Here is a 144,179-nt window from a genome sequence, read left to right on the forward strand (position 1 = left end):
AAATAACATTATTTTTTTTTTTAGTTCCATATATACACAATATCATGTGTTTCTTTACTACTGTTACTATGAAACAATTATTAAACATGCAAATACAACATACATTTTAGAAGTGCTTTGCTCTGAAGGGCTGAATCTGCATGGAATGTAACCATGGAGAGACTTCCCTAGCAAACAGCATTTGTGAGACTGCACTTCTGATTACATCTGATGTTAACTTCCAAAATGTTAAGGGTAGGACACTTGCCAGTTTAAGATTACACTGTTCTTCAGTCTAGTCAGAACATTTTTGGAATGTGTTTGTTTTTGTCTTTAGCTGCATCTGAATGAGTGCCAATGTGAATTTTCTTAAAAAAAAAAAAAAAAAAAAAAAAAAAAAAAAAAAAAAGTGGGGGTGGGAGTAGGGAATGACATTTTAGACACCAGCCAAGTCTGTATATTTACAGATTTTTGCCTTCTCATATTCAATGGTGATTCACTGAAGTCTCAGTGTGCCTTCTGGGAACTCACAAATCAGACGAATACAGTGGCATCTGATAGCTTCACCTCAGAAAGATATACAGATTCAGCTGCAATATTTGATGAGACACCTGCAGGTGTCTCAGATTAATGCAATATAGCAGTATGTTACAAACTATGTCACATCCCATTGTTTCTGGGATGCTGTGGTTTACAGACTGCTATACTCAGATTTTCTATCTCCATCTATTTTCATTTAGATTAATATATGTCTGTCATCAACCCTAGCAAGGCTATGATCTCTGGCAGTCTGTGGAGCAGACAGCTGTGAACTCCAAAGTATTTGGCTGCCACAGGCAACTTAAAGAAGGCTAGTGAGTCAGTCCTCAAAAGTACCACCACAACTGTACAGACACCGTTATACAAGAATTAAAAGCTAGATACTGGCTGTGCGTTGCCCTTCTCTCTGTCCATATGCACATCTAATCTTTCAGAATATTACATGCAGCGCTCTCATATTGCATGTAGGCAACTAATCTCCCTTGCAAATTGCTTAGATCACACTTAGATGGGTTTTCGTTTCATACTATTTTCAGTACAGTGGATGACAAAATAATTGTTAAAAGGCTAGGCCAGGCTAAGCAAAGTTCTAAAATTCTATATATAAAGTGTTAATGTGATTTTATATATATTTAGGTAGATTTGCTTTTAAGTCTCACCTGGACATGTATTTTTATTTTCCTACAAAAACAATAGTATACTTCTGAGAGTTTTTAAATTGTGATTCACTGACCCAGATGCACTTTGCATAGCTGATGCCATGTGGAAAATGTGTGTGTGTCATGTTTGAAGCAGGTCCTGTGTGAGATCTTTCATCAAAAAAAATGTCTGTGCAACTCTTTTCCTCACTGAATGCTCTGTGGAACCAAATTTTACAAAACAATGGATAGCAAGAATTAGCATAAAAGGACTTCTGTATTACAGTGAGAGAACTAGAATAGCATATAACTAACAAAGAAGAGGATATGTGTGCTTGGTGTTGTGCATAACTTATCAGTGACAAAGAAATTCATTACAATTAACACCACAACAGTCAAATTCAGAATCTCACTCATTTCAGCCTATCTAATCAACCCACCCTTGCTCAGTTCCCAGGAAGGCAGAAAATACACACAATACAGTGTATACAGAAGACCTTGTTGCTGTCAATCAATGTCAAAACTGCTACAGTATTGTGAAGCATGATCTGCTCTCAATACCTTTAAACTATTTCTAGAGGGATGGGGATGTACAAAAGTTTCTACAGAAAATAAAAGCGACTTCCATTTGACAAATGTAGCATTCAAAATGGGCTACAGCCTGTGCACAGTTTAGGTGTTGGAAAAGTTAGGGAGGCAAAAGCAGGATGAGGAAAGGCCACTTGATGTGGAAAGGAAGAATAGCTTGCTGTTTTTGAGACAAAGTCAGATGGAGGAAAACACATGTCAGGAATTGCGTTGTGTATACTGCTATATTCCACAGTGGGGAAAAAAAAACAATCTGCTTAGCAATCAAAATCAGTCTTAATTTCAAGTCCTACTCTAAATTTTAAGAAACATATGTTGAGTTTTAAGACTGATCTTGAATAAAGCCTTGGTGATGCTATAGCCCAGGCTGAAATAAATCATACATCTTCACTGTTAAAAAAGGGTCCTTAAATAGCCTGCATTTGCCAACAATCCTCAGTCTGAATCTATACTTATACCTGTTTGACATTTTAATAGGGAAATGGTAATTTGGTTTTATGACAAGGTTATTTGTGACAGAATGCTTGGTTGTACAGCTGAGTTCTCCAGCTCCTCTGTATATTCAGGACAGTAATGCTAGGGTTCTGTTTAAAAACACACTGATATTCTTGAGAGCCATTATGGTTAAAGATCTTGCTTTTCTAAGAAAAAAAAAAAAAATTAGATGCTTCTCAGATCACGTCTGCCCTTTCTTTTTATATCACACTTCAAAATTGAAGCTCACCAGATAAATTATAAGAATTAATATATTTCTTCAAAATACGTACACTAATTTCTGTCTCTGAAATAATTTCTGGATTTTCTTCAGAGTGGCTGGCTGTATAACTAGGAAATATGCTCCAAAACATCTGCAAGTCTGCCACATATTGCAAAGCATCTATAGGTTGGAGATCATGGGATTTCCTTGAAGCATGGTAAAGGAAATGCCTTACCTGACAGAATAAGCAAGATATAAAGCATTTCTGGTAGAAGCACAGTTCATTCCTTCTGCTAAAGACAGGCCAGAGTGTAACAAAGAAAACAAGGCTAAAAGGAGAGCACCAAACTGGAAGACAGAAATCCTGTGACTGTACTTCATGTCCCTGAGATTTTTTTGTGTATATACAGCAATTCAATAAAAGATTGAAATAATTATGGAGCAAAGATCAGAAGCCCCCCTGCTGTTACAGAACTTAGCTTCTGTAAATGGTAACCAATACCTCCAAGTCCACTCAGAAAGAGAAAGAACACATTGCCTGTCACCAAAATTTCTGATAAAAAGAGGACTTCAGAGGAAAAAAAAATCTTATCTTTCCCACCTCCCCACCCCCTCCACCCCCCACACCCCTACAGTCTAAAGTCAGATAGGAAAGAACTAAGACATATTTGCAAGCCAAGACATATTCTCCAACTGACACTGTCTGGGCAATCACTTTTTTCTCTTGAACTGAATTTCCATTTTGAGAAGTGACTGGGGAGAAACAAATCAGCCTCATTTTCAGTGTTTATTCATTTGTGGTTTATAAACTTTTAGTTAGTTTCATTGGTATTTTTCAATTAGATCAACAAGATTACATGGGTGTCACTGAAGACATAACTTGAAAACAAGGAGTCTGGGCAGCAGTTTCTCCAGAGGCGTAACCACAGAGATACTACCAGCCAGTTTAGGTAAGGTTCCAACTTCCCTAGAGTTCAGAACTTCACTGGACACATTAGACATAAACAGTGCTAGCTTGCCTAAAAATAAAATAATAATAACAATAAAAAAATCTGTTGAAGCCTTGAAAAGTTACACAATGGGCTAAAGGCATCCTGTAGGTCAGGTTGCCCTAATACTTCCTAAATTCAATATTGTTTCTTCACTCCTGGACAGAGGCCTCTCTTGAAGGAAACAATGCCAGGCTCGGTGTAGAGCTTCAGTGAAGAACTAAACAGAAAGCTGATAGTGGTTTGTGGGTTACATTGTGAGAAGGGTACATTTTGTTCTTGTTGGTGTCAGTCCAAAATAACATCAGTCTAAACTTTACTGGAATTCATGCTGGCTTACACCACCAGAAGTGGAAGTGAACTAGTAGTGTCAAGAGACAAGTACATTTTGTTGGTGAAGGGAAAGAGATGTGCATTTTGAATTCAAAAGGCTCTTATACCATCTGCTGAGTGGTAGCATCAGTAATCAGTAGCATCACCCATATTTTTAAAAAATCATGGCACTTTTGCAGGTAGTATCCAGTTAGTTTTATTCTATATGCTATTTCGTAAACATAAGAAAATTGAAACATTAATTTTGGTCTTAGTCTGCTTGCAAAAGTCTTCTCAATTTAGAACCTTTCAATTAAGATTTTTTTTAATCAAAAAAGAAACAAAGTTAACATGATGTTTCATGTATTTTTGTTTTGTTTTTAGCTGACTCAAATTAAAATCTAACATATTTATTTCTGTTCTGCACTATAAACTCATATTGCTAAGAGAAGACACATCTCATGTGTTCTATAGATATTAATATCATGTGCATCTTTATATATATATAGTACATATATATTTAGTATAGTATATATAGTATATAGTGTCAGAGAACAATATCCTAACACTGACATTTGTAATATGGAATAATATGGAAGGTTTGCATTGATATAATGTGGAGCACAACTTTTTTTTTTTTTTTTTTTTTTTAACCCAGCAATAAGGAAAGAAAAATGTAGTAATAATTTATCACTATATCACTAGCAAGAACAGCTGAGATGCATTAAAGACCAGCCAGCCACAAAATAATTGCTTTAAATGTTGACCTGTATTTTTACTAGAAGGCTAGGAGAATGCAGGGCATACTGAGGATACAGAAGTCCTAAAAGGAGGGTGAGGCTATGAAATTCTCTCTTCTGAGAAAACTGAATAAAAGAATGAATGTTTTGGAAAAGGAATTATTTGGACATCATCTCAATGAAACATTGTTTTGTTAACATACAAATATAACATGGGAAGTTTTGTCCTGCTAATTTGAATCTTTCCTAGTTTTGAACAAATTTCCAATAGTTAATGTTTAGAGACATACAAACAATGCGAAGACAGAAGCTCCACGGCTCCAAATCCTTCCAGTATTTAAAGAAACAACTAGATTCAAAAGGTAGTGACAGTTCTGAAAAGGAAAAAATGTAATCTGTGGTTATTTAGCCTGAAGAAGATGTTAGAGGAAAATCTAGCTGCAGTCTTCAGCTGCCTGAACAGGGTTTAGAGAGGAGACTGAGTTCAGGATGACAGACAGAAATCACGACAACTAAATTCTTATTGGACAAAAGGAGAAAACTTCCCTGTGAAGGTGGTCAAACACTGAAACAGGGACTAAAAAGGTTGTGAAATCCTCCACCTCAGACATACCTGATTAAATTTGAGGTTAGCCCTCTTTCAAGTAGGGACTGGGATCAGATGGTCTATCAAGGACCTTGCCAACTTCAAGAGAAGTATGATCTTATGACATCCCAAATACTATGAGTGCTTTTATAGAATCTACTGTGCAAAACCAAGATAAAAATAGATGTCTAGATCAAAGAAGAAACTACACATGAGAGAACTTGTTACTTAGAGATGAGTTTCCTGTGTCTATACTCTCAAGGAAAATCCAAACATGAGGATGACTAGGAAAAAAAAAAAATCAATGTATTTCTAATATATAGTGCCTGTATCCTTTTCAAACATGTTGTAAATATCAACAAAAACAAATCTGTTTGGAAAAATCTCCATATTTTCTGCTCCAGTGTGAGGAAATCTGCATCCACATACCTTCTCCAATTATTCTGTCTGCATTTCGAAGGAATACACTCCTTGAATTAAAAAGGACCAAAAATATTTTAGTCAGAAGCTTGTGACAACATTTTATTGTATTTTGTAGCATTCTTTCCATGACATGCCTAATACAGTATTTGTAACCACTACTAGAAGGATGGTACGAAGGTATTCACTGCACTTACAGCCAAATTTGATAACCAGTAAGCAAAAAGGCAGCTACAATTCTTATTGTCCTTTTCTATTATTGTTATGATTATTATTTTTATTATTTTTATTTTAAAGTGAGCATTTAAAGTCCAAAATAGCAGCCCAGGATCAGAACAATCTTACTGTCCTTAACATTATTATGTTCTAGGTAAATATGAGCATATTTTAAATGAAAGGTGAAAACCTCATGGTTAAGTGGAAGTCCACAAGCAGTTTCATGGAATATTTGTAAGTGTCTAAATTCTGCACATTTTTAGCAATATGTGTTGTAAGTATGAATATATTTGTGCTTATAGGTGCTTTATTTCCCTAGTTTATTCATAAAGCATACAACCCATAAAACTAAAAATAAGATTTGTGGGATTTTTCTAAACTATATCTCAAAGAGAGATTTGTAGGGTTCTGTGGTCTCTTTTACCTTTTTCTTTGTTGAAGAACACTGGGACTTCACGTGTGCAGTAATGCAAGTACAATTTAAGCCAGGTCAGACAGAAGTTTTATGGACTTGATCACAGTGAGAGAGCATTCAGAGAGCACCTTCCCTTCTGCTCCCCCTTTTCGGGCAAGCAGTTGTAGAGGACCCACTTACCTACTGTTTAAAACCAACAAAAGAGGTGAGGAGAATCATTCTAACATTAACTGGGCCAGATGTCAGTCCTTGGGAGGGCTCTAGACAATCATTTCTTTTTATGTTAATAAGGCCAAATACCCATGCCTGGGAGAGATGGACTCCTTCAGTAGTTTGCTAACTGCCACAGCTGACACTACGGAGCAATGGCTCTCGGTGGATCCTATACAAGCAGCGCATCCAGTACATTCAGTATTATCCTATCTCAGAAGTGAGTTGAAGTGAGTGGGGGATAGAAACAACAGATTCCTAGATTTTATTTGAAAGGAATTAACCTTTTGTTAGGATAAACATGTTAGACGGACGTACCACAACTTAAATATAAGTATTTTTAACACCACACCTTGGTTTGTGTAGGTAGCGATGCAAGGTTTAGTCCTAGAACTAGAATAAATTCTCTAACTGACAGCATAAATGACAGTAATTTTAGTGTGGGCTTTTCCAAGCAGATATTCAAAGATCTCCTCAAATACAAGCCCAATAATGCAGGACTACCAAATTAGACATCCTGAGCCATTCTAACTTCCTACAAAGACATCCCCCTGCCCTCCTGTCCCCAACCCAGATGCAGATTAAATTTTCTAAACCTACAAGTAACTGGAAATTCTGGAATATTGACTGGTGCTTGATATACTTTTGAATGACTGCTCTTACAGTGTTTTTCTTTTGATTCTCTGTACTCAGGTGTTCAACTGTTGTATCTGACTGGATCAGGACTAACAGAAATAAATCATTGTGCATCATATTTGAGAAACTACACATACAATCTTAGATACCAAGAACTTCTGTAAACTTTCTTTCCTGATACTCAAAATATCTATCATCATTATGCCTCATCTTAAAAAAGTTACCCTTCTTTTTCTTAGACAAAATACACAGGGGATGAGATAGGAGTACAGAATAGCAGAAAAAACTTTTCTTTTACTAGTCTGGTAAGTATACTTCAAAGCTGACACTCCACTGTCCACTGAGGGCCAGTACAAGGTAGTTTAGCCATCTGAATGTGCTTTACAAATGAGAAAAAAAAATCCAGTTTGGAACTACTGAGAAATATGAAAAGATACTTAAAACATAGTAAAAAGTAAACATTTACCGGGTTATTTTAAAGTATATTACTAGAACCAATTGGATATAACTTTAAACCTGTATAAAGTATTATACATAAAAATGCATAGATGTACAGTAAATATGTTCATTTATATGTAGACAGCATAATATGTACACATAGGGTCTGTTGCGTATCCATAACTCTAAGCAGTAATTCCTGTGGTATATTGTTTTAAAGCAGTTTTATTATACAACTGTTTCAATGTAGCAGGTGCTGAGAACAATGCACATTAACACTAAGTAGGTAAGTCATACCCATTGAATCTTGAAATGTACAAATATAGGGGGAAAAGGCCATAAATGCAATAGTACCTACACCTCCAAGACTTCCTTTTTTTTTTTTATTTAAATATGCACAAGTCCGCCTAATGGTGATACATAGGTTTCTTTCCTGCTTCCATTCAGTGTCAACATGTTGACCAAGCACTCAGTACAAAATCTTTGACACACTTCAGCACCACTTCCACTGATTCAACTCAGTGCGCTCCTGACCTTGAAGTCTTCAGGTCAAAAATAAGACGAAAAAATAAAATAAAAAATATATAAATAAAACAAACAAGCTTGTGGGCTTCTTTTCACAAGTTATTTGCCACCAATACTGTTAAAGCAGCTGAATCGTAGTGCATCCATGGGCAGGAGCGTATAGCAGCTTTTGTGCACTTTGCAAAAATATATTAAAAAAAAAAAAAAAATCAAGTCTTTACTGGCTTGTTTTATCTGTAGCTAAAAAGATGCTGTGCTGCTTCTGAGCCCTCTCCATCAAATTCTTTTTCTTCTTTTTTTTCTCCTTTGTTTTTGTTGCCCTTCTTCCTAAAAAAAAAATAAATAAATAGAAAAAAAATATCAATGAGTCAATTAAGTAAAGAATACAAGGCAATATTAGAATGTAGTCAAAGAACTCAGTGGCACAGAAATTACTGATGGAGACTGCAGATGTAATGCTCGGTTAATAAGCTTTGATCATCAGTGAAAACAGAACTTTTCAATACAGTACAAGAGGAAGCAGGATCCCCAACTGTCAGCACTTGTCCACATGCACAGTTTTGCTGGTATGAGTAATAATGTTTATGTGGGTCTCAGTTTAATGGGATAATTCATGCAAGCAATGTTATGCAAGTGCCTAGGGCCCAGAGCCAAACAAGTACGTAGACTCTAACTCACTAAAAGCTGGATACGTGCCTTAGACCCTTGCGTAAATTTGCTTGAGTGAGTAATCCTATTTAAGTCAAGTCCAATATATCCCTGATTTACATGAGAAATTAGGCATTGCAGCCCAAGTATTTGGCTGGACATAGTCTTACTTGCTTTGGCAGAAGGAATGCCACCTCTGTAAAGAACTGCTATTATTGATGATTAGCACACACTGCCTAATTCTCACAGCACATTATTGTGCTGAAACACAAAATTCATTACACGCTTTCTGTTACTGAAAGTTCACTGAAAAATAACCAAAATGATGAAATCAGGATCAATACAGGAAGAATTCTCAGAGATTCTCAGAGTTCCTGAAATTAGAAAGATTTTTTTGCTGTGAGGATTTTTATTTTTTTTTTACTACAATGGCAGCACATTATTAATTGGGAGAAATATTTGCTAGTATGACTTTGACTTACTTCCACATTGTTTTTTAACTAAAAGAATAAAGGCCCAAACCAGTATGAAACATTTTTTCTCTATTTGATAAAAAGGCTGAATGAATCTGATTCCAAAATCATTAAAAAAATAAAAAAATAAAAAAAAAAAATTAAACACATAGGAAGATATATATTTGAGATTACAAATTTGTAATCTGCTAATCTGCCGCCTATGCTACTATTCTTTAGGAATTATTACAATACTGCCTTTTAAAACAGGACAGGGCATTAAAGTAATGAGAACATGAGTTTAACCCATATTAAAATCGCAAGGGTCCTTGGAGTTTACTTCTGCTTCTCGTTAAAGTCTGGTATTAATACTACTATGGCATTTTGCCATTTTTAAATCTAGTTAATCCTACAAAGTAAAACTTCAGTCCAACCAATCATTAATCAAAGCCGCTTTTAAGTTAAAACTCTTTAGTAACACTGTATCTAATGACTAGGCACACCTAATGAGGTCAGAGAGAAGTAATACTTGACACAAAGGGGCATTACAACAAGATGGTTTTGATTACACAAATTTCCATATCACAATTTTGTTTTGTCATTCTATTAGCTAGTTTATTGCAGGGCATCAGAACTGGGATGAATATATAGTTGAACACTGCATTCTGTATTGCATTTTAAATACACTTTTTCTTTTTCACCTGAGTCTTTGAAATATTGTTAAGGCAGCAGCAGATGAAGGAAAAATCAAACTGAAACAAGTGGCAATCCAGTCAGAAGACCGACAGAATTTTACCAGAGTTTTGCTGTACAGTTTGCACAGTGATCTCACATTGTGAAGTTTTGCACTGTACAGAATGCTCATTAAAAAGAAATATAATTTCCAGTCAGTGCCACATCCAATTTTTTCTACAATGTCCTCCTGAAAACTAAAGCAAGAGCTTACTGCAAGTTTCAGGTAGTAACAGTTTCTATTATTTTACCTCTGAAAAGTCTGACATGCACAGGTAAAATGACACACAGCCTGCTTGGTGTGTATGTTTAAGCCTTACAAAATAGCTCCTGTAAGTGTCAAATCATATTGATGGCTGATGCTCTGCAGCAGCCATCTGGCTGCCTGCATGGAGAAGGCAACTCCCCTTCTTTCACACATGCCCTGGAGTAGAAACCTGTGGAAAGGCAGTACCACGGAGCCCTGCATGCCTCATAACTTGCTCTCATGTTATTGAGACCTTTGTTTGCTCACTATATTTCAAGTGCTGTGTTGTACATAATAAGTTTTGTTATTTATTATATCAAGTCGATGGGGCGGGATGGGATCCACCCAAGGGTACTGAGAGAACTGGCAGAGGAGCTGGCCAAGCCACTATCCATCATTTATCAGCAGTCCTGGCTATCGGGGGAGGTCCCAGTTGACTGGCGGCTAGCAAACGTGACGCCCATCTACAAGAAGGGCCAGAGGGCAGACCCGGGAAACTACAGGCCTGTCAGTTTGACCTCAGTACCAGGGAAGCTCATGGAGCAGATTCTCTTGAGAGTCATCATGCAGCACTTGCAGGGCAAGCAGGCGATCAGGCCCAGTCAGCATGGGTTTATGAAAGGCAGGTCCTGCTTGACGAACCTGATCTCCTTCTATGACAAAGTGACGCACTTGGTGGATGAGGGAAAGGCTGTGGATGTGGTCTGCCTTGACTTCAGCAAGGCATTTGACACCGTCTCCCACAGCATTCTCCTCAAGAGACTGGCTGCTCTTGGCTTGGACTGGCGCACGCTTCATTGGGTTAAAAACTGGCTGGATAGCCGGGCCCAAAGAGTCATGGTAAATGGAGTCAAGTCCAGTTGGAGGCCAGTCACTAGTGGTGTTCCCCAGGGCTCGGTGCTGGGGCCGGTCCTCTTTAATATCTTCATCAATGATCTGGACGAGGGCATTGAGTGCACCCTCAGTAAGTTTGCAGACGACACCAAGTTAGATGTGTGTGTCAATCTGCTCGAGGGTAGGAGGATCTGCAGGATCCTCTGCAGGAGGATCTGGATAGGCTGCACCGATGGGCTGAGGTCAACTGAATGAAGTTCAACAAGGCCAAGTGCCGGGTCCTGCACCTGGGGTGCAATAACCCCAAACAGAACTACAGGCTGGGAGATGAGTGGTTGGAGAGCTGCCAGGCAGAGAAGGACCTGGGAGTGATGGTGGACAGTCATCTGAATATGAGCCAGCAGTGTGCTCAGGTGGCCAAGAAGGCCAACAGCATCCTGGCTTGTATCAGAAACAGTGTGACCAGCAGGGCTAGGGAGGTGATCGTCCCCCTGTACTCGGCTCTGGTGAGGCCGCACCTCGAGTACTGTGTTCAGTTTTGGGCCCCTCGCTACAAGAAGGACATCGAGGTGCTTGAGTGGGTCCAGAGAAGGGCGACGAAGCTGGTGAAGGATCTGGAGAACAAGTCCTACGAGGAGCGGCTGAAGGAGCTGGGCTTGTTCAGCCTGGAGAAGAGGAGGCTCAGGGGCGACCTTATTGCTCTCTACAGATACCTTAAAGGAGGCTGTAGCGAGGTGGGGGTTGGCCTGTTCTCCCACGTGCCTGGTGACAGGACAAGGGGGAATGGGCTTAAGTTGCACCAGGGGAGTTTTAGGTTGGATCTTAGGAAGAACTTCTTTACCAAAAGGGTTGTTAGACATTGGAACAGGCTGCCCAGGGAAGTGGTGGAGTCACCATCCCTGGAAGTCTTTAAAAGACGTTTAGATGTAGAGCTTAGGGATATGGTTTAGTGGGGACTGTTAGTGTTAGGTCAGAGGTTGGACTCGATGATCTTGAGGTCTCTTCCAACCTAGAAATTCTGTGATTCTGTGATTCTGTGATTTTCAGGACAATACTAAACTACACAGACAATATCCATATGACCGGCAATGCTAACACAGTCCCAAACGGCAACTGTTACTTTAACCAGAAAACTGAATATGAACAGTTTTCCTTGGTTAAACATCAGCTCCCGTATTGCTACCATGATGCAATAGAGATTAGAGATTAGCAGAAAAATAGTGACTATAAAGACTATGTTGCTGAGGTCCCAATGCATGAAAACTTTTATTAAATTCAGACTTCAATTACAGTCCTGATTTTGTCAGCAAAAGCACAGTCAACAGAAGTAACTTCCGAATTCTTGCTACAGGCTTCTTTTGAAGAACACTATACAGAAAGCAAATCCCCAGAGAAGATCTGAGAGACAGACTCTCCAGGCTCCCCAACAGCAGGGCCACAGGGTGAGGATGGCCATCTGAGGAGACTTTCCGTGGGTACCAGCAGCAAGCATGGAAGCAGCTCCCTCCACTCCAGAAGACATTCCAGGGTGGTGGACCTTGTCTACAGTGACACTTGTGTGGCCTCCTCCTCTGTGTCCTCCTCCTCATGCTCCCTGATCTTGAGAGCAAAAGCCCTGACTCCAAGGCCCTTTCTCCCTTGGGGCTCTGCTTTTCTTAGGTTTGCTTAGGCTGTTATCATGAGAACACAGAATCATCTAGGTTGGAAAAGACCTCCAAGATCATCTAGTCCAACATTACGTAGCAAGTCCCATCACTAATCCATGTCCCTTAGTGTCACATCTACCTATTTTCTCCAGGGATGGAGACCACCACTTCCCTGGACAACCCATTCCATGTTGAAAAGGATCTTGAGGTCTCTTCCAACCTAGAAATTCTGTGATTCTTTGATTCTGTGATATTAGCAGTGGTTTATTTTAGTCAAGAACACTAAAGTGTTCTTTTGAAGAACACTATACAGAAAGCAAATCCCCAGAGAAGATCTGTGTGCAATGATAAGTTCTTGAGGGGGGGAGAACATACGAACAAGTTTTACTTCTACTGTGTGGATTGCCAGCCCTCAGAGGGAACAAGGTGGATAAGAAAGTTGGACTAGCCTTTTTCTGCAAAAGCCTCCACTATCGTTGAGAAAATCAAGCCACCCCTTTGAGTAAGAGTGATGAAGCTATTTGTAATAACTGCTGAAAACTATACAGCACAGATTGTGTAAAAATAGGGTTGCTAGAAAGGGAAAAACCCTACAGTCCCCCTCCACACATCCTAGGAGGCACTGAGGCCTCACATCAGGCTCTTCCACAGCCTGTTACTCAGCCCAGTGTTTCCTCCCAGCATGGCTCCAGCTCTCTCCCATCAATAGCAGGTTACAGCATTACTGTACAGAGTGACAATAGAGATAGTAATCCTGGTCCACATAGCCTATAAAACCCTCCTTATCAGAAACAGAGCCCCAGGGAGCAGATCGTTGAGCGCAGCACCTGGGATCTGCAGCCAGCAATGCTCTTTAAGTGACATCGCATCGTCTCCAGCGATAACTCGCCCACCTGTCAGCTGGCAGATAGCCATGAGCTTTTCTTCCCCATTCTAAGTTACAGGCCTCCACATCAGATCTGATTTTCAATCTTTATTTTATTACTGCAGACAACATATCCTTGAAAGACCTTGGTGTGAACAGCGGTTGGAGAAAATACAAATAATTCAATCAAAGAGCAGGTTATCTGAACATGGGCTGTTCAGGTTACCGTATTCCTGTTTCTATTTAAACTGACTTTTCCCTTGCATGCTAACAAGGTAACTAACTTTTTGTTAATGCTTTGAAAAGCATTTTTTATCTCAAACTCCCTAAAAAAAGAGCGCCTCCATTTTTATTATCTGAGTCAGCTCAGAACATAATTTAGAGAAACGTGTTTAATACTTTGTACAGTTATGTGTAGACACTGAAATATGTTTATGGCCTAAGAAAGAGCAGAAATATAGTTAGATTTGGTGTTCAGTTATTTAGCAAATAAAATCCTTAAAAAGCTTATCTATCATTCTGTATCTCACAGTTCTGCACAAAAGCTAGACTGGCAAAGACAATCAATCAAATCCCTTATTTCAATGTTATACAATTAGGTTTTGCTGTTTGCTTTGTAAATGACTAATGACTAATTCTTTTTTCTTTTTTTTTTTTCTTTTTCTACAAAGTATATTATCACAATCATCTGTATCTTTACAGTGTTATTCATTAAACTTTTTTGGACTACTTGTTTATGGCAGGTGTATGGTCAACTAACACGCTGTGCAATGAAATGTTATTGTTAGATAATAATGTAACACAATTTCTAATGGTATAATAATATACAGGCAAAGGTATAATAACATCTAGGTAACATTGTAATTCCAACATCAATTCCTGAAAAAAAAAAAAAAAAAAAAAAAAAGTATGCTAATATACACAGCAATTGTCTATACACCATAGAGTAATAGCTGTGAGTAACTTTGTCAGCTTTGTCAGTATGTGAAGTACATTTTTTCTTTTTATGTTGTTGCTTTCGTACCACTTTATTATCATTGCTCCTAAAGCAGATGCATGTTGCTATATTAGAGATTCGTGCTCAGTTCCCTGGCTTGTCTCCTAACCTGAGCTCAAAGGGATTTGGAAATACTGCATGTACCTTCTGGACTGACCCTTCTGATCAATTCAGGATACACATTACTTGGTTCAGAAAGAGCCTTCATCAACTTCTGTCAGCTGCAAAAGTGTCTTTCTCCAGACAGAATTTGGGGGGCAGATTCTTAACACTCATGGCACACCTGATTCTCCAGAATTAAATGAAGCAGATATATTTACAGACTCCTAGACATACTGCTTGAGACATCAGAAATCAGCATCAGTTCAGTGGCCAAATTGTCCTTCATTTGCTGTGTAAATACTGTTGTACGTACAGCTCTTCTAATGAAACATGTCCACTTCTACTTTCAGCAGACAGAGAAAATGAAATGTGTTTTCATCCACATGAGGGCAGCAAGGATTTCAATCTAAAACATTTAACAAAATAAAATAAATAAATAAAAAATCTGCATCTTTACTTAACAGTGTAATTCCTTCACAAATTTTCAGTGTAGTCACATATAAACATTATTTCATTACAGAGAGATCAAAATGCCTAATACTCCCTTCTTTATTTAAAACATTTTCCTCTTCCATTGATGACTACAGAATGATGGGACTTAAAAATGTCCTATCTATTACTTTCATATGCAGAATTTGCACTGCACTGTAAAGGCACAGTGTTGTCTTGGAATAATAGCATACCTCATTAAATGCACATTTCGATCTTTTCTTCCATTTCATTTGGCATTTTAGGAGCCAAATGTTACATACTTGTAAAACATTCTCCTACAGATGTAGTTCTAATTAAGATCCTGAGTGTGGCAGCATCTCCTCTGCAGGGTGAGCTAGAAAACTTATAACACTCAAATCAACAACAACAACAACAACAAAGGATTCAGTCCAGAAATTATTCTCCAATAGGAAAAAAAATATATATATATATATAGAAAAAAAAGTGCCAGAGTACCAGAAAAATACACAAATTGTTAAGAAATCTTACACATTCAGTAAAAGAAAAAAGAAAATCCCCACTGCTACTAACTCAAGCTTAAAGTGTGGCTAAAGGATGATTTACAGACCAACTCTGACAAGTGGTCCACAGGAAGACAAGGAGAACACAATGAACTTTAGTAGCATAGTAAACCTTACATTATGGGCATCACTACTCTTATTACCTGTTACGGAGTTAATGACAGCTTTCCTAATAAGAATTTGGTCTGAAGTTATTTTTTAACATTATCAAATTTAGGCTTAAATTGTCTATGCTCAGTGTGTTCTACGGAAAGAATATGACTAGGGGGAGGTCAGCCAAAATAACTATCAGCCAAAATAAATAGCCATTTTGGGCAGGGAGTGAAAGAGATTGGGACTTGGATGGTGGCACTGGAAAAAAAAAAAAAAAAAAAAAAAAAAAGAAGAAGAAGAAAAAAAAAAGGCAAATGGGTTGAGGAGACGGGACAGAAGGGGGTAAGTGTCAGAAACCAGTGCCTCATTCTCCTGGTTGAATTTCTGTTGTTGCTTGAACTCTTACATAAACACATTTGTCTCAGAAGATAACAGAAAGGATGTTATGATCACATAAAGTACATAATCTGTCTATGCCACCATTTCTAATCCCAAAATATCAGATTTTATAAACATGGATTAATATTTGCAAAGCATTGAAGTATGAGAACAATGAACACCTTAGAAAAGTCATGAATTATTTAATGTTCTAAAGGTTGAATAATGTTGAGCAAACTAGGCCTCAGAACAATTACTGAGTAAAAATAGAAGAAAAAAAAATCTAATCATGCTGTAACGTAACCAATATGAAGGAGGAAATTAAGGCATTTCTTCAGCTTCTAAGTGCTTGATTTTGCAAACTTAATGGTCTTATTTTTTACTTTTTCATGCAATACTAATAGTTAATGATGTAAGTTATACATATTTGTAGTCTATTGAAACTAATAAAGCTATTACAATAATAGACAAAGAAAATGAGTTCCCTTATGTAAAAGGCACGGTTAGATGATTTTTACTCATTCTTGTCTGTTTGATCTGAGCTTTCCTGATGAAAACCACGGAAATTTCTGCCTTGAATAGACTTTGTAATTCCTACATAAACTGGTACGAAAGCATCGGTAATGCAGAGCTAACTTGTGTGATATCTTATTCAGTTCCTGGCAGTCAGAATTCTGACATCTTATTTTCAACTTAATAATTTCACAATTTAGGGTAAATGATTATATCCCATCCTGCACACAACATTGCATATGACTGGTGTTTGTATGTTTCCAGACAGAGATGAAAGATAATTTAAAAGAAGAACATAATAATTTATTGACTTAAAAAAATAAAATAAAAAATCTGCAAATTTCTGTATCTCAATCCCACTATCTCTTTTTATGTCAAAATATCCACTAAGAAGTGAATGGTTTTATTATTTAGGGCAAGAATAAGCAAAGTGAGGTACTCTTTTCCTCCCAGAAGTATGTATCTACTTTTCATCTGCCCTGAATGAAAACTACTTAAGGAAAATCTGATGTTCTTTTCTTCTAGACAATATTGAGTATCATCAGACTTTGTCATCTAATTAAGAGACAGATTCCTACACAAAGAATGGAATTTATATGTCACAGTCTACTAAGAGCTCTGAGGAGTTTTCCTCAACTTCAGAGCAAATTGACTAAGAGTAGTCTTACATTGCTGAAACACAGCTTTCTCCATGGTGCAGTTTTAAAACATGCACAGTAGATGGCAGTGAGATATTAACTGAAAAATGGTTTCCACTTCCATCAAATAATATTCATTTTTCTTTGCAGAAGTATACACATTTACTCTGCCTAGAAAAATAAAAATGATAGAACATAAAAATTAGGACTACACACATACACACTCAGAAAAAGCAAAAAGAAGCACACTGTGGGAAGAGGAAAACTAGCAAAAAAAAGGTTACATGGAAACTCACAAAAAATCCTCTGATAGAAGACCTAAGCTTAACTGAGTATTATAGATGTTCAAACGTTGGGTATTGTACCCCATTTAGCCACAGTTATATGAAAATATGTCGTTATCCAATGCAGTCAAAATGCTAATCTAAAGTGGATTTAGCTCAGAATTCAAAAGTTCTGGACATTAGTGGCAAACAGGTTACTCACCAACCTTATCTCAGTCAGCACCATGTCAGATCAGATGCTTTAAAAGCACAGCCAAGCAAAATATTTCGAGTGGAAGTATTTTTTGTTTCTTCCTTTCACAATTTAATATAAATTTCAAAATAATAATAATAAAAATATACATATACCCAGTCAAGAATTTGCATTCATATGTAAGTATACTTTATGTATATAGGCAACAGTTAGAACTGAAAACTCTAACTGGGTTTGAACTTCTATATGTTCAATGTAACTTAAAACTCTTTTGTCAGTACTTCAAAATATTCTTTTTTTTATTATTATTTTCTGCCCACTTTAATTCATTTTTTTATCTCTTCTTATAGTCAATATAAAATATTTTTTCTTGATATAACATTTATTTGTGGCACCTGCAAGATTTAATTTCATATTAGAAATTGCATCAAGGAATGTTCCATCCATTGTATTAAAAGTTTCACCAAAGGTCTCTTACAGAGAGAGACTACACTGGAAAGCTAAATTTATTATTTACTTATTTATCTAGATATTTTTGTTCTATATTATTTAGTTCTATATGTTCTATATAATATAATATATAATATATATTATATATAATTATATATAGTATAATATAATATAATAGATATAGATATAAATATAAATATATTATATTATAAAATATATATAATATATTTATATTATATTATATTATATTATATTATATTATATTATATTATATTATATTATATTATATTATATTATATTATATTATATTATATTATATTATATTATATCCTATATAATATGTTCTATATTATTTAGTTCTGAAGGGTTTATCTTTTTATTTCCCTTTAAGGATTCTGACCCAGAACTGAATACAGCAAAAATTTTGTTCCATAACTACAGCTCAGATAATAGTTTCAACTGTCTATTCTGCTTCTCTTTATGCAGAATATCACAGATGATCTTTCCAAGACTTAGTAAGAAGAGAGGCTACACTGCACACCTGACTACTGAATAAACTACTGTCAAACAGGAGGACCCCTGATGAATTGCAACTGAAATCCTATTGGTTTTTAACATATTATTTCTAATCATATGATGTAAAATCATTACTTATATATGCTCATCAAGAGCAGTGTACTAGATCAGCTGTTAAACCTGAGTTGCTCACATATGCTCATTTGGTTTATACTTGAGAAGGGGCTGAAACAAGATATTAAGGCTGCCTTCCTGACTTTGGTCAGGTTGGTCTCTGCTTCTCCTTAGCTATACCAGTATGCAATGTGTACACTTTCCCCTTCTCCTCAGACATTTTTCTGGTGCAGAAAGAGGAAATACTTTCACTTGTTTTCTTCACTAGATTTGCAACTAGAACTTCACTCTATCCTTTATAGTTTCCACTATCAGTACTATGGTCATGATGGGATCACTGTCTCAGTTTTTGTCTAGTTTTTGTCTCAGTTTTGTCTAGTTACAGAAGACTGGTCTTCTGTATGAGCTTATCTTTTCCAGTACATTCCCTGTGCTGGTGCAGCATAACACAGTCTCTATACCTAATGATCTAAATTTAGCTTTTAGGACCTCCCTTTACCTGTATACTGTGGCCATAGACTTCTGTAACCGTTTAATCTACCGTAAATTCAGGCAGCCACTGAAAAGGGGGAGTTACCCTTCTTCCTGCTTTCACCTCCCTCACAGCAGCTTGTTCCCCATCCTTCCCACGTGTAGGGGCCAGGTCATCATCAAACTGTATCAGAGAATATCCCCAAACACTGTACTTCAGCTGTCTGCTGTGTTTTGGCTGGGCAGCCAGCACCCTCCCCTGCCCCTTTAGGAGATGTCTCAGGAAACAGCACAGGCCAGGACCATGCTCCTGTAGGCATATCCCTGGTTGGGGAGCTCTAAGCAGAGCAATGAAGATATGGATCCTTGTCTGTTGATGCTGGTGACAAAGCAGCCCCCAGCACATTTAATTAACTGCTACTGATGTAGTCACTATCTTTGAGTCATGGGCAATCTGGATTTAAGAGATGTTCTGATGTATATGTCTTTATCCCTAAATGAATTTCAGTAGCTCTCTTCCCAGCTTAGAATCACAGAATGGTTTGGGTTAGAAGGGACATTAAAGACCTAATTCCATGGGCAGGGAGCCTCCTGCTTAAACGTTAGCACTTTTCCATGACAGCCTATGAGGGCTCTTGGACTTACTGCACACATGGAGTCTGCTAACATTCATAAGCATGCTAGGTGTATTTATGTTGCAACCAGTTACTTCTACATCATATAGCTACAGAAGGGTTATTCACTATCTGAAGCTTGTAAAAGGGCACTTTTCTGCCTTAATCCTATTTATTTCCCAATAGCCACACATCAGTTTTTCACAGATGTTAAAATTAATACTGCACAGCCATTGACAGAAAATAAATAGGTATAATATCCAATATGGCACTGTATCTTGCTAAAACTTTTGTTTGTGCACAAGTATCATCAAACCATTGTCACAATTTTAGAAATAGCTTTGTTGACTATAGCAGTATTGGAAAATATAATAATAAAACGTTGTTGTGTTTTTTGTTTTTTTTTTTTTTTAAGTTTGCTCTTCGTTCAGAGAATGCTTTATAATTAAGTTATTATAATTAAGTATAATTAAGTTAGGAACACCAAATCTGCTGACTGAGTTCTGCATAGTAAGCCAAATAATCAAATTACTCTAGGCTTATTACTAGACTTAGCAACTTCAGGTAGCTTGTTTGCCTTGAGATCAACAGAAGCAGTTCTTACTTGAAGTTCACTACATCAAGACTGTCTCAAACCTGTATATCTTTACAAAGTCTGAAGATGAAATAATAAATACCTAGATAAGAAAATTAGACATTGCATGTCTCCTTAAGAATGCCCATTCTTTATATTAATGTAATTAAAAACACAGTTTATTCCTTAAAACTAAAGAAGATGTGCTAATTGCAGGTGAGAAGCAGCTTCAAGAGAAAGTCTACTGAGATTTCTTACATAAACATGAGCAATCATATATTGCTCTCTTATGCTGTTGATGTTAATAACTTGTTAGAGAAAGGCATCCGGTATAGATCTGAAGGAAACAAAGGATCCACCACTTCCTCTGGTAATTTTTCCAGCAGTTAATCATTCCAGTTAGAAATATGCACCCAATTCCTAACTTAAATTTTAATATCCAGCTATTATTTCTCATTATACCTTTCAAGGTCGGACTTTTTCTCTTTATGCACTATATATCATCATCTTTTTTGAAAAGTGTGTTTTTGTGTTTATAACATTAAAGTTATTTTTTAGGCCTCAAAAAAAAAAAAAAAAATTTGCGACTCATCTCTGGTTCAGTTTTTCAGTCACTTTTATAAATAATGTTTCTCTGAGCAGATGTTTCAGTTCTGCTCTTGTATAGGCTAGAACTGATTTACTGTGCTTTTTCATATTACATCATTACAGAGCCAAGAAATGCATGGTTTTTTTTTCTTTGTTTTTTTTTTTTTTTTTCTCACAACATTGTAGTAGACTCAATATTTCTTCTAAGAAACTTTTTTTTGTATGTATATGCAATTCCTCATCCTGCAGGTATGCATTCCTGCAGGATCCATTTGATCTTCCGATATAGCATTATATTTAACTACATGAAAATTAATTGTATTTGAATGGGACTACTTTACAAAGCAAATAAATTATTTTGTCTTTAGATTTATCCTGGAGTATTGTTTACTATTATAAACAGAATTTTTATTTTAATTTTTTAAATAGGATTGACTGAAACAAACAGCAATGCTGTATAATACCATATTAAGGCCATCATAACTTTCTCCTTGACATCCAGCCAGCATGTGGTTTAATTTTGCTGTGGTAAAGATAAGAAAACTTTATAGATCTATAAAAGCCCCAATTTTGAACATATCCATTTCAAGTACAGCAGCTATTCCTGCCTGCGACTTCTGTGATGCTTTTGTTTGCTTCATTTCTACAGATGCAAATATTAATCTAAAAGGAGATCAACTGATTTTTCAGAAGCTTTCCACATATGAACGTACAGTATCATTCCTCACATGAAGAAATTTTATTTTGAAAGGAATTCTGAATGGATAAACTTATCTGCCAGTGGTACAATAAAAACAAAACAAACCACATTGGGCTTGACTTGACTGTAAGCCTCTTAGAGCCTCTACCAACTTTTACACCAGAAGCTGCAAAAAATAGACAATAAAATGTGATTTGACAGGGGAGTGCCATAGAACCTAGAATTGTTATTCACCTTCAACATAAAAAACTATGTCTAGAAAGAGGCACGAAACCTGAACAGACTGCATTTCCAGAATGAAACAATTATTGCCAAGGTTATGAGGAATGCCTCTTTCTGGATACAGCTGGAGCAGCTGAGGACATTTTGCCCCAGCAATGCCTCAGCGCCCAGTACTCAGTCATTGCTCTCACAGCTTTGTGTGCAGAAGAGACTGTATTAGCAACTGCTAATTCACATAAGCAGAAATCAGGGCCTGCAACACCACTCAAGCTATCTACCTGGGTCCTTAAGGCCACCCAGATGACCCTGCGCAGGACTGAATGGGAGTGGTCCTGTTCCCTCCCTGGCACAGCTGTGTAGCCATGAACACCAGGAGCAGGGCAGCACGGCCTTCAGATATATAGCAAACACTCAGAATTAAACAAAGTTTACACTGAAAATGACTTTCCTAAACTGAAGTTACACTTTGACAATAAACTTATCCACAAGAGCTGTTTCACATACTTAGACTGAATAATGGGCATGACTTTCAACCTTAAGTGCATCAGTATTTAAACATGCTGTATTTAAAACATTTTTATATATATCTATATATATCAGTACTATATATATATATCATGTATATATATATAGTGTGTATATATATATAGTAACGATTTTCAGAAAAACACTGAAATACTTTTTTTTTTCTTACCCAGAGGTTACAGACATGGATTTGTTAGGGGAATGAATGGTCTGCAGCACCTCTGTTGACAGCCTGTTGCTGCAGATGTTCTCAGCACCACAGGGGGCTGTCTTACCCCCTCACATACACAGCAGCTGGATTCAGCCTTGGCTGAATGATAAGAAGCAGTATAATGTGGTGTCTAATAATACATATGGAGTGGACAAATTAGGTTCTCTTCATATTCTGATTTACATCTGCAGGAAAGACAGAACTATATCTCTGCCATCAGTTTAAAATAATTCTAAACTAAAATAAATACTGAAAGGTTTCTTTTTCTGCATAAAATATTTAAAATATATATTCACTGATAAAGCTGGAAAAAAAAAAAGTGTGGATGCTTTGTTAAGACGAAACGGAAAACGAATATATGAAATAAACACAGCATGTAGCTTAAAGGCCACTTGCCATAAAAGGCTTTTCCTGACTGGAAGTTACAGATGTACTTAAAAAAACAGATGTACATCAAAGGCTGTTGATTAGAAGCACAGAGAGAAGTAATTATCAGTTATTTTTCTTCCAAAAAGAAATTCTTTATTCTAATACCAATAAAACCTTAGTATGTACAGAATGAGTCTATGGGTTTAATTAACCATATGAAAATATCAGTGTATATGCTATTCCTGTTCCACATCATCACACTCTCATGGATACGTTGGGTGTGCTTCTGACAGATGCTTCATTGGCTTCATTATTCTGTGACAGTGTTAGGTTATAGATATTGCATAACTAGAATTGTTAGAGATCTATTCATTTCAAACTTGGAAAACAAATCCCTGATGCTAACAGTTCTCTGTGAGCCAGCGGTATTTCCACCAGTAATAGAGAGCCCATCCTGAACACTACAGCTGGTACAGCAGGACAAACCACAGTCCTTGCTAAGCTGGTGGCCAGACACAAGTACTACAGTTTTGAACGCTGTCCTGAAATACCAGCAGCTTCCCAGGCACATTTCTGACTCATGCCAAATAGTAATTCTCCCAGAAATGGTACATTCCTTTCTGTACATTTTTTGCAGAATATCAAGAGACGATGAAAGAAACCTTAACTCTTTAAAATTCTTGACTAACTTCAGATTAGAATTTGTTTTTCAGGCAACAACTTTTACATTTCTGATTTGGGACGCAGTTGTGATAAGCCCCCAGACTGCAATATATGGATCTAAAGGGAGACATCTGAGTGCATACTTTGACTGCATATTCAGCCTGGGCTGACACTGTTTCAAATGCTGGAAGGAAGTATTTATTTGAATCAAGCTCAGTTAAGTGATTATCAGCTTCGCACATTGAAGTATAGTTGATCTCTACTGAATGCTAATTATTTCATCATGTTAGCAAATACCCATTTCTTGGCCAGTGTCTTCATTACAATTTGTTCCATGTGTTGATGTAAACTGTCCTATAAGATTAATAGTGGGTGACAACTGGATCATTTTAGGGTGTGACATACTTATTAAATTAGTTACAAACATCCACTCAACTGTTTATTTTATTTACTGAGACAATTAATCCACCATTTATGCCACTTTCCTTCTCTTTAAATAAGACTGGAAGACAACATTTTAAAATTCTCCTTTGCTGACTTCAGGAAATTCTTTTCAAAATTCTGTTGGAATTTATTCTCCTTCTAATTGTGCTTAATATCATGATAATTTCCTTCCGTGTAGCCAAGTGATAACTGACTCCTTAACACTATCCTTTATTCTCCTTAAAGTGCTGTACACACATTTGGCTTTGATGTAATTTCTGTTGTTGTTATTTTTTGTGTAAATAAACTTTAGATAATAGCACTATCCCGGACCAGAATTGAATGGTAAAGATAAAGTACTAATATCCAGTGAAAAATATATGTTTGTAACAAAAGTATGTATTTCTCCCTGGTTTGCCTGTCTACACAGAGAATTAAATTTTCCACAATTATATGAATTATTAGTTAGAAATTGTCAGTATTATAGTTTTCCTCTAACAGAACTATAGAAACATCCTAGGTAGAATAATACTCTCTGTTAAATTTATTTTTCATATGTACACATTTTTTTTGTTAGTGAATGATTAGTAGTAACTTAGTTCCTATGATGTGTAAATTTTCTCTTCAAAAAAGTTTTTGGTGCATTAGCAAGTTAAGAATCACAAAGGAGATTAACACTCATACTCTATGATGAACCTTCAGAATGCACTTATATATATATGTAGTTAACTAAACACAGCAATCCTGACACCTATACAATAATCGTGCCACACAAAAAATTAAGTTTTAAAATGAACGTTAAGATTTTGCATCAACGTCACAAGTTATTTGGGTTTATTAGTTATTTTTAAAGTTAAAGGTTCATTCATACACAGTTGGTTTTTAAAAGAAAATACCTTAGTCACTTGTGTATTTTGTAACACTAAAAATAATTCAACCACTTTAAACTACCAAGCAGTTTCTGCATGGGTTTATCCAAGAGAAGAACCACACAAAAACGTTTAAGAGTCATCTGTGATATAAGAGCAACAAAGCAATTATTCATTGTTAGGAAATGTGTTTATTTATATTAAAGGACCATTACATTGTTCTTTTCCAAGAAATACAATTCATTGCTCTTTAGACAATATTTAAAAATATTTTTGACTTAATAAATGAGATTCTTTTTTTTTTTTTTAATCTGTATAAATATACAACTGAAATCCTTGTGAAACAAGGCTTTCCATGCCAAGCATCAAATATGGGGAATTTTTTATGATTTAGTATGAATTCCTGGAAAACACCGTTCATCAGAGAAAAAACTGGCCATACTTTCACAGTATCCGCTCTAACAGGCACCACTGCAATGGGCTGCAGATCTATGAATAGGCCAAGAACAGAAGCTAAAACTAACAATGAACAGTGTAATATGTTACAAAGTGGGAAAACAACTTTTTTTTTACTTTTTTTTTTTTTTTCTAGTTGGCAATAGATTTTGAACCATAATTTACATAGTGAAGAACTTAACTGGTCTGATTTCATCAAATACTGTTTGATAAGTGATTCCATTCTTAATTTTCATTTCAACTGTTTGGCAATGAAAATATAGTCATTTTTGAAGAGCTGACTTATTCTCTTCTTACGTGCAAGAATTTCTGCTTGGGAACACAACTGAGTTTTCAAACAGATCAGATATAAGAAGTCTGTTCACTCCATGCTGGCCAGAAGTCTTGAGCAAGACTGACCCTTGAATTTCTTAAATCCTCAAAAACATAGGTTCATAATGTTACAGGCTGAGACAAACAGCTGGTAGCATCAGAACACAAGAACATGGAAGTGGCTGCTCTGGGTCAAACAAAGATCTACCAAAACCACTATTGCAGCAGTGGCCCCAAACTTATATGTCAGTATCTGTATAAGCGAACAAAAATAAGTGCTACCTTTCACAAGAAACTTCACCATCATGTGTGAGGCCTGTTGTGTAAATGGCCACACTGAGTCACTTTCTGCATATGGGCTTACAAGCATTTTTTTGCTGGGGAATGCATTTTCTGTTAGAATAGTTGGAAGTGAATGCCGAAATATCTGCCTTTCTGATTCTCAGTATCTTCTTTGCCACTTCATGACTGTCACAACGCAAAGCTGGTTAAGATCATGTATCTGTGACATTTCGGCTCCTAATTTTTCAGCTGATTACAGACCATGCCAAATTTCCTCTGCACAGAAAGGACAGTAGAATTTGCATGACACTAAAAATGCATGAAACCTAGTTTTAACAAGGGAAAAGCATAAGACGTAGTGAACCAGCAAATCTCACAAGTACTGCGTGTGACATGACAGATCAGAAATGATAAGGGAAAATCTAAACCACTGTATCCAATAAGACTAGAAGATAGAGGGGTAAAGAGTGGAGTTAAGCTAACCATAACAGTGTTCTCAGGTTAAAATCAGGAGACCTTATTTCATGGCCCCATGATTCACAACAGGTCCGTTCTAAACATTACAGGGACATGATTGACATGATCCAACTTCTTTACCAACACCAACCTACAGTATCACTCATTTGTACAGAGGCTGTCAGTGAAAAACTCATGCCTTCATATCATGTGAATCACTGCAACTCTAATTTAAATGGTTTATGACTCAGGCTTACAACATCTGGAGGAAAGGCTGAGAGAGCTGGGACTGCTCAGCCTGGAGAAGAGGATGCTCAGAACTCATCAATTTCTATAAATACCTAAAAGGAAGGGGCAAAGAGGATGGAGACAGACTCTTATCAGTGGTGCCCAGTGCCAGGACATAAGGCACTGTGCACAAACTGGGACACAAGAGGCTCCATCTGAACATCAGGAAGTATTTCTTTACTGTAGGTGTGACATAGCCCTGGCACAGACTGCCCAGAGGTTGTGGGTTCTCCTCCTTAGAGACCTTCTGGACACAGTCCTGGGCATCCTGCTCTGGGTGTCCCTGCTTGGAGGTGGCCTCCAGAGGTGCCTCCCAGCCTCAACTATTCTGTGATTTTGTGATCTGTATTTCCTAGGTTAACAGCCATAGAAAGTATTGCATACTTTTGCTTATGACTTCCAATTACTTACAGTTTTGAAAACTTATCCTGAATGTTGGTTACAAAAGATGAAAGCATGTGGAGACACAAATTTCAGATAAAATGACTGAATATTTGGCAAAACTTTATTCTCTCTTGCAGACCTCTACTTTTAAGATTACTTCTTTTATAAATTGATATCAGACAACATTCTGAAATAAGAGCTTTTTCATTATTGGAAAAGGAAACAGAAAATTATTTTCCTGATGCTTAAATGGGGTCAGAAAAGAGAAAAGCATCTGTTAATATTCTGTGTTGATTCTCACTTATTCATCCAGCTATTGTAGTAATGCGAATCTTAAGAGTTTGTTGCAGATGTGCAGCTATATATAATTCAGCCAAGTCATCTGGTCTTTTTGCATTGAGAATCTTCACCAAGAAGATGATGGTAGGTTTAATAAATATATTAAAATAGAATTTTAAGCACAGCACCTTCCTGACAACCCTGCCACAACCACCAACGCTGCAAACTTTCAGTTGTAAATGTTATTTTGAGAAGATTAAAATATAGACTGTCTTAGAAACCAAGATACAAGTTGCTATTAGATTTCAGGCTTTAACATTGACATTTCAAGACAGGATCTTTTCAGGTTCTACAGTCACTAATGATATTTCTTATTATTATTGTCGTAGAGAGTCAGAGATTGCCAACAGAGCAGATGATTTAGGACTGTAGAAAAGAAAAGAGACAGAAATGGTTTTAGTACCTCAGTTGTAAGGACAGAGCATCCACAGATGTAACAAAAAATGATCTTCAGATAAACCAAATGAGCTGCAGATATTTTGCTTGAATTACTGTATGTTAGATAAGCTCTAATTACATTTTTTATTGTATTTTTTTTTAGATAGCTCTCTACATGTTTTAAAATTGCCTGCAGTTTTCCATTGAGACTTAAGTCTTCCATAAGGGCAACATCTACAGCTGAACTAAAACATCATGTGCTCTAAATGATATATCTTCAAGGCACACTTGTAAGACAGAAAACAATACAATTGTTACTTACTGTCTTCTTCAAATATTATTTTGAATTCAAACTTAGCCTTCATACACACTGATCAGGATTTCTTACCTAAAGGCTGTACAAATATCCACACATTACTCAGAGTATCTATTAAATACAGAACAGTATCATCAAAAAACATCAAAATTATTTTGTATGTAGAAAAAAAAACCTGCCTAGACAAGTTACATAAATGAATTTATTTCATGCAAAATGAATGATAGCTCACAAAAATGTAGGAGTGCTTTTTAGCATGAGTAAATAAATGAGGCATACAAAGTGGATAACACTGGTTATTTAAAAAATAAATATTTTTTTTTTTTTTAAAAGGGAACAGAAGGAAACTGGGAAGGCAGGAGGGATGTCATTAAACAGATAGAACCATGTCAAAGACAAAGAAGAATGCATGCAGAGGAACTGAGGATCTTACAAAATAATTCTAAAATGTGCTAAGAGCCTGATAGTCATTAGGCCCAACTAAAGGCAGGGGGAATGGCATGGAGGAATTAGGGTTCATTTATATTAAGTGTTGTTTTTTAATCACCCTCTGATGAAGGAATTACCTATTTAATATATTATTGTCTTTTTTAAAAACACTGTAATTATTTCATAGGAGGGCAGTAATCTGATATCATTACTTTCATCTACTAAGCTCAGCAACTTCAAAAACGTAGCTTTTGTTGCAGCTCCTACACTTTGATTCATATACCTGGAGCTGTCACTTGCAGCATGCACCATGCACAGAACCTCTACAAGCACTTGCCAGCTAATCTTTGTATGAGTATTCTGAGTGCAGTGTAGCTCCATCAGACAAGAATACCAAGGCTTATCTCAATAGAGAACTGACTAATTATGCAGAAGATTTGCATGGAGTCATTATGAAGTATTAAGAGACATTTTTTTCTCAACTGACTTTAAATATATATATATATTGAATTTTGTTGTGGTTATGTTTAGAGAACTAAGAGAAAAAGGGATGGGGGGAAGGGGGAAAGGGGGGGACAGAGTAGGAATTTCCCAAGAAAAATGCACAATGTGCACAACAGCTCTGTCTCCTCTCCAAAACTGTGTTATTCCATTGAAACTCATTTATTGTTCTTACCATGAGATAGAGTTTTAATGTTGTTTACTAGCCACATCTTGACATTTAGAAAAATATCTCTATATCAAGTAACACAATTATACACAGTACAATAACAATATAACCATACAAAACAAAACACAATCCCTTAACCACCATCTGAATATTTTCATATGCTTCTGCAATTCCTACTTTTAACCAGTATTGGAAGCTCAAAAAAAAAAAAAAATGAAAGAATGATTGTTCTTATGGCATGACTTCAAGGAAAGATTTTACATGTTTTTCACCTAGTAAAATGTTTATCCTTTCTTTTTAAGGGTAAGATAAATTAACTCATGTTGAGGACTTTTTACAATAATATAGAAGGTAAGTATTCTTGACGTCAAAATGGTAAGTTAGGATTGAAGGGATGTGGGTTAATATCAGGACTGTATTTAAAGACATAGTGTGCTATCATTATTCAAAAATAATACACAGTTCACTACTATCTACAATAAAGAAATCTGTCCCTCACTATCCATTTTATTATTTCACTGCTTGATTTAGCCTTGTAAAAAATATGTTTTATAATCCTTGAAAGCAAAGTGAGCAAATTTTCACTGATGTCAATCAATTCCAAGAATAGTGTAAAGAAAGTTTTCTTGCCAGATTTGAATCCAATTCTTAAGACACAGTCATGGAGGGCTCCTTGAAGAGTGTTCAGCACATGTGACGACCACATTATTTTGCCCTATTTGGACTAAGTACAACTGCAACATAAATATTTCATAAATTAGCTCACTGTTTTGGAAAAAAATAATAATAATAATTAGAACATCATCTACAATACTACTTGTAATCTAGCAGTTTGCAATCCTGAATATTTGTATGGAGAAATGTAAGACCGCAAAAATCCCATAGCAACTGTTATATCATTACTTTAGACAGAAAAAGGCTAACTTTAAAATGTACACTTTCACACACACCTTGAGGGATTCAGAATAGCAAGTCCAACTTGAATATAGAAGAGCATTTTGAAAGAAGCCAAAGTATTTGCTAAAACACACTCTTCTGAAAAGACACTCTTTAGTAGCAAGTGTTCAAAAGTGCTCAGCACTCAGTAGAGCCTGTTAATAACAGAATTATTATTGAACAAATATATCTGGTGAACTTTCAAGGGCCTGAACAGCAACTGTGTATTAAAAGAAAAACAACAGCTAAAGATTTAAGTTATTCTAGCTGCAAGCATTTCCTGATTTAAGAAATACCAGCCAGCACAAACACACACACACACAATCTAATATTAGTATTATAAAAAATAAAGACTTATTGCCCCAATCTCTGTAAAGTGGAGGGTTATTTTGGGGGGACAAAATAAGTTTTAGGTATAAATGAAAAATATGAGAGATGACAAACCTGTTTAGAAAAAAAAACAAGCACACAAAATCTAAGTATTCATATCTTAGCCAAATGTGTTGAGAGTTATAAAAATCAAAGCAGAATAATACATGTTGCTCTTAAGCTACAATAACTCAAACAAAATTTTTTCCAAATCTTAATGTTATATACATGTTTAAATACTCAATTTCCTGTTATTTTTCCTTAAAAAAAAAAAAATAATAATAATAATAAAAAAATAGACTGTAATAAGCATCTTCAAGCAAGGGAGATCCAGATCTGATTACTATTATTTTTAAATTAGGCAGAAAATTCCATCCTAGCCAAAGTACCTCTTGCACTTATCTTCAGAAGTGTAAAATCACTATGTTTTAGCTCCTTTTTTAAAGAAAAAATATGTTTGCTAGCAAAAATGAGATATTATGGAGCTTGTTTAGTATTAACTTCTGCCAAATGTAAACAGTTTTTTCTGCAAATCACTACTGGATCATACAGAGAACAGCAGTAACTATTATCACTTCATTTTTAGGCTTGAAACTGCCCATGTTTTCTCCTTGTGACTACTCCAGACTATTATTGAAGGCACTTGCTTTCAACATCTAATATGCTTGGTAGTATGGTAACATCATTACTGTTCATTGGCCTTTTAAAATTTTTATTTTAAATTTCTCAGCTAAACACCATGTTCGTATGTACACTAATGTGATAGGATAACTTAAATCAAACTTGAAGATGAGATAAAACATTTTTAAAATAGCTACTTTGTACTAGCAGAATGTAAATATAACTAAAGACTGAAGTATTTTTATGTGTAGCAGGAAATTGCTGTGCTTAATAAAGCATTTGGAAAACCTGACTATTTCATAACTAGTTTTAGTGCAATCTCTTTGAGGACACACAATTATACCTATTCAACACAAATGAAACTACTGACAGGAAGCAAGGAAGTAAATTACCAGCTATTTAGCTCAGACACAATTCATTATGTTATCTCAGTTTAAAACCCTAAACTAGAATATGAATTTCTAATCTTCTCAAATTAGCATGCTAGATTATTGCATTGACATTTTTGTTCAGCAATAACACTTGCTTTTTATTTATTTATTTATTTATTTATTTATTTATTGTTGCTGACTAGGTTTTACTTGCATACAATGAAAGCAAGCTCTTTGAAAATATGCCAAGTCTACAGTCGTACAAAGCAACATTATCTTCTTCATAAAATATATGACAAGTGCTTTCATACAGAAATACATCAGAGTTTTCATATGAATATATAAATGAGAAACAGCATTTTGGCAAACACTGAAAACTTAACCGGCACCTTTTTAGGTTGGATGTCAGGTACAAGCTTGACAACCCCACTGAGTCAAAAATCATGAGTCAGCCTCAATATCATGAGTAAGATTTAAAACCACTAGATTTTAAATAATTAAGTTCCAGTGTGTTTTGTTTTTTTTTTTTTTACTTAATTTTTGGTGTTGAAATATTTGGTGTGTCTGTGTTTCCAGACTTTCCCCTGCAGCTACAAAGACTGGAAAACTAACTAAAATATGAAAACTGTTATTATGTAGTGGTTTCATCAGCTCAATTTTAAGAAATCAGGAAACTGGTTACAAAACTCATGCAAGAAAGAATTCCTTTGTATGGAACTAGTGTCCTCATTACTGTTTTATTCTCTTCACTGAATCATCTTAGAAAGTAATAAGCAAGTAATCACCTTTTTATAACAATTACTGCAAAAGTGATGCACAGCAGCTTCCACGATTCCAAGAATTCTATCCAAGCAAGAAGCTGCGATTTCTGCAAGCATTCATGGGGGACCCATAGGCAAGCTCAGGAAGTGTGGGATAGATGAGTGGACAGTGAGGGGGATTGAGAACTGGATTGATGGCAGAGCTCAGAGGGTTGTCATCAGTGGTACAGTCTAGTTGGAGACCTATAGCTAGAGGTGTTCTCCAGGGGTCAGTACTGGGTCCAGTCTTGTTCAATTTGTTCATTGATTTGTTCAAATCAATGACCTAGAAAATGGAATAGAGTGCACCCTCAGCAAGTTTGCTGATGTCACAAAACTGGGAGGAGTGGCTGATCCACCAGAAAGCTGTGCTGCCATTCAGAGGGACCTGGACAGGCTCGAGAGTTGGGCGGTGAGGGACCTCATGAAGTTAGGTTATTCCACCAAGGGAGGAATAACCCCAAACACCAGTGCAGGCTGGGGGCGACCTGCTGGAAAACAGCTCTGTGGAGAAGGACCTGGGAGTCCTGGTAGACAGCAGGTTGACCGTGAGCCAGAAATGTGCCCTTGTGGCCAAGAAGGCCAATGGGATCCTGGGATGCATTAGGGAGTGTTGCCAGCAGGCTGAGAGAGATGATCCTCCCCCTCTACTCAGCCCTGGTGAAGCCACACCTGGAGCATTGTGTCTATCTCTGGACTCCCCAGTACACAAGGGACATGGGAGCTACTGGAATGAGTCCTGCGGAGGGCTCTGAAGATGATCAGGGGACTGAAGCATCTGTCATACAAGTACAGGCTGAGGAAGCTGGGCTTGTTTAAGGTGGAGAAGACTGGGAGAGGATCTTTTTAATGTGTATAAACATCTGAAGGGAGAGTGTCAAGAGGATGGGACCAGAAAAGTGATGCGATCTAATTTCAGTAGTGCCCACCAATGAGGCAACTGGTACAAACTGAAGCACAGGAGGTTCCAGCTGCATATGAGTAAAATCTTCTTTACTGTGAGATTGACAGAGCTCTGGGACAGGTTGCCCAGAGAGGCTGTGGAGTCTCCTTCTCTGGAGATATACAAAACCCACCTGGATGCCATCCTGTGCAACAAGCTCTGGGTGATTCTGCTCAGCAGGGGGGTTGAACTAGATCATCCTCAGAGGGCCCTTCCAACCTTGGCCATTTTGTGATTCTGTGACCAAATACCCTATAGATTACAATGGATCCACTGCTGAGACAATGTTCTTTCTCATTGGCAGCTAAAGCATTGCAGCACTGACAGGACCAGAGTTGTTTCCAGAAAAGGCATCATTCCTAATCAGATATTTTCTGAAGAGGAAGAAGTCCAAACTGTCCATACAGCACTGTTTACAGCAAGTAAGCTTTCCCTAATGCCCAAATATCGTCATTGAACAAAAACCCTGGAAAAATTACTTTAAGTGGTATAAAAGGTAGTCAGAATAGTTGAATTGCTAGTGAACTGACGCAAAGCCTTTACCACATGCTGAACAGTCCTCCAGCTCCCATAGTTAATTGTATAATTAGATGAAATTTTGGTTCACATGAAAATAAATAAAACACACCCCTATCAATAGATCCACACCCTGTTTTAATAGCCCTGAAAGATGATACAGAGATGCTGACTTGGACGACTGTCTAAAATATTTTAAGTGGTTCCTTTGCAACATATTGTTTCCAGCTTTGAAGCACACACTGTGACACAACTCTGCTACAACTCTGACTCCAGCAACTCTATTTAAATTCTTATATTCTATACTCATCCAGTTGAGGCAGGTGTATTTTTTTTTTCTTTTTCTTTTTAATCATTGTTTTTCTAAGACAACCATCCTGGTCTTAAGGATCCAGAATTTCTCAATTAAGTGAGAAGGACTGAAGTTATTTTCTGGCTCCTATTTGAATTTCACTATTAAGTTCTGAGATCCTATTCCTTTGTGGAATAACTAATGATTATAATGCAGCCAGATTTAAACTAATCTTACAACAATGAATTTTTGCTGTTTTTCATGACTTCTCTGTCTGTAAGAATGAAGAAGCTCATGCTCATTAGTGCAGTTAGAGATCAATAGATGCCCATCTATAGAACAATACTGAGTTATTCTAGATGAATATCTCATCAAAAGATCTAAGTTGTGACTGCTTTACAAACTCAAACCACAGTTTTATATAAAGTAAGCCTAAAATACTATAATAAAAGAGGTGTTTTTTTGTTTGTTTGTTTATTTGTTTGTTTTCCCTCCAAAGAAATGGAGTTTATTTTCTCTCTCTGAAATAATAATAATTAATAATAATAATTCAGGTGGTTGGAAGAAAAGAGAAAATTAATATATTACTCTTTCAAAACATACTCCACACTCACACAGAAAATAAATATCTAGAAAAGATGTATTAATCAACATTTTTTAGAGTTTGAAATATTAACAATCACTTAAAAAACTCCAGTTGAAATAAATATATAGCATGTTATAAAACTCCTTATGAAACACATTGACCTTCTTTGGGCCATCTCTTATTACTGTGATCTGCAGAAAATATAAATCCCTGTTCTCCTTTTCATTGCCTTAGCTGCAGCAAAAATGAACCTTATTTCACAGGAATTTTCCATTTATATGTCTAGGACTCATGATCCACTGGTTTTCCCTGTTCTCAAAAGAGGTATTACTACAGCCTACGCTCAAGCTGGCATCGGATTGCAGAGCCGATTAGGAAAGCCTGGTGGCAAAAAAATCATGTACTGAGTGCTGAGTATTTTGTATTACAAAAATGACACTGTAATGATTTTGAAACCAACTTCCTTTTGATTCTAGACTTGTATTCTGCCATGGTGCTTTCTTTTAGCCAGAAACCTTCCATTATCTGTTCTAGCTGTCTAACCAGAGCAATGGTTTGAAGCCTGACACAGGACTTGCTCAGAAGATCTTTTTTAACAGTGGAGTTTTTATGGCCCATAAATTTCTTCAGCAATCCATTATCAAACACAATCTCTTTTCTTCTGTTGTAAATACACTCAGAAGAGTTCTTATATATCACCCTTAGTGCTACACAGCAGAGTTGTGAACTGACGTTTAGTGTGTCTCTCCTGCACAATCTTTTGCAATACTTAAAATTTATTCTCTGTATTTTGCCAAATTGTGGGTTTTCTTTGCTGGGCCTCATAGAAGTCATTTCTTCTAGTTTAGCTGTTATAAGGAACAGATGGTAAATCAGGAGGTAACAAAATAATCTAGTCCACAAATTCAGAGGAAAAATACAAAGCTGGAATTTAAACATCTTTGTGGTAGTTTAACTAGCTGTGTTTTAGAAACCCTTTAGGCATTTGTCATCTAGCAGATAAATGTACACATTTTCTCAGTGTTGGAGATACTGTAGTATTAAAGCTAAATAAAATCTACCTTCAATACAATTCTGTCAGAACTGATCAACGCTGCCTGGCACTTGCATCTAGTCAACAGCTAAGGTATAATGTAACTGTAAAAGCAATGAAATAAGCAAAAAAAAAAAAAAAAAGTTTTTACAGTCCAACTTCTACCATTCTGAAATGCTTGTGTAAGTACAATTGGCAGCCCATTCAATATGTTCACATTTGTATCCAACAGATAAGCAAAATAATTTAAGAGCTACCTGTCATTTTCATCAGGAATTCATTATAATACATGCCACGGTATTATCATAGGATATTAATGTCATTGGAAATACTTGTGATCTTTATGCTACATGATAGTGCAACTCAAACATAGGTTCCTGAAAGTCATGTCCCTTGTTTGAACTTCTTTTAAAAAGTTCTCAATAAATCTGGCATGACACAAAGCGACTGTTCTTATTGGTATCCTACTGCTACTGCTCTTTACAGCTAGATACCTGCATGTTTTTCTGCTCTCCAGCATAGTCAGACTTTTTACCAGTTTCTCAGAAGTCATCAGAGTTGCAGTTCTGAAGAGCTAACTGACAAGGAATGCTCACAGGAAACCAATAAATTATAATTTGAGTAAAAAGGCTTGAAACGGATAAATGTGAACAGCTAGGCTAACCGGGTTCTACAAGAAAAAAGACCACACGTGAACAGTCTTAACAGATGTAGTAGCAGTTGGCTACTCTTCCTGCAGAAATATATTGCAGACAATAGATGTGTACAACCTAAGACTGAAGTGCTAAACTTGGAGGTTATATGTAAGGCGGTATAAACTCAGTGTTAATTTGAACTTAAATTTCCTTATAATTGATTAACTCTCTACAAAGTAATACCAACCAACATAATTTTGTATTAAATGGCATAGAATACATGTATGTAAGATGTTAATAGAGTGGAGGATATTTTATATTAGATTTTTGCAGCCCCTTCAGAATCTAAGATATGCCAGTTTAGACACCGCAAATAAATATGTTTAAGAGAGAAGACTGACTTCCCAGGCATAAAGGAGCACCTTTGGGAACCAAGTATACTGAGTCCAGTATTGCCTCCATCATAATTAATACCACTTCTGTCCTAGATCATTTGAAGCACAATGCTATACTGACCCAGATACAGTACCGAGCTCCCTCTGTGGTATTGCATTGATATTTTACATGTAATTACTCATTTAAGGTTCATGCATTTTTAAGACTGTGCCCAGATTATTTAAATATACCCATTATGAATGAGATAGTATAATACCATGTAATATCAATGCAGAACAGCAAAGCCCTGTTCATCATTAGTACTAATTGCTTTCTATTGCTTTTCTTCGCTGCTAGTTGTTGCTGTTCCTTTTCCAAACATTATCTGCAGTCACATTCATAGTGCTTCAGAACAAACCTGGAATTCAAATCCTTTAAGAGGAGGTTCTTTTCATTCACCTATGACATGTTAAGTGAAAAGTATTACAGAAATCCATGGTGTTGAAGTTTTCCAATGTGAGGTAAAAATTACCCCAGAAAGCTCTAAAATAATAATTAAAAAAATAATAATCACAGTAGATCGTTTCCTCTGTTTCACTGCTTCTTGAAGCTTACCAGAGGTAAAGAATGTACACTTATCTAGAAGCAATCAATAAAGGATTTCCACAATACATCTTTAAGAATCAGTGATGCTGACTCCAGACTAGTTCTAACACTGGTGGTAACTTAATCACATGAAAGCAGCTGGGGAGATTGCTCCTCCACCTATTCCCTTTTGGCATTCCCCTTTGACTCCTGTAGCCAGCTGGTGCAAGCTGATTTAATTAAATCTGGCCTACAGCAGAGTACTGGAAGCTGTTGCATTTATGAATTGAGCAGCATCCCTTTCCAGAATTTTGTGAGCCCCTCTGTGATAACTATTTGAGAGGAGTAAGAATGAAACCCCCAAGTTAGCACTGATGAGCTATGCATCCATACAGCAAATCACAGTTCTTTATCACAAACACAACCTCATGTCCTGCAGGATTATATCTCCATAGCACTGTGCAAAATCTAATAAATTCTGTCTTTCAGTAGAGGTAATCAATGCTTGCACAGTGTTGTACTAACACTTTTCAAATATTTTTGTCTCCAGAGCTGGCTTATTCAACACACCAGCTTGGGAGCCTCTGAACTGCACATCATCGTGTATGTGCTCAATATATGTCAGATTTTAGAAGGAAACCAGTCAGTGAAGTAGCATGTATGGATGGGCTTTACCTTTTGTATTCAGCTAACAAAGCCATTAATAAGGACTCAAATGCACCTGCATGAACTTTTTCTGTCTAAAGAGCAAAAAACATGAAGAAGCCCTAACTACCAATTTCTCATACTCCTTCCTCTCTCATCCTTTTAGCTGGATTCTTTACTCTCCAGATTCAGGCTCTTTGTTTGTGAGACATGAAGAAAACATTTCTGCTGAATTCAACCTGAATACATGAGGCTCCTCTCTTAGGTTGCCTCTAGCTAGCAAGCAAGCAGGCTACAGAGCATTCAAAATGATCCTCCAAAAGAAGAAAGCTATTGTAAAGCATCCAGACAGGCCATCACAATCACTCAAGTTACAGAGCGTAATGAGTTCCGAACTTAACAGCCAAGCAGCTGTAATTAGCTGCATGTACACTGCTAGCCAGTCAGAGGGTGATGTATGCTTAGATAATTTACTTTCCATTGATACTGTGCAAGTATGCACCCCATTAGCTATGGCTTTGCTGAAGAGCTCTAATTACTTCAACTAATAATTTAACTGTTGGCAATCAGATGCACATCCAAAAAAACTTATTTCTGTCACAACTAGTTAGAGATTACCAATCCAGGACTGTAGGGCAGGCCCAACATGCAGAGTCATACACATTTTCTTACAGCATTCTTAAGCCAGACAGTATCTAAATATCGCATGTACAAATAATTCATATTTTCTTTAATATTATGCTGCAGTGAAATCTTTCTACTTCAGTCATAGTTGCTGTTTTTTACAGAATAATATTTCTTATATCTGAACACTGCCCTTGTTAGCACATGTTCTGCTGGAAAGATGAATGGTACAGACGATGAGTATTGGAATCACCCAACCAAAGATTCTGTTTGGAGCATGTCAGGATATGGTGCTGTATCAATGCTGTGAAAATGAATATCTGTATAGCCTAATAAATGTATTACTTTAGAAGAGACTTCTTTGAGAAGAAAGCCTTAGTGAAACCTAAGAATCCTTAAAAATGAGCTAGGCCAACTGCTCTACAGACATACCACACCTGAAGCAGATGGATCTCCAGACCTGTCATACCCAGGCCTGCGGCTTGGGAGAGAACTGTGCCTCACTGATTGATCCTTAGGGAGGGAAAAAATAATCTCAGGTAGGTGAGTGTTTGCTGGTTTCTCTTCTGTGGCTGAAACAGCTAATTATACTGTATAAAAAAGGCTGGCTGGCTGAGAAATGAGAAATGAGTAAGTGTATGTTTTTTCCATGTACAGGTGAATTGTAGTTTCAGAATGAGCAAAAGACTAAACCAACAGGAGTTACTTCATAAGGGCATGGACAATAAAATTTGTCAGGCACCTTTTATGGACAAATGCAATTTATGCACTTGGATCAGCTACAACTGTTTTCAGTATTTGTATTTCCATGTGGATTAGCATCTGGCTCTCTTTCCACATTTTTAAACAACCTTGAACTGTGTAATTGCCATGGGATGGTTCTAACTCATATTCTAACTCATAGTCTGGTCATTTATGGGGATTTGCACTGGTACTTATTTAGTTATTCATTAAAAACAGGAAACTCCCATAGGAGATACTGCATCATACGATACTCATGCTACTTCTGAAATACAATATACTTCAGGAAACACACATGTCAAAAGTATTTATCTGGTCTAAGATATAATAATGACAATAGATAAATTGCATGTACAACTTCTTAGTGATTGGAAAAGCTATTTGAAAGCTTTCCCAGGAAAATGTTTCTTATTGCTTTACTTCAACTAAAAAGGAAGATTGGAAGATAATTTATAGAGAAAGGCAAGGGGAAAATGTGCTTAAGTTGGCACTTCTGTACTGCCAGTACAGACAATCCTTTGAAAATAACTTGAAAATTTATCATGCTGCAATATGATAAAACAATGCATAAATTCCACAGGCTGAAATATCCTGATAAGGTAAGTAAAGCTAAAACCTTGCACTCAAGTGTATGTAGTCCATTACAAGATATGTGTTGGGCAGTGGTCCTAAGAAAGAAAATTAAAAGAGAAATCAGATGACAAAAACTTTTCAGATGACAAAACTTTTTCCACAAGTTTTTTGTCCGTGTGTTTACGAGTTCTGCTTGTCAAAGAGAACCAAGCCTCTTAAAACCTTCGAAAAAATGACCCCACAGTTAAATAAAGAAACAAATCTAACCCAGGTTTCACAACAAGACTCCAAGGAAATTTACACTACTTATTTGTATCTAAACAAGTTACAGGTTTCAATACGTAACTTGTACGTATACATAACAGGTATTTTACCATATTCACACTGAACCAAAACCCTTTTTAATACTTATCTGGATTAAGACAGCAAAAAATGATTTGTAGCTGCCATGTGGCTTGATATGACAATCACAGAATCACAGAATTGAAGGGGATGGAAGGGACCTCGAAAGATCATCGAGTCCAACCCCGCTGTCAAAGCAGGTTCCTTAAAGCAGGCTGCCCAGGTAGGCGTCCAGACAGGCCTTAAATATCTCCAGAGAAGGAGACTCCACAATATCAAACTGCTCAACTGCTACGCAAGATCTGCCATTCTACCTTCAAGGAAAATACATAAATACTAATCATGTATAATACTAATACTAATACTAATAATAATAATAATAATAATGAGAAACTGAGAAATTCTATGAACATTGAATGGGTACAAGCAAAGACAGAGAATAGTGATTACTTGGAAGGGTTATTTACAGCCAGCATTGACATATTTTCAAAGCTTTGTCAATTTTACAACTGACAGTCATGCAACCTTTCTCAATGATCTTAGTCTCTTTTTTACTCTTATTGTTACTTGGCCTCCCCATGATTCATTACCCCCCAGTTCTTGCCTTCTTTTTTTTGTTTGTTTTGTTTTGTTTTTGTCTCAACTGATTTCTATATTTTACCCTTTTCTTCAACTGGTATGATTGTCAAATCTTTTCATGCCTCAGTTTCTCCTTCATCTGATGTTCTTTTTCCATCTACCCATATCATAAGGTTTATATGGCTGTCTTTTCTCATAGCTTTCTCATAAACTGCACAGCATCTCTAGCAAGATCCCATGATCATGTGCTTTTATTAAAAATATGACAGGCAATATAAATATAATTGTAGAGCAATTTAGGTTGGAAGGAATCTATGGAGACCATCTAGCCCAACTTCCTGCTCCAAACAGTTAACTTCAAAGTTACGCCAGGCTCCTAAGGGCCATCTCAAGTTTTGACAGCTTGCAAGAATGGAATTCCCAGGACCTCCATGGATAACCTGTTTGAATGCTCAAACACACCCACTGTGAATTTTCCATCAGCCCAATTGTAATTTGCCTTGTTACAACATGTGCTTATTACTTCTTGTGTGTTTGCTATGCACCTCTGAGATCAGTTTTGTTCTTTCTTTTAAAACTGCCTGTTGGATAGTGGAAGACTATTAGATGCCCAACTAGCTATTTCTCTTCCAAATTAAACAAATCCTATTATCCCAGTTCAGATTGGATATTAGGAAAACGTTCTTCAGTGAGAGAGTGGTCAAGCACTGGAACAAGCTCCCCAGTGAATTGGTCATAGCTCCAAGCCTGGCAGTGCTTAAGAAGTGTTTTGACAACGCTCTTAAATCATACATGATTTAATTTTCAGGTTGTATGTAGTCAGGTGCTGGACTCAATGATCCTCATGGGTCCCTTCCAACTCAGGCCATTCTGTGATCCCAGCCTCTACTACTATGATCCAGTTCCCAAAACTTGGATACGTAAAAACTTGCATACGTAATCTGTCCAGAGAGCTTTCTGTGATATTATGGACAGGTAACCCATACTACTCCTTATGATAGTTACTTTTAGACTTGACACAAAGCTCTTTGCACTTGCATGTTCATTTTGAGCGAATGCTATTTCACTAAATAACTTTTTTAAAAGTGATAGATGAGAAGACAGCTGTATGTTATTTTTTTTAATACATTTAATGGACCAACCTCAATGAAAATAGCCACGTGATGTTTTAAGTCAATTAAACTCTATTGTAACCACTTCAATTGGTTTTAGGAGAACTTCTGTTTGGTTGATTGGTTTGTTTTGTTCTAAACATAAAGGAGAATGAGCACTTCAGGATGCTCAGGAACTAATCCTGCAAGCCAGACAGCTCCTCATACAAGTCATGTGAAGATTCCTTAAGTGGCTAGCAGGGAGGTACATTAAGAACCTGGGCAAATTCAGAAGAAGATCTTGTGGGCCCTCCCTTATACTTAGCCCATCACCTCCTGTTGTGCATGTCACAACAGAAGAGCAGAACTTCTGTATGATGACTATAATCACATTTTATGCTTCTTATCACTCTTCTTGGTGAAGAAATGCTTAACCAACTACCATGAGCACAGGGGCTTTAAAATAAAGTATTTCAGTGATTTCATAGACACATGAATTTGCATGCCCTTTTTCTTAGGAATTCAAATGATTCAAATGATGATACAGACAACATAACACTCTAGCTTTTTGTCAAAAAAACTTCATAACTCATCAGAAGGCCTTTCAGGACACTTAATTGCTTAGCCACTTAATTGACCATATTTCAAACACATAGAAAATGGAGCAGGATGAATCAACAGCCATATCATGTTCCCAGAGTTTTAAGAGCAATGAGCAATGTGATGTAATTTAATCAAAGCAAACAGAAGTCATTCCTCTAAAATCTGAAAAGAAAACCTGGATGCTGGTCCTTGCTGGGCAGTACTTTGTTTTAGAATTAAACATAACTGCTACTTCAGATGACATTATATAGCTTGTAAGAATAATTTTTAACTACTTTTCAGATATGATTCTAATCAGGTGGCATTTTATTAGAAAACTTTATTGGAAAATAACTAAGGAATGGATTGTTTCCAACATCATAATGGAAAAATAACAGCAGTTTTTAGAAAGTCACACTAAGTTCATACTTCAGCTCTTTTTAATGAATACAAATCCAATGCATACCTAACACGATTATTTCATCTCTTAGCTCACAAATGCATATGCACTTCCTTTTCTGCATCCATTCTGGGATTTTTGTGTCTGGATGGAGAGGTGATTTTATGGTGTTGTAGGCTCTTCTTGTGTTTTGTTGTTGTGTGTTTTTTTTACGTGTTGTTACACATATTCAGCTGAAACATTTTTTGTGCAAGTGAAGTTTTAAAACAAGATTTCATCAATTCATTAAATCATATTTCCAAATTCATATGACTAAATAATATATATTACACTATATGAAAAGTATTATTTATGTTAAGCTTTCTGTATCTCTGCCCTAGAGCTAAGACAGCAACATATCACACTATGTTGTCAGGAGTTAATGGATTTGTTATTCTTCAGCACTAAGAAAATATCTGCCTATCTTCATGTATTAGTTTATTTACTGATTTGATATGAAAGTATGGAGGAGACCACTCTTCCACCAACATACTACTAATTTTCCTGTCTCAGCTGCAGGAGGGAATTAAGACAAACACATAAGAAGTATCAGTACAGGTATTTTTTGTTTATAAGAAATGACAATACAAAATAAGTTGAATGGATTAATGTAGAAAATAAAAAGATGAGGGTTTCCTGCTATTTTTCAGTTACTTTATACTGAGTAACTTAATGGCTGAGAGGTACACCTTTTATATGCAAATGTATGTGGCATCAGATACAAAAGCACTTTGATGCAGATACTTCCATGCATTATATAATTTTCACACCTATGTGCCAATGAATGCAAATATCATGAAAATGTGATTTAAAATTTACTGTACTTATCCATATCTTTCACTTAGAATAAAAGAAAAATAACAATACTTTTCTGATAATTTATCAATCGCCATCTCACAAAAGAAGATATGAATAGGAGAAGAGCTATGACAAAAAAAAGGTAAAATACTGAATCTCTGTGTATTTTCAGAGTAATAGATCATTCTGGTTTTCTCACAGTTTACCTGGTTTGAGCAGGAAGATGAAATAGATGAACTTCTGAGGTCCTTTCTACCCTGAACTATTTATGATTCAATTTTAAGTTTTTATTATTATGAAATGGAGATGAGAAACTTCGTGTTCTTTTTAGAAGTTGTCAAGAAGTTTCTATCTATTGTTAATATAGCCATATCTCTTTCCTATGTATCTTAATTTAAAGTACTGGACTAGTATTTAAAAGTCTAGTTGCAGGCACTCTTACTGAAATGAGCAATATTACAGATTTCACTTTCTTTATGGTCTAGATTTCCTTTGTTATTGGCTTTCATCTCCAGCAGCCCCTTCAGAATGTGATCAGCAAAATGGTAGAAAAAAAAAGCATTTGAATGCTTTAATCCCAACATTCTGTGTATGAAGCAGATGTTGACAATCCAGACGAGCAGATTCTGCAGCTGACAAAACCTTGTTTCCTGAACAAATGCACTAACAAGCATGCCAGGCTCCAAGGGTTAAGCCACACTATAAAACAGTTGTTTTCTGGAAAGTCTCCAAACTATGTTCATCATGTCCCTTCTTGCTCCCACTTGCTAGCTCCTTCACAAAATGTGCAGAATGGTCACCAACTTAAATATTTATGTAAATATTTGCCCATTATTATTACTTTCCCAATCTGCACTGTGCAAATAATTGTCTTTGGAGGAATTACTTCTTGTAATATCTCTGCTGATGCTGAAATTATTTTTCCTTTTTTTTCCTGCAGAACCTTTGAGTCATGCTTTGTAACTGCAAATTATGGGTTATGTTTTCAGACAAGCTAAGGCCAAGCCTTCTTGGTCAAAGTGTAATTGGTGCTCACAAAATGCATCAAGGAGGCAAGACTGTTTGTTGACACCAATATTCTAGTAGAACCAGTGTTCAGCAGAGCTACACTTACTGCAGTTTCTACCTTTCTGCTGATGTCAAAATATAATAATAATAATAATAATAATAAATGTTAATAATAAAAGTTAACAGAGAGTTGCAGTAGGCAGTATCCCGTTGCAAATATATGTGCTATGTACTATAATCTCATTTTAAATGCTGATAAGACTTGTAAACACTATTTTTTAGTATCAGTGATAAATAATATTCCAATTTCTTCAAGATTCATGTGATACTAAACAAAGCAATGAGATCTTACTGTTTGCAAATCATTTCAACTTTCCCAAAACCACAGATCTTTACATTTGCTGCCAACCCTCTTCAGATCATGCCTCAATAAACAAGATAATCTTTTTAAAGCAGGACCATTTTCTTTTGTCTGTAACATGCCACACACATTTATGTCCTGATTTAATTTTGGAACGAAATTCTCAAGTTACTAAAAAAATGTTGACAAGTTTCTTGAAAATTGATACACCCTTCAAAAAAAAAAAAAAAAAAAGAATTCTATAGAAATAAATTTTATAGAAAAATTACTATATTAGTATCGCTATAACATCTCTTATGGTCTTACAATGTTTTCTTAGATTGCCATGGTGTATTAATTTAAAATAAATGTACTGTACACTATGCTATGTATCTTTTAGATTTTGAGATTGTGAATGTAAGGCATTTAGCCAGACAGACAAATGAACGGGTCAAATAATAATAAAGTAAACTAACAATTATCAACTAAGCATTTATTCTGACTAAAGCTAGACTCAGAAAAAAACATTTAAAACTTACCATGATATTCAAAATACTAGACATATTATGCATATTAGTTCAATATATATATATATTAAAAAAAAAAAAAAAAGACCAAATTAGGAGATCTCAGTACTATAGTAAACATGAGAAAGACGTTTTGTTCTTTTCCCCTTGAGCAGTCACTTTAGCCTTTCTCTAATTGGGAGTAGCAGATAACAGAAATTTTCAAATCTGAATCGCAAAAATACGGTTCTTTCAGCCTAAAACCACAGCATGTTCTGCCTTTCACAGGAACAGAATCATTCAGGTTGGTCCTGATGACACAAAGCTCTGAGGAGTGCCTTATACCCAGGAAGGCTGTGCTGTCATACAGAGGGGCCTTGCCAGGCTGGAGAGTTGGTCTGAGCGGAACCTCACGAAGTTCTACAAAGACAAGTGCAGGGTCCTCCTGCACCTAGGGAGGAATAACCCTAAGCACCAGCACAGGCTGGGGGGTGAGCTGTGGCAAAACAGCTCTGCAGAGAGGGACCTGGTGAACAGCATGCTGACCATGAGCCAGAAATGTGCCCTTGTGGCCAAGAAGGCCAAAGGTCTTGGGGCGCATTAGGGAGTGTTGCCAGCAGGCCGAGGGAGATGATCCTCCCCCTCTACTCAGCCCTGGTGAGGCCACACCTGGAGCATTGTGTCTATCTCTGGACTCCCCAGTACACAAGGGACATGGGAGCTACTGGAATGAGTCCTGCGGAGGGCTCTGAAGATGATCAGAGGACTGAAGCATCTGTCATACAAGTACAGGCTGAGGAAGCTGGGCTTGTTTAAGGTGGAGAAGACTGGGAGAGGATCTTTTTAAAGTGTATAAACATCTGAAGGGAGGATGTCAAGAGGATAGAGCCAGTCTCTTTTCAGTTGTGCCCAGCAAGGGGGCAAGAGGCAATGGGCACAAACAGAAAGTTCCAGCTCAATATGAGGGGCCACTGTCTACTGTGAGGTGACAGAGCACAGGTTGCCCAGAGATATTGTGGAGTCTCCTTCTCTGGAGATATTCAATCCTGCCTGGATGCCATCCTGAGCAATGTGCTCTAGGTGATCCTGCACAGCAGAGGGGTTGGACCAGATGATCTTCAGAGGTCCCTTCCAACTCCATCTGCCCATTCTGTGATTCTGTCCCCAGTCCAACCTCCTGCTCTCAGTAGGGTCAAGACCATTCAGGCCAGGTCAGGTTTCAGAAACTTCCAAGGATGGTCAGGACACAGTCCACTGGACAAATGCAGCCTGGTGCTTAACTGTCCCCATTAAGAAGTTGATTAGTCCAGGAACAGCAATAACTGCCTTTGCCATTTAGGTTATTTGGTCTTGTGGCATTGTAACATGACCAAGAGGAGACATAAAATGTGGTAATGGCGTTTACTGAGTCCTACCCAGAGAGAGCACTAGTATTGACTCTTAAAGGGCAGATGGCGTTCGCAGGTATTGTGAACTCAGTACAGGTGCAATGTAGAAAGGTCTTGAAAGCAAAATTTTCAAGAATGCCTCTTTAGTGTAGATGTAGTAAAAAAGCTCAAATGAACATAGTCTGTCTGATAACAGAGGTCACTTTGAACTGAGTGTTCTTGTGCTGCATTGAGTTTGAAGTCTTCTTTGTAAATCTTCTGAAAAAGAGATTAATTGTAGCTGAAATAAACCTCATGAAATTCAGAGACAAGTGCAGAGTTCTGCATATGGAAAGGAAGTAGACCTAGAAAAAATACATACTGGGCACTGACTGACTGTGGAGGAGCTCTGCTGGGAAGGGCCTGAGGTGTCCTGCTGAAATTGAGCTAAATGTGAGCCAGCTGTGCACCCTTGCAACAGAGATGGCAAACAGCATACTGCCTGTATTAATAAGACAGCAGGCTGAGGGAAGTGATCCCTTTATTTGTCATTCATTAGACCACATCTGGGAGACCAGATGAAGCTTTGTGTCCCTCAGTTCAAGAAAGATATTGATAGATGAAAGAGTTTAACACAGAGCCACCAACATGGTTAGGGGCTGGTGCACTTGTCCATTGAGGAGAGACTGAAGGAACTGAGTCTGTTTAACCTAGAGAATAAAACAGCTTTGATGAGCTCTCCAGTACTGTGCCAGGTAAGATCATGGGCCTGATCCTCCTGGAAACCATCTTGAGAGATGTGGAAGACAGACAGGTGATTAGAGACAGCCAAGACAGTTTCACAAAGGGCAAATCATGTCTGACACTAAGTTGGTGGATTTCTACAACAGAATAACAGCATTGGTGGACAAATGAAGAGCAACAAATGTCAACTACCTTGACTTGTGCAAAGCCTTTGATACGATTCCATACACCATCTTTGTCTCTAAATTAGAGAGATGTGGATTTGATAGATGGACCATTCAGTGGATAAGGAACTGGCTGGACAGACATATCCAAAGAGTCATACTCAACAACTCAATGTCCAAATGAAGACTGGTGATGCCTAGCATCCGTCAAGGGGACCTAGGACTGGTACTGTTTAATATTTTCATGGGTAACATGAACAGTGAGATTGAATGCACCCTCAGCAAGTTTGTGGATGGCATCAAGCTGAGTGGCATAGTAGATACCCTAGAGTGAAAGGGTGCCATCCGGAAGCACCTTGACAGACTTTAGAGGTAGGCATACGCAAATCTCAACAAGGCCAAATGCAAGGTCCTGCACCTGGATCAGTGCAATCCCAAACATCAGTACTTGATTCTATTAACACAGATTTGGGCTCTGCATGATGGTGCATGGTGGGAGGATGAGGGAGACCAGACAAACTGAAACAGAATTTCAGTCCGAATATAAAGTTTTTCAATGTGAGGTTAGCAAAGCATTGCAACCAGCTTGGCCAGAAAGGTTGTGCAGACTGCCCACTTAGATATTTTCAAAACCAGACTGGATATAGCACTGGACCACACTGTCTAACCCTACTTTGAGCAGGATGTGACCTCTATGTCTTTTCCAAAATGTATTATCCAGTGATTCACCCAATGATTTGCTGGGTGTACAACCAAAAATTTCTTCAGTTAGCCTCTTCTAAACCATATATATGTATATGTGTATATATATATATATATATATATATATATATATATATATATATATATATATATATAAATATTCAGAGATTTGAAAATTCCCCTTGATAGGTTTCAAAGGAGAACAAACGTAGCTAGGACCAAGACGGGGGGTGGACAGGCAGAATGACAAGGACATTGATCATTTTTACTGCAGTCATTCTCAGAGAAAATATTGTTTTAAAGACAAGTTGTTTTCCTTATCTAACAGAGGAAACTATACCTGTAACATTGTTACTATTAGAAATTATGCTGGTTTAACATAGTTTAAGTCTACTTACTTAATGTCTTCATCAAAGTGTATGGACAGTTTTAACCTGAATATTTTTTTGTTCTATCTTATATATATTTGCAAACCAGGATCACTGACTCCCTGTTTGCCACATCACTGGTAGCTTACCTGACTGAAAGAACTTTCACTACTTATTTAACATTTTAACATTCATCTTGTAGCTCTGTGCATTTATTTTCTCTCTGTATTTAAGTACATATTTTTGTCTTTTAATATTTTCAGTCATAACTTCTGCATATTAATAATAAAACGTAACTACAGTGTAAGGATAGAAAGCCTGATTGAGTATTTTCACTGTTGCTCTTGTAGAAGTCTTATATTCTATTGCAGCAATAGGAAGACACAAGATTACTGCATAAAAAGCATTCAAAATGAAATCAAATAGCACAAAGTCCTTTTTTTTTTTTTACATTAACTACATGTCTGTGTTGAAGAAAGAACTCCCTCCCACCTCGTGACTTTCCCCCTTTCACCATTAGGGAATTAATGCAGACATAAATGAAGAGAGAAAGATGTAAGCATTCTCAAATGGAATAGTGTTTTTTTACCGGAAATAACCATTTTGTGTAAAATAATATTTGTGGAATATTTAAAGTAAAACTGTTTCACTTGACTTGGTAATACTTAATACGAAACATGAAAACAATCTGTGAGTACCTGGAGGGTACAAACAAAAGAGAAGTAATTTACTGTGTAGAACATAAGAAACATGCAAACATATGAGGGAAAAAAAAAAATATAATAAATATACAGGAAAACTTCAAGACAACAAGATGAATCAGCCCACAGAACAATTCTGGCTGCTAATTTTCCCATTTCTTGTATATGAATCGCTGTTTAATTTTTTTTCTTTCCTTCTTTCTTTTTGAGCTATAAACTAGAAGATTCCTGGTCAGGAAGAGACCAGCATGGGTAGGAGGTGGCCTGAACGATCCAAGCCATCTTTTTCTAAGTCTAACTTCTTGTAGTATGAGTCACGTTACGCCCAAGCCACAGGGTAACATACATAACATGAACAGATACACAAATGTGACATTCCCATCTGGTAATAACAGCTAAATCAATTAGTACTGACAATAAGAAAATATTACTAAGTAACATCTACTTTGAAATCAACTAGAGTATCCTCTCACATGTTGCTGGCTTCAGTAGGAAAGAAGTGATATCATCTTTCACTTGCATTCCAGCTTCTATCTCTATAACTCTGCATATACCAGGAAAGTGATAAAGAATTCTTCTTTATCAACAAGATTCATATTATAGCCACATGGCCAGACGGGTAACATCTTAATCCCTGATAAATAGGAAACTGAAGTACTTAGTAGGAAAACTGAATTTAACTCCACTTTTGCAAGCATAAAATCTGTTTTGGAAGTTTTTCTGTAATACAGACCATAAATAGTAACTGTAAAAATGTACAGAAGTAGAAAACATATGTCACAAGCACTTTATTTGACCCTGTTCTACCAAAAATATCCTTACTTCCTGTGCTCAGTTTAATCCATCACAATCTATAACCATCTCAGCCAATACTCAGCCTACATGTTTGTGTGTTTACGTACTGAGAAATTTAGGACAAAAGGATTTATTAGTATAGCCTTTCAACAGATACTTACATGGATAACTGTTCTTCAGTCATCAAATATTGCTAACCTTGCTTTTTTTTTTCCCCTCTTACTTCCTCAGTTTAAAAGTTCAATTACAAAATTTCTAACATCAGGAAAATGCTGCATTTTTAAAGACAGAATCTCATCTTTAACCGCCAGAATCTGCTTGATTTGAGCTTCCCTGTAGCAAACAGGTCTGCCTCCTGGTACTTCACCATCATTAGGAAAGCAATGAAGCATTCTGAGTGACTAAAGGGGCAACCTGCTAACTAAATGAAATATGATAAAGGAATTGGATCTTGGACCAACTATGTGTAAAATTGTAATTTAAGCATATAATAAAGCCAGAGATTCTAAGACAAATTCAGTGTTTCTCACCTGCAGAGGTAGCCAGGTCAGGGGAAAACCTACCCCAGGCACTTAAAATACTACTAACATATCTCCTCCCAGGAGTTTCTTAGTGGAGAGAAAGGAGTTTATATCCTGATCAGTGATTTATATTATTGTACAGAATCAGTATTAATCGTCAGGACTCAGTGTGGGGAGTTCAAACCTGCAGTTTTGTACATATTTATATTTTATCTCAGAGAATACAGACAGGGAGTTGCACACCATGGAAGGACAAGAGAGAACTATAAACCTCAGGACTTATTAGAAATAATAGTTATGAAAGAATATTAGAAGTCTTTCACACTGTATTTGTATTTGCAGCAACAACTTTTCTAGAACATGTTGAAAAAAAGACATAGATTTGATCAAAGATCTTGGTGTAGACTACAGAATAAATTTCCTAACTCTAAGGAAAGCTTTCTATGTACCTTCAAAAACATAAAATTTGGAAGGTAAATCTTTAACCTGTAGCCTGAATTTCCAGAAAAGAAAGTCCAAAACAGCCTAACAGCTCTGATTTTTACCTTTTTTCTTCCCTCCTCCAAAGAAGTTCATTTTTTATTTTATTTTTTAACACCTCACTTCTAGACTCATCGCTTCTCTTTTATCCTAAAATAATTGATACCAAAACCAGTCTTTCTGTTGGACAACCAAAGTTTTCTCCTTTTTTTAATACATAAACTACTGTATATTACATATATTAGAAAATTAACCATTAAACTCAAAATGTAAGAACAAAGTGTTAGAAAATATAAATAATGTAAAAGATTATATTGGCTGTATATCACATATAAAATAGATCATTTTGGTGTTGCATAAGAAGTCCATACAATCTCTTGTTTGGGCTATATTTAACTTGCTCAGGGTATTTCTATAGTCTTTTTATAGTCTTTTGCTGCTACTCATGGAGGTCAGTCTGCATGTAACATGAATCAGACTCAAAGTGTATAGTGTGACAATGATGCTTACTTGTCATCTTCGTTACCTTTTGTTCACCAGTGTTATGTGTTTTTTGTATGTTTTTGTTTTGTTTTCTTTTTTCCTCGTTGGCTTACAATTGACTATTAGTATTGTATTTGCATTTCATTTCCACAATTGAAATACCCTCCACCTCCCCGCCCCAAAAAAAAAAAATAATAATCGACATCATTATAGTCAACTCTTCAGTGAGACTGACTTTGGGAGATTTACTTAGGTTGCAGATTAACTGTGCTGTACTATGCACCCTGTACTACTATGACTTTATGTGTAAGTGCATATGCATGCATGGACATGTCTGTGAATATAGAGAGTGGGACAGGGAAGAAGAGTGTATAAATTAGATTCAGTTAACCTGGAGAATCAACTTTATATTCTTTTCCAGAGTGATAGCAGGGTCCTAGAGACAAAACTACCAGAACATAAATCATAGTTATTTATGCACCTACTCTAAATTTAATTTAATTTTAGCATATTCTTTGGGTTATGGCTTAATCTCAGGACTCCACCACCCTTTATTCCTTTTGATTTGTTTGATTTCACAGTTCACCATGCTTGCGGCAGAAAGTTGGACAAGAGATCTCTTGATGTCCCTTTGAGCCTGAATCTTCCTTTAATCCTACAATTCCAAAAGAAATTGCATCTTTATCACCTGCTGATCACTCGCCTCTCCTCCAAATTCTGGAACCTGTAAATGTTCAGTCTTCACAAGTGAAAGATTAAGCATTTCAACTAAAAAGATAACAAAAACACCTCTCACCAGTGACATGTCTCCAAGCTGGGATCTACAAAACGGAAAAATTTGAAACTTCATTTGCTTTTTCAAAGTTGCCTCACTGTTTAAGTCTTAGAAAACTATAATACAGGAATATGATTCTTTTATCTGTTCATGGTAATTGCCATAAGCTGGTCTCATGCCAAAAAACATAATGTCTATCATTATTCTGTTTGTTTCAAATATAGCATAGTTTGGCCCTGATCAGAACAAGATATTCAGAACAGGTATAATTTCGGCTAATAGTTCCAGCTAACAATGCCATGTGTAATTTTCTTCATTTAGTTTAAATACCCATAACACCAGCACTGTGTGTCACCTGCAGAAAGATTTAGAATCATGATCTTTTTTCACAATGTGCAGAGCAATTAGTTATTTCACAATCACTATAGTTTTTAAGCTGCAGCACAATCTACAAACTGTTCCATTTCTTTGATGAGCCACCTCTTTGAAAAAATAGACCAGGAAGAACACAGTTTCACAGTCCATTGAGAGACTGATCATTCCCATCCAAGCCTTTCCCTCAAGTCTTGCTGCACAAATTAGGTCTGCAGTAGTACTGCTGCCATTCAGCCTCATCTGGCAGAGCAGACAGGGTTTCTGCTTCAGCTGGAATGAAACAGCTCTTTTTTTCAAGTTAGAAATAGAATTTCAGTTAAGGAAAACTCAAAGATTTTTGTGGTGTGGTCTAGGCTTACCTCCTGGACAATGCCTCATAGCCATTTTACACCGTCTGGATTCTGCAATGGTTGGGCATGGTATTGTGTCTTTTGCTGGCTTCTTCACAATTTGTCTTGTTCTCGTTTCCAGGCCCCACTTAAATCCACATGTTTTATTGTTTCTGCTGCAAGTTCCCCACTCACTCCACTGACCCACTTCACAGCCTTCTGACAAAGCAAAAAAGAAAACACATTATCAATTCTTCTGGTTCTTTCATTCTCTTGTATAAAATTTTGCAATCAGCAAGCACCACTAGAATGCACCACTTAAAAGCTTTTCTGCTAACCAGCAAAAACTTGGATACAAAATATTTTACAGAATCTGAATTATTTCAGTCTATATCATTTCAAGCATAAAATAGTCAGACTATCAATCTGCTTGTACAAACAGCATGTCAGTCCCAAATACTCAGAAACACTCCTAAAATCATGAGATTGATTTACATTTTTCTCTTTTTATTTAATAAATCTGATTCAGTTGTCAACTAGATTTCCAAAGCTCAAGAGTTCACGTTTCTAGGTCCTCCCTACCATGAAATACAAGGATCATTCTTGAAAGGAGTCTGTCCTGACAGTTGCCAGGCTTCAAGGTAAAACACCAAGCTGTGAGACTCAAGCAGTTGCCAGTGTTGGCTCAAAGTTATAAATCAACTTTCTACTAAACACACTAATTTGCTAGTTTACATTTGGAAAAAATAAAATAAAATAAAATAAAATAAAATAGAGAGGAAATAGAGCTCTGAGCTGGTGACAGGATCTCAGTGCTATATATTTTACAGAGCCTGCAAAGGAATATTCACCGTGGTTTTGCATCAAGAGACGGTGAAAATGCATAAGACCAACTTCAGCGTCTATTACTCTCTCTTCCAGGTCTTCTCATCTTTCTAATTTGTCTTGCACATGGATGTGACTACCAACACATCTTCCCGATTACAGGACTTGTATACATCATTTTTTATTTTCCCCTCCAACAGTGTTTGTTGTAGAATGCCCAGTGTGCACAGATGATGCCATACAGCAACTTAAATGAGCTGGTATATCAAACTCCTCCTTTGCTTCCCTTTATTTGCTAAATGGAATTGTGGAGAGCTACAGAGGAATTAAAAATGACTTTGAAGCCCAGGTGCTACAGCAATTCAATCTGCCCTGCCGCTGGGTTCTGGACTTTTTGAAAGGCAAGAGGATCAGGTAGTTTTATGAGGGCAAGAATTCAATGAGTATGTTATTGAATTCAAATGCTAATGCAAATAATGTCCTTCATGAAATCTTGCTAATTCTGAGTTACAAGGTAATTCATGGGACATAACTTCCTGATGCAGAAAAGAGATGCATTCCCAGTAATGCATTATTTCAAAGTTTGGAAAAAAAAAATATATATATATATTATTATTATGGAGAAAGAGATCCAGACACAATCCATTAGTGAATATTTCTTGATGGGAACTGCTAAGCATCAGCCTAAAAAATTTGTCATCAGCATTTGAACCTGGCCACCTGGCAAAGGAGTAGCTTCAGCAGCACTGCTGTGCTAGAAGACTCACCCACACATTCCATAAGCTCTTCCAAGGCAGCAAATCCAGGAGGGCATCCTCTGAAGCAGCGGCCTCTGTGTGAGTAGAAGCCAGTTTTGCATTTGGTGCAAAAGTCTCTGCTAAAGCAGGAGTCGCAGTTTTCTATTCTGCATCCTGAATCAAAAGGATCATAAGGAATAATGACACTGCTAAGTTAGACTCAAAATGAAAGGATTTATAAAGCAATAGAATCGCAAAACCACAAGTACTATAACGAGGAACAGTTATCCTAAAATCCATTCACTATATAAGAGAAATCAGTTAACTGTATGTACCACATTTCCTCTACATCCTTTTGATCCTATTTTCTAACCAAAACTGTAGATAAAACTTCCAATTAAGTGATTTTTGAATTGATGTAATCTTTCTGGAGGAAAAGTATCAAATAGAAACTAACCTTCTGTTTAAGTGATATCGGGGAAAGTAAGACAGAAGTTATATTGGGAAGTATGCAAATAGTCCACATATTTGTTTGTTTGGTTTATTATTTATTCCTGCAAGAAGGATCCACATTTTTTACATGACTTCACCCAATAAACAGCTGAATGTTTTCATGTGTTACGTCTGATTTCCATATCTGCACATATGGATGTGCCATCAGGAAAAAAAAAGAAAAAAAAAAGTAAAAAAGTCAAGTTTTCTGCATACAATTGCTCTCTATCATTAATGAAGTCAATCCATAATTATATATATATTTATTAATATATTAAATGTATTAAATGACAAAACATATACAGCTATAATAAACAATAAAAATATAGCTACTGCCTTTTGAAACATTGAATTTTACTAAAAAACAACTTTTTTTTTTTTACAAAAAAAAAAAAAAAAAACATAGCAAAAAAAAAAAAACATACCAAAACACTTAATCACCAAATCTTAAGCATACCAAAACAATTAGTCTGGGTGATTGTGGGAAATTATTTATTGTAGCAACTAGGAAAACATGACACTTATTAGATAAGATTTCTTATGACATTGGACAAGAAATTAGGCAAAGTGCATGGAAAAGAGGAAAAAAAAATATTTCAAACACTGGTATACCCTTGGTTAGAAAACTCAAAAATCAGTTTGAAGTTTCCCACTGCAAAAGGTAAGCATTTCAGGCTGTGTGCAGACACAATCAGACAACATGTTTGCAAGGAAATCCAGTGCCCAGCAATTCTCAAAGGGACTCCTACCAGCACATCAACAGCAAAAGCTTGGTTTCTTACCCACAGTCTTTTTTATAGGAAATTCCCAAGATTTGCCATTTCCTTTTCATGAGGTTTGCACTAAAGATCAATGCCCATACAATAATTCTGCAAAATCACTTCCCTAGATTAATGCATCTGCAAGGTAAAATAAGGCGAGCTGCTCTGCTGTACTGGGTGTACTGAAGTAGTTAACTGCAAATCTGGCTTGTTATATTCAACATGTACTGCAAATATTTTATCAATTGCAATGCTTGAATCAAACATTCAGTGTGTTTAAATATTCAGGAAAAAAAAAAAAAAAAGCCTTTTGCCCACACACACAAGGCAGCTTGAAAAGACATCAAGGTTTTTCCAAACCATTTAGTCCAATGATGAGGTGAAGAACAGAACATTAAAAGATAAATTAGCATCATGTGACCCTCCCTCATATCTAAATGACGCAAGTAGGTTTTTTTTGTTTTTTTTTTTGGAATAGTGTTTTAACTACTGCTTTCAAATTATGTTGAGGAGTAATACATATAAAGTTTATTCTACTTGAACTCTCTTGAGTCAAAGAGAGATTAAATGGAAAACATTTCCTGCTGATAATATATAAACATGCTAATCAGGTGAAATCCTGTCTCACCTTACACTGGGGGTACATAACACATATATGAATACCTTATATTCAAGCATTAAACTAATGGATCAGTCTCCTATTAGTTCTTTGATCGTATTTCAAATTCCCACCCTATTTATATCCTTTGCTTTGCCTTCTATGTCAATTTTACTTTGTATTGCAGTAGAGCCCTTACCATGACAATTATATTTTGGACACATTAATAGGGACTCCTGGGTTAAGAGTGGGCTGAGATTTCCAGCTAAGCAACTTATTTTTAATTTTTTCCTATAAAGATAAATTACTCCAAATATCAAATACCTATTGTTTAATCTGTATCAGATGCAGTTTAGAGAAAAAATACTAAAAAATATATTAGGAATACTGTAAGATTTCTGACACTAAAATTTTAATTCCCCAGAGTGATCCAGCATGGTGCTTGGGGTTACCGAGTACTACTTGTAATGTTTCAAATCATGAAGGATGCTTGTGTAGCTCTAAGCCTTGAAGGAGTTCTTTCAGTACAGATTCAATAAACTAAACTAAAGAGATAAAGAAAAGTGGTATTCCAAAACTTTCTATGAGTCTATTTTCAATCAGTCACAGGAGTGGTTATAAAACCAAGAAATTTTTTAAGTGGATTATTTTTGGTGCCTAGCTTAATTTTATCACATTGTTTAAATGCTTTAGCGGCAAATTTGCATTACTTATATTTTAAATCAATGTGATATTAATAAATAATTTTAACTGTGTCTGAGCCAAGTAAATCAAAATAAGTTAATTCTTAAAACTCTTTTTCTTTTAAAGCTATCAACATGGACAGAGAAAGAATGCATACTTATTTTTAGTTGAACGTTTAAAGAATACTGATTCTTCATTATCAATATTATGATACATTGGTATGCAACTAAATACAACTGTATTAAACTTAGTATTTGTTTTTGTTTACTAGCATTATCTACATATATGTTATTAAATGTAAGTCTTAACAGAACTCTATTTTAAATTCCTTTTTTTTTTTTTGTATTCTATCATTTAAATAATGTGTAATCTGGTATGAAATCTAAAGAGCTGTTTGACATCATATTCAATAGTTAAAAAACTAACATTTTCCAAAATGGCTTTATCCTTTACACAAAATAACATAATAAGAAAACAAGAAAATATTGTTTCTAGTGAATTGTTTTTATTTATATTGCATTTATATTATATTTATACTGTTTATACTGAATTGCTTTCTTCTAATTGCCATAGCTGTCAACTGTTCTAATTTTTTGATCTTAGCATCTTATGTCTAACTCTGGAAAAGGGAAGCAAAACCTTTACTATTTTTCTAAATAACTTTAAATTAATTAGTCAGTTTACTGACAACTATAATAAACTGGAACAAAATAGATATTATTTTTTAATCTGGAAAAGACATCAAAAGGATGAATTTAACTTGCTAGCTGTAAATCTAATTGCCTTTTTCACTAGTTTATTTCATTTTCTGTACTGTTCCAGTAGCTAAACGATGTTGCTAGTATACTGTTTTGTGTTTTTTTTTCACTTAAAAGACTACTTAGAAGTTTACAACACCACAAAAAAAATAAAAAAATAAAGATACAAACTTAAAAAAAAACACCTTGAGCATTATTAAGATTTTAGACACAAGTTGTTCTGTAAAAGAAAGAAACAGATGATGCACAACCCCCAATACTTTTCAGAAATGCTTTGATTTTTGCTCTAAAAATAATCATAAAAATGTGTATATGCTTCTGAAAAGTTGGGGATAACTGGTAGATTTTAGAATTTGCAAGGAGAAGTCTAGAAGTGGAGTTTTAGAGGCTTTGGGGGAAAGATAAGGCTAGTGTTGAGGAGAGAATGAATTGATAAATTCAGGCTTGCAGAAGAAACCTTAAGAGCAATCACACACCTCTGGCAGGCCAACCATACTTGCAGGGCAACAAGAAGCTAGGACACCTTAATGTTTGTAGTGGTTTTACTGTGCTAGGCAGCTAAATACCACAACTGCTCTCTTACTCCCCCTCCTTAGATGAGGAGGGGAAGAAGTAAAGTAAAGAACAACTCACGGGTTGAGATGAGGATAATTTAATTAAAGGGAAATAATAATTATTATTAAGGAAAGATTATTATTAACTAAACAATATAACTAAAGGGCAAAAAAAGGGGGGGGGGGGGAAGGGAGGGGGAAAGTGAAACAAAAACAAACAAACAAACAAACAAAACAAATAAAGGCTATGTGGAAGTGCAGAGGAAAGAAATTACTCTCTACTTCCAACAAATGAGCAATGCTTGACCATGCCCTTGAAGCAGGGCCTCAACACATGCAGCCGGTGTTCAGGGTGACATTTTCACAAGGAGAGCCCACCCCTCCCCTCTTCTTCCTATTTCCACCTTTTGTTGCTGAGTGTGACACCACATGGTATGGAATAGCCCTTTGGTTGGTTTAGGTCAGCTGCCCCAGTGATGTTTCTCTTCTCACTTTTTTGCCCACCCCCTAGAAGAGTTAGAGAGAGTCCTAATGCTGTGGCAACACTGCTCAGCACTAGACACAACCCTGGTGTGATACCACTGCTGTTCTAGCTACAAGTGCAGAGCACAGCACTGTATGGGCTGCTGCAGGGAAAGTTAACATCCCAGCCAGACCCAGTACATTTTCAGAACCTGAGAGTGAAGAAGAGGTGCTTTGGTGCTGCTGCTCCCATTCACCTAGCAGCAAGATACCTGTATGTTAGAATCCCTACCGCTTCCTTCTCTGATACTCGATTTGCAGTGGGTCTGCTTCCCATCAGACCTCAAGTACCTTCTATTCCTGCTTGGCATTGTGTCTCCTTATATCCTACTGGACCTACTACCCACTACTACTACACAGTCAGGAACTCTCATAACACTCATGCTTCATCTCTTCTAGCACAACCTATTTTCTGTCTAATGTTTCTGTCTTAGCACTAAAAGTAATGTCACATTCTTGCTTCCATTCTTCCACTTCAAATGTATAAAATACTATTTTATTTTATTTTAGGTACAGTTTCAATAAACTAAACTAAAGAGATAAAGAAAAGTGGAATTCCAAAACTTAGAAATGCTAACTTTTCTATGAGTCTATTTTCAGTCATAGTCACAGAAGTGGACATAAAACTATGAAAGTCATCCCCATGTGGAAGTGATATATCTTCCTCTGGTACCATCCTCACCTATCTAGAATTCAAAAAGCACTCAGGGACCCCCAGAGAAATCTGGTGGTATGTCTGATTAGCACAGCTTATTTCTAAACAGATGCCATTTTTTTAAATGTTACACCAGACTTCCCACCAGAGCAGTATGTAAACGCTAAAAGCTCAACATTCTGACCTCATTGAAATCCATGGCAAAAGTCCTAAGTGCTTCAGCAAGGGCAGTTTTCAACTTACAAGTTTTTTTACACCAACAGATAGATCACAGCCCACTATAACTACCTTAATGGGCAAAAACAATATTAACCCCCCTGAAGAGAGACAATCTTTCATGATAAATGTGTATTCACAAAGTAAAAATTGATAACTAAAGAAGAGCAGTACTCCAACAGTCAGAAATGCTAACTTTCTACAAAGTCTATGCGTAGTCACAAACTGTCACAGGAGTGGTTATAAAATCACAGCACCATGACTTCACCCCTCAGGGGAAAGGGTGGAAAAGAAGTCATTGCTTTGTCTGGTGAAGCTACACTGGGCTGAAATTAGACTAGAGTGCTCTGCTGAACTATCTTCAGTATTTAGGCAAAACAAAATTAAACAAAAATGTATCCCTTCAATAGAGCTCTGAAATGTATTTATTTATTTATTTATACAAGATACATACCTTCTCCAATGGAAAGTCTATTGATACTGTGCAATCTCTTAATTTAACCTGAGAGAAGAGTAAGGACTTGAGTGAGTGACATTTCAATGCAGCACAAAGGCAGATTACAGTATGTTAAAGTGCCTCCATGCTTTAGAACAGCTACAGAATATGCTCAAAAAAGAAATATAATTCCATGAGCTACAGCTGACCAGGACCTCAATGACCAGGAAACCTACAGAACTGAAGGACCAAATGTTTTGGTTTTCTGGAGTAGAAAAAGAAAGAAGATCACATTCACATCTCCCTCAAAAGAGCCATTGGAAAAAAAAAAAAAAAAAGAAAAAAGATTCCAAATACAGAAATTTAAAACATTTTAGATGTTGCTTACTGAAACAGAGTAGGAAAAGATTAGTTAGGAGCTTAGGAGCCAATGCCCCTTTTTAATTTTCAGTGAGCTTTAGCACCCCATGGTACTTCAGAAATAATTTTCTTCTATACTGTTTCTACATACACACCAGATTTTTATTATTATTATTTCTATTTTTAAGTAATAGCTATGAACCATGTTTCAGTCAAGATCAGGGCAACCTGTCTTGGCTGGCCAGCAATAAAATATTTGGTTTTAGACTTTACAGTCTCATTTATTTTGATCCATATATTCATTCTGAATATCACACAAAACAAATGTAACTGAGGTGGATGAAGCTTTCAATATTTATAGAAAACTGCATAAAATGCTACATTAAAGAAGTATGGAGGGAAAAAGCCTGGATTACACATCATGCCCAAATTAAAGATACATTTTAAGCAGATGAAACACAGTAATATTAAAAGATTTTCCTGAGCAGTTTTGACTTCCTGACAGTCCTGATAAGCCACTTATACTAATTCTTCTTTTAAAATAAGCATATAAGAATTGACAGACTCATATTTTAGAGAAGGAATCAAAAGCCCAGGAGTTCAAAATATAAATTCAGATACTGAATTAAATGTAGACCTAGGTACATATGCCTGCTATGACTGGAGGAGAGGAGAGAATACAGGAATACAGGATACAGGAATGTATCTGACAATAGCTTAATTTTATTCTATAGTTACAGAAAGCATAACATTACCAGAACAAGTACTATCCTTCCATTGTAAATCTACCACCTGATTTAAGATGATGTAGAATAAGCTGAATTGTAGAGAAACTATAATGCCTTTGGAGATCAAGCTGAAGAATACAATTCTGCAACTCCCTCTCTCATTTTTCTGCTTCTCAGTAAACACCATTGGTGCTCCACTCTTAACTTCATTCTGCCATCCTGACATTGCATCATAGAGGCATACAATGGTTTGGTTTGGAAAGGACGTTAAAGACCTTTCCAGCACCCCTGCCACGGGCAGGGACACCTCCCACCAGACCAGGTTGCCCAAAGCCCTGTCTAACCTGGCCTTGAGCACCTCCAGGGATGGGGCATCCACAGCTTCTCTGGGCAACCTGTGCCAGTGCCTTATTCATTGACCAGCACCAACTTTTACACTAATCCCCTGCAGAATTCCCTGAACTAGGAAACATTTCAAAAACCCAGCCATTTCATAATTCACCTGGAAGACAGAAGACAAAGGCACATGAGGGACAAAGACTGTTAATACTACTAAGAGTAGGAGACACATGGCCAGAGCTGAAGTAAGCTATGCTGTGAGCAGCTCCTGTAGAGGATGGAGTTGAATGACCAATGGAAAAAAGAAACCAAAACATCAAATGGCTTTCAGGAAGGTCACTGAGGAGACAGTAAGGAGAGGGGGAAAGTCTTAAGAAAAAGAACTTCAAACTACATGGAAGCTATTTAAAATCCCAAACAAAAGTGGCCTCAGTAGGAGTGCAGGAGAGGGGGTTGTTTTGTTTTATTATTTATTATTATAAAAATAGAGATTTCTAAGCTGCAATTTCAGCAGGAGCTGAACATAAATTCTATCTGACTACAATCATCTTACTCTGCAGTACTACACAAGGAATAATTAAGCTATCAAATGTCAACGATGCCTTACAATTTTGTAACAAAGTTTGAAAAAAATTATCATATTTCTTTATATTTCATGTGTTTAATAAATAAATGATTTGTTTAAAAGCTTCTCTTTATCTCTATTTTACTTAAGATGAGGTACTTAAGAGGTAATAACTTAAGAGGTAATAACTTAAGAGGTAATTACTTAAGAGGTAATAACAAATTTAGCAATGAGAAAGAAAGTGGACATAAGGAAATGGAGTAGCCAGACAAATCTGAAGGGAGGTATAATTTCTAAGTTGTAAGTATGTCTTCCCCCAAAAAAGATTACAATGGATACTGACTAGGTTGAAACATTCAAGATAGGCTCAATACATTAATCAGACCAATGTTAAACCAACACTGAGGTGACAGATTTCATTCCATTCTTTGTGTTTTCTTCTTCTTCCTTGGAATATTTTTAATTCTTGTTGGAAGAGTATAATTCAAAGTTATTAATTATTAAAATTTCTTGGAAAACTAACAAACTGTAGCTCATCTCTTGGGCATGCTTTTACAGAAAAGACACAACACTTTCCAATTTGGTGTCCAAATGTACTGCATTCTTATACTTCAGTGTTCAAGATGAAAATCAACTCCAGCAGGAAACACTACATCGACTTCTAGGGACAAGTAGTTTAAAAATTACATGATTCACTGTTACTAGAAAAACAGTCTAGAACCATTTAGCAAATTCAAGAGACACATACTGCTTACATGTAGAAAAGAAAATTAGCCTTGAAATTCAAAATTTCCGTAATTTTTGGAGCTGTTGCACTTGGCTGTAGTATTTATTGTGTTACATTTGGCACTAACTATGCTTGGCTTTTAAAATCATGTCAACATTTTCCATAAAAAAAAAAAAAAAATGTTCTATAGCTTCTCTAACAAAAATGGGCAAATGTTCCAGTAATAAAATGTTAAACAGCTTTTGTGCCTGTAAAGACATTAATAGGGCAGAAATCATTTCAGCTTATGTAATTTAAGCCCTGTAACTCCCAGACGGATTTTAACATTGCCAGAATTTTTATTATTTTTAGCTGAGATAATACTATCTGAGCAATAGGCTGTAACTAGCTGTACCTAAAACTATCTAGCATCGAGTAGGAAGAAACCTATTCTACTTTTTAAGAATGTTTATTTAAGTCAGCTTGAATCCACAAAATGTCTGTGTTTCAACAATGCAGCGTGTGTGCCGTGCAAGATCACCAAACCAAGAGCAAAAATGTGGGTATGATTTATAAATACACCAGTTGGCGATTACACCAAAACAAAAATATACAGGTCAAAAATCATTGGAGGGGAACCAAAACTGGTCTGTAAATGCAACTGCATAATTATTCTCAGAGGGGGAGACTGTCAAAGGCATGAGGGTGAGTTAAATATGCAGTACTCAACACATGCCAGTATGGATTGGACACAACCTCACATTTGTGCTTTTCAAAACCAATCCTGTAATTCAGGGAAAAAAGGCCACTTTCTGTAAGTGGTAAAAATGTAAAAAAGTTGTATTGAATTCACAATCCACCTTCTGCAAATAACTTAAAAAAAAAAAAAAAAAAAAAAAAAAGAAAAAGAAAGAAAGCAAGGAACAACTACCAAAAATTTTCCTATCTCACAAACACAGTATAGGCTAACATAACTAAATTAATCTATTTCCCAAAACTGTAAAATATTCAAAGGCATTTTTACAGCCCAGTTTTGAAAGGATGAAGGTGGACAAGTTGCTGAATTCACAACTGTGTTATGAAAATGAAGGCCAAAATCCTAAATTGCTTTACAGAAGGGATATATAAACTACATACTAGTCTCATTTAATTTTTCATCAAAAACTAGCCACCTGGTACAGATTAGGCGGCACTCAGCAATGTTACCTAACACAAAGCGAAGGACACCATATCCACCAAGCCCGCGCAGGGAACTTAGAGAAACAGGCGGGATGTCATTACGTGGGCTGGAATGTGGCCAAAGCACTGCAGTTAATGCTCATATTCTAGCCAAAAGTGCCACAGAATGACCTCATATGGCTGTCAAGATTATGTGTGATCTGAAAGACAGCACCCACTTTCTCACAACACAGTGCATCCCAGTGACATGCTGCAGGACTGAGGGGGAGAGTGCCATACGTTTAACGAACTTTTGATTATTTCAGGAAGCAGAGAAAAGCTGTTTTTCACTTCAGGTTCTTAGGTTTGGTGACCTAATTCTGGTTTGACTATTACACATGAAAAAAAATATGAATAAGAGGTAGTAGCAATGATTAATAATCCATATGGGTAATTGTCCACATATGAGCATATGGAAAAATCGATACAAATAGGCACAACTGCCAGATAGTGGTGAAATAATGTGTAGATATACCAGAGCACTCATTGGTTTTAACAGTTGTGCTGCTAGGCACAAACATGCAAACAAGGAATCTTGTTGCACATTAGCAGGTTGTAAATTTCCAAATAAAATGCAGTGCTAAAAGTGAAAGGTTGTTTGTTTGTTTTTAATAGTACATCTGTTTTATTAAAATAGCAACACTTACATATTAAAACATGTCTGGTGTGAGGTGTCTGGTCACCTGAAATTTGTGTGGGAACAAATAGCATGAAGGGAAGCCCACCCATATCTCAGTGCATAAACTAGGCTAGTTCCTACATGAGTCATTATTAAATTAATGCTTACTCTTTTTTATTTTCCTATAACAGGAATTGTTTTTTGTTAAAACCAAGAATATCCGCTTAAATCATCATTCTTTCATAAATTTCTCTATAACTAAAATAAAAACAACAACAACAAAAACTGGTTAATACATAAACAATTTAATTTACTGAATGTTACAAATCTTGGCATGAGCCAGGACATTCTTTAGAAAGAAGTTTTATGATGATCTTAAGACATCTGTAAAAACATCATTACGTTCCACAACATATAATTTTAAAAACGAGTGTGAATTATGGCCTTCCTATAAAAAGTGAATGTAAACTTTCAAAACAAACAAACAACAACAAAAAAAAAACTCACTTGAACATCTGTTCATATCAGGCGTTCGGAGCCCATAGTACCCCGATGGGCAGGAATGCAAGCATTCACCATATTGTCTCATTCCTTCTCTTCGTAGGAAGAAGAATAACTTATGTTGGCATCTGATGCACCCATTATCCTTTGAACAAGATAAACAGCCTTTGCAAATTGGATTTGGTCCATAGCTAGCTGCAAAATAAGAAAATAAATTACACTTTAAGATAATCTAGAAATTATTTTGGCTGGAGGTCCTCTTTCCTGTAAAGTGTTAGTTATCTACTGCATGATTACAAGTAGTTTTAAAAGAAAGGTTACACTCACTGCCACACATCTGCACTGGCAAGTGAATAAAAAGAAATGTAATCTCTGTATTTTACACTAGTATGTAGGGCAATTTAATGAACTTACTTTTTAAATAAAGCTACAAGCAAGTGAAGACCCAGCTATACAAAATTCACAATTACAACACAAATAAAATTCATATGCTGAATTCTAGTTTGAACCTGAGCATATTAGTACAAACTATCAGCAAAATATAAGAATATCAGCACCCTGATCTATGCACCTGGAATGATATTTCCATTGAAATACAGCACCGAAACCACAGCAATTTCTTGTTCCTGAACAGAGAGCAACATTAAGTTGCAAACTTAAGCAGCAAACCCTCTGCAGAACAGGTACAACACTAGCAATGCACACCCCATATCTGTTGAGGGTGTTAGTGCAACTATCTACAAGTTTCTAGACAAAATGGGTCAAAAAAAATACGCACAGACATGATGCTACATTTAGATACAATTATCATTTTATGTCAACAGCTATTGTGTCTTCATCTAAATTGTTTTATTGTTTGTTTTTATGACTTGAGTGATACTGCAACACAAATCCTAACAGCATCTTTAGTACCCTGCCTTTCTCCAGAGTCACAGAACACACCCCTGCCCCCATGTGCACTCAACTTGTTCTGAGGCGCTGAGTCAGCACAGCAGGTTAGCAGAGGAACGATGGCTCAAGATGTTCCTGAAACCAGAATAACTTAATAGGACTTTTTAAATATTAAATTGGCCACAGGACCTCACAGAAATTTGCCAGTTTGAACCTGGTTTACTGTGAAAGGAGAAAGAAAGAAGAGAGAGAAAGAGAGAGAAAGAGAGAGACAGAGATTATGCAACAGAAGGAAAGTATCTTTGAGGCGTCGACATCTTTTTAATAGAGGCCACTCTGACAGCAGCTGGCCAAAAGCAGGAGTATGTTTAATTGCTATATTTTAAAGTATTTAAAAGTATCCACACCCTAACATAGTATTCCAGTAATATTATTTTATATAGAAGTATAAAAATGGTTGTTCAATGTCTGACTTCACCAGCAGAGCTGGGAAAAGAAGAAAAGAAAAAGCCCACCACCCTCTGGAACCAGTAGCTGATAAGCTTTACTCTCACCTTCGCACATCTGCACACCACATTCTCACTCCCTCACTGCTCCGTGCCCCCCACTATGCCTCTCCAAGTTCAGTACGACAGCAGTCAGTTTCTATCTTATACAAAACACTCCTGGTGGGTGGCAGGCAGGACAAGGAACCAAGCAATCTGGCATGAAACAGCTCGGCCAGTGGGACACTTTCTGAGTGTTGGAGTCCTCTGGCACTAGGCTCATGTTCTGAGATTCTCTTGATGGGAATCGAACCCTTATCCTCTATGGTACACATACTGCTACTCCTCAGCTATTTTAAGCCCTTTGCAATGACACATCCTACAAGACCAACTGCCTTAAATCCCTGAACATTGCACACATCCTGTTGTCCACAAGACCTCTGATTTAAGTTTTCCTATGGTTCATCTCGCAAATACTCTCATTCTTCAAAGACATACAAGAAGGGAAACAAACAGATGAGCTAGGCCTGAAAGCATCCCTCATCTCACTGTCAGCAGGGACTGCCTTTCTGTAACCACATCAATTAATATGTGACCATGTACTCCAAAGCAATTGTTGCTTAACACGTGGTGGGCAATCCCGTAGACCTCTGGGTCCCCTTTTAGTCTCCTTGCATCTGACTCTCAGCAAATCTGTACCTCAACTTGCTCAAGGTTCCTCACAGAAGCCTGTACTTTAACAAAGGAATTGAAAAGAACAAAGCAAAAGTAAAGCTGCAAGATACTTCAATTTATTCACCACTCAGAAATTTTTGGAGTTTGAAACACCAGAAGTCAGGATCTCATATCCAGCATGTTGTTTCTACCACAAATCAAGGATGTTTTTCCTCTCTGTCCCTCTTGAGCAGCTGCACAATATTGTCATCAAAGAAGCCAGCTCCCCCTCTTCACTCCAGGTTTCAGCCTTGCATGTCCGCCTTGTGCAACTGTCATTCTATCCCTATGCTCTCTTTTGGAGTAAGCTAACTCTTTCCACAACATAAGCCACGCATACCTCTGGGGAGTCTGCTCTGGGGAATCCACCAAGTAGGCAGCATGATGCCTGCAGAGCTCTGCCACACAGTCCTCACACCCTTTTCTAGCAGTTTTGTGCAGGAGTCCCCCCATACACCAGCGGTACAACTTTCATTAGGGGTGCCCCATAGACTCACACCACCCAATAAGCAAGACCTGTCATAAAAAAACACTATCTAAGCACAAAGTATGATCCTTGCATTATTTCAGAAGCTGAACAGAGAAGCATATATATGATTTGACTTAACACAACCATCTTTGGCCTTGTATTTCTTCTTGGCCCCATGTTAAACAGCATGGACATAGCTAAAGGCTACTATTCTCAAGAGTGTGGTTTGGGAAGCAGGGATACAGTCTGGAGCAGATATATTTGTAATGTCCATGTTGGTCTTATCCCCTTCCCTCACTGACCCCTGACAAAATTCAGACTTCTTGGCTACAAAACATGTATCTGTTTGACTCTACTGTCCACCTTTCCTTTATCTATGACTGTCCACATGTTATTCTCCTTTTTTTTTTTCTTTTTTTTTTTGTTTTTCTTTCTCTATTTCTGGTAAGATGCTTTTGGTGTTCACCCTTTGTTCTTCAGACAAATTTAATTATGCTGACTTACTTGGGCTTCAGAGATGTTCAGGCATATTCTCACATGAAATGGAGCTAATAGCATAAAAATGATTCTCCATTACTTTGTGTTACTATTTGTTTAGGAGATGAAGGGTAAATCTTTCACAACTTCAGGTCAACAACACAGGATATGATAAGGTTCAGTAACAGATATTTTGTAAGTTGTGCATAATTATCCCCAAATTTTATCTCATATTTAGGTTTCCCAGATTGTCACATCTAGCCTGTTCTTTACCTTAACAAATTTGAAAATTTCTCTGAATGTAGTTTTTCCTCTGATACAAATGTTATGAGGTTCAGTATTAAAACTAGCAAACTGCTCTGAAATCCTCATGTGCTAGTTGTTATAGATGAGGCACATGTATTACTACTTAAATGTCTGATTATTAGACACAGTGATTTTGGATAACAGATAACACTGATTTTGGGTAACAGTCGTCACATAGTGATGACTTTTCCTCTTGCTCTCTTGTTTCTAAGTTATATATATATATATATAAAAAAAAAAAAAAAAAAAAAAAACACTAAAAATACATCAGATAATTTTCTCTTTTCTTTACCACAATAGCCCCCCCCCAAAAAAAAAATAAAATAAAAAAAATCAGTGAAGAGTTATACAATGATAAGGGGAGAAAATATGGGGAGAGAACAAGATTTGTATGCTATAATAAAGAGTGTAGACTTTATGACAGAATCTGAAAACTTCTGAATGTGCTGTTTAGGCAACAAACTGAACAATTTCAAAGTATTTTGCATACAGTAAGTTATTGTAAAGTGTGTGTCGCAGAAACAGCTTTCTTCCACGTTGTTGCTGCTTATATTCTTGCAGAGCTTCATGGCAAGCATACTGGCTTCTTCTGCAACCTTTTTGTCAGTTCAACTTGTCCCATAGCAGGAAAAATCATGACATGCTCTACTGCTAAATTACTTGGATACTGAACACATGCTTTAACAAATCAAATGCTCCAGCAATGTTTTCAGCATCACATAAGCATGCCATCTTGAAGATATCAACTTAACTATACTCACAGGCTATAATGAAATTCTACAAAATCCTCAACCCCTCAGAAAGTTTTCCCTTTACATCTTGCTTTAACACAACAAATACAATATGTTCTTATTGTATATAGCTTTTTCAGTTCTCATATAATTGCTCCTTGAATGAGGAAGTGAATGCCTCTGTGTTCAGCAGGAACATCTATACACTTCCTTTTGAATTTCTTCATAACTTTTTTTTTCCCTTCTCTATTAGACTGCAAGAAAAAAAAAAAATAACAAGCTTATAAAACGTGGTCAATCACATTCCAAGTTACCAATTGCATCATATGCAATGTAAAACATCATACTCAGTTCTCACATCTCGATTTCAGCTCTGCCTGGAACACCCTCCTTGACTCTGTGTGCCAGGCAGGCAGATTTTCTCCATCCAAATCCCTCATGAAAACTCACTCCTTCCAAAAGGCCCACAAATGTTAACCAGTGTCAGAACGCTGCTGTCGTCACATCATAAAACCAAAAATGCACACATGCTCTAACTTAGCACCATCCTCTTGGTCTCAAAGCACATGATTGCTCTGGCTGTCTGTTAACTTTGTGAGCTCCTTGCAGCAGAAGCAACGTTTTGTACAGCCACACAGGTATGTATCTGGGTGTGAACACTGCACATAAACACAAACACACACCTTTATATAGATAGTGTGTTTTCTATTTCTTCTGCTTGCTGCTTGTACAGCTACATTATAGGGCATTCTCTGTATTTAAATAAAAAGCATTTACAGACTTGATTCCCTGTGTTGCTTTTTTATTTTAAATCTGGGATTAAATATGCCATTAGAAAAGGTTACTTGAGAACACAGACTAATACCCAAACACTGAATGAAACACTTCTGAACTCTAAGAGTGTTCAAAGTTTCATGGTTTGGATCCATATCAAGTAAAATCAAATGTCAGCTAATTACTTTAACTCTTGTCTGGATCAAATGTATTAAAACCACTTCAGCAATATGGCTTAAAGTGAATTGTTATGACTATTTGAAATCACAAGAGAACCAACAGTACAAAATGAGTCTAGTCTGTTCCCCACAATAATACAAGTTGCTCTGTGAGCAAGAGAACTAACAGCATTTGATTTCCTATGGATTTTAATGTCTTGCAGCCCACACCACAATAACTGCTACTAATTTGAGCCTTTCTTGTATACCCACTTCCTAGCTGTCACAAATCTCTTCAAAACCTAGTGCTCCACTTCACCCCAAGAACATGCCTGTAAAAACCAAGTTGAAATGGTCAAATGGATACAAAACCAATCAAAGAAAGACAAGGACCAGGCAGAGTGAACAGGTGCTAGAAAACATCATTACCTTAACATCATTTCTTTAAAGGGTCAGAATAGCTTGCTCATTGTGATCTTAAAATCACTCACTGCCTGTTCATTGTGTCACTACTTACCTGTTTGGTTTTGGCCTTTTGAATTCTCTGAAGCCAGAAACTGGGGTTATTGGTACAACAGCCCACTTAATGACACTCTTGCCCTGACTGGGATTGCAGCTACATGAACATTGATAATTGGAGTTTAGCTCAAATCTAGCAGAAATGCCTCTGAGACATTTATCATTGCAAACATGAGGTGTGCACATGGAACTTGGAGGAGCAAAGCAACTAAAACACCATTACAAGCTGCATTTAAAGTAGAAAGAGTAGATTCAGAATTCAGTTAATGCTATAAAGATAGCATATATCATACTATACATATATCTCCAGTGCAAGCAAATAAACTAGAATACACTCTTGCTTGGCATATGACTTCAGAATGGCACAATGATTACAGCCATATAGGTGCACCAATATTATATACTAAAAACTATCTAATAGGTTATTAACTTATTGGTTAATAATTTTCTTGGCTGGCCGAGAGAACAACATATTTTTCATTAGACCTGGGGGGGGGGGGGGGAGGGAAGTAAGTTTTGGATAGAAAACTTCAGGAAAAAAAAAAAAAAAAAAGAAGAAAAAAATGACTAGTCTGACTCTAGTCATTCATTGTCTTAATTTAAGAGAATTATGATATTCAAGGTCAAAGGGGACTTTTGTGATCAATTAGTCCACTGCCCTGTACAAAGCAGCCACAGAACTTGTGCTTTACTAAAACATATCATTTAAGAAACCACTCAGACTTGATTTTAAAATTTTCAGTGGCAAGGAAACCACCACAACCTTTGTTAAGATATCATAGGGGCTAATCACTCTCACTGTTGAAAACCTGCAATGGAATTTTGAACTTCAAATAACAACCACTGGACCTTTTTATATCTTTGTCTGCCAGATTGTTAACAGTTTTTCAATGTTTTTTCCCCAATGTAGACACTCTGATCAGGTCAACTCTTAGCCTTCTCATGGGCAAGATAAACAGAGCAAGATTCCAGAATGTCTCACCGCAAGGCAAAGTATCCAGTCCTTTGATCAATCCCTTACCATTTTATCAACAGACTTATGGACACCAAAAAAGAACTCAGCAGTGGAAAAGTGATTGTACCAGTGCCAAATACAGAAGCGATACAGCTTCTCTACTATTCCTAGATATTACTTGCTTGAAACATTCACGTATTATGTAACTTCTTTTGACCACAAAAATACTGCCTCACAAGTACCACACTGCTCTGCATAGGAAGCAGCCATTTTGTTCCCCAGTGCATTTTGCAGTTACACAGCAGATCACCCAGCGTTAATCATTTTCAGGTCACCGATCCTTAAACACCTGGGATCACTCTCTTCCAAGTTGTCCACAGCCCAGAGTGTTTCCCAGGATGCCACTCTTCCTCTGAAGACAAACTGTAGGGTGGCATTTCACTTCAATAAATATGGTAAATAAATTTTCAAATCTTCAATAAATTGGGCGACGAAGCTGGTGAGGGGCCTGGAGAAAAAGTCCTGGGCTTGTTCAGCCTGGAGAAGAGGAGGCTCAGGGGCGACCTTATTGCTCTTTACAGATACCTTAAAGGAGGCTGTAGCGAGGTGGGGGTTGGCCTGTTCTCCCACGTGCCTGGTGACAGGACGAGGGGGAATGGGCTTAAGTTGCACCAGGGGAGTTTTAGGTTAGATGTTAGGAAGAACTTCTTTAATGAAAGGGTTGTTAGACACTGGAACAGGCTGCCCAGGGAAGTGGTGGAGTCACCATCCCTGGAGGTCTTTAAAAGACGTTTAAATGTAGAGCTTAGGGATATGGTTTAGTGGGGACTGTTTGTGTTAGGTTAGAGGTTGGACTTGATGATCTTGAGGTCTCTTCCAACCTAGAAATTCTGTGATTCTGTGATTCTGTGGTACAAATCTCCTTAAATTTATGCTCACAGTATCATAGAATGGTTTGGTTGGAAGGGAGCTTAAAGATGCCATGGGCAGGGACACCTCCCACTAGACCAGGTTGCTCAACCCTCCATCCAACCTGGTCTTGAACACTTCCAAGGATGGGGTATTCACAGCTTCTCTGGCAACCTGTGCCAGTGCATCATAGTAAAGAATTTCTTCCTTATATCTAATCTAAATCTTTAACTTAGACAATTCCCCCATGTTCTATCACTACACTCCCTGACAAAGAGTACCTCTACAGCTTTCCTGCAGTGTCCTTGGGATACTGGCAGGTCACTATAAGGTCTCCTTGCAGCCTTCCCTTCTCCAGGCTGAATAACCCCAATTTTCTCAGGCTGTCTTAGCAGGAGAGGTGTTCCAGCCCTCTGATACGCCTTCATGGCCCTCCTCTGGACCTGCTCCTGTGCTGGGGCTGCAGAGCTGAATGCAGTACTCCAACTGAGGTCTTTCAAGGGTGGAATAAAATAGGGGGGGGATCATTTCCCTTGATGTGTTGCCCACCCTTATTTTGATATGGCCCAGGATACAATTGGCTTTCTGAGCTTCAAGCACATATTGCAATAGCTCATAAGTGGGCAATTTTATCTGTATGGCATTATGAAACCATTTTTTCACTTCCTTCAGAGGTTTTAATTATATTACAATATCATAATTTTATATTTAAGCCGCTAACATTCGTAATCCTTTCCTTTGTAATCCTCATTCCTTTGTTAGCGATACAATGTTCTCTGATTATTCTTGCCTCAGAAGCTTTCTCTTTATACTACCTATATTTCAAAGAGCACATTTTTATTCCACTTCCAGATCAAAATACTTCACTTTTGTTACATGGCCAAATACTTCCAGAGATTTCTGTACTGTTTTCCCTACCACTGTGGTAGGGATAATCACTGTAAAGACACATAAGATACCATTGCTGTCAAGCACTCAGGAAGGTCTTAAGGAATAGCCTATACATTGAGATATTCTGCAATACTTAGAAACCATAGACACTATCAACACTGGATACTTTCTACCAAATTCAGAAGCCTACTTAACAATAAAATGACAACATATGGTATGTTTGTTTCAGGATGCCTTGGTTGCTCAGATAGTTTGAGAACATTACTGATGCTCTTTCTTAGCTTAGCCAATCACAGAAATGTGTTAGCCATCTTACATCATTCAACCATCCAGATCTTTTACAGACATCTCTTGCAATTTACTTTCTGGATATCTGTCATCAGTTGGAAACATTTAACTCCCCTATTCCACTTCTGCTATTTATGGCCTATCAATCCTCACCTTCATCTGCAGAGCCTTCAACTCTATTGAATGGTGCTTCATGGTTCTATTTCAGTTATGAATCCTCCTCCACAATTTCTTTCTGTTTAGTTCCTAAGGGGACAGTTCCTTTCTCCCTGAAAATGGGATAGCATTGTTTCCTAAGCCTGGTTGCTCAGAGTTACTCCATCTCCCCAGCATTCCCCAGTGACTATACTTGTCCTTCCAGTCTAGAAATCCAGAGCTGTCCAAATTTACATTTTATGCACAGGAAGTCATTACTGGCTACAGGATGGAAAAAAAAAAAAAAAAAAAAAACAACCCACAGAACTGTGGAACATCTGTTGCAGGTCACAAACGTCACTATCACCTGTCATCCTAAATATTTAGAATAGAAATAGATACAGAGAGGAAAGTTTCCCATTCCCTGTTCAAACGCCCTTGGAAACATTAGCTTTTATTGCTGTTTGCTGTTCACAGGTTCACCAGTTTTATCCTAGGTCATCCTGTTGTCACTGACAGAGTAATACAACACTAATATTTGAAACACTGGGGATAAAAAAAGGCTCAAGCATCACAGGCAGAGTGCATACAGAAACAAAACAAAATAAAATAAAATGAAATATACTAAAAAAACAAGCAAACAAACAAAAAATTCCTCCCTGTATGTTCATGTACAAGGGCAGTGACACAGCCAGCCTAGGAGAGGGGAAAAAAAGCCTCACCAACCAACTGGTTCACAAGTTCACAAATGCCACTTTTACAGGTCATTTATCTTGAAGCCTTGCCACCCAAAATACCTATGTTTGTGTTCAGAATTCATATATGATTCACTTTCATGTACCTGTTGCCAATCCCATTTCTGAGTTTTAATTTATAGGCCAATACGCTTCAGTTATAGTAAGAAATTGCATTAAATCAACTAACAGACCAGCCATTTAATTTAATTCATTCAAGTTGTAAAGTGGCAGCTTCAGTATTATCACACTGAGTGGCTGCTTCAGTTCCTATCACACAAGAACCCCTCCAAAATGCCCTCTGTTTCGTTTGCTTATGAGCTGTTAGAATCACGTTGGGTTTTCTTTTTTCCTTCTTTCTTTTTTTTTTTTTTAAGGAACCCTGAACAGCAATAACAAAATATGGCCAATAGATGCCCATCTCTGTACTGTTTGCACAGCTGTGAGCAGTTTTCCTTTACTACAATCTCAAAATTTCCTATCTTATCTGGCATCTTCAGTCTCTGTAAAAGTACCCATAACATAAGCTTTAAATAAACTTCCATCAAGTAGTTTTATGATTTGGGATACTTTATAAACCCCAGATAATTTGATTAAATGCTGGAAGCTTCATGTACACTAGCCTCAGAAATCCTAAACATAAAGGCTAACAGGATTTTTAACATTCAGCATTTTTGGAGGATAACTTGCCTTCCAATTTATCTTATTTAGATTTTTCATTAATTACTCCTTTAGTTTTCTACAGGGCTACAGAGTAGAACACAGAAATCCTCTAAAGCCAGTACTTAAAAAGACAAAAAATATCACATCTGAGATTCATGGTTGCTCCCCAAAGCCCAGAAATTCAAACATGCAGACGACTGCATAGAATAATTAGAATCAGAATCATAAAGGTTGGAAAAGACCTTCAGGATCATCTGGTCCAACCCTACCAACAATATTACTTGCTAAACCATGTGCCTAAGCACCACAACCAACCTTTCCTTGAACACCCTCAGGGACAGTGACTACACAACCTCCCTGGGCAACCCATTCCAATGCCTGACTGCTCTTTCTGAGAAGAAATGTCTTCTCATTTCCAACCTGAACCTCCCCTGGTGCAAGTTGAGGCCATTCCCTCTACTCCTATCACTATCTAGTCCTATCACTAGTTATCTGTGAGGAGAGGCTGACCCCCAGCTCTCCACAGCTTCCTTTCAGGTAATTGTAGTTTCACCTTTATCTTTTTAACTTATATCTGTTCTATCTCACCTACGGATGAGGCCCAGGAGTTCCTTGTAGGACTCGTATGCAGGAAGAGGGTGGTGGGAATGATTGCTCATTGCTCATAGCCCCTATGTTCCCCAGTTCATTTTGAGTGGGAAGTTTACCTGCCTTCCATTGGAAATCTCATTTGGAAGCATAAGCAGATGCTCAAATACTGGTAGTTCTAATGCGTATACTGATAGTATAACTATGAACAAATAATTATACTGATTTCAGAGACTTACTATACCTTGGAAACACTGTGTTTATTTACTGTGTTAATGCAGACACTGCAAAGATAAACAAATAAACACTTTTTTACTTTCCTTATAATACCATGCTTGCTGGTAGGGTGATCTCGGCAGTGAGACCACAAAGCATTGTTTTTCTACCTCTCAGGTGATTAAAACTCATTTGGTCACCAGTTCCAGACCTTTCCATTTCAAGTTCCCATGCTATAATCATCTAAAAATGCACAGGCTGTCACAGCCTATTTCTTAATTACAAAATTGTAGAGGAATGCTTTTTCCCCATCTACGTATGAGTGCCACTATCTGACAGCACACTCACCAGAAAACTTCATCCAGCATGTTGCTGCTGCAGATCAACATCTGGGACACAAATCCTATTGGAATATAGTCCCAGGCATTTAAATAAATTTATTTTGTCAAACCTTTTAATATCTAGAATATTTCACTTAGATGCTGTGAAAAAGATTCATCTCTACCATGCAGGTGAGTAAATAGAGATTTAAAGTTTTTCCCTTTTGGTGGTGTGTTTACTTTGTGTTTTATTGTACGTAATAACTTTTCCAAGCACTGAAAGCTGCAGGGATCCAACATAGAGGCATTCCAACAAAAACAGAGTTCCAAACCAAGATCCACCCAAACCGCTGAAGACAAAACATTATTGGAAGCATTAAAGCTAAAGAGGTGAAGATCCAGAACACTCTGCTTAAGACACTAAGTACAATGACATATAAGACTTTATGCATGACATTTCACTTTGCCACTTCATACTTTTACTGACCAGTCCTTAAAAAGGTAGAAAAGATTGAGAGGGGAAAAAAAAAAAAAAAAAATCAAGCCTGGAACGTCATTTCCTGGAAGATTAAATTTAACATATTTTTGAATGTGATAGATATGAAATCTAGACTCCTAGGCTGGACAATATATATAGCAATTTGAACAGAAATAAGCAAAAGGAAAAATTGTATTTTTTTTTTCATTGTTAGATTAGGCACCACTAATGACCACATGCTTAACTATTGTTTACTATCACATTTTTATGTGCAACAGGAACTGGCATGTAACGGAAATGCCAAACAAATAAATATTTGACTGTGGATTGTAAATCTGTAATAGTGAAGAACAAGCCTTATTTCTTCAGTTTATATAGCAGTGAACACACTGGTTAGTGTTTCATAAATACCAAACTTCTGAAATGTTGATCAGGATGGACATGCAGCTTTTAAAAAAAGGTAAAAAATATTAAACAGAAAATCAAACCACCTAACAATGAAGAAATCTAAGGTTTAGATAACTAGGAATAGTCTGTAAGATTTAACAGCATCAGTCATAAAAAGCTGAGTAGGAATCTTTAAAATGCATGAGAGATTATATTCACAGTTTCTTAAGTTTTACAACATAAATGCAGTACTGGTCCTTATATTGAACACAAGACAGCTCCTAGCAAAGCTTCTGTAGGAGTTTGTACAAGCCATGTTGCCAGCTGTCCAAGCCTGATAGAGGCAGCCTGAGTTTCAGGTTAAGCACTAGGTTGAGAATGAAGCTAGGACCACACGAAGTATAATCGCACACATAGCAGGAGGCTGGACAAGGGACATCCCAAGGTCTCTTTCAGCCCTCCCAAGGTCTCTTTCATCCTTTGGTCCCGTGACCTGCATCTGAAGTCTCAGGTTTCACTTCTTGTTTGAAGGAGAAGACAGCCTGATCTACATGATGTGCAACACAGCTCTGACGGAGGGATGGGTAACAAAGCACATGGGAATATGGGAGGTTTTCTCTACGTCCAGATGTATCCCATTTCACAGGAGATCCCATAGAGGAAGGCAGAAAGTTTCACAAGGAATGAAATAGAAACAAATCAGTTTGGACATGTGCTTTAACTACTAATAAGGGAACCTAAAAAATATCTTAACAGCTAGAAGTAACTCTCCCCAGACAAAATGAGCCATTTTAAGAGAAAAAATTGCAAAAGCTTACCAAAGGAAAAAGGCCTACAGGTAGCAATGCAGCTCAGCTCAAACCATGTGAAATTCAGAAAAACACAAGACAACATCTACCACTGTCCAAAGCATTCTGAAAGTTCCCCCTACAGATACCTTCGTTTTGAAAAGAGCAGATAGGATGTTCCAGAATGACAGGTGGCAACGTCCTGCCTCCTGTGAACAGAGGGCCTTGTGCAAGGATAAAGCCACTATGCTCTGTATTGTCTTGTTCACCAAAACAAAGGTTTCATTAAAGTCACACCTAAAATTAGAATGTGGGTATGGATACTCACTTTGCATTACCAGTAGAAAGGGCTGTATGTTCAAATGCTAAAAATTGCACCCATGCCCAATTGTTCCACATGATGAGGCTGTGATAAGTAGTGATGGGGACACTGTTCTGCATCAGGCAAACCATTACCCTTTAATGTCACAGGCAACATGTGTACAGCAACTCCAAGACATATCAAGCTCTCACTCACAAAACTAGAGCTTTGTGGGGTTCAGAGGACTTCCAGCCCTCTGAAGAGACCAGGATATTTTTTTCCTTAGTTATCAGCTATCAGAAAAGAAAAATGACATCCCAGAAAACTTTGGCATTGAGAAATCTGATATGAAATATGTCTGATTGAGCATTAAAATCAGTGATAATGAAAGAAGCGCTAAATTCTTCTTCTAATGTGATTTGGGGCTGTTTTTTTGTTTGGTTGGTTTGGTTTCATTATGTTGATTTAAAGACCGCTAATTTAGTGTGCTTGCTATGGGGTAATTCAAAATTAGATTACCTTTTAAGACAAGAAACAGGTAATCGTTAATCACAAATTAGCAGTTGGAAATGCCTCTGTGAGTTTTGGTCTGGCTGCATTTCCTCTGTCCAAGCAATACATAGCATAAGCCAGAAATGTGACTATTGGAAGTTTGCAAGGGCCAGATTTGCCAAGCTTAAATTACTTGTTGGCATAATTGACTGGAAACAAAAATTAGATGTTGGGAAGAGTTAAAATAGGGAATTTTTAAAGGAAATTCTACTGGATGAATAACAAGCCATAGTTCCACAAGTACTAAAAAAAGAACAAACCAAACAAACAAAACAACAACAACAAAGTATGGCGAAAGACCATTCTGACTAAAAAAGTAAAGAATAACATGTGGAAATGGCATTAAAATACAGCTTCAAAGGATGGGAAAACAAGACAAATAACTAATAATGTAAGTTAAAAAATTGAGATAACTGACCAAAAAAAAAAAAAAAAAAAAACTCAAAGGGTTCAAAAACAATAATGAAAATAACTCAAACTCCACCTCTTTAAATCCTCAAAATCCCCAAACTCAATACTGAATAGAGACTAGAACAACAAACCATATTTCTAACACTTAAAATAACACAGAGAAAGCAAAAGACCCTAACAGTTACACCTCATGTTTGGAATAAAGCAGGATGTATCCACCCAATGTGGTAACATAGCTGTATTCCAAATGCTGCCACCCCTATGAAGCAAAGCTATGCAAGACCATTTGCCAAAGAGAAAGATAAATAAATAAACTATCACTTCCATTGAATTGCTAAAAGCACTTAGTGTTTCCCTTTACAGTTTTTTTAAGTGTTAGAAAACAGAGGAAAGCCCGACAGCTTGTGGACAACTTATGTACCAAGCACAGAACTACAGACCAAACCACCAAATCACCGACCCATTTCAGGTGGGAAAAAATTAATTTTTTAAGAAAGTGTTGCATCATCAAGAAAGAGATACTAAATATACATACGTATGTGTGCAATGCATATGTAGGTATAAGAAGCATGGTTTGGAATCAGATTAAACTGTTACTCCCTATGAGCATGGAAGGAAATAAAAATGTTGACAAAGCTATCATTTCATTTCTTCAAGTCATTTGACAGTGTGACATTGCATTTTTATTTTAAAATCTAGCTCACCAACAAATCTCTAAATATATACTGATATTAGGAATTACTCAATGTTTACCAAAAAGAGGATCAATAAATAAACATAAATCTTTCCTAGTACCATCTGCAGGTGACAAAAGTTGATGGGTTAACATGTCATCAGAAGCAACCATTCCTGGTACGAGTAACCTCAAGACTACACAAAATCCAGCAAATGCAATTGAACAAAGGTAAATGCGAGCTATCCAGGTGAAGGGATAGAGACAGTCCGTTCTGTTGATGATGACAACTGGAAGATGAAGTAAGGTTTGAAATAAAACTGGAAGTAAGGTTTGAAATAAAACTGGATGCATCCACCCTGCAATTAAACACTGGAATGTGTTGCCTGTAAGATGGAAGCAAGGGGAGAAGAGAGTGGGAAGAGGTTTGGAGTGTCTTGGAGCCCTTTTTTATGAGACTTCCTCTCTCTTCAGAGGATATATTCTTACAATCCACTTCTGGGATAACATATTTGGTTCTTGCCTCTAGAAATGTCAAGCAAGCACTTCAGAATATGTGAATTGTGAGTGTCTATCATCAGCGTGCTTATAAATCAGGAATCCTAATCAGCCCCTATAAACTGAGCTTTGTTCAACAACATGGAACAGTCTTAGAGCTGTATTTTCTTCAAATTAACCTGAACTGAAAAACGCGTTCCAACTATGCATCTAACATGCTTCAACATGTAGCATACACTCAGTTCACAGGACCACATTAAAGCTAGCCCTAAGTAAAACCCTGAAATGCCTAAACACTGTTTAAAGTGTAGTCACCAGGTCTCCAGAACTAATTATTCAGATATATAAATGCACCCCACTGGGCCTCATTTCTTGCTATCATAGATACATCCAGCCTGTCTCCCTCATCCCAGGCAGGACACAAATGTCTGGACTGCCCTTGATAGTCTCATGGCTTGGTAGTCTCATGGCACAACTACAGGCCAGGTGGAGAATGGATGGAGAGCGGCCCTGAGAAGGACCTGGTAGTATTGGTTGATGAGAAGCTCAGCATGAGCCAGCGATGTGCACTTGAAGCCCAGAAAGCCAGCCGTATCTTGGGCAGCATCAATAGAGGCAGGGTGAGGGAGGCAATTCTCCCCCTCTGCTCTGCTCTTGTGATACCTCACCTGGAGCCCTGCATTCAGCTCTAGGGCCCCCAGCACGAGAAGGACATGGAAGTATTAGAATAAGTCCAGAGGGGAGGGCACGAAGATGATCAGAGGGCTGGAACACCTCTCCTACAAAGACAGGCAGAGGGAGTTGAGGTTGTTCAGCCTGGAGAAGAGAAGGCTCCAAGGAGACCTTGTAAGCAGCCTTCCAGAACCTAAAGGGGGCTACAGGAAAGCTGGAGAGCAACTCTTTGCAAGGAATGTAGTGCTAAGACATGGGTAAATGGTCTAAACTAAAAGAGGGTAGGTTTAGATTAGATATAAGGAAGAAGTTCTTCAATCAGAGGGTGGTGAGGCAGTGGCACAGGCTGGCACAGGCTGCCCAGAGAAGTTGTGGATACCCCATTCCTGAAGGTGTTGAAGACCAGGCTGGATGGGGCTTTGAGCAACCTGGTCTGGTGGGAGGTGTCCCTGCCCATGGCAGGGGTGGCAGAACTAGATAATCTTTAAGGTCCATTTCAACCCAAACCATTCTGATTCTATAGCTGTTAAGACAGTAGTTATAAATCACAGAATCTCATGCTTCAGGACTCAACCAGTAAACTGAAATTATTACTTACCAACCCACAATTTGTCACTGTAGTTTCCCAAGAACAAGGCAAAATTATTTTTCTCTCTCTGAATTATCAGACTGGCCATAACTAGAGGCAAATAACATGCAAGATCACTCATATCTGGTTTGTGTACATCCCCCATATACTCAGAGTCAAGCTAGTTATCAGATTACATTCAAAATGGAATTTTCTTCCATCAAATCACCATAGGCTTGCTGCATGTGGCATGGTTTACCTGCTGAGACTGCCTGGGCAATTCTCATTTAGTTAAAGTATCACCTTTATGGACGCTAAGTGCTCTGTGGCTCCTAGGTTGCTGCTATGGTCTATGGCACATAGTTGGGTCCCCAGAGAATTTAAGTGTTTTCTGGCAGCTCAAGTCTTTAGACTGCACACAGATCTGCATAAAAAGTATGATCTGCAATATATTATAACAGTCTTCCTGGTCTTAATTTTTAATTTACTTTTATTATAAAGGCTGTACGTCTGAGGGGAGGAATGAACTACTCAAGGGAGCACTCAGCTTAGAATAAAGCATACCTAGCTTCAAGTCATAATTCAGCCACAGTTGTTTTCATGGCTTGGCTCTATCCCAAACAAGACCAGGACAGCAAGTAGCATTGCTTTTTTAACTCTGAATTCCTCATTGCTAAAATTGAGATAATAGCAATTTACTAATCTCAGAGGGAAGGGAGTTTCAAAGACTTAAAGTAAGAAATTGAATGATTTTATTTTTCTAAAATATAAAATAAATATTTTTATTTTTCTATAATATATAAATTAAATTAAAAAAAAAAAAAAACATTTAAAATTAAAAAAAAAAAAAAACATTTCTGGAATATTTCCTAGAGAAGAAATGATTTCTTTATAGTTCTCCCCTTACTCATTTCTCAAAACATTTTATCTGAGAAACCAGCAATAAAAAACTGTATAAGTCATTGAAAAGAAACAAAAAAAATCACTGAAAAATGCAGACCACTATTTTCAAATGAGGTGCCTGAAACCTGGCAGCTAAATGCATACTTTAACATTCAAATTTCGTTGACATTTTTGTACTTTAACATACTCTAATCATGTCAAAGAAGTCAGTAGGAGCCGGGACCACTCCAGTTGAGTCTCCTGGTACAGTTTCTAAATGATAAATATTTGTTAATTGTGAGGAAAACTGTGTAGTACAGCTTCGGCACAACTATGGTCTCTAATGCAGACAGCTAATTCATATCATGATTACAACTCTCATTATTACATTTTTGACTTGAAGTAATTAACTGGAAGAAAGAGAACATATTTTCCCACTGGAAACAGATGACATGAGTTTTCTGTAAAGACAGGCAAAAGCTCTTTAAGAATTTGGCTATTATGAAAGCCCCTGGAGAACCAGAAAAGCAGCATTTGAGTAAAGACAATGCTAACCATACCATTATTTAACTAGAACATCCTAAAAATTAGCAGTATTAAACTGTTAGACATGCTCACATATATACTTGTCCAAAGTATAGCACATCCGTAGTCACTTACTAGAATCTCCAGAATAAATAAATAAATAAATAAATAAAAATCTTAGCTTCAAGACATTCACATAAGTATCTGTAAAAGGAAAGAAGTAATGGTACGTACAGGACTGGACTTTAATATGAGAACTGAAAATGACCTCAGAAGATCCCAGAATACACTCTGATCTGTTCTCTTCGAACAGTTATTTCACAGGAAGAAATAGAAATTTTTAAATGCATCTCTCATTATCTCAGATGTACTTGAGTTTTTAATTAGTTAAGAATTTTATGAGATATTTTTCACACAAAGTTGAAGCTGAGAATCATAAGCACATTTTTATCTCTACCAACAGACGCCAATTTTTAGGAAGTCCATGACAATTACTTCTGCCTACAAAAAACACATTAGTATTTAAATTTATATGTAAATACTTAACTACTTAAGCTGAAACTTTCAGTTACTTGAGCAGTCTCTATGGTTTGGTTGTTTTTTGTTTGGGGTTTTTAATGTATGAGGGTGGGTTGTTTTTCTTTTTTTTCCCTGACATTGCCAAACACAGAGAGAACAGGCTATCCCAATCTAAGCTTTAATAAAAAATAAAAAATAAATAAAAAATTGAATAAATTATGCTATTAGAATATTCTTCAAAGTGCAGCTCTTCTCCAAAACATGACTGCAAAAACAACATTGTGGTGTTCTGCACTTGTGCCTCAAGGGCAAGAAAGTTTGCTCAAGTTCTGAGCTGCACACATGTAAATGTGTACATGCACACATATACACACGCATACATACTCCCTGCCAAAACCAGCCTTACAAAACAACTAATTAAATCATGACATGGAAGGTTCTTGCATCTCCCTCAAAGATGTTGTACTCGTTGTGCCTTCTGTTAAAGCAATTAAAAAATATGGCCAGTTAAAAAAAAAAGAGATGAAAGTAAAGGTAGAATTGAGATCAACAATGCAAATTTATTTAATTATTCTTTAAACATACACGCAGGCATCTGAAGCATTTTTTAACACAAATTCTGGCTTTACAAGGCCAACAAAACAAGCAAGCAACTTCTAAGTCTATGAAGCAAGTAAGTCTATACATGCAAGGAAGTCCCAGAGTAAAGGCTTTATTTTATATAAGATATTTTTAAGATACTATTTCATCTTGTTCTGTATTGAAAAATACAAAACTACATCTCAGTGTAGTACAGTATAGTGTTCTCTTATGGCTAGGTTTTGATGCTCATTATAAAGTCACATCAGAGTCTCTTTACAGTTGGGGTCATGGGATGAGACGTGGTGGTCCAGTTGTCTAAGATCAGGGACCTGGCAGCACCTCTGTGAAAGGAGAGGAATGGAAATACCAAGGGCTGTATGTAGAGCAACTGCCAGTGTCTCCAAGTGGAGCTCTAAACTCCTGGCTTACTGCTGCTTCCTCCACACTGATCATCACAGGGAGCCAGTGGTGGGAAGTGTGTGACTACCCAACCCTTTATAGGCGATTTGCCTCCAGCTACACCGCTGTGTTACCTGAACACCAAGAACAACCCTGAACTTGGGACACACAAGGCAACATTCATTTTGTGGCTGTTTTCCTTTTAAAACACTTGCAATACAGCTGCCCAAACAAAAATAAATAAATAAATAAATCCAGATAAGTATCTGATCAAGATAAAAGATAGAGCAGATGATTTAGAACCATCACGGAATATGCAAGATAGATAATCACACAGGATTATCAGGCTTACATATTTCATTGCAGCCAGAGGAAAAGACTGGATCTTGGAAACAGCTTCCCATTTGATGCAGTGCAGTCTGGTCAGACTAGGATTCTGATAAAAAGACAAAAAATATTCTGCAAAGATGGAATGAAAGTGTAGGGGAAAGAGGGATATATATACATATGTATATATATAATGGCACCTTCTCATGCCTATTCTCTCCTCCTACACTCCTCATATATCACCATTCCCCATGGAGCTATTAAACTCAGTGTATAGCTCCTTACAATTACTATAACCATCTGATTTTTATAACCTCCCACTCCAGGCTTTCATTAACCCCAGACTCACTTGATGCCAAGTCTTCCTTCCTGGAGCACCATGGCTATGTGTGGAGTCCAGCTGGCGAGTCAGGGAGACATTGTAAATTGGAAGAGTGTGCTGGAGCTACTTAAAGTTGTGGTGAACCAGAGGAAAAGGACCAATTGCACAAAAGATTCAGGAAATGGATATAAGGTGTTAAAATATCCATCGAGAACATAATTTATGGAATGACATCCAGAGCACAACAAAATCTAACAATAAAGACATCTATCCAAACCAAAATCATACATCCAGACTTGGTTCTGCACAGAATGACCTGTAAAAACAGACCCCAAATTGCCACCATACACCTATCACTGTACATTTCCTGACTTCTGGGAATGCAGCACAGTGAGAAAGCAGCAAATTTCCCCATCTTGTTGATGTTCCTCTAACTTCAAATCTGCTAGATTTTAATTGCTTTTCAGCAACAACCTCACATAGCATGCTTTGGCTGGGAACATATCTTTATGTTCAGTTATGGTTCCTTCACTCTAAATGGAAGCACTGTCAGGCTTCTAACACTAGAAATATTAAGAGGAACTGTAACACAAGAACTCTGGTTTAAAACAGCCTGTGACCTGGAAAGACATTTTTAAACTTTGTGATTTAACTTTTTTTTTTTTTTTCCTTCTTAGGGTTGATTACATGTGAAAATTAAAAACTGAAAAAGAATCCCAGGTGCCAAAACTTCACAGATTTCCCACACTGTCCACTATGGTCCTTGTTGAACAGCTGCCTCCTCCACCTCCAAAGATGGAAAGAAAAACAGAATTGTGCCATAGACCTGCAGGAAAACATTGTGCAATGCTTAGCCCTGCTTTGTTGCAAGAACCATAAAACACAGCCATTTTAATTTAGCTTTTAAAAACTATGTAATCTGTATCTGGAGAAACAAATAGAAGGATGCATGAACAAATTACACTTCCTCTCCACAGCATTATAGCAACCGATTTATCTGCACTCAGTTCTAATGGGAGCCACTCATTTTCCGATGAAGCTGACTCAAAGATGAACTCACTCACATGCAAAACGATCTGGTTACACGAACTCACTCACTCACAAAATCAACTAGTCATGACACATCCACAAACTCTGCTCATCAAAAATAAAACAAACACAAAAGCTTTACTCTTCAAACTACAACTAATCTGCCAATTCAATAACAATTGCGAAAAAAAGGAATTGATTAAAAAGTTATATAAAGTAGAAGTAAATATTATACTTTTACACTTAGTTGTATGATGACTTTCTGTGTATGAGTTTTTGTTTGTTTGTTTGAAGCATTCTGTTCCCTAACTGTATAACTCTTAACCAAGTACACCTAATAATTGAAAACCCCATGGTACAAACTGCCTTTGTCATTTTCAGGGATGTACAGGAAACTGTAATCCCATTTTGCAGAAGCCCTTGCTGTTTCCAAATTCAGGAAATCCCACTTCATCCCACTGCAGAATAAAGTAGGAATAAATACCTTAAAGATAAAACAAGTTCAGGAGCTGCCCACCTGTCAGAAGAATTTAATTGCCACCGGAACACAACTTGGCATCCCTAGCACTTCCCAGGTACTCACTCCCTTTTGTGACATTTAGTGGGCAGAAGTGAAGCCCCTGATGCCCAGCACCATGGCACAGCAGTCTGCTCTTCTCATGCCACCTCGGAAGCTACCTGTGCAGCCAAAGTCCTGCTAGTGCTAGAGTGCTATGGGAGCCCCAGAGTGGATTCAGCCTCCACGGTATCTTTCCTTGTTAAGAAATACTGTACTAAGCCACCAGACTAAGAAGGATTTATAAACATCCTACTGATTTCTGCAGTGGTTTTGAGATGGTCCAGAGTTGGATGTAGGTAATGACCTGACTGGCAACACTTCCAAGCACCCACATTTCTTTCATAGCTGACAGTCTTTCTGCAATTGTATTCAATGGTAGCATAGTTCCCCTGACTCACTGGAAGCAGACAGGCTGCAAGAGCAAGCATGCAAATCCCTACCTCGACACTTAAATAATTATTAATTTTAAGAAATACATACATAGTGCAGTATTTTAGAGCCAGCTTACACTTTAACCACAGCCATTAAGCTTCACTTTGTTCTACAACATTTTTTGTCACCAGAAAATAGCATAAGGTATAAAATAGAACATTCCTAATTCAGAGTCAGGAAAATAATAATAACAATAACAAAACAATAATAAGAATAATGACTATATTTATTTCTAGATAAATCCTCTAAAATAGCTACTTGGGAAACACAAGAAGTTACTTAAACAATTAGTGCTTAACTTACTTAAAGTCTGGAGAGCACATATTTATCAATATGTAGAAGTTCAGTGGGAAAAATAATTAGCATCTTATTTTAAAAGCTGTCTGAACTCTCCATTTCCTTAGGGAAACAGTCTTGCCAGCCTTAATTATAGTTTCCTAAAACTGTAACATTCAGAGGTCTTAAATCCTTTACTTAGTTTTATTGCCAGTAATTAGAGAGTGTATGGTTTCTTTACAAAAGATGGAAATGTTTTAAAATATTAAGAACTTTGTCAAGAAAGCAAAGTACTTTGATACTAATAAATGTTCACTTCTCTCTCTCTTTTTTGCTTCCCCCACCTCATTTTGCTGGATTAATTTTGGAACATAACATGTATTGTGCTTGGATTTCTCCCAGACTTGAAATCATTATTTATCATTTACGATGCATTTTCTGAACACATTTGGCAACCAAATCCCAGCCAGGTCCCTTTTTACCAGAGTTTGAGTAAGCAGGACTTTAGACATGAGTACTTATACAAAGAGTCAGTGCTAAACCTGAAACACAAGTTCTCTTTTAGTCTTAAATATATTGTGCAAAATAAAATAAAATAAAGTGCACTTTCAGTAATAAGCAATAAATTATATGACCAAAATGTGTGGGCAGTATTTTGAGCATTACAGGCTAGTAAAGAACACATAAGATAAAAAGCCTTGTTAAGTAGTGGAGTGGGCACCTATACCACAAAGTACATAAAGCAGAGATGTTCTATTAGTCAACTAATGACACATACTTTGCATTCAATTATCATTAAAGGAATACGAACAAACAGCACAGCAAAACAATGCTGTAAAACTGGGTGTAGATTCTGCAATATTATATCACTTACAAAACAGTCTTTGAGCTAGAAACTGCTACAACCATCGCTACCTCAGGAAGCTGCGGTTAGCTGTTTGGAATATTTCATTCATTTGCTATTTTTAGGAACGCAGACATCTAAATAAAATTTTGTAGGCACACAAGGTTGTCTAAGGGTAAAACTTAGTTTATCATGTTCAAAAACACAAGAAACAAGGAATACAGAACAATGCTTCTTTATTGGAGGGGTGGTCATTTTGGAGCATGTGGTGATTAGGAGAGAAAGAATTGTTTTCAGTCCAAGTTATGCTCTGCTTAGTTTATCTTAGAAGTCTGCAAAACCACGAGGCTCAGAAGGGGTCTCACATAAATAGATGTCAGTTTCAATGTTGTTTCTTTTCAAGAATGGATTTCTTCACCATAACTAGCTGACTGAGCCACGAGAAGTGCCTTGCTTCATAATGAGTAGGCTGTAGCGTATTTCTGATTGTGATCAGGTTGGTATCACCCTTTCCCTTTGAGCATGAACATCCTCCTCATGGCTTTGTTCCTACTGGTGGTACAGGTACCAATAGAGTACTGCAACGACAAAGACCACTAAGGCCCTAAAGTGGTCCATGAGAAAACATTGTCATACCACCATCAGCTTATCCTTTTCCTTCTCTTGTAAGTGAAAGTTCCAGCCAGACTGCTGTCTTACAGGGTCCTCCTGCAGCCCCTGTAAAACAACCTAGAATGACCCAGTCCCAGGCCAAGGTCTACATTCTCTAGTATGGTGCAGAGGGAAGAGTTAGGAGCTCCTCAGTCAGGAACTGAGATGCTCAAATATGTACACACCATGTATCTAATTAAACATGTTTAACGGCACAGAAACAGGTCATTTAAATTACAGGAATTGCATATACTTTGGGGATTGCCTTTTTGCTCTTTGTATTTTAACTGTGTCATTCCCACTCCCACCAATGCTGCTGTGCACAGAAAGTAACACTTTTTCTAACTACTAGACGTTACACTTGCATGTCCCTGTGTGCATATATCTGTATACAGTGCTAAACCATTTCCTCAGTCTTCTAGAAGAGGTTCTTGGAGAAGGTGCTGTGCCGAGAAGTAGGTGTAAAACAAAACTCTCATGGGAAAGGGAAGAGAAACACTAAGATAAAACTAGCAAAGGAGCTTGTTTATATTATTTCACAATGCTGGCTGGTTTTAAGTCCTAGCTATCTCAGTTACAGATGCAGAATTGACACCTGATTATAAGAGAAATTCTTACTACAAAACTCCAGGCAATGCCTCAAGAGATGCTTCAAATTTCTCTTATTCTCTAACAGTTGCAGTTCCATGCTCACTTCTTAGATGACAAATACCTGTTTTGCATACTGCTGGGACAGACTAGCTGGTAAGATCCAACTGGAAGTTAACCAGGAGCATAAAAAGTTGACCTCCAACATAGCTCAAGGTTGCCCTGAGCTTCTGCAACTACTGTCTCTCCATAAGAAACCCCAAACTGACATCAAGATCACATACACAGCAGTTAAGACCAGAGCACCTTAGGCTATGTAAGAACCTAACCACCAAACCTCATGTGGTTACCCATAAAGTCTACAAAAAAAAAAAAAAAAAAAAAAGAGAGAGAAAAAAAAATATTTGAGGAGCCATACCAGAAAGACAGAAACTATAAATTACAAATGTGCTAATCCCAAACTTTTCCTCCCGCTTAATAGATATTGTCTTGCTGGCATATTGAAAGAATAGGTCACTCTTAGCAGGGTTTGGAGGAGTCTTGGAAGTTCTTCATCCCTGTGGATGAGATTCCTGTGGTCTTGCACTTGGCTGGAAAGGCAGGCATCTTCCAGGGACAGAAAGTGTTACTGGATTCCTGCCGGGCAATGGGAACATACATGCCCATTCATCCATTCATCAGCTTTTCCTCAAAGGCTCCTGTGGCCTTTGAAGCAGGAGTAATTATCCAGTCAATTTGCTTTTTTTTTTTTTTTTTAATAATTCTCCACCCACCCATAGCAAAGTTTCAACACTGTAATACAGGAGAGTTTGGGGAAAGTACCTATTATTAGAAACAGAAATTAATGTAAATATCAGAAACAATGCCAAGACACAAAAGGAAAGCTCGTCAGCTCTTCTGCGATAAGGATAGGACTCTCCCACTCCCTCTTAGAGCCCCAATCTTTTATAATAGAAGTAGAATTCCAAATAACATTGTATGTACACACACAGAGAGATGCACACACTCTGTAGCTGAACAACTCCCCGATTTGCTATCATAGAATGGTTTGGGTTGGAAGGAACCTTAAAGATCATCTAACTCCAACTCCCCTGCCATAGGTAGGGATGAGAGAAGTGCTATTCTAAAACAAGAAGAGTGTTACTCACTAGGACTACAGAAAAGAGAAAAAGGTAGAGATCAATTCAGACTGACATCAACTCCTACTCCAACCCCAAATCACTTAACTTCTTTCTCTAGTTTCCCCTCTTTCAAATAGAGATAATGGTTAAATAAAAATGCACTCGTTGGAATAGGGAAAATGATATATATATATATGATTTTAGTAACAAAGTAGTTCATAGATTCTACAAATTACTGTATCACTTTAGACTTTAACTGTTCCCACTAAGGTTTTGTCTCATTTCCTTCTTGTTACTGCTCTTCTTCTTGTTACTGCTCTTACGGACACATGTGATCTCAAATATGTGTCAAAATGTGAAAAAATACATCCAGAAGCTCAATTAAATGTACGTAAGTTTCTTTGGCAACATTAGGCACCTATATATGAGAGAACAGACTATTTTTCACTAAACAGGTCCATCAGCTTCAGACCATATTCCAGAAAGTACACAAATTAAAAATTCTGGCATACAGCTGGGAAAATTAAATATATATATATACGTTTGTCCTTAAAAAAAAAAAAAGTTAATCTTTATAAACCACAAAAAAGTATCTGTGTCCAAATATGGAGCAGCTTTAAGTATGATCCTGTAAGATCTTCCATCTTCACATACTTACATGGTGTTTTCACAGACTAAGAACAGAACCTTTCTAAAGAACAAGCCAGAACATAGGGATGAAGCTGAACACTATTCATCTCCATGTGTAGTTATAGGAATCAACTACCAGCTGAATCCACCTCCCACAGCAGTTCCATGAAAACACTTAGAGAGTCAACAGGTAAAGCATATCAGCATTCCTTACTTCCAAGGGTGTTTACACCACCCTTGCCTGATTAGATACTGAAAATGAGTTACATCTGTGCAAATTTGAATTCAATTGGAAAAGTGAGTCTGTAAACTAACTTTCCAAGTGAAATATATGAAATAAAATGATAGCAGAGTCCAGACAATATAAGAAACCAAACAGGCAAGCCTGAGATCATCAAATAAGCTGTGTCCCAGAGATGAAGTACTGTTCTTTCACTTGACATCAAATAGCAAGTTCATGTTGTCCCCTCGCCAACTCTAGTGGCACAGCAGAATACCCCGGTCCTTTCCTAGCTATCCTGAGCCTGGTCTAACATTAACAACATGTGTTTGTGGAACTGGAACAATTACTTGTAGATACAGTAAAGGACAAGCACAGATGTAATAATGAATCTAAAGAGGAAGAAGTAGTTCCATGCATTCCACTCTAAAAATCCCATCTTAACACACAGGTGTATTCAAGTCAAGTATCTACACCTGTATGTGGCCTGTAACTTTACCATGAGAAAATTTCATGCTCAGGTAAAAGGAATCAAACCATAAAATGGGAATTCTCTGTCTTCTATTCAATTAAGATTTAAATACCATGAGATTTTATTTATGGAAAAAATAAGAGGGGACACTCAAGACACTAATATAATTCTTCACAGAAAAGAAAAAAAAAAAAAAGAAAGAAAAAAAGAATTTGCTGAACATATTTTCAATAAATCATTCCAACGTATGAAACATGAGTCAGACCAACTCTTACAGCACTTTTAAAATGCACTTTACAAACTCCCTTTGATCAACACTGGAGACATAAAACCCACCTACAAGGTCAGCTGTAGAGAATATCAGGAAAAGCAGGGGCCACACAGAAGCATTTGCCTACACAGACAAAACAAATACAATATATATAAGATTTCAACACATTTTCAAGTCCTTTTAGTGTTGGCAGAAAATGCATGGTCCCTTGAGTCCCATTGAAACTGTAAACTTTACCCAGGTCTCAGCTTTGAGAGTCTGTTGAAACAACAGTTTTCCATAGTGTATTTTGTATTGACTACTAATGTTGGAAAAAACATATACATGCTCTTCCTTTTTTGTATTTTTCCTCTTTCCTCTCTAATTCAGCAAATGAACATTTGTGACAATACAAAGAACAAATTATAGCACAGTGTGGAAACTGTAAAACAAACACATCACCACAAATAAGTGTCAGAGATCGAAATCAGTAACTACAATGCAAAGAAAAAATATTTAGGAATTAAACAGAAGCCAGAAACCAGTCAAGCACTAGTGCCAAAAATCCACACACATACACACCCTAAGTCCCAGGATGGTAACTATGCAGAACCAAATAGGAAACAGAGGAGAAAAGAGTAATGTATTTGAGTATATAGGATACTGCAGACAAGTTAATATTGCTGCGCAAGTGAACATACAAAGATTTGGGAGCTTAACAGAACATCCTAACATGCTTTCAAAACAATCTTGAAAGTCAGCCTACCTCAGTAAGTCTTCACAACTGCTGTTGCTGAAAAGGCTTCAACTTTTAAGCTGCACTAACAGAACTGGAGATAAGCAGATTTCTTAATTTGCAAGTATTTTGATCAAAAAAGTGCTACTCATTTACAATTGTGAGAACAGGAATAGGAACTGTGTTAGCTTTATGCACACAAAGATTTGCATGATATAGTGGCTCCAATCTACTGTTGTGAAGTCAGAGTTTTGAAAATACAGGAATAAAGAATGAGAAAGGACCTATGCAGGTTGTACAATGTAAGATACATATAAGCTCTTTAAAATTCATCTTTAAAACATTTTTCAACCATAATTCCTTCTGTCATCACTCCATAAAGGAATGCTATTTGAAAAAAAAAAAAAAATCCACTTAAACTTTGATCTCCACCCTCTATCTGAACTTCCTAGACTTGAGTCCACCTGGTGAGATTCTGAGTCTTGATGAAGATATTTCATTTTATGAATTTTCAGCTTAAAATATTTTCATCAACTACTTAAAACAAATTTCCTGTTTTACTAAATTACCTTTGTTATGAATTTTAATTTCTACTGCAGATATCCTGGATTCTTTTTAAGTTAGAACCGAGTACACACTTGTAATGAGTTACAATGTCCAGCAAGTTAGGGATGGAATTAACCTCATCTAACTTTGTCAACTAGAAATCTTAAGGATTCACTCAGGTCAGCCCCTTAGGATGCAATAAATTCCCCTCTGAAGATGCTCATCTTCTTCCACCGACCTGAAGCTAAGTGGGCTGAACTTCCCAGCTGAGATTTCACTGACATTCACATTTCATTTCACTTACTAATGGCTAGGTCAGACTGAATCTAGCTTTCAGATGGCTAGAGCTGCATAAGGTGAGTCCTAATCTAAACTTTTACTCTATGACATTCTCGTACTCTAGCTGCTGTAACAACTTACATGATGCAAGGGGGGTATGCTTTGTAGGGTAGGCAGACAGATGCTTCAAGCATTACTTGTTTTGTAGACAGAGGCTCCAAAAACATACTTCACATAAATATCTAAGAGGATTAATTAAGAATCTGCAGAAAAATGAGGGCTATCCTGCTATTATTTACAAGAGGTTTGAACTTTATTTTATTCATTTATTTATTTATTTATTGGTACATTCAAGCTGCAAACTGTGGTCACTCAATGCATATGAATTCTTACCATCACTTTTAAGTTGCCTCTAAAGATTTCTTTTATCACAGTTTATTACATTTAAAACTCCTTAACCACATAAGAAAATTACTTTTGGCTTAAATTTCAATACAATTACCTTTCAGTGGCTGAATTTCCAGCTTTGAGATTTAAGGGGATTTTCTGGGGTTTAATGCTTTTTTGTACATATGTGCATTTAGCATTACTGTACGGTTATGCTATAGGAAATGAGGCACTGAGAACACCAGCTTCTTGTTAAATTCAATCAGCAGACAAACAACTGTGTCTTTGTCATAGAAGCCCAAGTTCAAATACATAAGGATCAGATAATGAAAAAGAGGGGGGGGGGGGGGGGGGGGGAAGTATCTTGTATGACACAATATGCTTTCACTTTATTTAAGAAGCAAATAGACAAGTGTCTAAATCAGATACTCTGGAACTAAAGCAGCTTAAATGACTGCATTTTAAAGCCTAAAACATGTTTAAGCAGTGGGATTTTAGAACAACTTACACATTAAAATTAAGTTAAAATCAGCGTTTTTCTGTTAGCATTTAAAATTTGAAGAAAATAAATAAATAAAATGGCCCTAAACTCCAGAATTTAAAAATAAATAAATAAATAAATTGATGGGGAAAGAAGGGTTAAAGGAGAAAGAATCACAATTCATTTTCAGAAACAAATTACCATCTCAACATCCTTGTCTTTTATGTTCTGAATATGTAACAGGAAGCGGTGAATTGTCAGAGGTATGTATAACTATGCCTAAATTATAGCTATAAAGCCAGCTAGCCTAATTCTCAGAGAACTTCTAGTTAGAACCTACTCAGATTACATGCAGATAATAAAAAGAATTAAGCTAGGAAGCTGAAGGGTTTTTTTTGCCCACACATTACTTAAACATGAATCCAATTACTGAAGTTTCATGGAGTGGCTGTCTCACTCCATCCAGTTTCTGTTAAAACAAAGATGATATAGCTGTACGGCAGTGTTGAACAGTCCTGAATTAATGAGGGCAAATGAAATCTCTTCTACAATATCATTCTGCTGTGGGAGGAGTTGTAGGGGAATCACTTTTAGTATAATAAAAATGATGGTGATATAATGAATAATTATTACGGGATTTTATAGCTGGAAGGCATGGTAGTTATTTCAAAGCTATTTGTAACCAACAGCCTTATAAAAAGCTAGAATGTATTACATATGTGCAGAAGGTAACTGGGAGCATGTATTAAATCCCAACATCTGAAATAACGAACGGATGTTTGTTTCTACAGTAACTACCTCTTTTTCAAATGCGAGCTGACAAGCAACTAAGTAAATTAATTATCAGCATTTTAAGAAAACAGAAATGAGGACTTAAAAAATAAACTGCCATGAGATGAGAGCCCTCCTTCCTCTGACTGACAGCTATATCATTCTCTTCCTTCCAGCAGCAATCTGTTTTTCTGTTGAAATGTGTGGATGGACTTGCCCTGGTAGATTAATTAGTTCCAGTTGCCATTCAAAAAAGTACTAATGCCCAAGAGCAGAGCCCCCAAAAACAAGTACCGCCAATGCTTTGGATGTGAGAGAATGGGATTCTAAATACCCAGTCTCTGGATTCCTGTGATAAAAGAGTAAACAATAGTCGCTCGTTCTGTATTTCTTATGAAAAAATAACAAAACAGTTCTGAAAAGGATAAATCGATGAAGAAGTGGCTGAGTGGGCATCTGGCAGCCAGCCAAGGCCAAGCCACCACACTTAACCACAGGCAACAGTCACGAGATGAAGTGTGAACATCCATGTGGAGTACACAAGTGGGAGATGCACCCTAACATGGGTCTGTCCCTATATACAGGACTAACTGTTCTGGATACAGCTTGGACAGGGTGACCTGCAAGTAGCAAAACAGCTCCTTTCAAAGTCAGTCTACTTTTTTAAGCAAATCTAAGCAGTTAATTCAATATGAAAAAAAATACCAAATGAAAGTTAAATTTCTTAGTTTTACTAAGAAGTCTTTGAAAGGTCCATTTCTACGTACTTTTTTTTTTTGTAAAGTTTGGACTTCTTAACTTAGCAAGATAGATAGAATTTAGCAAGAACTTCAGCAGTATGCTCTCACATTTACATGCACACACATTCATTTCAGAATAGTGCTTGTAAGAGTCATTTTAAGACACAATGAAAAGCTGAAAGATTAGATTCCTGTCTATATCCTTTTAATAAAGTCATGGCCCTTCTCTTCTACCAAGAAGGGCCAGGCTTGTCTCGTTAGCAGTACAGTGATGCAAGGGCCCAGAAGTCCAGGCTCAGGGTCTGGTGATGGTTCCTGCAGCCGGTGCTGTAGGTGCCGCAGGGCCACACTGCTGGCACTGCTCACTCTGCCCAGGGAAGCCAAGAATCACTTCCCCAGTGTGGCACCGATGTTCCTTACCAGCCTGTGCCTAAGGGGTGGAAGCAAAGGAGGGATTGCTGCAGGTCTTTTAACATGCTCCCCACAAGCCAGTGAGATGAAGTATCACCCAACAGAAGTGGCTAGGCTGGGCGGCAATGTAAGTGTGGCCCTACCTTTGTAGCCCAAGTCCGGTGGGCTCTGAAATACTCCCAGGTGTAAACATTATTTGGATTTGGGGAACAGGCAATTAGCCACTTACATAATGTGACCCTACATTAGCTACCAGTTAATAGCCAAGCATTAGTTTCTTAAATGTGATTGATAGAACTGCTGTATTTTTAAATGCTCAGCCACAAAACAACTTTAAAGAACTAGCTAACTAGTTCTTAGCTTTTCTATATAAAATAAATGAATAAGTCACTGATTCAGGAAGACTACATCCAATATCCATAATTTCCTATATATTCTTCCTAAAGACCCTTCCTAGTCTTTATTCTGAAAAAGGATAAACTAAGATATGCATTGTAACAAGTGTTTTAAAATACAAGTGATGTACTGAAAAACTACTTGTTTAAAATGAGGTTTTCCTTAAGAGCAGGGTTATTACATTTCAGTTTTTAGGAATTTAAAGGGACAATGCAACCCACACTTAACGCCTGCTTATTGTAACAGTATAATACTGTTGGCTTGAATCCATTAATGAAATAATCTTTGTCAGAAGTGTGTCTATAAAGAAGGTTCTTAAAAGACCCCAAAGACATTATAGCACTGATGGTTTACCATTATGTGGTATAGCAAAGTTTTATTCAACCAGTTCTAAAAGCAGACATATGGAGTCCATTAAAACACTCTCTTTTTTGTGGTGTAATTCTGAATGGCTGTATTATGCTACTTATTTAAAATATGGATCGTAACTTCCACCACCAATTAATAAGAGTTCTACACATCGCATGCAATTTGTAAGATGTAGAGACTTTGTCATCAGCACCTAACACTTGAACAACATCAAGAACTGTATTTCAGCTAACTGTAACAAACAAAAGATTAACATGATGAGAACCGAAGAACTTTGACACCAAGTCAGGGACACACAAGTTAGCTGCTGTTACAAGTCAGCAAAGAGGTTCCTCTCCTATAAATCTTCTGACATTTTAAACAGTTTTTTTGTGCTTTTTTTTTCTAAGTATACATTTCTATCTTCTGTCACACATGCATAACCATACTCAACCACAGTATTCCCAAGTAAGGAATTTACATTTAATTTTATAAACAAATATTTTTAAAAAAGAATCTTAGTGACATATGAAACTAATCAACGCAACTGATCCCTCTTCCATAGTAAAAACTGCTTTCGCTGCTACTTCCTCTCAGTGCCATGTTCTGCACACTTATTCCCGCATCGTCTTTTCCCACATTCCTTTCTTTACTATGTTCTTTTGGACTTCCTGATTAAAGCAGTTAGGCCTCAGCTTTATATGTAGTTCCTGAATTCAGCACAAACCTACAAAATTCTTGCAGGGACCCTGCTTCAAGATCAGGGCTATGATAGAAGAACCCAAGAGGCAAGGGTCAGGGTGCATGCTCAAGGTTCAAGTGGCTATCTTCTTGCAGAGCATCCTACCTAAGTAACAAACAGAAAAGAAATAAAGCTTAAGTGTTATCCAAAAAAGTATATCTGCTTTGCACCTGCACATGTACTTACGCATGGATGAATTTTGAGTCAAAAACTTCACAGCAGAAACTAACTAGAAGAAAGCAAGACAGGAAGGCTTGTTTATTTTTACTCAGAATTCTATTGCTTGCAAATTCAGCTAAAACAAAAGATCTATTGGGTTTAGTAAGTTTCTCAAGTAGCTAAGGAGAAAGATTTTAAAATACGTAAATGGAAGTAAAGTAGCTTCCTTGTCTTAATGAAAACTTCAATTTTTCAGTTCATTTAGACCACCACATTAAATTTAACATAATAATATCATGCACTAAGAACTATGAAGTTTTACCATGATTCCAAGGGAATCTGATAGTTAGCAAATGTGGTGTCTCACAGATATGCTGGCCAATAAAAATGGATACACTGAAAATGGGAGGCAAGAGAGGCAACAGGACATTTAAAACTGTTCTCCTCATATGCCCACCTTCAGCCTCTGAAGTGTTACAGGGCCCTGAAGATGCAAATACACAAGGATTTGAGCAGACCTCTGTCTCACTGAGCCCATCACTGGCTTGGGCTCAGCTCAGGAGGAGACCAGGAGCAGATGACGATATGCTGGAAGATGTGGGCAGTCAATACTTATCAGCACATTAAATATTGCGAACAAAGCTGAAGCCAGGCTTAGGTGAATGTAAGGTTCCCAGTTTAACCCATCAGGTACCATCACCAGCACTACTGCAACTTTTTCCTTTCCTATTTTTGGCCTTGCTGGCTTTATTCTGAATGGGAAAGAGAATGATCATCTCGACATGTAACCAAGAAAAGACCTTCCTTTAAAACCAGCTCTTCCTTTTTATCTTCTTTGTGTACTTATAAAACCTTGAATATGTCATGCAGTAATCATATAACCAAGAATTAACAATTGGACTATAATGCACAGCAAATGTTCTTAGATGAGTCACTGTATTCTTTGTATTCTTGATTTGTTGGATTCTTTGCTGAGCAATCACCAGCTAATTACTGGGCTAACTATAGAACACCAAAATTGTTACATCTGCTCAGACCCGTCTGTTGAGGAAAAAAAGGATTTCTCATTACAGATGCAAGTTTCATATTAGAGTTAGAATGAAAGTTTATGCAGTGATAGTTTTCAAGAGATCTCATTACAACTTTCCTTCAACTATTCAAAATTTTTCTCATAAACGCGTCCTTTATGTTTTTAAAAGAAATGAACAACTATATTATCTGCCCACCATAATACTACCTTCAGACTACTCTCCCAGGCCTTGTAATACATGTCAGCAGACTTGGGTTCCACAATTCAATAACTGGAAAATTCCAGTATATCAAATAACACTACAAGAACAGAAACAATCTTTCTACAGAACATGGGGTACAATTTTTTTCATTGCTTTTGCAACCCACACACACATTTAGACCTACACATAGTGAGCACAGAGTAATATCAAATGTTGTTGCAGAAGAATTTACTGGTCTTCTAACCCAAATGAAAACCAGCACAGTGGACAAGACATAGAGTTGCCCACTGTACAGCACCTTGGGATTCAAAATGAACAGTGCATTGCAACTGTATATCCAGGAGCATGGTGGAGCATCTTTTGCTACATTAGTGACCTGTTAAAATCATCATCGTCTCCACATATCTCTCTCTACTGACAGTTGATCGAATGGCAAAGTACTTGCCAAAAAAGGCCTGGCTTTTGTTCAAAGAAAACCATGTAACATGGATAAAAGGCAGCCTAGCTGTAAAAAGGAGTTTTTAACAGTAGCAGCAAGAAGAAATGTAAAGAAACCTAAACATTTTTTTCTGAGGGTTTTCTCTCTCTTTTTCTCTCTTTTTTATTTTATTTTATTTTAAGAAACAGTAAGAGGAATGTCTACTACTGTTACAGATACAGGTACCGCTGCTGGTAGATATTAAGTTTCCAATTATTTGTTATAACACAGCTGAGAGTGATTAGACAGTTTACATATGACTGCTAGGAGCCCGGTGCACATTATGTAGGCCATCAGGTCCTGCAGCCTAAACACAATTCTTGATTTAATGGATAAATGAATTTTGCTAAACCACTTCAAATGCAGGAATGTTTTCTGAATCTGTGCACAGGCTGTTAGTGTATTTCCATGGAGTCTCATTCCAAAGAGATCACAACACACTAATAAATGCTGCACCCCAAAATCACTTATCAATTAATTAGATGCCGTTTTTTTTTGTGACTGCTTGTAAGCTTCTACACTGATGTCTCATTTGGCAATTATTTTTCCTTTTACCTAATATTGCTTTCAATGAAAGTTGATCGCTTCTTAGGAAAAAGTTTTGTTTTAGTGTGTCGTTACCCCCCACACCTCTATTTCTCTGCCTAGCCTCCCCACATACACACTGGAAAACATTCCTATTTTCCTCCACCAAATCCACTGGATCATTTCTCATCTTCCCAAAATACCACCTCTATCCTGGAAGCCCACATACTGAAAGATCTTAAGGACAAACTCCATATGACAGAAAGGGAAGCTTTATTAAGAAAGAGAGCTTTCAGTATAAACAGAATGAAACTCTGCAGTACAACTTTTGAAATGTCACTTATAATGAAGGCCCTTGATCAATATTTTGCTCTTCACCAATTTAAAGCAGAAGTCTAGCACCTTAACAGTGTTAGTGCCAATCCAAGAGGAAAACATTGCATGGAAAAATGAAAATTGTGTTCAAAGGCCTTCAAGCTTCCTTTCCACATGCACGCTTCTCACAGATGAGCTACAGATTAAAGTACATAGGCTATTAGCTAGAGTATACTTTCCAGTTTGGAACCCAACCGATGTTTGGAGGAAGCATGAACTGAAAACACTATACATGGGATTTCATGTGACTTGATATTAATTGATCTCAGAGACAAGCACACAATTAAAAATGTATATGTAAGGCACCAACATCTCATGTTGTTAACCTATTTTTTTTTAATCTAAATTAAAAATCCAAGTGATATTTTAAAGACCACATTTCTTGTAGCACATTCCTATAACCAGTTCATTGTAGAGGTTGGTGCAGTCCATTTTCCAACTGAATAAGACTTACTAATTGACTTAATGTAAGGCTGTTGAGACCATTATGTTCATGACTCTTAAGACTCATTTATTGGATGATATGGGATCAATAGGATCAATTCTCTCCTACTTCTTAAATGAAGTGAGAAACTCTCACATTAAACTTGGGAAGAATAACTAGTCCAAAATTAGAAGATCACAGTAAAATAGACAAGCTTGGATTTACTGTTTCTTTGAGTAAAATTTATATGTATATTAATTATTCCCTCTGTCAAACATAGCTATTCTCATCACTGAGGAATCTTTTTCTTTTGTAAGACTAACTGGAGAACTCTTCACATTCTTTAAATTGCCTCAATTCTGGATTCAATGAATATTTAGCTGAAGGCAATAAAGCCACTGGCCCTATCTGTTTAAGCTATGTCCAGCAAGATGTGATAGGCATCAAGACATAATGTGAAACGGTTGAGATTTCTTAATGCTTTTTGCTCCTAACCCCAAAATAAACCAATAGCAGATGAGCCTTGTCAACAATTTGCTAGTTGCTTAGTACACTCTGACTACCATGTTCTAGAATGCACTCTATATATCTGGTTGGTATTAAAATGCATAATGAATAACATATTTACATCCTGTATTTTTCCAATCCTATTCACTATATGACAGGATTAATGGGCCTACAGTTCACGTCAGGAGCCAAATTGTTCTAATAAAATAAGAAGCAGCTATCTACTGAGAGGCTGGACACGGCACAACTTGTTTATTGCCAAATCTGAAACAATGCTAACAAAAGAGAGTTTTACTAAATCTCATTCATGCCCATAATATTTTACATGCTAAAACTATGCTGAGTAAATAAAATTCAGAAAGCTGAAGGAAATCCTATTCTCTTATTTTCATTGAGCATTAGGAATGAGTTTGGCTCAGTACTGCAAACAACTTGTCTTCTAGATCACCTCAGCTACTTCTGAGGTACCTAAAGACTCATCATAATCTATGCAAGATATAGAAAGTACTGTGCAAACAAGCAAAGGAACAGTCATACTAGAAACCATGAAAATCATGGTGAAGTTTGTTCACAGACATATATAATCCAACAATCACATCAAAAGTGAGCCAGTGGTGATATTCTCACTCCACCAAGGTCAATGGAGGATGTGCCACAGCTTTAGCAGGGTCAGAATTCTTCCTATATCTTTCTCTTGAAGAACCTACAGACCAGTTTAAACAAATGAAACTACCCTGCTTTAAAGTCCAAGAGGCATGTTTTAACCATCATGCAGACTCTGTACATCTCCTAAAAGAATTAAATTCAACTATATTATCTAGTTCTGTTCCTACCTATATTCTGCTATTTTGTTCTGATGTTTATAACTTGGAAGGTCTGATCCTTAGTATTCTATATTTTATGTATGAAAGAAGACATCTCAAACTCTCACTATTCCCACACTACAAAAATACACAGCTTACTGCAGGATCTCACTTTAATTCGATCCCAACAGCACTATGCTTTTCATCCTGCTTGTACTTAGCACATTCAAAACATCCTCCAAATCTGTCATTTTCCCTTTTGTCAAACCAAGGTATCAGAGTTAGAGATATCAAACAAAGATGATGGACCAGACTTTGAAATCTTGAATTGGAACATATGTAGTCATTTGCTGTTCAGATACGTATAGCTTTATCTCCTTATCTTGCAGAAGTCGCATAAAAAAAAAAAAAAAAAAAGGAGCTTCTGTATTTCATATCAAATCACAGCAAGATGTAGTTTACCCGTGTACTCTGCATGCTTAGCATTCAGGACATTTCAAACAGAAACTGAAATTACTATTTGGCAAGGGGCTACTCATTTTTTCGGTAATTCTGTGGAAATGCAAATACAGTCTTAAAAACAGGCAAGTAAGATGTTTATAAAAAGCTGAAAGCTACTTGGCTCACATTACATAGATGAAGTTCCTAATGTGAATAATAAGGGACTCAAGAATTAAAGGAAAGACACTGGCAGCTCTGAGGAGGTAAAGACAAATACACTATATACATTTTCTATTCTTAATGTAAGAAATACACATTTCTTAATTTTGAGAATGCCTTAAGTTTTTAAATCTGTTTCCATTTTCAGATAAGTTATACTAAAAATCAGTAAGGTGTTCAGCTAAGTATCTCTAAAAGCAGACCTCTTTGATAATATACTCACAGCTAAAGTCTGAGGTGTCTCAAGTCTTTTGTCATTTCAAAATCTTAACCATATAATTATCTTATTTAGATATGAAATAAGATGTAATTCCGGTTTTATGCATATATAAATTGTTCACACTGCTGTTAAGTCAGTCTACTGCAAATAACTACTTACGTATGAAGAGTTTCATACTTTGTGTCTGAAAAATTAGTAAAACGTGTCAGGATAAAAACACATTTAAACACTTCTGGACACATCTTCTCATGAGAACACAGAAGATTTCACATCAGCCAGAACAAACCCTTTCTAAATCTCTTAGATCATTTGCATGGATGCAACGTTCTACATGCAGATGTTTGCTCACAAACCTGAGGAGGCAGGAAACTAATTTATGTGCTTATTATCCTTCATAATAACTGTATACATGCCTAGAGATTAACACTTTAGGACCTCTTAGCAATGCAAGTCACTGATACAATTTAAAATGCAGTGTGATAAAACACTACACTATGCAACAGAGCAACTGAGGCACAGAAACAAAACAAAAACATTCAGTTCCTGTTTAAGCTGTGAATGCTCAACATTTATTTACATAGGGGAAAAAGGGAGAGAGAGGAGAAAAAAAACTCTTTGCAGACATGCACAAAAAAAAAAAATCCATTATGGGGGTGGTGGGATAGAAGAATCTGACGTTTAAGACATACTGACCAGCTCTGTTGGTAAGAGAACCAGGCACCTTGGATTCAAATTTCATGCTCTCACCACTAAACCACAATCCCTGCAGAGCATTTAAGTAAAGCTATAAAATGGAACATCAAACACAAAATGCAAAGCTCTAGGATGTATTTGAATACTATCAAACATTCAGCTAATCGGATTTCTCCTTGGCTAAACATACATAAACAAAACAGTGAAATTATTCCATAAAGTAGAATATCATGGAGATCTTTACATGGTTTCTACATGGAAAGAGGAGATACTGTTTCTGTTACAAACTAAGCATGAATGACAAAAATCAAGAAATGAATTAACACAGTAAAAAGCAATGATGAAAAACAAGTCAACAATGTTTGTGGCTAAACAAAATGGGTAAAGCTTAGCCAAAGTTTCAGAAGTTAGCAGTGAGACATAAATGAGAAAGAAGGATAATATTAAATGGTTCTGACATTAAATCATTCCAATACAAGCCTCTTGAGAGACATGTTATTCCTCCACAGCACTGCATTTCACTGTGTGCCTTTTCTCATTACATTTCTGCTAGACTTAACTGTGACTTAAGGTATTCTTAAGAAAAATCAAGTCCTGAAAGGCACATATTATACTGAACCTCACAAAAATCTAGAATGAAATACCATTTGATGTATATTGTTTTTCTATGAAAATAAGAACTTTGTAATTAAAGTTTTACATGGAAATTGATATACTGAGCAAAAGCACTACTCACTCCAGCAGCAGTGAATAATGGTTCAAAGAGAGGTGTAAGAAACTTCTTGTTGGTAAAGGCAAATGCATATCTTCACTAGTTTTCCTGACCTGTCATACTCGACTCTAAAAATGAAAGCATAAAATAAAATAGTTCCTGTGAAGGTCTATAATTTTTGTAAGTGTAAATTGTTTTGATTTCCATATAAAAAGATTTCCCATGTAACCCTGCAATAGCCAGATCTACAAGACTTGGCAGGAATGTCTATAATGGCCTGTGGTGGTGAACATTTGTTTTCTTCTAGCCTTTTTCCAGTTCATTGTGATTTGTTTTTTCAGAGGCACTAAGCATCTCCTGTCCTCCTTTTACCTGTCTTTTACCTTATAGAGGAACTCAGGCATTTATAACAGGACTTGGTATTACACCTCTAAGAGATACCCTTCACTTCAGAGAGGTGCATGGGAAAGCGCTGTAAGCACTTCCAAAACACAAAACAGAATAAAAAGTGATTTTCAAGGAGATTGTCATAGCATGCATGCTATACTCTTAATAACAAGAGTATGAGGCTACTGAGTTGGCTGACCCCTCACTACCAAAAAGACAGATCATAATAGATAAAAATACCCCTGTGCAACAAATCATTCCACTGAGTCTTCTCTTGGATTTTGAGGTGTGATGCACTTTTTTTTTTTCAGCTCTCTCCATCTACAGATATGAATGACGTGTAGCTGTTTATCAGATAGAGTGCTTACACTGAGCTCCCGATGAGGATAAAAGCAACAGAATGCACATGAAAAAATGTTAAGACTTTAGTAATTAGAAAAAGCCAGCTGCTGCTAATAAGGAGAAGGAATGTTAAACTGGGATTCTTTTTTTTCTTTAATTTTTTCTTTAAAGTTTTCTGCCACTAAGACACAGAAGCCAAGTAAATCACCCGACTTTCTCACTATATGATTGCTGGTAGAAATCCATGCATGGAAAAACTACTACAGCTCATCTGGTAGGAACACAAGCCCTAAATGGAGGTCTTCGTTCAGGTCAAGCTTTGGCAAATTCTAATCCTTCTCAGGTGACATTACTTGTATTCGACCACATCCCAGTTGATCTCTTCAAATATTTTCCTTCCTCTCCTCCTTAAGCCTTCCAGAGTGTGTTTAAGTAGCACAGACTAATGTTATTTTACCCAATGAGCCTCATATTACACCAGGCTCAATATGCAGTAGTTTCACTTAGCGGCTGCTTGGAAAGCTATTAAGAGAAAACAATACGAAACCAAGTCTGTCTTCAGATTCAGGTTTAATAGAGTCACATTTCAACCCCTTTCCAAAAGCTGAAAAACTCTACATGTATTTATGCCACTGCTAATGTTACAAAAACTAAAAGTTGGAAGCAGCGAGACTTTTTCCAGGAGTCTGATGGAAAGAACAAAAAGGAATGAAAAAGAGTTTGAGTTCTCAGATAGAGTATTAGAAAAGTGAACTACAGCTCTAAAATAAGAGAAATGCCTGACTTTCACTCTTTCTGTAGGATCTGACAGTACTATTGTACAAGTGCAATATTCACCAGAGCAAGCACCACTTCAGTGGTGTTCACTACACCAGAGTCCATTTTTCATTATCCACAGACTTACAAGAAAATGTGTGAGAGTGGAGTTAGTTCCAGTATCCTAATTATTTCACTCACAAGCCACTCTATGGTATTTGGAGAAACATTTATCTGGAAAGAAAAAACAAAACAAAACAAAGAAAAAAACATTGGGGAACAAGGAACTCCCATGATGTAAAATTAACATGATGGAAAACCTGATTTTTATGTTACTTAGTAGCTTTAAATGATACAAATCACCCAGGTAAACCAAGGTTTTCATCTTCTTTTTGGTTTTGCCTCCTACATTTCACTCACTTCCCCTGTGCAGTTCTATTTGTGTTTTTTTGTTTGTTTGTTCGTTTTCTTTTAACATAGGTGGGAGAAGGGAAGTCAGAGGTGGAACAGGTGCTATTTAAAGACTTCTACTGGCCAAGGAGTCTTGCTGAGGGGAGAAATGACAGAACTGCGAACTCCTGTGTCACCACTGAATATGAGGAAGCTCCTGTAGGTTGCTCAGTACTCTTAACAAATTTAAGGTTATTACTGCACAGGATTTAGTGCATGTATCCTAGGGATTCCTAAAGGGCACAGGCTCCCCATGTTTCTTCTCCATGTTTCTTGTCTCCTTCTTGTGCCCAAACAGGGACAAGCTAGGTACCTAAGACATTACCAAACCAAAATACTTTTCCCAGAATCCCATGATGGCTGAGGCTGGCCAGGCCCTCTGGAGGCCACCTGGTGCCACCCGTGCCCAATCAGGGACACCCAGAGCAGCCCAGCACCCAGCACCACGTCCAGGCGGCTTCTGAAGGACTCCAAGGAGGAGACGCCACAGCCCACTGTGGTGACAGCACCGAGCCTGCTAGAGTTCAATAAGTGTTTGGACAACACTCTCAGACATGTGGGCTGATTTTGGGGTGTTTCTGTGTGGAGACAGGAGTTGGACATGGTGATCCTTGTGGGTCTCTTCCAACTTAGGATATTCCGTGTTTTTGTGATCATCTTTGTGGCTCTGTGTTGAACTCTCTCCACTATGTCCATGTCTCTCCAGTAGTGAGAGACCCTTGGGAATTACATATATTTTACTACTACAAATCTTTACAGCAGTAGAGGTACACAACATGTAGCACTAGCTAGCCCACAGGTTATATTTATGGAAAGATTTTGCAAGATTCTTATCAGTTTCACAGCACACAAATTGCATTGAAGCAGTTAATAGTTTTCTGGTTTTGTTTGTTTGTTTTTAGAATAGTAATTATTGTAGAAAACATAAACTGAACACAGCGAACTTGCATAAGTATAGAAAACACCATAGGTAGCTGTTTAGGAAAAAAAAAAAAAAAAAAAAAACAACTAAAAATGTGTTTGTAATTTTTCTCATTTTACTTTGCAACTTTCCAGTTGCAAGTATTTCCTAAAATGTATTTCCTCAAAAAAAAATTTGAAGGCCAACAGTGAAGTCCAGCAATATCTGAGACTGAATAAAAGAGTTACAATGAGCACTTATGTGGTTTTACTAGCTTAAAAAAGAAACCATGACCACTGTCACCTCAGCATCAGTGAAGTCATTGCAGTCCTGCAGACAGCACTGCTGCTGTGAGAAATACAGCTGGAACCCAAAATACAGAATCATCTAGGTTGGAGAGACCTCCAAAATCACCGAGCCCAACCTCTGACCTAACACTAACCAGTCCTCCACTAAACCATATCACTAAGCTCTACATCTAAACATCTTTTAAAAGACCTCCAGGGATGGTGACTCAACCACATCCCTGGGCAGCCCATTCCAATGCCTAACAACCCTTTTGGCAAATAATTTTTTCCTAATATCCAACCTAATCTATAATACCTCCTCAGAAGCACCTTCAAATTAAAAGTACATTTAAATTACTAACTCCCATATTGCCATATCATTAATTTTTTCATACCGAAACACTGCTTCGCGTTTGCATAAAACAGGAATTTATTTAGTTACCACTGTCTTTGATGCATACATGTGTTAACCAAAATTTTTACACATGGACAGACTGACAATGAAAGCAATGCCTCTGGGATCTGGCATGTACCCACATACCAGCATGGCAGGCTTCCCCGCTCTGTACTATGCCAGGCATACATCCCAAGCATGCTCCACATGACCTGTCCATGTGCAGTCAGTACTTGTTGAACATCTTAAAACCACCAAAGGAGACAAGCATCTAGACCATGTACACTCAGATGGCCCAGGAGCCTATCTAACATCCACCATCAGCTGTTGCCCCAGGAGTAGATGACCAGAGCGCAGACACACAAACACCTTGCTACGAAAGGTTCCGTCCCTCCTCACGTCAACTTTCCTCACAAGTGGCAGTTCAGCAAAGTAGGGGAAACAAGACTGGCTGTTTTGGAGAAGTCAGAAGGCCAAATTTAGAGGTGAAACCACCTACTGAGAATGCTCCTGATGAAGGTATTAGAACACATAATTCCATGAGGCTAGATAAATAATCCAACACCCCATGAAACATTATTTGCTTTTACATCCCTTGCAAGAGCGAAGCATCTCAACACAGAGGCCATTTTAAAGTATTTTGCAATAACAGGCAATAACTTTAAACAAACTGAAACAAGAAGCTGCTGTCTCATGTTGTAAGCACAACCTAAGGCATCTTGGAGGCATTTTAGCGCTCCTGCTGAGTTACAGTTACTTTTGCGGAGTCAAAACTGAGTCCATGCCCATCATGTTATTAGCATGCACTGTGTAAAATGAGACATAGACCAGGTCTGAACTAGCTGTCATGAAAGGCCAAAGAACATTACTGCTAGTGGGGGGAAATCCAGCCTAGATTCTGCTCTGGTGACTTCAATTCAGGGTTTCTTCCTTGGCTGTTTTCTAAGTAATGCCAACACTACACAGCCCCATCATATCTGGGATCCTTAAATGCTACCTCATTATAGATAATGTGAAAGATGATTAAACCATGATTCCCATTCAAAAGAGTGTTAGCTACATGATTGCCAGTAGATTCAACAGGAAAGTCAGTAGGTTTATAATAAAAACATATCTATCAAAAATTTTGCAGCAATTGAAAAAAGAAATGTGCAAGTCGGTAATGCCTATCTTTGCTAAGCATAGTTGCTGTTTCAGTGGTTTCCAACCTGCCCAGCAAATTTCAGAACAGACATGCTGGCTGTTGTCAGCCCTGCTATACATGTGCAGATTAATCTGTGAATGCACAACAGCCATTTGTCTGATGTGGCTGTTTTGGGTTTTTTTTTGGTATTTCAAAGGTGGCAGCCATACGGCTGAAGAGACCATGCATTAGTGCAGAGTATATATTTGTCTGTAACATATTTGAGCCAGCATTTCAACTCTGGGAAAAAAAAATAATATCTGGATCAGGAAGTTTATACTTTGCTGCACCACTGCAATTCTCTGTCAGAAAAGCTGTTGTCCCTCTACAGTGTATATCTGTAGAAGTTTTTCCCAGTATACACAGAGGCACAGGTATTACATTTTAAAAACCCCAGAGAGCAAAAATTATTATTTAAACAAAGTAAAATTTTACTAGATTGACTTTTACAGCACTTTGAATCTATATTAACCATATATGATATTTGCTGGTGCCCTCTTCAAATAGTGTTCATATTAATAGTGTTTATTCTTAAATGTAATTACAGAATTGCATGCCTGTTCTAAATATTGGCTGTAATTAATCACACTTTATTATGGTCTGGTATGGTATTGTCTGGTACCTTACCAGACAAACACCATCCCGTAAAAACAAAATAACAACAAAAGGAGTGGATAGCTTAAATTCCATTCACTTATAAAAGGACAAAGTTTCGCAGATACATCAAGTATTTGGTTCTACTGAAAGCAGTATTTCAAAAAGAAATACATAACCGCTTAATTAATGGATGCCATGCTTAATTACTGGATACCAAACTGCACGCTATCAAAAGATGTTTAACAAGCTTCTCCTGTTATAGTGAAGCAGAAATCATGAATATCTTTGTACTGTTCACCACATCTTGACAAATGGAATCTTAAAAACCTCCCTTTTCTTTGTAATTATGTAATCAGGGTACTTAAGATATCTTAAGAAAAATCACTTTTTTGCTCATACTAATATTTTATTACTTTATTTACATTCTTTCACTTACAATTTGTACACTCAAGTTTAAGAGGAAAGGCCCGGAAATTTAATCACCAGTATCTTCCCCACGCTACCACCCAAAATGAAATTTGAAGTGACAACTCATCATTTAAACAACAAGGAATTCCAACAAAATAAAGTAGCACAAAGCCACATAGATTCATTCTAGCATTGTCTTCAAGAGTATTTAAGTACTAACATAAGGATGATGTATACTTGTACATAAAATGCTGACGTCTGCTCCATGGACCACAGTTTGATGGATGAAGCTCAGAGGTGTGCATATGTTTGAAATCAAGGTGCTGAGATGGGGCAATCCAAAATTAAAGACATACAATTAAATTCCCAAAACCTTCTAGTTGCACAGAATGTCAGAAAATCTACAGTAAGTAGTATTGTGATCGTGATGACTCCATCACATGATGAGTTACAGTGGTTGCCTCCACCCCATGCTCAGGATATCAACCTTCATTTCAGCTAAGTACTTTTGACATACACGACATACAAACACCAATTTCTTGTAATTCCCCCTTTCCCATCTCCATGGAGAAACTATATTGGAAAGGTGGCATTAAATTCTCTCCATCAGACTCTCACTCTTGCCTCTCCTGTGTTTGACACCCAGATGCACTGTTATCTACCTATGGGGGAGCACACACAGGAGAGGCCACCACCCTGATCTGTTTCAACTTCACTTCTCAGAGTTTTGGAGAAGTGTTAGTGAAAATGGACAGGATTGTTCACCTCATGGTAAACCACACAACAGCTGAATCAGAGAAACATAGCTGCATCACTTTTTTCTCAATTCAGACCCACAAGTTATCTTACTGCCTACAGATATATGAAGTTTAATAGGTAAAAAAATAAACCCTGGTCAAAAAATGGCCTTAATGCATGAAGCTACCTGGACAAAACCATTGTGTAGACAGGAGCAGTAGCTGTACAACCCAAACTCCACATCTGTCTGATGGTGCTCAGAAGCAGGATCCACTTGACACTTCACTTAGTAAGGTGCATTGGTCAGAATCCAACTTTATTATAGCTGAATTCTCTTCACAACCCTTTTTCCACACACTACACCTACAATTCTTTGGGAAGAGATTTAACAGGCTTTAAACCAAATACCACTGCCCAGAAAGCAATAGATTCACTGCACATGCATAAAGCAACTTTGCAGCACCCAAATAATGCTTTCCAAAGCATTGCATCTGCTGAACAAACACTACACAGACAATGAGTATACACACCATGGCAGCACCTAATTTTGGTGTCTAAAGCAGCCTGTGATGAAAGGATCAAGCTGTTACACTTGTGCATTATCAATGGCCAACATATATGAAGTCATGCTTTTCACCAAGAAAAGGATTAGCAAATACTTGGAGTCTAGACAAATACCAGAAGGTTCTCCAACTGTGCCTGAACAAATCTTTGAGGTTAAAAGAGAGGGCATACGTGAGGAAAAAAGTTATTTAATTTAGTATTATATATCTAAAAATCAAACAGACAACTAATACAAAATAAATTCTTCAGGGACTGTATCTGTTAACTTTAAAAGAGCTGCACCAACATGTAATTTTAATAGCAAAGGTCAGAAGGTTGGATGTGGTGCATCTCCTCTCATTTGGTGTTGATTTCAGCTTCCCTTAGAGGCCAACAATACATATCTGAATTACACTTCAATTATAGATAGAGGCAAATGTTCATCTTATTTAAATTTTATTGAGTTTGGGGAATGCTTTATCTGATCAAAGGCAGACATCTACTATAGGGTGAACTAAACTGTACTAAAAGCTCCACAGGCCCCACTGACTAACACTCCATCCATTCTAAAAGAAAACATAGACGTTTCTGTTGCAGATAATAATGTGTAGTCACCTGAATTCCACCCCCACAGTTTATAATCAAGGATGCATTTTTGGAAAGGGATGTTATGACTCAGCTACAAGTTTATGACTTTGATGTACAGTCCACTGGGAAAAATACGCAACCTGTGATGATCTGCAGGTTTGACTAGACATTGCCCTCTAATCTATGAAAACAAATCAACTTACATAGCTAAAGTTTTTTTTTTTAGTAATGAAAAAAAAATACCTAGATGATCAGAAATGAAATGCAGACCTCCATGGGATAGTCAGACTTTTGGCAGAAGTAGGGAGAGAAAGAAAATGAAACAAAACAAAGGAGTTTAAAGAAAGACCATTCTCTTTCTTTATGCCTTCAGTTTTGATACTGATCACCTCTTCCACATTCTATCTTTTAAAAAACATCATATTTTTTCAATAAAAGCAACTTATATAAAACAACACCGTGCTAGTTTACTTTATCATATTAATTACACAGCCCTGTATACTGTAGCAAATACATTTAAGTGTGAAACAACATTCTTATTTTTATGACCTTATCATCCCTAATTAGTAAGCACCCTCACTTTAGGTATTTGTCATGAATTTTGACCTGCTCTAGCAACAGGTTTCAGTTAAGCCCTAGGAAGCACACTCTCCAAAACTGGAAGGCAAACAGTTAAATCAAAGCTGTCAAGCAGATAAATATGTCCTTCATCACACTGAAGAGCACTTTGAAAATCTTCCTACAGGTTTTAATACAAAATAATAGAAGCATAGACTTACTATGTCTGACCAGACACCCATCTAGCCCAGCATCCTCACTCCAAGTGACCTAAAATGGAAGCCAAATGGATGCATACAGGAAAGGAAAAGCATACGTACATCAGTATTATGCTATGTGCTCCCCATTTTCAGCATCCATCATAACAAGCCTCAAAACACCTCAGGGTGTTAGATGCATGTGACCTGCTCCAACGCTATCCTGCCTGGTCTCCAGTTGTTGCTCCAGGACGTCAAGTACATCACCTGTCAAACTTGCCAGGCACAGAAGGGCATCTTAAATATCACAGACAGCACTAGAAGTCTACTTGAGGCAACTGAATCAAACATCTGAACTTAGATGTCCACTTTCAATCTGAATCCCACTCTTGGCATTTTGAGCATCCCTTCTGCAAACCTTCACAATCCACTTCAGCACGGTGCATCGTTACCTAGTTCATTATTCCTTCATTCACACAGAAGTTCTGGCTTTTGCTGAAGTTCAAGAAGCTTCCTCAGACTTACCAGGCAAGAGAGCATACATAGCCAAAAATTTTACAGCTTGACTTTTCAACAGTTTCAGTATTAGGATATTCTTACTCATGTAGTGGGATGAGTATATAAATAATGTTTCGGTACTAACTATCCTAAGTGGTAAGACTGAAGGATTGAAAAAGGGAAGCTACCTTCTACTGCTCACAGGTACCTGGGTAATCACTCCAGAAAGTGTTAACATGTCTTTTACAAATTGTTACGAGTATTTAATGTACAACCTGAGGAAAACATAGAGTTCAAAGTACAGCTTCCTAGTAGGATTTTAAGCCTTGATCTACAGACAAAAAATTCACTGTCCTCCAAATGTAACACATTTCAAGTTCAAAGAGAGGAGGTTAGATCAGATAAGATGTTTGGATACTATTAGACAATGAAAAAATATTCTTTATTGCATGATTTTTTGTTGTTTAAGGTAGTACATTGCTCTTTGGAGTCAGTAAAATTATTGTAAAAACAGATGTGGTATTTACCTTAATCAGGTATTTCCAGCACAGGTTTCTTTTTCCTAAGGATCAAATCCTCTGTCTTTCCCATGCAGCTGAGAAGGGCTCCAAGATTACCTGCTTCTCAGTCAAGCATATTAGGAAACCTACAGCACTTATATCTAAATAAGTTTTCCTCTAGTTGAAAATCCATGTAACAAATTAATTACCACTGCATGGTCAAGATATCCATCTTCCATTAAGGTGATACACATTTAATCCGTATAATTTTGGTTCCAGCAACTACGTTCCTCCATATATGCATGTAATCCTATGAGCACCCTACAAAGAGCTATATTGAGTCGCTGACACTTGAGGAAGCTTCCCTTCCCAGGCTCTCCTATTTCTGCCTGTGGATATTTTGCCATCACAATTGTTACTTACCATTCACATATTGCCACAGATGTAGTCCCTTTCTTTATGTACATCCAGCACAGTGTGAGAACATCCAGAGGATGAGTACTTATGGCAACCTTTGTCACACTCCTTAAGTACAAACTCTTATGAATTAATTAGAGAGAGAAAATTCCTACACTCACAGCTTTACTTATATCCAAGATCTGCAAGAAAATTCCAATATTGCCATATGAATGTGCCTTCTTTGCTGTTCCAGCAGTGGTCTCATCAACTCCAGATAGTCTCTCTGTACTACAAAGTCTTCCTGTCAATGCAGACACTGCTACCGTGTTGACTTTTTTGCTAGAGAATTCTTTTAGCAACTAATTTTTGGTGGTTGTTTACAATGAAACCTATATTCTTTTCAGCTGATGCTTTTGCAGAAACCCATTGCTCCTCCTGGTAAACCAGGCTGACAGTCTTTATTTCTACATACCACCATTTGGATCTCAAGTTTAGGAAAGTTGTTCTCCTCAGTTCTCAAAGAGGAGGAGAATCATGCTTGGTCTCTCATGACTTAGTGAAGTGCTAAGACATGAAGTTGCTCATACTGATTCCTAAAGAGAAAGAGAAATCCAAAGAAAAGATTAATTTTTTTCATTGAAGTGAGCAAGTGAATAGGTATCTAAAAGAAGTGAGAAATCAAGTTATACAATTAAACAAGAAAGGGAAAGAAGGTGCTTTGATATTAAATAAACTAGCTGTGAAATTGGACTACTGACTTTTATGGTATAAAACCCTTAAGTATATTTTAAAATAGCTTCTGAAAGAAAGGCAAGCCACCATAATCACCTTCTTAGGATGGAGACTTCCAAAGGGAGAAGTTGCTAGAGTGATTTGAGGGAAGTACGGGCTCCGGTCTGAATGAACTAGGCAAAGCAGTGTTTTAAATGAGCTGCAAAAGTAACTAAGTCAAGCAGTGGAGCTATCAGAATCTGTTCATTGTGAAGTATTTAAAGAGTAACTTTTAAGATTGTGGCATTGACTAACAAAGCAAAAGTCAATGCCAGGTAGGATCCACATTCTAAGCACAGATTTTTTTTTTTGTTCCCCTTCTACTGCAATGTTGCATGCCTTGGTTTGAGAAAGAGTTGAAAGCAGAAGGGGATACAGAGGTCTGGAAATGTTCACTCAGATTTACTAAACTCTTGTTTACTAGAGTATTCCACACACACACCAACACAGGCATATATATATACTTAAACTTTATGGTACGCAATTTAACTGCTTTTCAGAAAAGAAAAAAGTCAGCTACACGTGATATTTGCCGTGATTCCAGACTGAATGCAATCGATTTCTACCGCACAGGAGACTCAATCTATGCCAAAAATTTTATTTCATTAAGAAAATGATATTATGGAGCATCTGAGATCATGTAACAGACAAAACAGAATGCCAGAGAAATTTTAACTGCCAGTACCCCACAGTGAATGCCTGATTATTTGCAGATGGGATATGGAAAAATTGTGAAATTATTGGAATTTTGAGTCCTGTATGAAAGCATTACTTCAGACTGCATGTGTCATGGCAAATGTCTATTACAGTTTTGAATACATTCTTAGATTTTGCTTTCAGTACTTAAAACTGGCTGTGCTTACTTCTTTAGGCTTATTAACTGGAAAAGACTGCATTCTTCAAAGCACGAACCAAAACCCTAAGGTGACAGCACAAAACAGTGCCAGTAAGTCAACTGTCAATACCGATGTTATTTATCCAATAACTAAACTAAAACCTAATTTAAATCAATCTCCTTTGGAAAAGCCAGTTGTTCAACAAGCACAACAATTGGTCTAAGATCAATCAGCGAACATGAGATCAATTAAAACCAGCTTAAGTTTTTGCAGGAGGACAATTCACACAACTCAAGTTAGATGTCTATTCATTTCAGTACTCCCACAATGCAATCCTTAAGCTCTGTTGTAAAGCAGAAATACCACTATCACCCTCCGCTGTCTAGCCAGCACTCTAAGTAGTTCCACATTTAATTAAAGACACAGTATCCCCTTTGTTAGCACAGATAGCCTGGTCACTTTAAAGGACTGCTATCGTTTTAGCCACACACACAAAAATTAAATTCTGGAAACCATCTGTTGAAAACCCATCAAAACCAAATTGCTTTGCAATTGCATTTGTACCCACTCTGAGGCTTACACATGCATGAAAGTGCAAACTATTTTCCTTTTGCAAGTTTTGTACTGGCTTAACATTGAAGATGTCAGCTCCCTCCCCTTCCAAGGAAGGCTTTAGCACAATTTGGTGAGAAATCCCAGTTTCTTGGCAGTGGAGCCACCTGATTTCCAGTTAACTTTAGAAACAGGGGGGGAGACACGGCCCAGAAAAGCACAGGAAAAGGGGCAACAGAATAATTCGGATATGCAAATGATAAAAAACATTTTACACCGAAGGTCAATCACCGCCCCCCCCAAAAAAAAAAAAAAAAAAAAAAAGGAATCAAACGGGAGCCCCCGGTAGCCCTGACAGCTAGGGCAGAGCTGCAGTAACCTTTTTGTCCACATGGGTGCTGTACTGGCACATCTCACCGCTCCGCCCGCTCAACTCCGGCAAGCCCGGCTCCAGCATCTCGCCCGAGCCGCCCGGACCCGCACCCTGGGGCTCAGGATCCCTCCCGGGGCTCCCCCTCAGCCCAAGCCCCCTGCGCGACCACGACTCCCCCTTAAGCCCTGCGCCCCGCGGGGTTCCCTCAGGTTGCGCGGAGAGGGACCGGGGGGCGTCCTGAACGGTGTCCGCGGAGCACACCGGGGACACTGCAGCCCCCTGGGGAGACCCCCGACGGCTTCTCGGGGTCGCTTCTCGGGGTGAGGGCTCGCTGCCCCCCCGGGACGAACATCTAGCCCGACGGCGCTGGCAGCGGCGGTCCCCGTCGGGGCTCAGAGTCCCCAACACGGTGTGTCCCCCCCCAGTTTCACCGTCCCCCGGGGGCCGGGCTCACCTGCCCGGGGTGCCTCCGGCGGGAGCCCCCGCTCACCTCTCTTGCTGCGTCTCCAGCGGCTGGCTTGGCAGTGGCCGTAATCCATGCAGTTGAGGATGAGCAGGGCAAAGGAGAAGAGGCGAAACTGCATCCTGGGCCGCTGGGCTGGGCAGCCTCCCTCCCTCCCTTCCTCTGGCGGCGAGGGGCGGCGGGGGCCGGTGCGGGGCTGCGGGTGGCCGGGGAGGGGGCGCCGGAGCTCGGCGGCTGCCGCAGGGCCCGGCGGGGGCTCACTCGCCTCTCACCCCCCTTCCCGCACGCTGCGACCTCCCGGCGGCTTCCAGCATCGCCCCTGCGCTGCGGGGAGAGAGCGGGGAAAAGCTGGGCTCGGGGCTTCCCTCGTCCTCCCCCTCCTCTGTTTCTCCCCGTGGGTGAAAAAATAAAAAATAATAACAAATAGGAAATAAAAAGCCAGGTCCCGGCGGGAGCGGAGTCCCAGAGAGCCCCCCAACTTTTTCTTTTTTTTTTCCCCCTCGCTCCCTCCCGGCTCCCCGGTGCGCCCCGGGGCCGGGCTGTCAGGCGAGGCAAGGCGCTATTTATCCCGGCGCGGGGGCGCACCCCGCCCACACTCGCCCAGGTCTCGGGCACGGCGGGGCGAAGCCGCCTCCCCTATCCCCTATCCTCTATCCCCTACTCCCCTGTCTTCCCCCGGCGGCCCCGCCGCCAGCTCGCCCCGTCGGAGCCCCGACGGGGCGACAGCTCCGGGCCACATGCAAGCTCTGTGTCCCCCCTCCAAAATAAATAAAATAAAATAAAACATTAAAAAAAAAAAAAAGACTACAACACAAAACACCCCACCTTCCTCTCTTTATCCTCTCCTCTCGGCGGCAAACCGGGCCGCCGGTGCGCGTCCCCCCCCCGGCCGCCCTTTTTATGCCGGGGGGCGGCCGCGGCGGCGCGGGCAGCGGGGCCGTGCGGGCTCGGCGGGGATGCGCGGGACGTAGGTGGTGCTGTGCTCCCAGCCATGCCGCCCCGCCGCCCCGCCGCCCGGCCCTAGCGCCGCCCGGCGCCGCGCCCCCGCCCTCCGCAGCCCCGGGGGCCCCCAGCGCCCGCCCAGCCCTGCCCGAGCCCCCCCCCGCGGGCTGCTCCCGGCCCCGCCGCTCGCTCCCGCTCCCCGCAACGCCGCCCTGTCCTCGCCCTGAGCTGTTTCGGGAAACCTCGTCCCGCTCGCTTCTCTCCCTCTTTTTTCCTTTTCTCCCACCCCTTTTCTCCTTCCCGCAGTGTGTGGTAATTAAATCTGTTTCCTTCTTTCATCCCTGGTTTTAAGACCTCGAGCCGTTTATTTTCCCCTCTTTTTTTTCTTTCCTGCCAGGTTCCTACAATCTCGCAACCTCCCAAGCCTCTTCGTTGAAACACCACTTTCATTATCCCGGGAAAATCGCTCATGAAGTCCTGAAGTATAAGTTTTGTGAGCGATTTCTAGCGGTTTCTAGCCATATCTCTATTTGGCAAAGCACTCTGTTTCCCTGGTAAGCGGGGACCCAACAGTACAGACAAGCGAGGATGAAGCGAGGAAGCACCCAGGAGGTTCTGGATGCATTTAGCTCCGATCCATGAGGGTCTGTTAACTCCTCATAGCATCGGCTAAACTGACATCACATCTGGGACACGTTGATTTCTCTGCTTCCCCACAGCACCACGGGTACCGGCAGACCGTGGGCTCCTCAGCTGTAGAGCTGGACTTGTTGGGGTTGACCCACAAACCCCACGGGACATGGGGTGACGGGGAGCAGGTGCACGAGGTGGGGAGGCAGCGAGGGCCTGGCACAGCCAGCACCAAGCCAGCTCCTGCACACCCTGGGCTGGCTCTCTGCTGGGGGTCTCTTTTCCCCTCCACCCGACACTTCTGGTTCTGGGAACGCGGTGCTGAAATCCCTGAGCTGCCTCGGGACACAGCCAGCCAGGGGCTCACAAAAGCAGATGTACTCTTTCCAGAGCAGCAGCGCAACTGCATTCACATGGCACTGTGCCTGAGCTAATAAATCCCGTTAGACCCACGCTGGCTTTTCAGCTGTGGCCTGGACAACCTGACCACAGAGAGATGACGTTTGGCTGTATGGCGTTTGCCATACTGTCCTGAGACTGCATTTAGCAGCGTAATATTCCTCTAACACAGAGAAGCATCGGTGCTCAGTTGGCAGCAGAAGAGGGAGTTAGAAAGAGGCTGAATAACTTGCCTGAAACCCAAAGGCAGGTGTGTGGCAGAGTCAAAACTTGATCCTGGGCTTCCCAAGTTCTTGGGTAGTGCTGTAAGCCCCAGGCTGCCCTGCTTTACACCTACCTGCAGCACAGGAGCAGCGCTGTACTCATGCAACTGCTAGCATGAAATATGAAGACTTCTAAAAATTACATCAAAGTACAGAATAATAGCTTCTGATGATAAATTTGTATTTATGATAACTGTTGTTGAGAGGTTTCAGTGAATGAGGTCCCACTCCGCACCCACACAGGGCACCTCATGCCCGTCAGTGCTGTTACAACCTAAGCACGGCAGGGATGGGACCTTTCTGCTAATTAACACAAACCTCAGAACTGGGTCAGTCAAGGTCACGTTCTGGCTCAGTGGCAGTGGTCTCCAAGTGGACTTGGAGTGGATGCTGAGGGAAACAGTGCAAAAAATAAAGCTTGTATACATGTGGTTTGTGGTCTTTGTTTTCTCCAGCCTACTTACACAGTGAAGCTTTCCAACGGGTATATATATACACGCACATACATACATATACAACTTGTTGCAACAGAGGCCATAATTTATTTTAGTGGAGGATATTTACTGGCAACCAGAGTTCTTCAGGATGTGTAGTCCACATACCCAGTCTAGCTTCATGTGACATATTTTATGCCACAGGCTGAGACAGACTTTTTGCACTAACAGTATCCTTAGGGCGTGTTGTTAGCACTTTGTGATGCAGAAATAGATCATGTAGCACCACCCCACAGATCCTTCTGAGCTGCAATGCAAGGGTGAGGTAAGCCAGACAGCAAGAGGGGGGCGGAAATCAAACAGAGGCACTAATTACACCTCAGAGAGACCTCCAGGAACTGATCTCCAAACAGCTCCATACCTGGATATGTCAGAAATACATGAATGTATAAATGGGCTTTCAGATAGGTTCCCTGCTGACAGTAAAGACTGAGATCTCTCCAAGTGTAGTACAGGCTTTCAGAGGAAGCAGGTCTCAGCCATCTCCCCAGTTCCTGAGGTAGAACAGTCTGTCACCCTTCTCTAGCCTGGCCTTTGGAGGTCTCCCAGACCTGGAGAAGAAATACCTCTGAGCAAAGTATCTCCAGATGAAGTACCTTCAAGCCTAGGAGTGCCTCAGCACTCATTTTTTCCTGCATGCAGTAACCCAGATGGGAGCCAGCTCTGTGGAGGAAGTCTGAAATCAGTGGTTCAGGAGCTGGTGGGGCTTTCAACACCAACATCTTGAGCCAGGCAAGTTAGAGAACCCCCAGAAACCCTTGTAAAATCTGGCAGCACTTGCCATGGGCTAGCATCCTATCATGCCATATAAACAGAGGGCATGATTTCTTCCTGGAGACTTCTTAACACGATTTATGGCAAGAGAGCTGATGGGGAGCATGTGCAGACAGTGAGACACTGTTGGTCTGTAATGGGCAGGCAGCTCAGCACAAGTGGCATTTTCGAGACTTTGGTAGGAATCACAATGATGATGACTTTAAAAGTATATAGTTATCATGTATATGTAACTAATACTTCTCAAGAGTTCTGTCCAAGCTTGATGAGCTGTTAAGGAGACAGTATGAAAGTACTTGTTCGAAAGAACCAGAATGTGGGTGATGGAAGCCTGCATCCTGGATCAAATGAAGATCAAATGGTAAACCCTCACTGTTGCTCGAGATATGATAGGCAGGAAGTGCTTTCGAGGAGAAGTCAAGCAGGTAAAGCTTCCTCTTACGAGGAATATTCAGTGGAAGTATGCAAGGAAAAGAGCATTACAATCAAAGTTAACGTCCAAGAAAAAATTCTAGGGAGCAGGCTAAAATTAGATTTAAATTCACAGAATACAATGTTGAAAAAAAGTATTTAGCAATAAATATTTTGATGATAATTTTGACATAATGATGGATGGAAAATCCATGTTTTAAAATAGGCTGCATACAAATAATCTTTCTAGGTGTACACTGGCTATAGCTTAGTTGTCAAACCTACAGTTAAGTCTGAGATGATGACCATAATACTCCACACCTCTCAAATGAGACAGCAATGTTGTTCACAGATGTCATGTTTAAAGGTACAAGAAAAGTCTCTTAGAGCTTTATTTTTGCTATCTGCATGATCATTTGAGACAGGCCTAAATAATGGCTTCAGCAGGAAGAGACAGAAAAAATACATCCCAGTTTGTCACCACTATGGAGGTGATATCTGAATTTGTGTTTTCAGTAGAAGACTACCCAGAGATAGAGGGTTGAAGGAGGAAAAAAGAAATATCTTGAAGAGACTATTCAACCCTGTTTGGCATCTGGAATGTGGGCGAGGATCACCACATGATCATCTTTGGGTGAGCTTCTGAAGGAGTGATAACATGAAAACAAGGCCAAAAAGAACAAGAAGAACCACAGAGCTAGTGCAGGACAAACATTCAAATACATAACTAGCTAGCTATGATGGTCGATAATTCAGAAGAGTAACAGTGTCTGAGATTGGATTAAGAAAAAAGTCTTTAAAGGTTTTGGAAAGAATGATGTCAGTAGCTCAGAAGACAAACTAGAGTCTGCAGAGCCTAGAGCATGTTGATTTTAAGAGGGAAAAGAGCTGACTTGAGAAGTTAAAGAGCAGGGGAAGGAAAGGTACTGGGATGGGTTCTGTAGTACATGTATATGGTAGACCTTTGTGTCTGTCTGTAGTCCCATTGAAATCAGCAGAGAAGAACTCACTGTAGGCATTGAACTGTGTGTGTCATCTTGCTACAATTAGGTTATTAATGTGTATTGTGTGCTGCCTTCTACGGGGAGTCTTTGTCAAAGTGAGGAGCTGGGAAAATGATCTGAGCAGTAGTGTGTTTGATGGACATCATCATAGAAAGAATACATTATTCAAGACCCGAGAAGATGATGTGGCGATAATTGAAATACCAAATGAGAGTCTGGGCAACAGCTTCAGCTGTGTGGATAGCTAGGAAGGGGTGTGTTTTAGATAGGTTATTCAGAAGTCTCAGCAACCAGAGTAATGCACTTTAACAGTGCTGAGATGATTCATTATACACTGTCCTGAACTCATTATTTTATAGAACTGGAGTCATGTTCACTGAAAATTCAGTTTCATGTCTTGTGTTCCACAGGGGTTCACTGACTGTAAAAGATTTTACCTTCTACATTTTGGCTGTATTAAAGCCAAAGCACTGCTGCTTTTGCAATATGGAGTAATTGAACCTATCCATTCTTTACAGGGCTCCATAGGATGTGATCTGTAAGTATCCTAACTTCATCACATAGCAGAGAGAGATCTTAAAATGAACAATACCAAAGTTTATTTGACAAATATTCCTATATCACTCCATATTGCTATACCTGGGAGATTCAGCTCTCCCACACTTAAATCACAATCTGTTCCAAGACCAGAGTATCAACAATAACATGAAAGTCTACACAGCTTTATGCTGCAGTAGAGGAGATGTATCTTTTCAGTGAAAGAAATGAGTGAGCCTGATGAGCTTTATATCTAAAGTTTAAAAAGAAATAGTTACATACAACCCAGCTCTGTATTTTCAAGTCAATCTTTCGCTCCTTTAAATTCTTAAAATACACTTAATTCACAAATTCTTCAAAACGTGATCTGAAGCAATAAATAATTATACTAGAATATTGTGCTCTGTTTAATTCCTCCTGAAAACTGAGCATAGCCATGGGAGGACCACCGACATCTCTGGGGGCTGGAGCACCGTCCTGTGAAGAGACACTGAGGGAGCTGGGCTAGTTTGGCCTGGAGAAGAGGTAGTTTTGGGGAGATGTAGTGGCTCCTTCTCGTACCTACAAGGAGGTTACAGGGCAGATGAACCCTTTATGGGTGTGCCAGGCAGAAGAATGGGAGACAGTGGTCACTCAATGAAACAGGAGGGGTTTGCACTGGAAACATGAGTGGAAAAAAATTTCCCTGTGAGGACAATAAGAACTGGAAGAGTTTCACCGAGAGAAGATGTGGAATCACCCTCCTTGGACAAGACCTTGAGCAACCTGCTCTGAACTCTGCCTAGCAGGAGGTTGCACTAGGGACCTCTCAAGGTCCCTGCCAATGTTAGAAAAAACATGAGTTCCCAAAATAGGGTGAGAAGTCTGTCCCATGCACCCTCCAGACACCCACAAAGCTTCTCTTCAAGCCGTATCTGGCCACCTGGTTTCTCTACAACATCCACCTGGTTTCTCTACAACATCCATCTTCGTGTACAACAGTACACAAAGAAACAAACACTCATAAATCTGTCTCTTGGGTCTGAAGCAAAGGGAAGGATTCCAAGCAATCCATTTTTAATTTTAAGCTGCAATGAGCTTTTATTTATTTATTTATTTTGTGTAAAGCCAGTGAAGCAAAACTATCCCAAATTCTTCTGTCAGGCTATGGAGATTACAATAGTCTAGGTGGAAAACTACTTTCATTTTTAAAAAATGTTGGATCTCAGCAAAAATACCCAATGCCTTATGGAGGAAGACCATAGATATTAAGAGACTGTGACTAGAAGGAAATCTACCTAAATTCTCTTCCATATTGAGTAAGAGATCAAAGATTGTCACCCTACTGAGTCTCCAACCCCTTCAAACCACCACCAAACTTCACAGTTTTTGACCTGATTGTGCAGGCTTTCCTCAGGCAAAACTTCCAGCAGTATTCATGAGCACTTTGCCTGAGCAAGAACAAAATCATTAAAGCTCTATGTTTTCATTAAGGGTTCAGTGAAGCAAATGGAAAGAAGAGGTAACATCTCTAAAATAACTTTAATAGCTCTCTTGAGTTTAATTTCCAGCTACATCTGTTAAAAAATAAAATAAAATAAAAATAAATAGAAAAGAAACACAAAAAGTAATAAGAAAAATATGCTCTAAATTATGTGTATCCTCCTCTCCCAATTTGGACTGGCACAAGACAACCAGTTCCTGTCTGCCAGCTGTGGACACCATATTTCTCTTGGAGAGTGCATGCTCCAGTTTGCTCGTGTGTGGATATCGCATTCTTAAGGTGAGAGTTCAAATTCCAGCTCTGCAGCTGCTGATAATCCACTTCACTTGGAGAATGGTGCTTTCAGGCTGCCAGCATATAGATCAGAAAATGACTAAAAAATTAATGTATATACCAAGCCTGTCAGACTTTGTGTTTTGGGATACAATTCATCACACCCTAACTTGTAGAGTTGAGGTTTGCAACATGCATATGTGAGTTCAAATTTGCTCTAATATGGCCTCAAAAATGGCTTCACAAAGACCTGTAGAATACAAAGATGAAAAATGAACTTTTTTTTTTTACATATTCTTTTGCATACTTTTACGTAGATGTTACATCTTCTGCCCCCACACTTCACATGATCACTGTTTTCTGTCTCGTACATATACAAACACACCCACACAGGATCACAGAGTAACCCCATTTGGAAGGGATCTTGGAGGACCATCAAGTCTAACCTCTTGCTCAAAGCAGAGCTGACGTCAGAGTTAGGTCAGGTTGCTGAAGGCCTTGTCCCAGCTGAGTTTTGAAGATTTTCAAGAATGAAGATTCCACAGCTTTTCTGGGTGACCTCTTCCAGGACTTGTCCAACCTCATGGTGAAAAACCATTTCCATGTATCCAGAACGAGTTGTAAACACTGCCCCTTGGCCTTTCTCTGTGCACCCCATCTTCATCTGTATATTTATATAATTGTTTATGTATTCATTTATATAACTATTTATATTTATATATCACAGGGATATTTTTAAAAATGTTTTTCTTTTATTTCTACTTTTCCACTTCCTCTGTTTCTTTGTCTCCCTCCATGTCGTTTTTAAATGACATTCTCAAGACTAGCCCTATATATGAGACACCTACCTTGTGTTTTCTATTTCTCTTGATAAGAGAAGAAAATAGGAACAAGAATGATTGAATACCAATAGAAACAGAACTGTTAGAATCATGAGTACTGATAATGAGTGGCTGTGAAAACGTCAGTTTGCAGATTATTTTCTTGTAACAGAGGCGTTGTTCAGCATAGACATATTTTGTATTCAACAGCTCATCTGAATAGCCTGCTAATTTAGTAACTGGTTTTGGAGATGTCTTCCAGTACGACTTAGAGACCTTTACTATTTAATGTTAACAAATGTTAAGTGCTAAATATTGTGATGTTAAGCACATGCTTTCTCCAGCATATCTGTTTAGCAATAAAGTGATTGCAATATTTGTTGGAATATAGAAGAAGCATTTCTGCCAAATGATAATAAAGAAGGGAGTTTAAGAAGAATTTTGGACAGTTAAGAATCCCTAGATAAAATCCTAACAAATTGTGTAGTTTATCTGCAGTGAGTTTCAGAAGTAAAGTTGCCTGCATTAATATAAAAGCATATGTTCAAGATACTTGTATAATCTGTAGAATATTATACTTCTCCACTGCCACCTCACTGATTACCCCTTGTCTTATTTATCTAACAAACAAAGCTGAGGGAAAAAAATTAAAAGAGAACTCATTAACATCCTCTCTGAAACAGTCATCTTTTTTAGCCTAGCTGAAAAGAAAGCCTGGATCAGTAGACAACCCTACACCAGAGGAGCCAATGTGTCACACCAGTGGTGACATTAATGGGATACAGATGTAAGATCTTATTGCGCTCAGGATGCCAGCCCATGACACACTGTTGGGACAAATAACTACATACAGAAATGAAGGTTTCCAGTGAAAGGGCAAGAAAAGAGCTTACATTCAGTTTTGTCAGAGAAATTCCACAGATGCACCCAAGGAAGTGTTTTCAGAATTTGAGAGCCACAAAATACTACTTTTAATTTAAAAAGTGAACAAACCACACTATAATCCTGTTTTGTTTAGACTCTATACTCTGTTAATGACTATGGGAAGTGAATGCCAGCTTTTGCTCCATTACAAGTTTTGGAAAGGCAAATCACACCTTTCTGTCGAAACAAACATTTGACCCATTTCTGTCCTTACAGTTAGATAAAGCAAAACTACGAGAGGAAAAAGGTATGATTTTAAGGTCATCTTTCTTCAGAGTAAAATGAAATTATAAGATGGGGTGGAGGAACTCCAATGTCTGCCATTTCTACAGTCCCCCAGGGCAGAGAAGAGCACTGCTGGAGCCAAAAGGAGGAACAACAGTATGTAAGTAGCTTTAGCCTTTAACCATGCCTATCTTCTGCTGATCAGCAGAGAGCCCATAGATCATGCTCCCTAGGGACTGAAAGGCTTAAAGAAGTATTAAAGGACTCAGTCCTGCACTGGCAAAATAATACATATGGTAATCTAGTAGATGATGTCCATGATTAATTTCTACTTTCCTTTGGATTGTCCTTTTTTTTTTTTTTTTTTTCTCCACAGAGCCCTTTAACGCAGGAGAATAAAAAAGCCGTGCCAAACAGAGATATTTCACTTTGTTTTCCCAGAACTCAACACTGAAGTTTTATCACCTCTTTAATGGATTTTTTGGGTCAGATGGAACTCAGTGTTGATTTCCATGTTTAATGTCAGCTTCTCTCCCTGGATAAAGCACAAGGTTTGAGTTTTCAGGCAGCATGACAATTAACAAAGGGAATATAACAAATCACATGGCTTAGTCTAAAAACAGCTACTGATCATCTGCAATGCCCTCATGACACTCCCAAACCTTCCTTCACCCCAGCCCTGGTTTGGCCCACAGCTGGCAGCTGAATATTTTCTGTCTGATAGCTGGCTTGGTGAACACAACTAATAATAACACTGGGCCCAAGTCCACCCCCCGCTGTTTAGTCTTTCTGTGGAACAGCATCTTGCACAGTAAGCAGTCGTTGCGGTATCAAAATCCATATTTTATCTGCCCAGCATGGGAGATGCAGAGAGATGTGGCTGGGACAGTTTCAGGCAATGGATTTTAAAAGTGAATTCAACTTGGGCAATTGCTGTCCCCATAGCGTTGTCGCTATCTTCAGAAATCTTACAATTTATTTTTTTAACAGTAGGAAAATATGAAACACTTTATATCTTATACCTTGCATACGTGTGGAATAGAAACTAGGGGCTAAACCCCTGAAGAACCTTGGTTCAAGAGGAACAGATCTGAATGTCTGCAGCTAAATTTCACCCAGATTGATGCACCTAGATCCAAAAATGAACTAGCAACAATAAAATTAAAACTGCTTTAAGCTTGATCCTCACCCTGAAGGCTGTGACCTCAGCAGCAACCTTTAGATTGATTTCAAGGATACTTTAGTAGCAGAGCTTTGGAGTTACGCCTCTGCCTCAAACCAGCAAATGTGAAAGGCGGAGATCTCTCACAGCAGCATTCTCAAAGCCCAAATGCAAAACAAGCACAAAATGCGTATTGTTGTTTTCACTCTATCATCCTAGTCTTTTCAGTGTGCTTTTTTTGGATGCATTCTGAGAAAATATCTTGGAACGATCCACTCACAGAATGCATCAGAGGAAAATGTAAACCTCCAGGCCTGAATGTACAGCAGTTAGGGAAGGCAGGCGGGGGGATATAATCTCTACCTTCCTTAGTGCAGCATGCAAAACCATTTCAGAAGGGGTTGCTTGGAGTCTCCTTTACATCTGCTTTGGAGCAGTCAGACCACAAATACTCTCTTTATGGCCAATAATGATGAAGTTGCTGTGACTGAAAGAAGCAACACATCTCTTGCTAGCCTTCAGTGAGGAAAAAACATCAGGCTACCAGCCCGCTGGAGGCAGAAGTGGATATGGACACAAAGGACAGGACAAGTCTGAGTACCCTACTCTCCCTCCCTGGGTAATTTATCACACAGACAAAAGATATGAGTTCCCTGGCCTTGTTTTATAATAAAATTGTCAGATTTGAACTGTTCTTTGACAGTGTGGCTGATAGTAAGGACACATGTTGCCTGTGCTTTCCAAAGGTCTTGGCTGGTTGGGGCAGTGTCTCCCTTACGGTGGTTCTTTGGAGATCAGAAGGAACCCTGTGCTGCCTCCCTGGCACCCTCAGTCACCAGGTCACTCAGACAGCTCCACCATGACTTCAGCAATTTCCTGAGCAGCTCTTCATGCAACAGATTAGGGAAGGCTTTTAGGTTCTAATAAACAGAGCAGAGATCTCTGCAATGCTGGCTTGCAGCTACCTACAGTTTCAAGACTTTTAAAAAATACCAGACCAATAGGTTTTGTATTGATATCTGCTTATCTGGTATCATTTACTTGATATGGCAACTGCTTGCTGGGTCAGCCAAGGAGTCTGCTGTTCTGTGAAATGTTAGGTGAGCACTGGCTTGCTACCTCAGGTTAAAATTCTCATTTATCACCACAGATGTTCTGTCAGATGCTTGATGATTAAATTATGATCATCTGCAGGGAAGGGATGGAATAGAAGGGCAGGGAACAGCACAGAAATCAGTCTAGCTAGATAAGTTTTTTCACACTTTCTTTTTGTAATAAACAATGTTTGCTGTGTCTGTGTCTGCATTTCAATTCTCAAGTGTTCCACCAGGTGCTGGGATGTGACCAACTTGGAGCAAAAACAGTGGGCATGAAAGAGGCCTAGGACCAGGTTTATTGAGTCACAACGTATAGTTTTGTCAAGAAAGCCTGTCCTGCTTGCTGCTTTACCCAAACTGCTCGCTCACTGTTTGGAAGAGTCCTGGAGAAAGGCAAATGGTGCTGTCTCCAGGGGAGACACAAGCAGGAGCTAGGGCCTACCAGCAGCAGTGCACCCATCACCTGCTGAAAGAAAGCAAACCCTCAACTCACAACTGTAAAATCAGCCATAATTAAAGAGGGATGCGGAAAGAGAAGAAAACTTCTGAAGAGCTAAGCCTAAGCTTATCAGGTTGGAGGGCAGCAAATCATCTTTCTCACCAGTGGTAATATTAGCAATACCCTCTATTCTTGTTCATGCCCAGGGTATGGCTCAGATGTTCAGAGCAGAAGCAGGACATTCCTGTCTCCAGAGGACCCATCAGTGTCCTTAAAATTTCTTCTGTCAGAAGTCAGCATTGGCCAGATCCATGTCAGATTCCAGCCACACTGATATTACAGTTGTTGGGTAGGGACCAATTTATTTTAGACATTCCCAGCTATTGCCCTTGTGCAGACAGTTTGTGCTGATAGACATCTTGGACCTCCCTCCAAGACAAGAGGGGCATGCCATGTGAACCTTGAAGAATGAACACATAGCATGCTCTGTGACCCTGAGCTGGGACTTCAGTCCTGGCATAGACATCCTGACTTTAAAGAATGGGTAAATTGTGCTATTTGGTACCAGTACATTTCCATTCAGCTGTCCCAAATATAAAGAAGATTATCACAGAATCAATGAATGGCTGAGGCTGGCAGGGATCTCTGGAGGTCCCTCTGGTCCAACCTCCTGCTCAAGCAGGGACACCCAAAGCAGGGTGCCCAGGATCCTGACCAGTCAAGTTTTGAATAGCTCTATGGATGAAGATTCCAAGACCTCTCTGGGCAAGCTGTGCCAGTGTTTGATCACCTCCTTCCCATCAGGTATTCATTTATACACTTTGATGATAATCCTCTGAGCCCTCATTTCTGCAGGCTAACCAGTCCCATCACTCTCAGCCCCTCCTCGTATGAAAGACACTCCTTAATAAACTTTGTGTCCTTTCTCCCAGCTCACTTCTGTAAGCCCATCTCTCTCTCAAGTTAGGGAGATGAATAGTGGTTCTTCTGAGCTGGCATAGAAAGGCAAAATAAGATTGGCAATTAGGAAGCCCAAGGACAAAAAATCTGAGCCTGGTTATGGACAACCTCAGCAGGCAGGCTGATAAGTCATCATGAACATAGCATCTACCTTGATGGCATTTGCCTGTACAGAGTCAGGAATCTGGCTGATGTAGCTGCAGCATGCCTAATTAGATCTCAAATGGTCTACAACTATTTTTGCTCTTGCATTTGATACTGCAATGCAAATGTAATATTGACTGAGAAGTTGAGTCATTTTTATGATTTGCTTTTTCAGTCTTCCAGCAAGATACTCAGGAAGCAGAGTTTTCATAAAAGCAAGCAGTACCATAGCAAATAACATATGCCATAGCAGCTAATGAAAGTAACTTAATCATTTTAGTAAAATATATAACTATATATGTTGTACATGTCCAGGCTAAGACTGTGGACATAAGCAAAATCCTGTAATACTGTGTAAATTATTTGAAAAAGCACTAGAACAAAGCTATCCTTCCAGCCAACTAACTACCTGACGTCCTCCATTAGAATAGCTATATTAAAAATGATTCTCTTCATGGATGTCTCAGAGGCCTCCAATATCACTTCCTGATATCTCTCAGTCAAAAACATCCACTTTGTCATTGTGTTTACCCTGGTGGGGAGTTTTGGCTAAACCAGAACCTTTCCATGAACTGTACTGTCTTGTACATGAGGTATAAAAAAAGTATTTGTGGTTGGGTTACTGGCCTGTAGATTAATAGTTTGTCTTTTTCTTAGACATAGTTGTTTCACTTTGAGTAAAGCACTTAAACATTGATTGTAAGGGAATGACTATAAAACTTGCTGGAGCAGAACTGGTCTAAATAGGAGGCCTAAAAACAGTGAAAGGAAAAGCCACTCTGATGCTTTCCTGAGAGGCGAGATATTTCTGTTCAAATCCTTGTTCCAAATCAGCAAAAGGTGGACTTCTGCCTGCAGCCGAGTGTCTCAGGCATGTGCCCAGACTATACACCAGACATACCTTTCTTCGTCTGTTTTTGTTTTCCTGCTTGGCCAGATCTGAGGGCTATGCTCCTGGAGTACCCATGGTGCAGGCTGGACGCTGCGTGCACGCAGGTCACACTGTGAGCTCTTGGAAAGCTTTGCCTGCACGCATGAAGTTGGGAATTCAGCCACATGGGAAGTTCAAGAGTCTCAAAGGTTAGATTGCAGCTGTGAAAGGTTTCGCAGATTTAAATTTTGGATTTAGGCACCTGAAAGCAAAAGTAGGGTTTTCAATCACTAATTCATCTTATGGTGTCACATGGCAACACTGCTGGTGACAAATGGTGTAATGGTTATCAACGAGATTCCCAAATTAGTGTGATCCCACTGGCTGGCTGAAGAAAGATGATTGAACACTGACTGTTCTTACACATTTCTGCCTGCTAAACTAACACATATAACATAATATACTAACTAACACATTTCTCCCTTCTGGTTTCTTTATCAACAGAGTTGTGGTTAAAAACAAAAATTAAAAATGAAGAAAAAGCCATACTCTCAGTCTTACAGGATCCAAGCAAAATGTGCAGTAAATCTCTCATATACTTGACACCAGATGTAAAAGTATAGTTAGCTACACTGTTCACTTCAAAGCCAGACAGAAAATTTCAGGAATGTACAATGTGGCTAGGACAATACTGCTGTAGCAGCCTTGGCATAACCCGACTTTTTAATACTTACTGGGCAATCCTAACACTGGTATAGTTTGAAGGGTTATGGCAGGTGTTTTTAACACAGATTAAATATGCACTGCAAGCAGATTGTTTTGCCTGGCAGGCAAACATTAGAAAAGACCTTTGGGGGCTGGAACTAGGTGATCCTTAAGGTCTCTTCCAACCCAAGCCATTGCATGATCTAACTGTGTGGTCTTCACTATGGGCTGTACAAGCTGCCAAGGATGCTGGGACCTTATGTAGATACTTCATCTTTGCTGAGTCTTGAAAGGTAGCATCCACATTGCTTCTGGTATCCAGATCAGGTGTATATCAGCTAGTATGGGGGTACCCTCACGCGGTATGGTTACACTTCCATTTCGTGTGTGTGCAGGGGTGACCACACAGCTATCTCATAACATTTTTATGGGCAGGTCAGGTGCATTTAAAGAACAGGCTTAGACCCTATTTTTTCAGTTAACTTTGTGCCTTTTTCATTCAGCAGTTGGGCAGATATATGTGAGAGGGCACTTGTGGAAGGATCCTAAAAGGCAGCTGTGGGGCTAGCAGATCCTGACCAAAATGACGGCTACATCTCTAGTTTGATATTCCAGGTCATTTGACAGCATCAAGACAACAAGCCACCTATAGTGCTTGGAACAACCACGCTCCATAAGTTTTTATCCTCATTTCAGATCAATCTAGCAATAATAAACTGATTCTTATGGTTCCTGGCAGGCTGCCCCAGAATGAGAAGTATTCTCTCCTTTGTTCAAACCAGTGATCTCCCAGCCAGACTGCTCCTCTAGCTCTGGGAGGTTTGGACTCTGGCAACTCCTTGCTCTCAGCCATCCCCACATGATATTATTTATTTGTGGCATTTTGTACAGGAGCTCCTATGCAAATTCTAGCTTGGAGCTTTTGTCAGATTGATAGCGAGATCTGCTGTGTGCCATTCCCCCAGCGGTGAGCCTGTTTCGGTGTCACTTAATAAATCAGCCTTCCAACACGAGAGAAAAAAATACAAGTATGTTGGAAATTTAAAATTGGACCTTTTCTGTCATTCTTCTCTCATCACAAATAAACCAAAAAGGAAAGAAAGAAGCTTGTGGTACTAGAAGCCTTTGGATTGTTACAGCTACTAACCAAAACCTCCAACCAGCTGCCAGAGACTACTTTCCTCAAGCTTATTATTCCATTGCAGTTTCTGCCATTTAACTCCTCAACTGTAATATTTCCATGCAAACAGCATGGTGTGCCTAAAATATCTTATCTTACATTAGAGAGAAAACAAAGTTTTTCAAGGAGAAACTAAACTGGTTTCTCTCTTGGAAGACGGGTGGGATTCTTAATGAGCCAACACACAGAAAACGGATAAAATTAAGAGACAAACACTAGAGCCTATTTTATCCTCTCTTTTCCAATCCTGTTTTGCCCATCTCTTACAGACCCATTATTGCAACTAAAGCAGACAGAAATTTAGAAAAAATGTTGCAGTGCCACTTGCCAACAACCCCTTTACATTGGTTCAGATTTAACACTTCTGCATATCCATAGCCGTTAACAAGTTTTTTAACAACTTTTTATTGTGTCCGCATCTCTGCTCTGATTTCCTCCTACCATTGCCTAGTACTTTTTGATTCTTCTTATTCAACAGCTTCTTTCTTTATCTCTCTCCTCCATAACACACCTCCTGCTGTTTCATGCTGTCTTTATACTTTCCCCAGGATTCTCCATCACTTGCTGTGTCCTGTTTCTTTAGACATCCCTTTCAAACTCTCCTCTGGAACAGAGGCTTTCCCCCATGGCTTCCCTTTGCATCTTTCCTCTGGACTCACTCATACAAGTCCATAAAATTTCATCGGTTCAGGTATATCACAGAGCTGAAAAAAAATCTTAGATTCCCCACTGTGGTATAGTTGGCGATTTTGATGCAATCTACACAAATTGATGGATACCATTAGTTAAGTTGATGGATACCATTAGATAAATAGATGGATACTGCCAGTTTATAGATATCTTTTTAATATCCTATTTACTTTCCTGACACATATAGAGATAACATATAGAGGGAGCGAAAGAGACAGAGGCTGTGCTGACCTCCTCCACAGGATAAAGTCAGATTCTGGTAGAGAAAGCAAAGGTATAAAGAACACAGTGGAATACTGAAATCCATGTGTTTAAACAATGTGTACCTCTTTGTGGCTTCTTCTGCCTATATGTCAAACAGTCCCATTGAGTTTAGCTCTATAAATCACTGTATGTAGATCAGGCTATAAATAATGTTTAATACAATTTTATTTTTCCCTAGGAAATTCAATTTTTAGCACTTTATCAGCATTCAGTTCTGCTGACTTCTAACAAGCCTTTTTGGGGGATTTTTTTTTTTCCTGAGATGGTTTTGGTGGTGAGTGGGAGTGAAAAAAGAAATTCAATAAGCCCAAAGGCAATTGCTGCACTGGCAGTGTGCGTTGCTTTTCATTTTAGAATTGGCATGAAGGCCCTCCAAGTAACACAAGCTGTCTTTTTTGACAAAATTGACACAAATTATATAACAAGATGCAGTCAGATATTGGTGGGGAGGGCGGGAGGAGAGGATTGCGTGAAGTCAAAATAGAAAGCTCATTTCACACCAGGGGTATTCCTTCACCTTACTATTAAATAAAGCACCTTTATCCAACATGCTCCTATGGCACTTTACACAATATAAACATGACTTGAAATGGCACGTCTGTCTGAATTAGGTTCCTCAGTCTATAGTTGGACATACCAATAATAACTTGATCACAAGTGCTTGACCTCTCACGAATTCTGTTTACTTTGTGGGTGGGTGGGGCACTGCAAATTATTACTACCTTTGAGTTGTGTGAGTAATTATAGCTCTCAGAACTGAAACTATATATTCTTTGAAAACACCGGTTGAATTAGTACTAGAAACTAATACCTTACCATGCTGAAAGCCAAAATAGATGAGTGTCCTTGTTTTTCCTAACTTGATTTGAACCTTCTGTAGTCCCATGGAAATTGTCTGACATTTCTCATTTTTGGTAACACTCCCTTTATACTGAAATCATACAACATATTGAACTATATTTTTGGTACTAATGCTTTCCAATAAATGTTTTCAAAACTTTGGAGGCTGTCTGCCTTGAGCGAGTTTCAAATCCTTCAGGCAGTATGCAGTGAGGAATGGAGAGGAAATTACTTGAAATAAGCCTTTTCCTAAATATAAGGTAAGAAAAGCATAACACTAAACAAATAGTCCCTAGTTAGGTAAAAAGTAAACCTGCAGGAAAGAAATAAACAGGTTATTCACTGTTGTATATATTCTCAACAACCAAAATTTCCTCCATTAAAAAAAAAAATTCTTTGTTCTTTCCTGAAAATCATTAGGAGAAAAGTTTTCACATCAAGGAAATTATACATCACAAGGAATAAGATAAGATAGAAGGATGAACTATAGCTTTATGTAGGATAAACTCAGTGTGTAAATTTTGTCACCATTTTTCTTAGTCAAATAAATATATCCATCTGGTGACATGGGAAGAAAAACGTTCCTTAAAGCAGTAAAATTAGTCCCCCCACCCCACATAAATAAATAAATAACTAAAAATTAAACATCATCTGAACTAATAATACCTAGCATTTCTGTGGTCCCTACAGAGTACCAGGAAATGAAAACATACTGAAATAATTAAATTAATTAACATCACAAAACTCAAAAGAGGTGCTTTAAGTGCAGACACAAAGATTCTGTGCTTCCTTTTCATCAGATTAAACAAGAAATCCATGTCAAAGCCATGTAGACGGTCTTAATCCTCTCACATCCAGTCTCGTAGCTTAACCACAAGGTTGATACTTCTCTAAACACTAAGTAAGTGGCATGAGTTTTCCATAAATACTGTAACCTCTGCTCACCAAAGTACATCAAATAAGCGTTCCCAACATGGGTATAAAAAGATTGTTGTCCTAGTAACTTCCATGTATGCTGTCTATGGTCATAATTAGAGGAATACAACCTGTACTCCCCCAGCTCTTATAAGCTGCCCCAGCACAGCTTCCAGCCCGCTCAGGGCAGAGCAGCAGGGCTAGCACCTCTCTGCACTTGTACAGCTCTGGGTGCATTCCCACGCCAAATTCTTCTGTGTATATTGGCTTATTGTAACAAAAAGTTAACCTACTGAGGGAAGCTTAGACTGTGGTGGTGTTAGCACTAAAATTTCTCTTTGTAGCCACCTTAATATAACCAGGTTTGGTAACTAGTTATCCCCAGGAAGACAAGTGCCAACATCACAGCCAAATTCATACACACTTTCAGATTCCTTAAGCTATGGAATATGTTCATACTGCATCATGATTTTACCTGGTACTCAAGTTCAAATTTGTCCAGTGGCTATAACATATGAATGCAAACTCTCACAAAAGAGACATCTGGGGACACAGTGGACACAGAACTTTAGTCCATACTGTTAGAACAGTGGGGATGGGAGAGTGTACTGCCACCACAAAGCCTCCTTTTTTACAGGAGAAAAAGGGATTGTACACATTCTCAATTTAAAATGTCCCTGTTATCGCTTAAGGATGCACTGAGCAAGAAACAAACATCCTGTTTGTGAGGATGTGTTTGGAGTGGAATCAAGGAAGGTGCTGAGGTGCAGCTTATCACCTAGCTCGGGCTGCTGAGGTACCATCCTCTACTTCAACAACTTAAGGCATCCTCTGTGACAATTTCAGTTTCTGTAAAGCATTGCTCATTCTCATGCAAAATGAAAACATTCACCGGGAGGCTTGCAGATATGCGTTTTCAATTATTTAAATTATAATTTATTCAATCAGGACCAAGCAAGGAATTATACAAGCAAGGAAGTTATTTTATAGCCTGTTAGCTTGCTGCTAAGATATGCTAAAGATTAGTTTCATAACTTGGCTCCTGCTGCCAGGTGTCATCCTTTCTTAGGCTAGTGGGCTCACGTATGTGTCTGCAGGGAGCTCATGTGCCGGCAGTTTACCAGCAGTCATCTGTTCTCTGTACTTTATACCGTATAACCTGCTGTTACCCATTAGCCTTGGAAGTCTTTGCTGCATTATTCTGCTATGAGGAGGCAGGTGTTTGTAAATAAAAAAGATGGCAACAAAGAAAGTACACGAAGACAGATACAGAAGGAACAAGGGAAGCCAAATCTTCCCAGCAACAATGTGCCCACAAGTGCTTTTCATTGACTTTCTCCATTTGCTTTCTTCTGATTCCAACAATTCCAGCAGTTCTTGCTTTAGTCCTCACATTGCCAGTTAGCACGAAGGTACAGCATGATGCTGTTTCTGACAACACTGGCAAGGAACAGCCATTCCTTCCCCATTCTTACACACTCCCTGTAGCTTCCCTCAAGCTCACATTCATCCAAGGTCATGGCGAAGTCATAGAAAACCAGAAAACAATACCCAAAAATGGTGGTCACATAAACACCACCACTAACATAACAGAAAGGAATGGACCGGGTCATAAGTTAATAGCTGAGATATTAGCTGAGTAATATCAAAATGTTGCTTGTCTTGCATTTTTTGTTCCACACAGTTCAAAACCCTGAGAAGTTCTTGAAGTGATTTCATTATTTTTATATGACAATAAAAACTGTTCATGAGAAACTTCCCTGATGTGCTGGCAGCAAATGGTGCTCAACAACTAGAGTGTGAGCCTGGCAAGGATTGTGAACTCCTTGGGGGTAAAGCTCTACAGTATGGGTATTTTTGTTTACATCCACATTTACACCTAGCTTGTGTTTAGAGTTGCTGATACTGCAATAAGATAAGATGTAATGGCTTGAAAGCACCAAGTATATATATATATATATATATATATATATACATATATATATATATGAAAGGCTTTTCTTACTTAATATACATCAAAAACAAGCAAGACTCGTTGCTTTCATTTACCAAGAGATACATAGGACAAGGCGCACATAGGACAAGGGGCAGAGAACACTTGAGCTGCATCTCACAGGCAAAGTGGTTCATTCTTCTGTGGGCTCCACAGTCCTGAAGCTGTTTCTTCATCTCAGGACCTCACTGAATGGTGCTGCAGCACCCTTTTGGCTGTGCAAGCTTCTGGATTTCTAACAAGGAAATGAATGACAACTGGCTTTCCACCCGCCACCCTGCCACTTCAGATGCAAGAAGTGCTGAATAATTCTCAGTGGAACATGGTGCTGAATACAAATCGGCAGCACACACCAACCCACAGCAGCAAACCTTCAGAGGATCTGAATCCTCAGTTCTTGCTGGCAAAGCCAGCCACCCTCAGAACACATTTACATGGCCTTTTTTACCACATATGCAGTGCCCAAATACTTCAACATTTAAGATCTCAATGGATTACAACTACTAAAATAGAAAGGTATACAACTCCCTAAACCATATGTATTGCATTCACATAGCTTATGTCAAAACATTTTCTTAACAACTTGATCTGTTATTTTTGTTATATGATACAAAACAGTATTTATTTATTTATTTTAATGAGATGCTGGCATAGTAGTCTTAGGCCTTAAAATGTAGCGATGACTTGGAATAAAGAATAGCGTGTCTGCCTTTCCATACTTGTGTGTTGAAACCTTTATTTTAATGTACAGCTCACAGGCATCTGATTTGAATTTGCCTTCGTCTTGGATATTGAAGTCTACATAACAATTATCAGCTAAATACAGGGAAGGAATGTAACTTGCAGGCTGAAGTTCCTCACACCCTTTTTACACTTATACAAGGTATGAAAAGGAGCTCGTTATCAGAGGTATCACTGTTCCCCTTGATGCTGCCCTCCTCTTGAATAAAATGTTTTGAATGGCTTCTTCAGGTGTAATTTCTGGTGGCATTTTTACAGTAAGAATATAGAAGACTGCATGAAACTATTAAAAATTTTACTTAAAAGAGAAATAACTATTAACATTTTTATTTAAAAGATAAATGAAAATGGCATTTTATTGCCCAGAAAACTAGAGCTTTAGATCTTTTTAAAGAAGGAAAACTAGTCTTTCTAACAAAGAAGGAAAACTTGACAATAAAATGCTGTAAATGCTCAACAAATTTATTGGGTAAACAACAACAACAAAACTATTCAAAAAAAAAAAAAAAGCTCTAACAGGAGCAGTAAAAGATTTCCCCATCTTGAACCTTTCCTCCGTTCCTCTTTTCCCAAAAAAATAGTCTTATAATGTTCTTCCTCTCTTCCCTTTCCAAGGACTTATTTGAGTAGTTACTACAAATATTTTTCTAAAAACAAAGCCAAAACAAGACGCACAAAGTTGATCTTATCCTCATGTAATTTAAAGATGGGAGCACCTATTCCTAGATGTTTATAAAACATCACTACTAATGAGATTTCTAAAGCTTAGTCAATGGAATGTTGTGATGGAATCTGCAATTGTCGTTCTTGAAGTTTCATCTACTGCTAACCCCTCACAACACTCGTGCTCCAGACAGCTTCATCCTTTGGCTGAGAACATGTTTTGCCTTCCCTCTTCTGCTCTCTCTCCCCGACAGATTTCAATCTTAGCTCAGTTATTTTGTTAAGACCTCCTAGGTGCACAACATAAGATGTATTGCTGATACTGCAACAAGCTACATGTATACCGAGCACACTTTCACTCATGCAGCAAAGCAGTTCAGCAAGATCCAGGGCTGAGCATTGCTACAACGCTGACCACAGAATCCCATGAAGGCTCACGCTTTGAGATTTGAGTTGAACAGAATTCTCCTCTAAATAGTCATGCCAGGACATACAGAAAGTAAAGAGGGGGCCATCCAGGCCAGTGAAAGCACACATTTATTTCACCAGAGTCACCTGGGACTACAGCCCTGTACAGCTTCCAGGATGCTAACACCTTGAATGTGGCATTTCCCATTCACCCATAAAAACAGGTGAGATCCATATGATTTAAGAGAATGATTTTGATAATGTACCCTCACAGCTTCAGGACAGATGCACTCCTTGTCAGTGATACAGCCACTTCCACGTTTTATTTATTTATTAAAAGGGACATGAGTAGTCTTTCACAGCTTCCCACAGCAGAGATAACCAGGTGGCTGACAGAAGTAATATGAAGTTACATAAAAACAAACAAAACATTATTCCAAAGTCAAAATTTAAAAAAAATTAGGAACTATTTGCAGCATACTCGCAGGTACCTATGAAGATTCCACCAGTGAACATAGCTTGCTCTGAATTTCTTTTTTTTTTTTTTTTTTTTTTTTTTTTGTAATTTCTGTTTTAGTGACCTGCCCAGTAAAATATTTCTTTTGGAAAGCGGTACCAATTGCCATTTTGAATTCCTGTACTGAAGCCTACCTGACTGCACAATGAAGTCGAAGGCTTCAGTGATCACTGCACTTGGATTGAAATGCTAGGGTGAAAGCAAGATATCACCCCTAACACCCTCAAAAATAAACAGCAGCAGCAAAATTCTGCTGTGTGATTTTTACATCTCCGGTAAGTTGGATAAACTTGACACTTTCAGCTTCCTGGAATGGACCAAAACTATCAGTCGTTTACTGTGTATGAATGTCCTAACCATGACGGGTTTTGTGAGCTGGACTGAACTCTTTGAGACACATAGGTACAGGTCTGTCACATCTAATGTGTATGATAATAAAAACATTTAGGTGTACAACACATTTACAGAAGGTACTGTAAGAATTTTGAACTGATGTTTTTCTTCAAGTTTTATATACAAAATGACTCTCAAATATCAAAACTGCTGATAAAAAGTGATGTTTCACTTAATAGCTGAGAGAAATTATCAAGAATATAAGCAGTGCTACAATCTGCACTCACCTTTTTAATGCATACACCTGAGAGATGAAAGATTGAAAATAACAGAATTGAAAACTAACAATACTGTGTCCACAAGAGAAGATGATTTTAAAACTCAGCGCCTACTCTTAAGTAAATTCTTCCCGTCAAAAGGAAAGCTGCATGTGGGCCATTTTCCTGCTGTTTACAAAAAACATTCCAATTTTATCTCATTTTAAAATTCTTTAATTATTACATAACAGTTGTTCTGTGATTGTGTTATCAAACAGGGAACATGGTTATTACACAATCTGGATTGTTCTGAAGCTAGTAGTTCAGGGCTGTAACGATATAGAATGAATCTATGGTTGAATTCAGTCTCTCTCTCGAGAAAACTTGAGAAACAGTAAGAAACAGCATAAATAACTCGGCCCTAGGAAACTACGCTCCAAATGCACCTTGCTAACTGCAGCTCTCTCTGACCCCTCAGCCCCATCCTAGAAACCAAACTTATTCATCAGTGAAGTGAATCCTTGTGCAGTAGAGCAGCTTTCTGTGCTGGTATGCAGTCCAGCAACAATTCACCTTTAACTGAGTATCTCCACCATGCTACCACAAGTGTTCTGACATTCACGAAATAAGAGGTATCCATAAGCACAACACAATGTTTTTTGGATCAATTCTTCCAAGGCACAAACAACTTCACAAGGGGAATGGTGTGATAGCAGGAACTGGCCAGGAAGGGCAAGAGAAACTACTGGCAGAATGGGAATGCCTACTGAGCATGCTAGTGACTGTGAGAACTCATGCTTTTAATGTAATTAAATGATACACCTACACCACACATGCCCTAATTTTAATTTTATTACTCCATAATCCATTATGTAATGGTAGAACACTTCTGACAAATACCCTATGATTCTCTTAAATTATGAATGCCAGTACCATTTTTTCCTTTTTATCCTGTTTTTGGAAACACGGGCAATACAGGATTAGCCCAACACATTGATAAATGGCATTAAACTAGCTACTGGAAACCATTACAAATACTCTGCTGAATTGAAGATAGGTATATTTTAAAGTAATAAATTAGCATGAATGTTCATAGATTGGATGCATCATAACAAAAAGTAATTTACATTGGAAAAGACCTCTGTATCTGGAAGTCACTAAGTTCAACTCTGAGCTGTATGTACATCAGAACAGTCACATAATTGAACATCTAAGGGTAGAGATTCCCCAGCCTCTCTCAGTGACTGGTTCCAGCACTTCACTATCATCATAGTAAGAAAAAAGTAAATTTCCCTTTAAAACTAGTTTAATTCTTTCCATGTTCTGATCTGTTCATTACCTCTCATTCTGTCCCTATGGACCTCCAAGTACATACCTGTCTATGAAGCCTCTAATTATTGAGAATAGCAATAAAAATCTGTTCACCTTTTTTCAGAGCTGAGTGTACTCAGTTCTCTCAGCTGTTTTATATCATGGGCTCTTCTTCCTCACTATTTTAGTAGACTTCCCCAGAAGATCAGTCTCTTTGTATTACAGAACCCTGAACTTGGGCACCATATTCCACCTGTGTTCTCAGAAGGAGAATAATCACTTCTCTATACCTATTCCAGTCTTCTCTAATAAAGCTCAGATAGGACTTTGTGGAAAGACATGCTTTGTGGTCCTGCCATAGGCAACTGCTGACTTGTGTTGACCTTGCTACCCATAATCCCCCCCAGGTCCTTCTCAGGAAAGTTACTTTCCATTCAGTCCATGATCCTTGATGTTATTCCATCCCAGGTGCAGGACTTCACGCTTTGCCTTGCTGAACTTCAGTGTAGCCACAAAGTTCTGGCATATGCAAGATGAGCATGTTATGATAGAGGAGCAGGAAGAGTAGAAACACCTCAAGCTGGAACTGCTACCAAACATCCTCTAAAAATTATGATCAGGCCATAAATGTAGAAAGGTCTTCCTTCTCTTTACAGAAGAAATTCTAAAAATCAGCTTTTGCCAGCTCTGGCATCACACTAGCTGTCAAGTAACTCTTAAATGTAGCCAAAAATGCAAAACATTCTAGCCTGGAAAGTATTATAGGAGGAAGGTTGGGAAGTTGGAATAACTTGCTACATGCAAATAAGTTCCAGAACTTTAAGAGGGAAGCAAGTATAGGATTGGGGGTAAGGTGAAAGGGAGTCAGTTTTTCCTTCAATCCTAAAAGCTGAACTGTGCGCACAGGCAGTATCTCTTCCTTTTGATACTTGCATTGACTTCACAGATCCCTAAAAAGGGAGCTAGACTTTCTAGCTTGGAGGTACTACGCAGTACTCCACAGAACGAAGGTGCCAAGGAAATCTACTTCAGTGTAATCCAAAATGCTCCATACTGATAAGCCCCTTTATATCAAGGACAAAACTTATCAAATTACAGATGACACACTGTTAAAAGTAGCCAATTTTATTCAAATAATTTTTAAGAACACACGATTAGCTTTTCTCAAAAAGGTTACATTTCATATTTATCATATGCTTTTTAATCAAATGACAACTGATTCCTCCCCCTCTGCAGAATTCTCAGTAGAAGCCAGAGTCTTGAGTAGCCCAGTTAGGTGCCTAGAATAAAATAAGGATCAGAAGTTACTATCCTATCAGTAAGTTACTGAAATTTATGAGAAACGATTTAAGAAATTTCTAGGACTGTGAAATAAGCATTGTTATTTAGTAAA

The 144,179-nt window shown here is 38.0% G+C and overlaps 2 protein-coding genes across 9 annotated transcripts in view; both read right to left on the reverse strand.

Annotated features, from left to right (window-relative positions):
- Nucleotides 1-5,564: 5,564 nt before the first annotated feature.
- On the reverse strand, nucleotides 5,565-119,144 carry RSPO2 (R-spondin 2). 7 transcript variants are annotated; one of them, XM_068672501.1, is made up of 6 exons: nucleotides 118,942-119,143; nucleotides 118,108-118,440; nucleotides 65,598-65,786; nucleotides 54,910-55,053; nucleotides 53,348-53,533; nucleotides 5,565-8,256 (listed from the first exon to the last, which is right to left on the reverse strand). In XM_068672501.1, exons 2-6 carry the CDS (start codon nucleotides 118,235-118,237, stop codon nucleotides 8,147-8,149), a joined length of 759 nt encoding a protein of 252 aa, XP_068528602.1. In that variant the 5' UTR covers nucleotides 118,238-118,440; nucleotides 118,942-119,143; the 3' UTR covers nucleotides 5,565-8,146. The 7 variants fall into 7 exon arrangements, with proteins under 7 accessions (XP_068528602.1, XP_068528600.1, XP_068528606.1 ...); XM_068672499.1 differs by having other exon boundaries at nucleotides 53,348-53,536; nucleotides 118,942-119,139; XM_068672505.1 differs by having other exon boundaries at nucleotides 53,348-53,536; nucleotides 118,144-118,440; nucleotides 118,942-119,137.
- A 24,751-nt stretch (nucleotides 119,145-143,895) lies between these two features.
- EIF3E (eukaryotic translation initiation factor 3 subunit E) overlaps nucleotides 143,896-144,179 on the reverse strand; it is a 22,081-nt gene continuing 21,797 nt past the window's right edge. For both annotated transcript variants that reach the window (XM_068672508.1, XM_068672507.1), the window contains one exon: nucleotides 143,896-144,066. In XM_068672508.1, the coding sequence (XP_068528609.1) occupies nucleotides 144,028-144,066 (39 nt within the window). In that variant the 3' untranslated portion in view covers nucleotides 143,896-144,027. The remainder of the gene's footprint in view (nucleotides 144,067-144,179) is intronic.

This window comes from Anas acuta, chromosome 2 (genome assembly GCF_963932015.1).
Source record: "Anas acuta chromosome 2, bAnaAcu1.1, whole genome shotgun sequence".
Lineage (NCBI taxonomy): Eukaryota > Metazoa > Chordata > Aves > Anseriformes > Anatidae > Anas > Anas acuta.

What these genes read in the sequence shown, in the direction of transcription:
- RSPO2 (XM_068672499.1), bottom strand. Translation starts at nt 118,237, where the DNA reads ATGCAGTTTCGCCTCTTCTCCTTTGCCCTGCTCATCCTCAACTGCATG. An exon ending in AGAGCTTATGGAATGTGTGG is followed by an intron (nt 53,537 to 54,909) that starts GTGAGTCTTCTA and finishes TTGCTTTGTCAG; the next exon opens with AAGGCTGTGAAGTGGGTCAG. An exon ending in TATGAGGCATTGTCCAGGAG is followed by an intron (nt 8,257 to 53,347) that starts GTAAGCCTAGAC and finishes TTTTTTTTTTAG; the next exon opens with GAAGAAGGGCAACAAAAACA.